At 42.7% G+C, this 101,748-nt stretch overlaps 3 protein-coding genes across 3 annotated transcripts in view; 1 reads left to right on the top strand and 2 right to left on the bottom strand.

Annotated features, from left to right (window-relative positions):
- Positions 1–2,095, bottom strand: part of LOC306795772 (NXPE family member 3-like) — a gene marked incomplete at both ends in the record, with an annotated part of 10,909 nt that extends 8,814 nt beyond the window's left edge. The window contains 2 exons of the mRNA XM_079294393.1: positions 1–252; positions 1,994–2,095. The exon at positions 1–252 is cut by the window's left edge and continues 192 nt beyond it. Of these exons, the coding sequence (XP_079150519.1) occupies positions 1–252; positions 1,994–2,095 (354 nt within the window). The remainder of the gene's footprint in view (positions 253–1,993) is intronic.
- Positions 2,096–16,313: 14,218 nt separating this feature from the next.
- On the top strand, positions 16,314–60,286 carry LOC306795592 (anoctamin-4-like; the record flags this gene model as incomplete). Its single annotated transcript, XM_079294146.1, has 29 exons — positions 16,314–16,539; positions 21,502–21,576; positions 26,953–27,177; positions 38,042–38,209; positions 38,627–38,775; positions 38,935–39,084; positions 40,488–40,588; positions 41,247–41,291; positions 41,370–41,501; positions 41,759–41,865; positions 42,176–42,231; positions 42,434–42,555; positions 44,311–44,445; positions 44,665–44,761; positions 45,410–45,470; positions 50,115–50,197; positions 50,841–50,981; positions 51,121–51,285; positions 51,435–51,471; positions 51,616–51,727; positions 51,924–51,981; positions 53,066–53,163; positions 54,897–55,039; positions 56,179–56,331; positions 56,451–56,598; positions 56,819–56,938; positions 57,936–58,041; positions 58,776–58,980; positions 59,703–60,286. 28 exons carry the CDS (start codon positions 16,314–16,316, stop codon positions 58,965–58,967), a joined length of 3,405 nt encoding a protein of 1,134 aa, XP_079150272.1. The 3' UTR covers positions 58,968–58,980; positions 59,703–60,286.
- A 14,639-nt stretch (positions 60,287–74,925) lies between these two features.
- Positions 74,926–77,689, bottom strand: LOC306796121 (amphoterin-induced protein 2-like; the record flags this gene model as incomplete). Its single annotated transcript, XM_079294896.1, has 2 exons — positions 77,623–77,689; positions 74,926–76,538 (listed from the first exon to the last, which is right to left on the bottom strand). Exon 2 carries the CDS (start codon positions 76,453–76,455, stop codon positions 74,926–74,928), a length of 1,530 nt encoding a protein of 509 aa, XP_079151022.1. The 5' UTR covers positions 76,456–76,538; positions 77,623–77,689.
- Between the last annotated feature and the right edge of the window lie 24,059 nt (positions 77,690–101,748).

Below are 101,748 nucleotides of genomic sequence, written 5' to 3' on the forward strand. Positions count from 1 at the left end.
CCCTACATGCCACTCTCCCCCTTTCCTCCCTGGTAGAATGATGAAGGTGCTGTGGGCTGGATCACTGGTCTGCTGCAGGGAAATAGGAGCTGGCAAAAGTGGAGTTTCAGGCCAAGCAGTGGAGTCGAGTATGAGATATTCCTCCAGAGCGTCCTCAGGGGACAGTGGCTGGAAGGTGCAGAAGCTGTGAATCTCGTTCGGGTGAGTGGAGACTCTCGGCATGATGATGATGGAGTTGAATTTAGGCTGAAACTGGCAGTGGGTGGAGAGAGATGGTGTCAAAGATACATCAAACATATGCACTGAAAAAAAATGAACCAAATAAAGTGAAAGGGCCAAGATTTGAATATTATTTGGAGGGTTGCTAACAACTGTTCTCAACATTAACCCAGGGGGAAAGTTTCAAGATAATCTTGCTTTCTGTTTTACACAAGGCAAGAAAGTGAACGTTAAATTCAAAGATTGTTTTTTCGTGTGATTTCAAAGTTTTGTTCACTGAAATTCATGTTTTGGGATATTCAGTCAGAGATACAACTCTGACAGATGCAAAAAAAGGCAGAAAATAGAACCTGTTACAAACACTTTCATGGGGCTTTTTAATAACTATACTTCTGACCCGTTTGTTGAGATGTATGTCTCAGTAAGAACGAATGGGAACCAGTGGGTTGTAACACATGGAGGTTTGCTCTAAAGCAGGGATTCCCAAAGTGGGGTGCGCGAGCTGCCTCTAGGGGGTGCGCGAGAGGAAAAGTGTAATGGCGGTCTGATGGTGTAATAATATTAAATATAAAAAAAAAATGTAATTTTAATTTAAAAACTGTCAGGTGGGACATCTGAAGCTATCAGTCGTAAAAGAGGAGAGGGACAGAGAGAGAGAGGAATCGGAGGCGAGGGGAACGGAGAGGTGCATTGGGGAGAGACCGGGAGAAGAAATCGAACGGGAGTCAGAGGAAGATGAGACGGAGGAGGCCGAAAAGGACGAAGGGATAGCACAGACAAATCGGGAGCACATCGGCCCATCGAGTCAAGGTGAAAAAAGAGGAAACGAGGGTGAGCATCAGACTGGGAAAAAAAGAGTAAATATGATGAAAAGTATCTGTGTCTGGGCTTCACTTGTATTGGCAACGCAGATTCCCCAAAGCCACAGTGCGTGGTGTGCAGTGAGGTTCTGGCTAACAGTCTGAAGCTCTTATTTACGTCGCCACCTGAACACCAAGCATGCCAGTGCAAGTCAAAAGCCCCTTACATTGTTTATATCGAAATTGGAGGAGTTACAAAACAGCCCAAAACAACTGGAGTCTCATTCATGTGTTGGGTCTATAAATGACGCACTACGGGCTTCATATCTGGTTACAGAATAGTGAGAAAGGGGCTACCGCACACAATCGCCGAAGACGTGAGCTTGCCAGCTGCCAGAGAGATGGTGGAATGTATGATTGGGGAGAAAGAAGCAAAAAAGTTGGACATGATCCCGGTGTCCAACAACACTGTGTCGCGCCGCATCGATGCTTTGTCCGAAGACATCCTGGCTAGTCTGTCATTAATTGTAAATTAAATGTGATAATCTGCCTCTGAGCCTGTGCGTGTGTCCTCGCATCCGTATTGCTCTTTAAAAGTGACGCCTTGTGTCACTGAAAGTTATTGAAACTTTGTTGCAGTGTTTCAGGGCGTTTTCACACCTTCAGTTCGTTTGCTTTGTTGCAGTTGCTCCTTTGTTCGGTTTGTGTTCACATTTAACAGCGGACTAAATCTTGTAAACAAATGCCACGCGCGAGCAAACTGTTCTCTCATTGGTCCGATTCTTATGCGGCTATGAAGGCTTAAAAGGCTCTGTTGCTTCTTTTTTTTTTTTTTTTTATTAAGGGGGGGGGGGGGGGTTTAATGAAGACCATTAAAACACACATTTTAAAACAATATCCAAAAACCTGACTAATATTCAACATTTCAAACAGGGTCCCCCCTTCACACGATCCCACTAAAACGAAGTTCTCACCTCCAGAATGTCCATGTGACGTAGCACAGAGATTAAGACAAAGACAGTCAGGAAGAGGAAGAGGCCGCAGAACTCCCTTCTTGTACAAAATGTGGCCTTCATGATCAGTGATTGGTCTTCACCTTCAGCATCAGTTACTTTGGTACTGGATTGAGAAAATATATATAAAAAAACAAATGGTTATTGACACTTTGTAATGCTGAAGAATATTACTTGTTTAAATCTGAACTCAGTTGTGAAATCCTCCCTCTCTATACTAATAGTGTGACATGTTCAGCTTTCAATCTTTAGGACCAAACTAAATCCAGTCACCCAGGAAACTCCTTTGATTGATCATCCGTCAACCAAGGCCACAACCAAAGACAGCATCCCGTCTCTTGCTGTTCAACATGATCCATTCTATCATGTACACTTTGCAACATCATTCAGTCCTTTGTAATCCACATCACACTCTGCAAAGTAACCCTTCAAACAAATATCTGTTTTCACTCTCACGATACAGATCAGAGGTGCTCGTGTCCTTCTGCTTACTACAGTTTTTCACAGTTGTTCAAATCTGGACAAGTTTTATTTTCAGTTCTTTGACATGATTACTATGACTAATAACTGCAGTGTTGATTGTATGTGTTCCTGAAAAGGATCTTGCGGAGGGGACATGGAGAAGAAAACAAAAAATCAACTGTTGAAGAAAAAGAAAAAAGAGCAGTACAGTTACAAGATCTCGCTAGTTTGATGAGATATCGCAAAAGATTTCAGGTAACAAAAAAAACAACGACCCAAAAAATCTGTAATGTAGGCTACATCTAACTAAACATAGAAACTAAACACAACAATGGAGCGCACACACCTGTGGGAGTGATGCATTTTTACCATCTGAAGCGTTGCATAGCTCTGAAACAGCTGTGGCAATCACAATTAAACATGATGACAGCTCAGCAAACTGAAAGCTTTACCTCATGTCTCGATGGTTCAGAGCATCACGACATTAACACAATACACACATCACCACAAAGAGAGATAATATGATTCAAGGCTACAGCATGAGGCGCAACCTTTGCTAAAAAAGAAAGATGGAAGGCTCTGATGCTGATGTAATCAGACCACAGCGTCATGCAAAAGCAGAATATATTTGTCATAACATATTTGTGCCCTCAGATGCTGCAGGGACTTCATCAACTGAAGGAGCTTTTCATACAGTAGCCTATAAAGCAGCTGTAGAAAGCAGATACTGTGTGAGTCACCGACATTCATTCATAGAATGATGCAGACTGATTTAGGCCCTAAATGTAGGCCTTATAATCAGTCCTATTTTAACCAGTGTTTGATTGAATTAAATATTTTTTATCTAAAGCATTAGTCCCAAGGGTGGAGGCATATGCACAGTATGGACGCGTCCCTTCCAATATTTTGGGAGACTGAATCGTCTCGACCAATATTCAAACTTCTGAAATAACGTTTGCATTATCTCTGGAGTGGAAAGATACACATGCACACAGAGAGAGAGAGAGAAAGAGAGAGAGAGAGAAAGAGAGAGAGGAGCAGACTGAGGAGCAGAATCGCTTGTTGATCGATGCGGAATATTGCGCTTCTGGTGTGATCATCATGGCCGTAGCCAGGTATGAGGTCACTGAGGTATTTATTTATCACACAGTCCTCCCTCTCCTCTGTGCTCCGGAATGTGAAGGTGAGACAGTACTGATGAAATGTCTGATTAGAGATTTGAGTGGGGTTGGAAACCGAAAACCGGTGCCGGTATGATACAAGAGAAGGCAAATATGCTCATATTTCTGCAAAATAATTGCTGAAGTTTGAAGCTGTAGTGTGTGTACAGAGTGTGTGTGTGTGTTTTGTATTTATTTTATCTATATTTATTTGAAGTACACTGTAAACTGTTAACAGTTAATATATTGTTCATAGTTTGAAGTTAAAAAGTTTGAAGCTGTAGTTTGAAGCCAAGTGTTTTGTATTTATTTATATTTATCGTATACTTTAACAGTTAATATATTGTTCAATTTGAAGAAAAAAGTATCGGTTCAGGCACCGTTTAGGCACCGGTATCGTTTTAAAAGTATCGTTTTAGCGCCGGTATGGGAAAAAACCCAAACGACACCCAACCCTAGATTTGAGTTGGCTTATATCTTGTACAGTTGAAAGGTGCTTCTGGAATAATTATGTCTCACTCGCACAAGCACAAATAACTTTGATTCTTTTGTGTCTGTATTTCTGTTTGAATGTTATGATCAAGTGAATATAGCCTGCACTCTATCAGAGGTGGTGAAGTTAATATTTACTTGGACGACAAGACACACAACAGTGGGATTTACTGGATGCCTTATCAAAAGTGTTTTCTATTTGTTTTGGTTTTACAGGGCAGATGAAGACAAACAGACTGACGTCAGACTGGTTTGTCTCGTGCTTCAAGTCAAATCTCTCTCAGCTCTACTGGATCTCAGGTTACAGGTTCATAGTAAAGACTACAGCCATGGTGTCAAAGAAACCAGACAATCTGACCTAATAGACTTCGTAAATCCCAAATCTCGTGAATACTCTGTTCAGTGTTCACATTGAAATATCCTGTTATAAAAACTGTTTCTACAGCAATGTGCAAACACAAGAGAACAAGAAACACAAGATGAAGATGAATTTAGTTCAGCTTTCAGACACTGCAGTATGAACTTGGGGAACATATAATATAATAACATATTATTCTAAAATGGGCCTTCTGCATTATGAGCATCTTTGCTTGAGGTACTTGAGGTATATTTTGATGATAATACTTTTGCACTTTTACTTCCATCAAGTTTTGAATGCATGATTCTATAAACTGGTCATACATCTTTAACTTTATGTAAATCTTAAATCAACAAAGTATCCAATAACTACAGTTGAGTAAATGTAATGTAATGTACAAAGTACAAATTTCCCTCTGACATGTAGCGGAGCAGAAGTATGAAGTAACATATAACAGAAGTAGTAGAAGTAAAATAAAATGTCACAAATACAGTATATTAGAACGGTAACTGATGCTGATTCATGATAAATTAAACTTCATATATACTTTGTTTCAGCGTTTCATGTGTCTTACCTCAGCAGAGATTCATTTGGAGATTCTGTTCATCACAGTGTGATCCGTCACTTTATCCCACAGGTTTACAATAAACGTTCTCTGTGCTTGACTTTCAGGAAATTCATTTAAGGGTAGTGACATCAAACAGCACTGTCACAGCTAAAGATCAACATTAGAATATCATGTTGATGACGCCTTCTCTTCTTAACCACTCCCATGTGCCAAAAGAGCACAGAAAATCCAAAGAATATGGGCTTCTCTGTTGAAGCTTTAACATACCTAAATTGAAACAAATACTAAAAAAAGAACATAAAGTGATTATAGTGTCCTCAAGCTTTTCTTGACCTTTGCACTCTGACTGTAAATCTAAATAGCTAAAAGTTTAATTCATGTGAAGTATGGAAGATTGAAACTCCCTAAATTAAAACAAATCAAATTACTATATGAAGTTAAATGGATATATATATATCTATATGGTGATATGTATTTTTTGGATGCAATACCTCTTATAACAGCAGCAGACCACTCCAGGGATAGGTACCAACCACTGAACAGCAGTAGCATATGTGAGGAATTAAAGTTAAAAAATGATTTTTAGTGTGATTAAAAGCACACCTTGAACAATATATTAGATGTCACAATATATTTACTTATCGAATGTATTATATGTTTATAATATATTTACTTATAGAAGTGTTAAACCATAAAAGGATAATCATTGAATGTATTAAACTAAAAGTATAGTCACTGTATGTGTTAAACACTGTAAAGAATAGTCATGAGGCAGAGTGAGGGATTAATGAGTGAGGCTTGCAGGGACGATCATGTGAGGTGATGAAGGAGCTTGCAGAGAGCCTGCATCAGGAAGGAAACAGGAGATGGTCAGGCGAGAATGGCCGACCTTCGGAGCAGAGGGCAGGAGGAGTCCGAAGGAGGTCAGCCAATCACTGAGTTGATATGGGAGAGTCAGAAACACTTTGGACTTAAAGACACTGTTTCACTGGAGAGCCTTCAGAACTCACGACGTCCATCTTATAGCTAACCGAATTGTATCAGACTATTGGGAGGAACTTGTGTGGTCTCTGCTCCTGGGAACATATTACTATCGATAGTGTAATTATTAAATACTTTTGATGATAACCCGAACCAGCTGAGTTTTTTGGCCCTGCTACGCTGAAGGGAAACGCAGCAGCTGGGCCACCTGCGGCCTTTCATTGTTCTGGGAGGTTTTCACCTCCACACATACCACTCCAGGGATAGGTACTGAACAACGGTAGCATACCACTCCAGGGATAGGTTTCTACCACTGAACAACATCAGCATACCACTCCAGGGATAGGTACCTACCACTGAAAAACGGTAGCATACCACTCCAGGGATAGGTACCAACCACTGAACAACATCAGCATACCACTCCAGGGATAGGTACCTACCACTGAACAACGGTAGCATACCACTCCAGGGATAGGTACCTACCACTGAACAACGGTAGCATACCACTCAAGGGATAGGTACCTACTACTGAACAATGGTAGCATACCACTCCAGGGATAGGTACCTACCACTGAACAACGGTAGCATACCACTCCAGGGATAGGTACCAACCACTGAACAACATCAGCATACCACTCCAGGGATAGGTACCAACCACTGAACAACGGTAGCATACCACTCCAGGGATAGGTTTCTACCACTGAACAACGGTAGCATACCACTCCAGGGATAGGTACCAACCACTGAACAACATCAGCATACCACTCCAGGGATAGGTACCAACCACTGAACAACTGTAGCATACCACTCCAGGGATAGGTACCAACCACTGAACAACATCAGCATACCACTCCAGGGATAGGTACCTACCACTGAACAACGGTAGCATACCACTCCAGGGATAGGTACCAACCACTGAACAACATCAGCATACCACTCCAGGGATAGGTACCAACCACTAAACAACGGTAGCATACCACTCATGGGATAGGTTTCTACCACTGAACAACGGTAGCATACCACTCCAGGGATAGGTACCAACCACTGAACAACATCAGCATACCACTCCAGGGATAGGTACCAACCACTGAACAACGGTAGCATACCACTCCAGGGATAGGTTTCTACCACTGAACAACGGTAGCATACCACTCCAGGGATAGGTACCAACCACTGAACAACATCAGCATACCACTCCAGGGATAGGTACCAACCACTGAACAACGGTAGCATACCACTCCAGGGATAGGTTTCTACCACTGAACAACGGTAGCATACCACTCCAGGGATAGGTACCAACCACTGAACAACATCAGCATACCACTCCAGGGATAGGTACCAACCACTGAACAACGGTAGCATACCACTACAGGGATAGGTACCAACCACTGAACAACATCAGCATACCACTCCAGGGATAGGTACCTACCACTGAACAACGGTAGCATACCACTCCAGGGATAGGTACCAACCACTGAACAACATCAGCATACCACTCCAGGGATAGGTACCAACCACTGAACAACGGTAGCATACCACTCCAGGGATAGGTTTCTACCACTGAACAACGGTAGCATACCACTCCAGGGATAGGTACCAACCACTGAACAACATCAGCATACCACTCCAGGGATAGGTACCAACCACTGAACAACGGTAGCATACCACTCCAGGGATAGGTTTCTACCACTGAACAACGGTAGCATACCACTCCAGGGATAGGTACCAACCACTGAACAACATCAGCATACCACTCCAGGGATAGGTACCAACCACTGAACAACGGTAGCATACCACTCCAGGGATAGGTTTCTACCACTGAACAACAGTAGCATACCACTCCAGGGATAGGTACCTACCACTGAACAACGGTAGCATACCACTCCAGGGATAGGTACCAACCACTGAACAACGGTAGCATACCACTCCAGGGATAGGTTTCTACCACTGAACAACGGTAGCATACCACTCCAGGGATAGGTACCTACCACTGAACAACATCAGCATACCACTCCAGGGATAGGTTTCTACCACTGAACAACATCAGCATACCACTCCAGGGATAGGTACCTACCACTGAACAACATCAGCATACCACTCCAGGGATAGGTTTCTACCACTGAACAACAGCATACCATTGGCCACTCTTCGATCTTGGCGCTACTAGTCTGAGGTTATCCTCATGAGATCAGTTAAGCCGGTCATTAAAAATGTTATAGTTTTATTTGTTTTCTTCTAAACATGCAGTACATTGTGAATTTTGTGATGTAACACAAATGTCCCTTTATTATTTGTCTTGGGAACATGTATTAAACTCAGTAGCGGCTGGTCAATAGAGGGCGCTAGGGTGCCCCCCCCCCCTTTAGGCACAAAATAAATAAAAATAATAATAATAATAAATTATACAAATTGTCAATATTTGTGTTTTTGAAATACGGAATCAGCCAGTAATATGTGTAAAATATGATATGTGCGCAAAATATATACTTTTCCTGCACATCCTCTCCACTTGTCTGCATGTCTGGTATGTCTTCTGTCAGTCCCACGCACACGATTTAAGAGCCGTGGTGACCGAGCCTTTGAGGCAGTGGCCCCGAGGCTCTGGAATGCTCTGCCTGCCACTCTGCGCCTCGCAGATACTGTGGATACTTTTAAAAGCCAGCTAAAAACCCACCTGTTTAGGCTGGCGTTTGTGTAAAAGTAAACCCATGTCCTAGACCTGCTCTTAAAATATGTTTTACATTTTTATTTTATTTTTATTTTATTCTTTAACATTTTTATTCACTCTGTGTAGATAATTTATTGACCCTAGGGTCACATTGTGTTTTTTATGCTTTTAAATGTCTGCTCTGTTAAGCACTTTGTGATAGTACTGTCTGTGAAAAGCGCTATATAAATAAAATTCATTCATTCATTCATTCATGTCTCATGCATGTCTCATGCATGTCGCTGGAGAAAGCAAAGTGAACATATTTTCTTCTACATAGTTGTCCTCTGTCTCATTTGCTTAACCTGGTCATGAAGGCATCAACATTTAATTGAGTAAATGAAAATGTGTATTTGTTGTGCTTCATTTCTTTGTTTGATTTGTTTCAATTTAGACACTTTAAGTCTTCCATACTTCACAGGAATATGTTATGCTAATTACAAGAAAGGCCCATGCTCATCGGACTCAAATCTTAGTGGCCATTATTGATTCTTTCTGGACTGATTATCAGTCTGTACTACTGTCAGGATACAGTGACAGTTTGAGCAAATATGACAAAAGCGTCATCTTTATTAAAGTTACCGACTGTACCTTTTAATACTAGATGCAAGAGCTGAATCTTAACTTTAAAAATACGTTTTTACTTTACTTTGTTCAGCTTTCTTATGCTTGACTGATTTTATAAATGAAAGTATACATACAGAGCAGTTTGCAAAGACTAAGTGCATTTATTCCATGATGAAAGACCTGAGCATAAATACATACATTAAAGATATTTGTTTGCACAACCCTTGATTTGTCTATTTTTTAAATTCCCGATAGAAAATCACACTAATTGATGAACAATGAGTACACTTTATTACTACATGAGGACTTTTCTGTCAACAATATGTGCCATCAATACTGAACTGAATATCAAAAGATGGCATCATGTAAAAATATTACTGTTACATTATGAAAATAATCTTGTTTTCTGTTCTTTTGAGCCATAAAACACATTCATTTTTCTTGAGGGAGATTTTCATAAATATATGGCTGTTACGGTAAGGGTATAGATTAATGTTAAGGCGTTTATTATACATTTCCAAAAACAAGGGAATCACTGATGGATAACAACAGTATCTAGAGCAGGGGTGCCCAAAAGGTCAATCGCAAAGGCAGTGCGGGTAGATCGCTTGCCAATCAAAAATAATTTCCATCCTCCCAATGCAATTTGCCACTTGATTGACGTACAGGGCAGCCAGTCTGAGATCACGTATTTTCTAACACACGGGTCACCACGTATGCGCGAGCTACTGCAAAACTCAGGCGAGCTAATTAATCTTCCAATTTATTTCTATAACGAGCTAAAGCTGCAGCGCCATGATTTGGGGAACTGCCAAAACCTTGCGTCAGAGCTGGAGACGCAATGGAAGGTGCGTGTAGCAGTTGCGTACTCTCGGTTGCGTTGTGTTTAATTCACCACACGATATCTTTTGATGGCTCCAACCAGACGTCTATTGATATGACAGAATATGGATAGCTGGTAAAAGACAGAACAGCTTCAGTGACTCTCATAGACAACATTGTGGTCACAAGCTCCGGAACACTGTTAAATCAAAGGGACAAATACTTAAGCTAACTGTTGTTAGCATGTTACTCATGCTAAATGCTAAATCAGTTAAAACCATTTGCTCTAGAAATTATAAATTAAAACAATTATACAAACAAAAAGGGACTTCTAGACATCTCTATATATATCTCTATATATATATATATCAACCTACCATGAAAACAGTTTGCTTCAGACTAGTTCATGAAAGCTGGGCGCACCCCTAGAGTCTGCAAGCAGCCAGCAGAGGGCGCTGTTACACACAACCCACTTGTCTCCATGGGGAACTAATGATACTGTAGCGACCCTGTAAAGTGGGTTTGCCGGTTCTGTGTCGGGAGCTAGTGATTGTGGGGTTAGACCGGAACCGGAAGGAGAGTTGTTGTTGTTGTGTAACACACTGTAGTAGTTCGACGACGAATGTTCGCTAGAGACTCGGAAATAAGAGTGACAGTTGTGATGAATAAACCTATTGAAAGGACCCTGTCTCCGACTCTGGAAGTGGAACTTTACAATACGTTGTAAATGATATTTAAACGAGGAAATAAAATGAAAATGATAAGGATCAGCAATAACTTAAATAATATAGTAATACGAGCAACCATTGGCCAGTGATGGCAAGTGGAATCATTAACTATGTTACACGCGCACAGATTGACAAGTGTCTGTCAGAGTTTGACAAACGCTTTCAAGACTTTGCTTTACTCGAGCCAGTTGCTACCCTTATGTGCTACGCATTTCGGGAAGATTTTGAGGTTGATTCACTCGCATCAAAAATTGCAACGCTGTTTCACCTGAACTCGTCTGGAGTAGAGGATGAGATTTTTACACAGGCTGACATTCAGCCGAAATCCAGGGCTCATGGACAGTTTGGGAACTTACTCACAGAGGAAAAGTACCCAAACATGAGGAAATGTGCAACCTTCTTGACTGCATTATTCGGCTCTACTTATTTATGTGAGTCAGCCTTTTCCCACATCATGAATATTAAGTCCAAACACCGTTCCACCGTGACTGATGATCATCTGAAGTCTGATTGAGGCTGGCTACCAGCAGCTACTATGCAACCCTGGCTGATTCTATTCAGTGCAAGTCATCAGAGTAAGGTAATGACCAAAAATGTACAGAATTGTATTGTGCCATAAGGTTATGCAGGGTACAACATATATTGTAAATATAATGTATACTCAGTATATAGCCTATATATAAATAAATAGATATTTTGCATTTTTTTATGTCGGTAGATCATTTTGACTTGGTCATTTTAAAAGTAGCTCGCAAGGCGTAAAAGTGTGGGCACCCCTGATCTAGAGTATATGTTATATTGAGACAGATATACAGGTTTTGTTAAAGTCACGGTCATCAAGAATTTAAAGTTGGCTGTACTCAGAGAGCAAAGCAAAAAGAGATATACAGTGTTAATTAGTGGGCTTGGAAGTGTTGGAAGTGGGATTTTGTTACATTTCAACATAGCTAGGCTAGCTGTTACCTTTAAACATAGCTAGGCTAGCTGTTACCTTTAAACATAGCTAGGCTAGCAGTTACATTTCAACATAGCTAGGCTAGCTGTTACCTTTAAACATAGCTAGGCTAGCTGTTACCTTTAAACATAGCTAGGCTAGCTGTTACCTTTTAACATAGCTAGGCTAGCTGTTACCTTGCACAGCAGCTGGATTATTGTGATGTCACGTGAGAGTTGGAATAATGTAGAACTTGGTGGAAACTCAGAGATAACATGTAAACTCAATGTGTGCTTAGATCCACATTCCTCTCCCCCAAGACACAAACATCTAGCTGCCATTTTGAAGACATATGTAGGACAATAGATGGTTTATCATATTCCTAATAATGGGAGGTGGTGGGTGGAGGTTATGTGGCAGGTGGTGGGCAGGGGCGGACTGGGGGGAAAAAGTGGCCCGGGAGTTACTGTCAGACCGGCCCACTCAATACACGGCGCGCTGCCCACTCAATGCACGGTTTTTGCAGCAGCTCACTCTTTTCTGCAACACCGTCTATGATTTTCTCACTGTCCAGCATCTGCAAAACATCTGTCTGAGTAGCCATCAACATAAAAGCCTCCAGGTGCTGTTGAGAGAGCGAGCTCCTGAGCCTGTTTTTGATATATTTCAGCGTCGAAAAGCTTCGCTCACATGCTACCTGTGTGACAGAGAGGATAATCAGGAACCTGTATGCAAGGCCTATGATGTGGTATGCATCTGTCAGGAGGTTGTACTGCTTCAGAACTCGGTAGCAACAGATTGGACAGTCCTTGCAAGATGAGCACTTTTTGTAAACCATCTCTGCCTCATCTTCAGCCTCATCTTCAGCATCCTCCGGCCCGGGTTCTGTTGTCTTGGTTGTGTACTCCTCAAATACTGATGCCTTCAGCCTATCCCACTGTCGTGCCAGACGTTTGAGCTCGCTTTGTAACTCGCATAGTCAAATCAACGTAATTAACACAATGACAGCCACAAAGTCATAAGAACCACTCACATATATTCATATGACAACAAAGCACATCAATCCAGCAGACCTGCAGCGGATCCACGCATTCCACCACACAAGAGCACGAGCCATCAAATATTATTCATAAAAACGTTACTGCAGATGTAAAAAAACAAACGCAGTTTGTCACTTACCAAATTCTTTGTTGACAAAGAATTTAATCCCAGTACATCGTTTCAGTTCCGGTAAGAAGTCCTTCTCGATTCATGGACGCCGTGACAGTCGAGCCGCCCCTGTATTTCGCCGGTCTATGGCGGCCATTCGCACCTCCGCGGCCCCGCCCCGACCGTCGCCCGGCACGAGCGCACGCCGCAGACCGCGGTTATGGAGAAAAGTTTTTAAAAGCACCGTAGTGTCCAGCCGTGCTATGGCGTCCTCGGATCGCAAGGAGTAGTATAATGTCAGTTTATACTGTTGATGCAGTTTTCACTGATTATTGACTTTCGGTATTAGAGTCAATTGAACGTGTTCTGTGAAGCATATAATATAGTCGGGGCCGGCGATGTCAGAGACCGGCCCAAACCCCGTCGGCCTACCGGGGATTCCCCCGGTATCCCCGATGGCCAGTCCGCCCCTGGTGGTGGGCCAGGTTAATTACCCAGGCATCAATCAGATGAACATTCAGTCCTTTGAACATGGCTCTGAGCACCTTATCACGCTGCAGCGAGTACCAGTCGCTGTTGGTAATCGTCTCATATAACGTCAAGGCTTTGGAGTTTGCGGTCCGGATGACGATCAGCGTGCCTGGAGCCCTGTCCAGCAGCCGCACCACCGCCCTGCGGATGCTCTGTAACAACGATGTTGTTGCCTCCTTCTAAGTCATCTAGTTGAGGGGTTCTTAACCTTTTTGACCTCGGGCCCAAATTTTCAAGTACAAAGTGTCCCGGGGCCCACTCTGACTATATGCATCAAAAGTGTCAGACAACCTGTCGGTCATACAGAAACAGAGCAGTGGGCCTTTGGAGTCAGTAAAAATTTAAGATTTTTGTCCGCATAAAATAAAAAAGTATCTTTCAGTATAAATAACTGCCGGTGGCTGTATCTGTACAGGTAAAGGGCAGCATAGGGCTGTAACTACACTATCAGTGAACAATTGCCTCAAATTTGAAGAAGATTGGACAAACTATGACCATTCTACAGTGTTTCTTCATGAAGAGATCCAGGCGGAGCTCTAAAAGGACATTTGGAGACCCAAATGGACACATGGTAACCACATGATATTCTGACACACGAAAGGTGTTTCTCCCTTTATATTTTGATATTATATTGTTTTCCTTTTATTTTTAGCCTTTGCAAATTGCAAAAACTATGTATATATAGTCGAAGACACGGTGTGTGAGTAGTGGACTTGCTGTGCTTAATGGCTGCGACCGAGCGCACGAACGAGAATGAGAATAGCTCAGTTACGCAAACGTTGGTTGACGGCTTATGGAAAAGGAAGATACGGTTTGTACTATAAGTACTAGCGTGTTCTGATGGAAGTAGCTCCATGGTAACATCCCCTAGCACGTTGTCTTGTCTGTAATGTGTATTTTCCGTCGAAATGCTGCAAGATACGACTTGCAGCGGTTATGGCGACTTTGGACAGTGTGTGTTTGGGCTCCTTTTGTGGAGAAACCATAAGAAATGAAAGAACATCGATGATTTCTTTGCAAAGATGAGGATTTTGGGCATGCTGGGATACCAAACACGGACATGTTTTGTGACGTATTTGCGCAAACAAGCCGTAGGAACGGAAGGAGAGGGATCGAGGATGCCGGTGTTGAACAGGCAAAACCCTTGTTAAATAAATGAGATGATACAATGTGATGATCACAAAGACATTTATTATCATGTGTATGTAAACCTGCATACACAACAAGAAGCCCAACAGGCTTTCCCACGAGCGTTGGATGTTTCGTCGCTTGGTGTCGCTTTATTTCTGAAGGCTTCAGTGCTTCGTTTGATAGCATTAGCCCACATTCCACACACTGAGCCCTCGGCTCTGCCTCGTTGCCTCCGTTCACAAAGCCGTACTTAAGAAAGTCAGGGTTGTACTTGACCACACATTTAGACTTTTGGGGGGTATGGCACCACTGTCGTCTTCATTTTTTCTTTTTAATAATTTATCCATAACTTTCGCTACAGGCTAGCGGCTTGCTGAGTGTCTTCTTCTGCTTATTGCAGCTTGTTAAACAACTGACTGACGCATTACCGCCACCAGGTGGTGGGAAGCTATATTGTAACTGAGCGTCTCATGGACAACAGTGATATCTCTGGTGTCTTCAATTGATAACCTATGCGGTCCCGCGGCCCTCGCGCCCACAGGTGCAAAACTGAAAGTTGTTTGCGGCCCTCTAGGTGGCGCTCGCGGCCCAATCATGGGCCGCGGCCCTATGGTTAAGAATCACTGCTCTACATCCTCTAGTCGGAATGAGCATACTTATAAACGCACTGTTACAACTCCTTCATAGTGTCATATTGCTTTTCGGAGAATTATGATGATAAGTTCATAGTAGATGCAAAAGTATAGTTATGTACAATATATTATGTTGAACAACGCTCCATGTCCTTGGTCATGGTGGCCACAGCACTTAAAAGAATAAACTTCATAATTCTCAAAATTCTGACCCTTTGCTTTTTTATGAACAGCATTTACTTGTACTTTTACTTTAAATACTTAAGTACATTTAATATCAGAAAATTACTTTTGATACTTAAGTACTTTTGTACTTAAGTACAATAAATATCAGATACTTTAAGACTTTTACTCAAGTAGTATTCTAATAGGTGACTTTTTACTTTTACTGGAGTAGTTTTCCAGTAAGGCATCTTTACTTTCACTCAAGTATGGCTTTTGAATACTTTATACACCACTGTATATATATATATTTTAAAATAATAATTTATTTTTGTAAGCACCTTTTGTTTTTTGGTCTCTTGTTGTACATTTTACACAAACATACAACTTAGTTACAATAAGGAGAGGAAATGTGATTGGATACTTCCACCCCTGGCTGATGTGAAACGTATCTGTCTCTTTGGTCCTCCAGCGAATTTATAGCGACATAGCGTTTTTATTCAATTGGTTTCGCAGTTATAATCCTTTTGGGAATCATAGAGACTCAGTGGGACTTAATAGAGACCTTATTTTATAAATTCTTTGTCTTGGTACCACTTATTTTCCCACGGGAACTTGACATCGCGACCCCATCAACCACGTGAATCAGCCGTCGAATCTGCAGTCGTGCGTAAAGAGGTAAAGACTGCACCATCAAGCGCGACACGAGCCGAGGGAGGCTGACATCGTGGAGCAGAGCGTGAGCTGGTGCGGGCAGCAGCCTTGGAATAAACAGAGCTTGGATTCGAGTGCAGTGGGTGGAGTTTAAGGATGCTTTAGGTGGGTGCGTGAGAAGTTGTTGCCTTCACACGCCGAAGCCATGCGTAATATTAAGTGTGAACTCCGCCGGTGAGGGGGATGCTGGTGCACGAGGCAGGAGCGGACATGCGACTGGTCCGTCAGATCAGCGCAGGTATGAAGATCCAGGCCACGGGAGAGCACGTGGGCTGCAGCAAGGTCGGGGAAAATCAGGAGAACCAGGTCATATGTGTGCAATGTCAAGAGGAGGTGGTGCGGGTCTGTCCGGGAAGCCCGCGCAGTCCTCACCGCGCCATCGCGACGCGCCTCTCCTCCGGATCCGCAGGTAAAGGCATCCTATGCATCTTATGGGACCAGACAAAACTGTATCATTGCTCTTCATGTCATTAATTGTGTGGTTGACATTACACCCCCTACTTGTTTATAATTTCACTGTTGAGCGTGGGCGGACATGTGGGTGGGGTGCTCCAATATGATAAAAAATGACTATGGATCACAATATTCTCAGATGGAGACTCATATGAAGAATAAGTTGAGCACCTCCCTGAATGAATTTTGAATTAAACCAGATAGATGAACATGTCTGTGATTTTGATGGCAGATGCTCTGAAATTGGTTTATGCACAATCAGGGTCCGAAGCAAAATTGATGATTTCAGAAATATTTTAATTTAAATAAACATTTTCCAGGAGTTAGAGCCCACTACTACTAGTGCTGAGTCATGTTAGTTTTCATGAGGGAATTTGAATTGCCCTAAATTTTCCATGACAACCTCTAACTTGAAAATGTTTCAGTCTGTGTTTGGGGAACACACTCATAAGTGCTCTTTATTATCTCCGCCAGGAGATAATGAGATCCTAACGAGATCGGCTGTGCATGGGTGAGCGTGTGTGCATCTCTGTCCACAACTTATTTCGATGCATGCTGCTGCACCAAACTGCATAATATTGTGGGTGCTCATTTATGGCTGCATGCTCATGGACCCTTCATGGTTGCACTGACACACTTTCTCAGAACACCTTTTATACTGCCAGTGATTGACTGCTGACTCATCACTCACTACTCTTGAACAGTAAGGGGCGGCAAGTGAGATACAGTGAGAAAACTGCTAATTTTTGTTGTTTTGGACTGTGTGCATTCGCTATCAGCTAATGGCGCAACACACACAGCTCACGTTTACACGCGCATTTTCGTAAAAATTTGACTTGAAGACTAAATATATGCTTCAAGCCACGTTTTTTCTGTGAGACGGAGTTGTGACAAGCACCTTCACAGAGCTGGTTTAGACATCTGCAGATTAAAAATGAGAGCGGATCTGTTTTGTGTGACATGCGGGTACACTTGCGGTCTAGACGAGGGGTTATTCATTCGTGGGTTGTATTCATTCAATGAGAAACAACAGCAGTGGTTGTTGCAGGCACACCTGGTAGAGATCTGCACTCTACTGAGCGCACCTTTGTAGTTTTAAAATGTCAACTGCCTTGGTGAAAAGATCACGGAGAGGCACCTCTGCTGCATCAGAGTATATGGTTTCGTATTCATTTCAATTCAATTTATTTTGTGGAGCCCAAAATCACAAATTTGCCTCAGAAGGTTTTACAATCTGTACACATACGACATCCTCTGTCCCACGACCCTCACATCGGAACAAGGAACACTCCCCCAAAAAACCCTTTAACAGGGAGAAAGAAGAGGAAGAAACCTTAGGGAGAGCAACAGAGGAGGGATCCCTCTATTGGGATGGACAGAAGTGTGATAGACAGAGTTACAACACATTGAAGACATATGACAGAAATTATTCATATAATGAGAGTATTAGGCATAATAATGATGATGGAACAAATTATGACTTCCAATAATATTGGTAATAGTAATAGTATGATAATATAACTGGAAGCTGGTTCCACAGAAGAGGAGCTTGATAACTGAAGGCTCTGGCTCCCATCCGTCTTTTTGAGACTCTCGGAACCACAAGTAACCCTGCATCCATTGCCTGCTGCTCACAATGAAACACCAGCCTATCTATCAACCTGTGAAATTGCGAGAGTCATTGAAGATTGTGAATGAAATTACTTTGTACACAAATCTTGAAGGATGATAAAGAAAAATGATTAAATGCCATTGATTCTAAATGATGGATACCACTGGAAGCTGCTCAGAGGCTGACATGGTTTGTCCAATTCCATGCCACGACTTCCCATCACTTTGGTAATAAATGATACCTGCAGATTTATCTCATAACATGGAAGCAAATGTGTGAAAAGACTTCCTGTCAGTGATGAATGTGTGCTGCAGTTGCTCTTGTTTGGTGTCAGATTAGAGAATAGGGAAATGAAAACTTCATGAAATTGCTAAATGGGCCTTTTTATTCAATGCAAAAATGTTGGGCTGCACCTTGAAGCAGTGACTGCAGTGCCACAGAAAGTCGTTTCCTCTGCTGAGACAGATGAATCATTTAACCCAGGGAGGGGGCAATTATTTTTCCCAAGGGGCCACATGAGAAACAGGGACTGTTGTGGAGGGCCGGACCAATAGACTGAACTCAATCCTGCTCAATACTATTCCACCTCTTTCATAAAAGCAGTATGTTGTATGGTTTTTATAAGCTGCGAGTGGTAAGAGTAAATCTTATGATCAGTGGTGGAATGTAACTAAGTATATTTGCTTAAGTACTGTACTTATGTACAAATTCAAGGTACTTTACTTGAGTATTTGTATTTTATTTAACTTTGTACTTCTGCTCCACTACATCTCAGAGGGAAATATTGTACTTTTTACTCCACTACATTTGTCTAACAGCTTTAGTTACTTTGCACATTATAATTTGTTAAACCTTTCCTAACTACCCAAACTGAACAACAGAGTATAAAGGAGTTCAAATGAGCTCCACTTAAAACATCTGCAGCAGAAATAATGATCCAAACAAATAATTCAAAAAAAAAAATTCATATATAATAGTAGAACACTGACAGGGATTATGTTTTTGCAAAATTAGTACTTTTATTACTATAACTATTACTATACAAATTACCTCTTTCTGTTTTTCAGTTCAGTGCAAGAAATCTAGTCTTTGAACAAGTGCACTGAAATCAGGCTGAATGTGTGAGGTGAGATGTGAAGGACAGCTGACAGGTGATGTCAGTGAGAGAGGATCTGGATCTGGATTTGTTCAACTTCATCACAAAGAATGTTTGTTCACAGATGTAGGTCGATCCAAAGAGAACCAACATCTTCTGAGCATGCCTCCTCATGTGTTTAAAGTTCTCTTCTTTGAGAGAAGAATACAACTCCAGCAGTGCTAGTACTGCATCAGCACTGCATCAGACTGCAGGTCAATGAGTTGGAGCTGAACATCACTGGGAGCATTATCCACACTGCACGTGAAGAGACGTTCGGCATTCCGAACGTCATGCATTGACCTCCGTGAACAAATCACTCCCCGCCGTCGTCCCTTTCATTGACTGCATTGCTGCCAGCTCCTCTGTAATCACGAAGTCTTTCGTTATCCCACGTACAAAGATGAGTAACTGGGCTGTGTCGCGGACATCGCAGCTCTCGTCCAGAGCCAAGGAGAAAAGTTCGAAATTGTCTGCTTTTTTTTGCAGCTGAAGCTCCAGATTCCCCTCGATGTCCTCGATCCTCCTCGTTACGGTGCGCCTGGAGAGCGGCACATTCTCGAATGCGTCTTTTTTCTTGGGGCATAGTAGTGCAACGGAGTCCACCAAACACTCTTTGATTAACTCCCCATCAGAGAATGGCTTACTGTTTTTTGCAATTTAGTGGGATATCACAAAGCTGGTCTTGGCGGCTGCATCCCTGGATGTGTGAAGCTTGGTAAAAATGCCTTGTTGCTTTTGCTGCTTAGCTGGCAAAGCCTCAGACATCCGTGCCCGCTCTGCATCCTTCAATCTTTCATATTTCTCTGTGTTTCATCTCGTAATGAGGATTCACGTTGTAATCCTTCAACACTGCGACTTGTTCTCCACAAACTAAGCACACGGCTTTACCTTTGACTTCAGTGAAGAAACACTTAAAGTCCATATTTTGTGAAAAATGATACACTGTCAGTCTCTTTTTTTAACACAGGCTGACATTTTTTAGGGCTAACGGCTAACTCACATCTCCCGTAAGCTCAGTGCCAACACATTGCAGTGACGCTGCTGCTCACATACGTTCATTAACAAATGTAAATTGAGAAGAAAAAAAACAACAAAAGTCGCCTTCAAAATAAAAGCAATGCAGCTCTATTCTGTGCATGATGTACAGTTATTTACGTTTTATTCCTAATTTCCCAATGACCTCCCGCGGGCCGGACGGCAACAGCTCGCGGGCCGGATGTGGGCCGTACAATGCCCAGGTCTGATTTAACCTCCAGCTCCCTTGATTGCTTGGAGTTCCAAATTAGCCCTTTAGTTTCCTGCTCCTACTGGAACCTCTTTGAGAGCAAGTGTCTAACAAACCAACCAATCAAATAATGGAATACTGTGCGAGTACTGTACATTTGAGTTACCGATGGCAATGAAAATGTCACAAGTCTGTTTAAATGTAGCTCGTTGACTGAAGCTGCAGTTCATCACAGAAGCATCTTGACCTCTACTCCCGCAAATAAACTGAAAAAATTGGGAATTGCAATGGCTAGATTTTTTTATTTGCTTGTGAAATGAGTCATCGAATCGGTTAATAATTGAAGCGATCTTTTAAGCAAAACTGCCAAAATTCTTGGGTTGCAGCTTCTCCAATGGTTTTCTCTGTTTTTTATATCGCTGTAACCTAATCTCTTTAGATTTTGGACTGTTGCTCGGACAAAACAACACATTGCATGACATCAACAAGGAAATTGATGGGCATTTTCACTGTTTTGTGACATTACATATACGCCAAACAATGAATTCATCAATCGAGAAAACAACTCTTGTTGGGATTGAGGCATCATTCCCTCAAATGAAGGGGTCCTGTAAGCCTTCCAGGGTTATGGGCTCGTGTGACTCGATGTGGAAGCGGGGCACTAACATTGCAGGATTGGGGATTTCATTCTTGTTACGCTGCTGCAGGGTCATGGCTTTACTCAAGCCTCGAGGAACAGCACTAGGCTTGGTGGACACATTTGGAATTGTAGGATACCCAGAAATGCTATACACATTCATTACAAAAGCAATGGCTGCGAAAGTAATTAACACTATGGTCACCTGTGCTAAACAAATATTTGTTGCACTACAATATGCTTTGGATAGACGAGTCTACATGATGCCACACTGTACATAATGTGTGATCTCTCCCCCTGTCGTAGACCGTGAGCCCAGCAGTAGCAGCTACAATGCCTCTTCTGGAACCTTCTACAGCTGTGTCAGTCAGATCACCATTGGTAAGTGCATTATTTACAAATATAAAAAAGACAAAACAATTCTACACTGTGTATATATATATATAAATATAAATATATATATATATATATAAAGTGTGTTTACAATGATCACTGCTGCTCAAATTTCAACAGGAAAATCTTGTATTCTGACGATGTGGGGTGAGAAAAAAAGTGAGCTCCTCATCTCTGCTACAAGCTCAGGCCTGGTGGCCCAGGTGCATTGTGGTTAATGGGAGGCACCCGGTATTGACAAAAAAGAAGATTGTGTGAAGTACCTCTGGTTATGCTGCATGAGTTTTTATTCAGTTTTAGAACTCTTCCATCGTGACTCTTCCGGCAATGTGGAAGAAAAGAGTGTAATGCCAAATCGTTGGAGCGATCTTTTAACATTAGATGTCGTCCCCTTAGAGAAATATTTACTAAGAGTCTGCAGTCGTGCTAGAGGTTTATGAGGCTGTACTCATGCTGCCTTCCGAAAGATTCGGAACTCGGAAATGTACGACCTGCTACTAGAAAATGTATGCGTACAAGGAATTTGACATGGATGCTTTACATTGCTCTCCACGTACATACACAGAATTTATAAATGTGCCACAACAGGTTTGCCTCTTGCTTAACTATTGTCGTCTGGCTGCACCTGTAATTCCAATGAGTTAAATTTAGAATTTTCCGCTTGCACCTACAGCTTGTGTATGATTATCAAACTGCCACTCAACACTCTAGTGTCCGCCTCAATGAAAGCTAAACCTAATGAGATTTCATACTGGATTCAGATTCGATAAATCGCTTACTAATTCTGAAATATTCAAAGTTTTTACTTGCCAAAGTGAAAAATACTTTTCCTCGCCTTATTTATTGTTATAAGATTAATAAGATTAAGGGATACATTCTTTCCTGTTGGCTGCCACAGATCCTCACAGTCATGAACCAAGCAGGGAATGTCTGGATATCGAGGAAATTGCCTGAATCCGATCCACGTGAAGACATCAGTGACATATTATTATGATGATATTCAAAGTAATATGGTCACATAATAAACTCCAACACAAGTGTTCGACTTCAGTACGAAAACTAGCATGTGTTGCAGCAGGAAAAGCACAGGTACAAATAAAGATTTGATGGAGCCGCTAAATGGAATTCAGCGGCTCCAGTTGCAGGGTCCTGGTGTTGTTCATGCTTACTGGGACACTTGAACAGAACAGAGCCATCGTTAATGTTACCAGTAACACCTGTACTTTTCCTACTATGACAAAGTCAAAAATGTCAGCTGTGACATCACGAGAAAACTTAATGAATGACCATATTCATCTGGGTTGGTGATGTGTTACATTTTAAAGGATTTACTGCATTACAGTATGGTGCTGTATTAATTCAAAGCTTACTGACAGTGTGCCATGGGGGGGTGGGGGGGGGGGGTATTTGCTAAGCAGTAAGAAAATGTAAAGACATAACTTTGTCCGTATGTCACGGGCCGCTGACAGGAGATAGCGCGTTGTTGTCTGAAATCATTTTCCTGTAAAAACTGCAACCCCTTGCTTTTTAGCAACATTCAGACCTTACCGTTTGACACTTTCTCGTTGAGTATGACAGCCCGGTTGGTGGCAGAGGCAGTGAGCCGGTTGCTGTGACAGTCGAGCATTTGGGTTCAGCTGAGGCTGTGCTGCTGCATGCAGGTGTCCCTCTCTTCTCTCTCTGTGCTAAAAAAAACCCCACAACTAATGAAGTGCTGAGGGAGAGCTTTGGATCGTTGAGACCGTTGTTTTGTTTTTTACAAAGGGAGAGATCTATGGTCTTGCCCCGCACTCATCAGTCATCAAAAAGTTAGTGTGCTGCCTGTGATTTAAAAGCCCTGAGAGGAAAATACCAGTCAGCACCACTGTAGGTTCCTTAAAGTTCTAATCGATTATAATCTAGCATTAATTCCACCCTGCTTCATTGTTGTAGGAATTCACTGTGGTTGTGTGGCTGATAGACAGAGATCTTCACCCCGAGGCAGGGGTTCAGCGAAGGATGACATGCAAAATGTGCCATGCTGAAACTTCCACAACATTGACGGCATCACTGCTATACACGTCCTTAGAACCGAGAGCTCTATTTAGGTTGTGGTGTTTCTGGGTTGTGCCGACTCTGCTTTTTGCTTTTTATTCTGTGAATTCCAAACGGGTACCGAGGAACTTCAGGTGTCATATAAATTGGTATCGGGACTGAAAAAGTCTGAGCAGTGTATCCCTATATTATTACTTGAGAAAATATAGAAAATATTAAAACTGTGAGTTTGGTCAATATACCACAGTGTTATTGTGGTAATACAAATGTAATTTATGGTGCTGTTAGAAGACAAAAAAGTTGATTTTGAATGTCAACGTTTTGATGAAGCTTTGAACTCTTCGGCACAGGGTTAGAAGATGTTGCTGTGCCGTTTACATCAAGAGGATACGGAAAGATATTCCATTTATCCTCTGGCTGTTTCATGCATCTGCATCTTCTGCATCTTCTGACACATTAAAGTGTTACAAACACACTCCGGACATGGTGGAAACATCAAACACTCCCCACCACACCAGCCCTGCATCCACCTCAAGGACTTCCACTGCAAGTCTCTGTATGCTGATAGGCACTCAGCTGAAACGTGTTATTGCATCGTGCAGCGTGTGGCCCAGATACCTGCACCTGCATTTGTTGTCTTACCTCTGAGGGTGTCAGGAAGTGGAGGTGCTACGTATCTGGGCCTCGCTCTCCTCAGAGAGCCACGCGGGCACTTTTTTTTCTGATGACTGCGACATAGATATTGCTTAGAATACACTATGTCCGAAAAGGCTGCGCACACCGTGACTTTTGGAGGTCGTTCGGATACATGCCAGGTGTAGATTACCATCTCCGCCCCTCCCGCCATTTCAGGTGACTTTCATGGGATGTTAAGGACTGTTGGCTCGATGGAGTTCTTAATGGCTTTTTTGAATTGTGTTACACCATACCTGGACCAGGTTAATCTACAACCCATTTCTGAAAGTCTAAAATCCACCGGCCTTGCTTAAGAAGCAATTTTCTCTTATAATTGTATTACTTTATGAACTGTGAGATCATCATTTTTTCTGGCTTTCTTGAATTTAAAGACCCTGAAAACCTATTTTCTCAATCAGCTTTCCGACTGTGTGTCATATACTCACACAACAACACAATATTTTCAGTTTTTGTCCGTGCTCTTCTCACTGGTTTGAAGTGGGCAAGGCTCATTTGTTGTTCGGGCAATACCTCTCCTTGTGGGCATTACTTTCATACACAGATGTTTAGAGTGTGGAGTTGTCGCTGCATTGAGAATTTAAACATGTAAAATACTGCTTAATTTACTGTACTCCTGTTGTTTGCAAACTGTCACACACTGCGGAATGTCCTAAAAAGAATAATTTCCGAGCAGCAGTCAGATTTTCTTGCCAAAAGATGTTGTACAAGACAAATTGCCCTCAGGGACAATAAAGACCTTCTCTGTCGCAGGTGCTGACTTGAGCTGAAACATGTTTTTCGGGGACGCCCAACCATGTCGCGGTCGACACTGTAAAATAGCTGATATGAGATGTATAGCTGAGATTTACGTCAGAATCTATCCTCCGGCAGAATGTGCTGTGTGAGGAGCCAGCTGGGAGGCTGAGAGACTGCCGGGCCTTTCACAACTCTGCTATTGATCGGGCTGTGTTTGTTCATCGCTGATGTTCCTTTGAAATCTGCTGGGCTTTGTGTTTCAGACAGGACACCAGGAGGTGGGGGGACGATGGGGGGTGGGGGGGGGGGGGGGAGGTTGAGTGAGTTCCTTAGTCCTACCTGCCCCCGGAGTGTTACATAACGGTAGTGTGGTCTGTATGTCTTACAGTTTGACAGAGTAGCAGCTGGGGATAAGACTAAGGAGGGTCAATGGGGAAAAAAACCTCACGTATCCCAATGATGTCTTGTGAAAGACATTTTTTGTGTTCCTAATGTCCAGCAACACAAGCAATCGGTGCAACTGTGCAAGCCCCTGCAGTGTTTAGGCAACAAAACGACTTGGTAAGGTTTAAGCAGCAAAGCTACTCAGTTAGGTTTTGGAAAAGATTGTGGTTGAGGTTCAACTTACGATGGAATTGGTGTTAACCCAGTACAGAAGTTACGTGAATAACAAGTCAACACTACGTTGACTTCATGTTTCACACAGGACACAAACTGCGGCCTCCTGGGTGACGGCGGTCTGGTGTTTTCAGAACCACCATCCACCCCGACCACCTCTCTTTGCAGACTTTAGCACGCTTTCTACTACATTGCGTGCCCTTGCTCATGATGGATAACATACAAATTGATCACGTGGGATGTATATTAGGTATTACAGTGAATTTCACTTTTTGTAGGTGTAGCTATGAGCAGTGCGAGCTCCCTGGAAAAAACACTGTTTGTTCAACCTTAATGTGGTGCAACTGTACCAAAATGCACAAAGCGGAAGACGGCAGTTGAATCATTAAACGCAAACACCATCATGAGAAAGACTGAAAGAAGATCGTTTTTTGAACTTACAGTGCCACTTGACTCTGATGTGTTTGGAAGAAGAAAAACAAAACTTGCCGTCTTGATTGGCCCCGTCAACCTGCCAGAGACACGGAGCTCAGACCCTTGCCAACCCAGAGCTGAGCATAGCTGGGTCACCAGTCTCAGGGCGTCATGAAACCGGCAGAGAAGCCTACTGAGGAATAAATCGAAGGCCGGAGGCGAGCCAGGCTGATCAGCAGTCTGTGGAATAATCATTCGTTGGCCTTTAAGCCATTGCCAGGTGCTTTACCGATCTGTTTTTATTAAGTCTGAAACAAAAACATGGGAGCAAAAACATGATTTTAGTTAAGAATATGCTTTTCCTGTGTCAGTCATGCAAAATATGATTATTATTATTAGTTTGTAGGAGTTGTAACATTAGAGACGGGTCAGTTGCTGAGCACCTCCTGCTATCTGTAAACACGGTTGCTTGCAGCTGCAACACTCAGTGAAATGCTGTGTAATGCCTGATGACAGTTGACGTTGGCCGTTTTAGTGATGACGACAGCTTCCACCACTAGAGGGCAACATTGCTAAGGGGATTCCTGTGATACTTTGGACCGTTATTGATCCACCAGCATTACAAAGTGCCCGTCAAGAGGTCAGAGTCTCTCCAGTAGATTCAACAAAACAGAACTCCCCTATGATCATGTGTGAATGACAGAAGCACATTCAATGTCATCCCTCATTGTGACGCTTGTAAAATGCATGTTAGTTTTATCGTTGGAGGTTTGAGTAAGTGTATGTGGCGCATGAGAAAGATTCAAGTAAGAGTTTAATATGTGTTTCGCCGAATCTCTCTTTCTTCTGATTGTTGTCCCTCTGCAGGGTTTGACCTCGGGGGTCAAGTGGCCATCGGCTTCTCCCACTGGAAGAGTCCCTTCCCAGCTAGCGGCCAGAATCTCCCCAGTCCGGACTGCGTTCACTCCGAGGTTTCCGCCGTGCCGCCCACCAACGAGCACCTGGAGCCGGTGTCCTGCCCAGCGTCGCTGTCAATCACCCCGCTGCCCACCTGCAGCGCCAGTCAGGAGACTCTCTGCGACAGCAGCACGAGTATGTATAGAGTGCGGTACAGTGCAGGTTTTAAACTACCAGCCCTCAGTTTACCGGAGCAGCAGATAGGAGCGCCCTTCACAGAGACAATATACCGTCATTTCCGGCATATAAGCCGCTACGTTTTTTCACACGCTTTGAGACTGCGGCTTTTAAAGTCGGATACGGATGTGTGTTAGAAAACATGAGCCCACACCCGTGCTCGCTACTGGATTGGTCATTACCAGCCATGACGTCGCAGTCCGTGATTCGTCACACTCACGATCACGTGACCCGTACCCGGAAAAAAAAAAACTGGGCGACCAGAAATTCATTTCAACATGGACAACTAATTTCAAGCGTTGCTGCTAGCACAACAGCTAGCAGCTGTTGTGCAGTAAAAGTCTGCATTTCTGTGGAGGAATCAGCTGTTATTGGAGCGATTAGCGAGCGCCGTGACCAGCGCCGTCATCAGCCCTATTAAGCGGCCAAGCCAGTTAGCCATAAATGCTATTCAGAGCTACGAGTTACAACAACAACAGTTGTTGCCTCGTTGCTTTTAGATTCTCATGAGAAGACACGCTGCTTCGTTTTACTTCTTCCATTTGGTAGCCTTGAGAGACCTTAGTCTGTAAGTATGTCTGTATGAAGCATGAAAAGATGTACCAAGATATATTATATTCGCAAATGCTAATCGCGGTTAGCATTTCCCCATTGGCGGTAATGTTAAAATTATCTTAGAAGCTAGCGAGTCGGACATGTTATGACGTTCAGAGAAGAAGACAACTTTAGTACTGTTAAAAGCATCTTGCCATTCAACGGGGACACCTGCGGCTTATAGACAAGTGCGGCTTATTTATGTACAATTCTTTTTTTCTTTTAAAAATTAGCGGGTGCGGCCTATATATAGGTGCGCTCTGTAGTCCGGAAATTACAGGACTTCATACATGGGTGTTTAAAGAGTCTGGGGGTTGAACTAAGCAATGGATAGAAGATATGAGATTTATACATGTGTATATATATATATATATACACAGCATATTGCAGTGAACTGGCTCGCAGTTGATACAAAGGCAGGGAAAATACACAAAAAGATGAGGGTCCAAAATAAAAGAATTTATTACAAAATGTTACTTATAAAAAAAAGAATGAGAAGAACAACTAGAAAATGCATTTCCTGCTGAAAATGCGTTGGAATGCTGAAGGTTGAAATTAATTGTGAAAAAATTGCTGACAATTAAGAAATGGGAGACTATCTGTCTGAAAAATGTTGAAGCCCGAAAGCATTTAAACTGCACTGCTGAAAAACCTTCTAGTTGAAATGTCTAACTATGGTGTCTATAGCTGAAAGTATGAGGAAGAAGAAGGCTTTGAAAGTTGAAGTATAACAGGATTTGAAGATTTTCTCCATAGAGATCATCCATTGAGAAGCTTAATTCAAAATGTTTAAAGATTACAAATATGAAAAGTCAAAGCACCCCTCTCCTGAAAGAGCTGAACATTTTGATATTTGAACAATTTCTGTAGCTTAAACAAATTTCAGAAGTAGTGATATTTGTAGTAATAGTAGTCGAAGTTGTAGTTGAAGTACAAGTATTATTAGTAGAAGTATTAGTAGCATTAGAATAAGTAGTAGTAGTAGCAGTAGTGATATTTGTAATAGTAGTCGTAGTTGTAGTAGAAGTATCATAAGTAGTAGAAGTATTAGTATTTAGAAGAAGTATTAGTATTTAGAAGAAGTAGTAGCCGCGTATCAGTAGTAGTAGTAATAGCTGTAGTAGTGGTCGTGGTATTTAATATAACAGTAGTAGTAGTAGTAGTAGTAGTAAAAGTAATGGCAGTGTTTGAAGTAGCAGTAGTAGTAGTACTAGTAGCAGTCGTACTAATAGCTGTAGTAGTATTAGTACTGGTAGTACCATGAATAGCAGTAGAAGCAGTTGTAGTGTAAGTAATAGTAGTAGTGGTAGTAATAGCAGTAGTGGTAGTAATAATATTGATGGTAGCAGTAATAGCACAAGTAATAGTAGCAACAGCAAAAGTTGTAGTAGAAGTAGTAGCAGCAGTAGTAGTAGTAATACTATAAATATTAGCAGCAGTAGTAATACTATAAATATTAGCAGCAGTAGTAGTTGTCGCAGTATTAGTAAGAGCATTCATTATTTCAACAAAAAAGCCTAATTTTGAGCTTAATGTTTATATACAGTTAATCCATGGGGCTTTTATTTTGAAAGGGTGGGGCTGGGGGGGGAGGGAGGGGGAGAGGAGACATAATCATCATGTTTGACACATAAACAGGTTATTAAATGACAGGCTTCATCACAAGCAGTTCAGTTAGAATTCACTCTCTGGGGCTTTTATTTTGAAATGGGGTGTGAGGTGTGGGGGAGAGGAGACAGAATCATAATGTTAGATAAACACAAACCGGTTATTAAATGACAGGCTCATCACAAGCATTTCAGTTAGGATTCATTCTGTGGGGCTTTTATTGAATTCCTCAACCTAATAGTTTGGATACAAGTAGTATTTGGAGGAAGTAGTTCATGGAAATGAATGTGTGCAGCAGTAGCCTGTTATTTCAATGTGCCAGATACATAATCAGCATTTCATACACTCACATTTCACTTTCAGGCTGTAGCTGTTATGTGGGAGTTCCCAGGTAGGACCCAAACGCAAGACCACAGGAGACAGAAGTTACTATTAACAGGTTTTATTGAGACTGTGTGACGGTGTGGAGCCCGTGGTCCGACACCCGAGTGGCGGATCGACGGTGTGAGGCCCGTGGCTCGACACCGGAGGGCTGGCAGCTTGACGGCGAGAGTAGTCCGTGTCACACAAGGAGGGCAGAGCGGCGGAGTGTAATCCGTACACACAAGGAGGGCAGAGGACGCCACGGGGTTGACGCGGGTGAAAGACGGTACGACCTGACAACCCCAGACTGCAGGGCCAGAGCTTATGTAGTGACAGGAGACTCATTAGTGGGCCCTGAGTCTGGTGTGTCAGGCAGCAGGAGGTGATCGGCTGGAGTGTCCTCAGCTGTGCACACTCAAGGGTGTGGCCATGGGAGGCGTCTGGAGGCAGAGGACAAACAGAGAGCACATGGCACACAATAACAAACAGGGGAATGACAGAACACATGAGGAGAGGAGATCAGGGGAAACAGAGGTAACACCGAACAGGTCAGACAGGGATCCTGGATCCTGACAGTAGCTAGTATATTTATATATGTATAAGCCACTAATCATTACAGGAAATAAAAGAAATAGTCTGTGAGATCTTTGAGATTTCTGCTTTCACACTTGCACAGTATTTACCACAAATATACTCTCGTTGATTTAAGGGTTTAGTTGTCTTCCCACGAAGATGCTTAACAGCATTCCAACAATTAGTAACATCAGTGGTGTATAGGAGCGCCAGTGTGAGTGGAAAATAATGTTAATAATAAGGAAGACGCTGCATGGTAAAAGAAAAGACCAAACAAATCAACCAAACCAGGAGACCATGTGGCAGTTGAGGAAAGCAGTGAGGCAGCGAGGCAGACTGAACTTTGTAGGCTTGCCAACTCATCAGCACCAGGTGATCCAGCACAGAACTAACGACCTGCACAGCCAGCCCACTGCCTGTGCCTGTCACGATACTCACACATTAAAAGAGTTATTGGTTGCCCTAGTAGCAGAGAGAGTGCTTCGGCAGAGGGTTTGTGTAGTTGAATATGTTTGTCCAGTCTGCTTGAGTAAGAATCTATGGCCCAGACCATAGCTGAATTATCAGCAGCGTCCTTCTACGAACACGATGAACAGATCGAACCAGGTCCGTCTCCCCTGTTAAAATGAACACAATCGCCTTCTGGCCGCGGTTGTTTCTCCTGTCCATAGAGTGCTGCAGTGATGATGTGTAAACCAACCCGGAAGTTTGGGTTGGTTTGTCCAAAAATGGGATTTTTCCATTGCGTTTTGGATTATTGCAGAAAAAAAGTCTCACACTGACACTGTCATCAGTCCCAACTGTCATTGTTTTGGGCAACAGCAACACTGACAGACTCTTTTTTTCCGATTGGCCGCTGACAGAGCAGCTTAACCTCTGATTGGCTGCCAGGAGAGAACGATGCACGGCACCTCCTATCTCTCTCTCTCTCTCTCTCTCTCTCTCTCTCTCTCTCTCTCTGTCTCTCTCTCTCTGTCTCTCTCTCTCTCTGTCTCTCTCTCTCTCTCTCTCTCTCTCTCTCTCTCTCTCTCTCTCTGTCTCTCTCTCTGTCTCTCTCTCTCTGTCTCTCTCTCTCTCTCTGTCTCTCTCTCTCTCTCTCTCTCTCTCTCTCTGAGTGGAAGGAGGTGTGCGGAGCTGCAGGAGCGGAGTTTTGAGAGCGAGAATTAACGACTTTTCGACATTTTTCTTCACTGGCTAATGTTGGGTATGATAGTGTAGTGGGGTGTGCAGGGTTCACGGGGGTTTTTTTTGCGTACTTTTATCAGTTTTTTGGGTCTTTTTTGAGCGGAGTGCAGCCGGGCAGCAGGTGCTGTCGGCGTGCTAAACGCTAGCATGCGCCTGACGGAGCTAACCAGGGAACACGGCGTGAAGATCCCGCCGCGGTTCGGGTATTCGGTGGAGGAGATCAGCCTGGCAGTGGGTGAAGTTGTCGGCCACAGCCACGTGAAGTCCGCAGCGCGGATGAACAGCGCTGTGGTCATCTTTCTGGACAGCATAGAACTTGCGGAAGTGGTGTTGATGAACGGGATCTCCGTGGGTGAGCACTTCCTGCCCACGTATGCTCTCGCCTCACCGGAGGTGAAAGTCACTGTGTCCAACGTGCCGCCATTCATAAAGAGCGATGCCATCATCAAAGAGCTGTCCAAACATGGACACAAGGGTGTCCTCTGGATTTCAGTCTCCGCTGGTGCAGCACGTGTTGTCTCACAGGAGACATGTCTTCATGATCCCCAGCAACAGGAGCAGAGTGGTTAACCTCAGCTTCAAGATCACTGTGGGCGACTTTGACTACGTCATCTTTGCAAAGACGAACGATTTTAAATGTTACAGCTGTGGGAGAGTCGGACATATGAGCAGAGCTTGTCCTGGGGAACACGGCTCAAACAAAGACCAGAACCAGAGAGGTACTGAGGACAGAGGGGACAAGCAGGACGGACAAGAGGGAACAAGTGGAGCACAGGAGGCGAGGGTGGTGGAGGCGGGTGGGGCTCAGGTGGTGAGAGTGGAGGAGACAGGTGGGACCCAGGAGGCGAGAGTGGAGGAGGCGGGTGGGGCTCAGGAGGGGGGAGTGGAGGTGACAGGTGGGACCCAGGAGGCGAGAGTGGAGGAGGTGGGTGGGGCTCAGGAGGTGGGAGTGGAGGTGACAGGTGGGGTACAAGAGGTGAGGGTGCTGGAGACGGGTGGGGTACAGGAGGTGAGAGCGGAGGTGACGGGTGGGGTACAGGAGGTGAGGGAGAGTATTGGAGGACAGGTGGAGGGAGGTGGCCATGGAAGCAGACGAGGAGCAGCTCAAGGCCCCTCAGCTGAAGAGGAAACAGAGAGGAGACAGAGGAAGCTCACAGGCCAAGAAAGTGGCAACTACAGACAGTGGAGGAGCAGCCGAGTGTGAGTCCAGGCCGGAAGAGGACCCTGAGTCCGGTTGGGAGGACTCTGAGTCCAGTCAGGAGGAGAACTCTGCTGTAAACAGTGAGCCCTCTAAACACGGTGCTGGCAGCTCTCGGGGCTCTGGAGGCTACAGCGTGGAGGAGATCAAGGAGTTTCTGAGGAGGAGTAAGAACGTGAGAAAAGTCAGAGTGGAGGACTACCTCTCTGACAAGGAGCAGCTCTCCAGCTCTGCCAGATCTCACATGAGGAGCAAGGACAGAGGAGGTCTCACGAAGCAGGAAGGATACAGACTCAAGAAGATAGTTCACAAAGTGAACAAAGAACTGGACAAAGTGGGCACTAAGTGAGAGTCAGATCTCAGCCTGCAGACAATTAAAGACACGGTTATGTTTGTTGGACCTTATTTGGTTAACCGTTTTAAATGATACCGTATCGTGTTCGGAAAATAATTCGTTTTTTTATCTCAATGATGGAACTGGAATGTCTAAAAAAGCAGTGTCAATAAAGTTTTTTTCAACAGTCTCTCTCTCTCTCTGTCTCTCTCTCTCTCTGTCTCTCTCTCTCTCTCTGTCTCTCTCTCTCTGTCTCTCTCTCTCTCTCTCTCTCTCTCTCTCTGTCTGTGTGTCTCTCTCTCTCTCTCTCTCTCTCTCTCTCTCTCTCTCTCTCTCTCTCTCTCGCTCTCTCACTGTAAACATCCTGCTCATGCTTGTGTTTTTTTTTTCTCTCCAGAGAAGAGCTTTCGGTCGTAGCATCTGCACTCTGACAGATCCGTCTGTGTGGGGGGTGCGTGTGTGTGTGTGTGTGTGTGTGCAGGGATGTCGGATCGACGGATGCGGCGATGAGGAGTGAGGAGTAAAAAGTGGGGATGCTGGTTTCCCCCCCGCGGGATGTCGTGTTTGTTTGTTTTCCTCAGCGAGGTCATTCGCGCGTCAGGGCTGGGGATGGGGAGGGAGGAGGGCTGACCGCCGTGTGTGCGTGTGCATGTGCGCCTGTGTGTGGATAAAATCCTCTGGCTGCTTTGGCGTCTGCTGCGGCTCTCGTGGGAAGCCCCCCCCCCGCTCCCTCCTCTCCCTCTCCTCTCCTCTCCCTCTCCCTCTCTTCCCCTCGGAGGGGTGACGCTGCCTGTCTACCTCTCTGCACCTTCACATGGTGAGTGTCATCAAGTTGTCTTGAAGCCAAGGCAACTTGTTCACCAGAGTGGATGTTTGTTTTTTTAGTTTTTGCTGCAGTGCTCTCTTTCATGTATTGCTGCTTCATCTCTTTTGCGCACTTTTCCCTGTGACCATACAAGCATTTGACCTTCACACACTCACACACTCATCTTCTCTCCGAGCTGTCCCCCTTTCTCTTCATCGTGAATGTCAATTTTGTTTTCATACACCCTACTTCCTCATCCTCCGTGCTGCATCAGTTGTAAGACACAGAAATGGGTCACGGCTCCTCACAAGTGACTGACACTTGATCCCCTCTGCAACACATCGCAGCAATCTTTTATTCTCCTCTCAGTGTGAGCTGTCATCTCCAGGCTGAATGTGTATTACGCAAGGAGCCACAACGTGTTTGTTTTTTGTCTCATAAACCAAAGGGGCAAACAATAACAATTAATGGGGCTTTATTTATGATAAGCAAATCAAGTAGTTGTTCATAAAAACCCACTTTGATGTGGCAATGGTCCCTTGTCAACTATAGATTTTAGATATAATGGCTTGCAGCTTATATTGTGGTACTGCAGGCTAATTGTGTGAGTAATTAATAGCCAAACCAAATGTATGTTAAAGGTACACTCCACTGATTTAGTTATCACACTTAAAGTAGGGTCCTTGTGAGAAGCAGATTTATTAATTTAGTTTTTTTTAATACAAAATGGTCAAAAGTATTGATCAAGTTCTAAAAAACACTGGGTTCTACACTTCCCATAATTCAATTCTATGACGTCATCGAATGTACTTTTTTTTACATTCAAAGCTTTGACTGAGGTTTTTTGTAGGATTCTTCGAATGTCATGTTTTATGACGTTACCACCCTAAAAAGATGGAGAATATGGTTTAATGTCATGTTTTATGACGTTACCACCCTAAAAAGATGGAGAATATGGTTTAATGTCATGTTTTATGACGTTACCACCCTAAAAAGATGGAGAATATGGTTTAATGTCATGTTTTATGACGTTACCACCCTAAAAAGATGGAGATATGGTTGAATGTCATTAAATGTGGTTTATGGTGCTGTTAGATTGCTGTTAGACAGCCCCATTAGTACAGGTGCGTGCCTCGCTGATGCGTGGAAATGTTATATTTGAAAGGCTAAACCCCCAAAAATATAGATTGAAGCAGAATATTTCGTTAGATAAAATCATGTTCATTTTGGAGATGATTACATCAATCTTTTTCAATTCATTTTGACTTTTGGACTGAAGAATGTGACAATTACAGAGATGACAACGAAACCCTTAAATCAACGAGAGTATATTTGTGGTAAATACTGTGCAAGTGTGAAAGCAGCAATCTCAAAGATCTCACAGACTATTTCTTTTATTTCCTGTAATGATTAGTGGCTTATACATATATAAATATACTAGCTACAGCCTGAAAGTGAAATGTGAGTGTATGAAACGCTGATTATGTATCTGGCACATTGAAATAACAGGCTACTGCTGCACACATTCATTTCCATGAACTACTTCCTCCAAATACTACTTGTATCCAAACTATTAGGTTGAGGAATTCAAATTGTTGACATATGATACATAAAAGTATAAAAAAAAGTATAAGTATATATTTAGAACTGGGAATATCAGAGTTACCCTTAATCTAACATTACTGGAGCTATCGTTAGCTTTTAGTTTGCTGCGTAGGACTGTTCATCCACAGCTTGTAAGTTGTGTATATTGCCTGGTTTTGTAGTCACTAGCCACTCTTTCTATAGGACATGAGAGGAAATGTGGAAACAGACCATGTCATACATATCAAATAGCTGATGAAACACCTTAAGTTGCACTTCCTGTTCCTGAGTTCTGAAGAGAACAGTTATGTGTGCTGCCAAAGCCTCAGCACCATGTGACCTCAACCGTGGCTTGGGTTACAGAAGTACCATAGGGCTGTTAAAGTTTGATGGATACATTGTTTGACTGGCCAATGTCTCGGCACAGCAGCATGATGTAGGCTAATATTTGATGTGTCAGTCCTTTGAGGGCCAATATTTATAGTAAGCAAAGTGTCTAACGAGGCCGGCGTTGGACCGCTGCTCTACTTTATCTCTTGATAAATTCTGCCCTGTCTGACCACTGCAGCTCCTGTTTAGATACCTAAACCCCAGCGCAGTGAATGGTTTACCACCACTGTAGGCAAAGGAGCAGGACGCTGAGCGCTGATATCTCCCCTGGTACGTGTTTCTATTCACTGCAGCCATCGGCTACAATGTTCCAAAGCATCAGCGGCTGATTAAAGAGCCGAGACGCTTCCCCCGACCTCTATCTCTGTCCCCGGTTCTATACGGCTCAGCAGAAAAAATGTAGCTGAGTCACCATCATGTCACAAACGAAAATCCAGCGCACGGGCCTCCAAGACACCCAGCTGTACTGAAGTCGTCCAACTCTCAAGAGGGACTGAGAGTAAGAGATACGGACATATTAAGATGGATGATTTAAGCTGTTTTGCTAAGCTTTGAATAATTCCCCCCAAAAGCACACAGTCAACTTGACAAATCGACCCAATTAGCTTGTGTGTTCCCGTGGAGTGCGTCTTTTCAAGGTGTTCCAAGGTTAATCCTTCTTACGGACATAGAAGTTACCGAGCCGTCGTTTTCTTTTCCTTTTTTTGTGGGTCTTCCCACTTTGACTTTCACACACCTTTTTCTCTCACAGTCTTACTCGCTCCTCCTGCTTCTTCTTTTTTCACTCCAACGTTTCTAATTTTGCCTTCAGACTACAACCCAGGAAAAAGAGTTTGCGGTCGTGTGATTGGTTTTCTAACCCGGTTTTCTGGACACATTTTGTCATTTACTGCTAATATGGACTTTGACCCTACAGCTAGCTTTATCAGTTATACTGACATTTGACCACGAACAATCAATAATGACTGAAGCAATAACTTGCTTCACTTCCTGTGAATATTTTTGTGAAAGCTTGTCTTACAAATATTTTTGGATGCACTGTGGGTTAAATAACAGTGTGCAAAGTCGAAGGTGTCATAATGATGATGAAGACGAATGAATGAATGAATGAATGAATTTTATTGATATAGCGCTTTTCACAGACAATAATATCACAAAGTGCTTAACAGAGCAGACATTTAAAAGCATAAATGTTGCTCTGTGTCTGCTAGATTTGTAAAAAAAAAATTTAAAAGCAACTGTTTGCAAAATTTCTAAGATAAAAAGAATAGTCCATTCAACTGTCAAACTTTTAAAATGTTGCAAAGAAATAAAATACAAATCAAGTGCGTTTACATTGACTGCTTTTGATCAAATAAACTAGCTTGGTTTCATCAGAAGTTTGCAGTATAGGCTACGCTGTATGCATGGCTGTAATCTACCAGTAAACGGAGTACAAGGTTACGAGCTGGAAACAAAACAAGTCGCCGTGGCCATCTAACCGATCCACGAGAGGAAAATTGTTTTAATTGTTCTTACATGTCAGCTAGTATTTGCTATAGTGTATGTTTCATGTTCTCCAGAGACAAATACAATATTCATGTATATACTGTATATCCGAGAAGAAATTAGTTAAGTTTGCCACGTCAGAACTTACTCGGCAAAGGACTTTCCATCATCCATTTAACTCTTTTATTGAAAAAAGACAAAAAAAAAATGTCATGCCAGGAAAAAAACCTTTTTGCGCAATTTTGGAAGTTGATGTTTCCATACATCTTTTTTAATGCTAGACTTGAAAATGTGCATGCAATTATTGACAGAAACATGGCTAATGTTGTGTTTTCAGCCTTTCTGCTGCCCCCCCCCCCCCCAGTGGGCACAAGAACTGGCATTCGACTAGTCTTTGAGGAAAACCCCCTAACGTAGTACTACAGTTGTAAGCACAGGTCTTGCGTAAATGGAGACAACTCACCATGCTTAGATTAGCTGACAGTGCGTCAAAGGGGTTTGAAAGTACATGTTTACTGCTAGTCAGTACATTAGTTGCTTTCAGAACTCACTGTGAGCTCTTTGTATTCTATTGTTATGTGTCTTTACGAGAAATGGATCGCACAAGAGACAAGTAGTACCAGAGAGTTTCCAGTTAGAAAGGACCCCAAAACATGACGATAGAAATTTGAATGAAAACAAGTTCTTTGTGTTCCTGTAGGTGTGAGTTTTTCTCTACATGGGTCTGAGCCCCATCGGAGGAGCCCCCACCGCCGCAGAGTCCTGCCGCAGCCTCTTGCCTTCCCCTCTTGTGGGGAGGCAGACATCATGGAGGAGTCCTCGTCCAAAGCCGATGACTCCAGCACTCAGGACGATGTGCCTCCCCTCGGTGAGACCCGGCCTCACAAGGGCTCGAACTTTCTGTGCTCTTCTTGTACCTTGACTTGTTCAAATGTAACTATGGCGTGTAAGTGAGGGAAGTCGGGTCATGTCATGTCGTGGTACTGGGCAGCTTCCGGTGAAATGTGTTTGATGTGACTGCACATGTAAAGTGCCTTTGAGTACCTTTTAAAGCGCTACACCAATAAAATGTATTATTAAGCAGCCAAAAAAATGTTTTGCTCAGAAGTCGGTTGAGACCAAAATAGAGGTAAAGGGAGGGTGAATATTTGACCGGTGGCCACAAACATGACTGCAAATAGTTTCTAATGTTGCTCCATGTCTGTTGTTAGGTATCTAAATATTTACTCAGCAGTCGGGCAACCCTGCAGCGTTATTACTTACACTCTGCTGATCTTCCCTCAAGTTGTGAAGGATGTCAACGTGCTGCTTGAGAGAGAAAGGTCAGAGGGCGTCAGCAGCCCATCCAGAGACGACGACTCCACCCTGTTCAACCAGGGAACCAACAGCAGCATCCGCGACGACAACACCAAGCCGGACTCCGGCGTCCGGGAGGTCAGTGGTGAAACGAGATCTCTGGATTCCATGAGGTCATTGCTCCTTTCCATCCATGATAAACGACGAATGAGAAGTCGTTTAAAACAAAGTAGTATACTCATCCTTTCAATGGATGCTAATCACTCCTGATTCTTTCTCTGTTTTTCTGTCTGTTAGGGGAGGAGTAAGTCCAGCGGCCTTTGCTTCAGCGATGGAAAGAGTCGCATTGACTACATCCTGGTTTACAGGAAGACCAGCTCGCAGTCAGAGAAGAGGGAGATATTTGAGCGGAACATCCGTGCGGAGGGCCTACAGATGGAAAAGGAGGTAAAGAAAGAACATTTACACTATGTTGACATGGGTTAAGCTAAATCCTCATGTCTCTCACACACACACACACACACACACACATGCTAAACAAACAAGGGATGTGGGGTCTTGGAGGACCAATCTGCATTCCTGTCTACTTTTTTTCTTGTGAAGTGCCGTTCAGCAAACACAGAGCAATACTGGCATTTATTTGAAATCGTGTTTCTCGTCCCCTGAAGAATGTGAGTACTATCTCCACTCATCTTTTCCAACAATTTTAGTCCCCCCCAACTCTGAGCTGAAAGACACTAAAATGCATCGCAAAGCTCCACAGTGTTGGTTCAAAATTCTCAGTGGGTTCATCACTACAAGCAACACCTTTCACACCACGCATAATCATTTGCTCCTTTGTTCATATAAAAAATATTGATTGTAGCCACTTTAAAATTAATAATTTTTTAACTGGCACACGCCTAAGGTACTGTATGAGAGCATATTTATATCGGAAAAGCTTGAACCAATTGATGCGACATATTTACTTCATTAATGACTCAAATAAAAATGATTAATTGAACGTTTATTTAGCTGGTGGGGATTAAGTGTCTTGCTCAAGGGCACATCAGCGGGGCAGAATATATAATGAGGGGGCTCCACCTGAAGAGTGACCTTTCTAATCACATCAGGCCTCCAAAATATGTTTTGCTCTCGCTGCCCAGTAAAGCTTTTTTTAATCTTTCTTCTCTTTCCGGCCAAATTGCCGGGCAAAAAATAGCCACTTGTTCGGAAAAAAAACCGGATGCCCGCAAATAAAAACACAAAGCCTGGAAGGTTGACGTCGGACAGAGAATTGGCTTTGATGTAATTAACTCTGGCAAACCTGCGTCTGCAATCATAGAGGGCGACATGAGCAACATCAATACCAATATGTGTGAAGGAGCGATTTGATGCTCAGTCCTATAAAGCACGTAATCTCAATGGCCAGACCGCTGAATTTAAAAATGCTCCCAGCATTTTGCGCCCGCTCGTACAAGGTCTGACCGCAGAGTGCTGCTGTGGCGCTCGTTGGCCAACCGCCACTCGCAAAGATACAAATGTGCTGATGGCAATTTTCTCCTTGAGAGACTTGAATTTGAACAAGTGGAACATATGGCTGTTGTGATCTGTGTGTGTGTGTGTGTGTGTGATCTGTGTGTGTGTGTGTGTATCAACTTCTGCAGTACCTGCCGATGCGGTAGGTCATCATTATCTCGAACATGCAGGGGAAAACAATGGTCCTTGTCTCCCTCAACAGCCGGCTTGTGTCTTGCGTGGAATTGTTTTTGTCATATTTGAGATAAGATGCTGATTCATGTGCCGAGGTTCTATTTTGTGGCCCTCTCTGTTTCAGCTATTTTACCTTCTTGTGTTTGGTTTCTTCCCAGGCCTCTTTGACAAACAGTGACGTGATTTTTCTGAAGCTTCACGCACCATGGGACGTCCTCTGTCGCTACGCAGAGCTCATGAACATCCGCATGCCCTTCAGGTGAGACAACAAGCACTCATAGAATTGTCTTACAATGGAAGAAAAAAAAACTTTAAAGGTGCCCTGCGGAGTTTTTTTTGGAAACAAATAAGTTATGTTCACCCTCACAATGGCTCACCAAAGGTCTAAAATCATGTTGAATACAGTTCCTTCCTCATAGGATATTCACAAAGCTGACTATTTTTGAATGTTTCGAAAAATGAAGCGTTTACATCCAAGTTTGCTATCTTGTTTGCCTCTTTTTCATTGCTTTTCTTGGTGCATTGCTGCACTTCTTTGCGTGTTACCGCCACCAGCTGTCAATCAGCGGACTAGCATGAAACCAGCGGCAGACATGTGCATCTGTCGCCTGTGTGCTTTTGCACAATACAAACAAAACAAGGGGCCCATTCATAGACTCATTGCTCCATGGCGCTACTAGTGGTCCAAGAACTCTACTGGCTACCTTTCATGTTTGATACTGTTATTACCAGCAGTAGTAGTAGTGGTACAAACATGGTCGAATATATACTTGAAGAATGGTTAGAAGCAGTAATAGTAACGGTAGTATTGGTGGTAGTAGTAGTGAAAGTACCTTTTATTTGTATTATTATCCTCCTCATTACTGAACTGCATTATGTTTCGAAGTTAATCATTCCCCACGTCCTGCATGTTCCAGGAGGAAAATCCTTTTCATGCACCGACGGCAGAAGTTCATGAGCAGGTGAGTGTTCAGTCAAAGGAAGCAGCACGAGATCGGCTGACGACAGCAGAAAGCTTTAACAGACGACTTCGCTTGCAGGATGGAGAAGCGCATCAACAAGTGTCGCGGCTGGCTGCCCCGCAAGCCCATGAAGTTTGACAACGACGCTCTGCCCGACCTGGAGGAGAACGAGAGCTTTACCGCCCCCTTCAGTCGATCAAGGATACACCAGTGAGTTGTTGTTTTTACGAAACAGCTCTTTAGAAACTCATCCCAGAGAAATACTTGAACTTTATCCAACAGTGGTGCCTGCAACATTTTTCTTCTTCTTCCGCTTTTGTGCTTTTTTGCCACTTGATATTTTCTCTGTTGCTGTTCGCATAATAATCGACACTACACACACACACACACACACACACACACACACACACACGTGAAGTATCACTCACAGCAGACAGATTTGTAATAACTGGTGCATTTCTCTGCAGTTTCATCATCCACAACAAAGACACTTTTTTCAGCAACGCTACCAGAAGTCGCATCGCTCACCACATCCTCCAGCGGGTCAAATATGAGGAGGGTAAAAATAAGATGGGTGAGTTTCCTGTTGGGCATTATGACAAATCCTACAACTGTTTGAAATGTGAGGAAAATGTAAGTGATTTGAATCATTTCCATTTCCCCCTACATCTCAAAGTTTTTGCTACTTTGGTTTCTGATATTCCCTGAAAATGTGTCTTTTCATCTTCTGGTTCAATAAAGGGCTCACTAATAATCTGTGCCTGCTGTGGCTGTCACTTTGAAAAATGTTTAAGTTTCAACACATTTTTATGTTTTGTTCCAATAATTCTAACGTTCAGATCAGGCTTCTGCTTCTCTTCACGCTTCTCTGTTTTTGATTCAAGGGCTTAATCGTCTTTTGAGCAACAGTTCATATGAGGCAGCGTTCCCTCTTCACGAGGTAATTTGGCTGATCTCCATAAAATCATTCATTAATTACATTTTTGTCACTCTTTAAGTCATTACTTCTTTCTGTGTCTTGTGTGTGGTCCTGGATCCCATGTACTGATATCACGGAATATACATACATGCACATAGATCACGTATATCTGCGTGTCCGTGAACGTGTGTGTGTGTGTGTGTGTGTGTCTGGACTTTAACAGGGGAGCTACCACAGCAAAAACTCCATCAGAACGCACGGAGCAGAGAACCACCGGCACCTGCTGTACGAATGTTGGGCCTGGTGGGGGGTTTGGTACAAGTACCAACCGCTGGACCTCATCAGGTAACTGTAAAGGGGTTTAAGGCAGTGATTCTTAACCATAGGGCCGCGGCCCATGATTGGGCCGCGAGCGCCACCTAGAGGGCCGCGAAAAACTTTCAGTTTTGCACCTGTGGGCCGCGAGGGCCGCGGGACCGCATAGGTTATCAATTGAAGACACCAGAGATATTACTGTTATCCATGAGACGCTCAGTTACAATATAGCTTCCCACCACCTGGTGGCGGTAATGCGTCAGTCAGTTGTTTAACAAGCTGCAATAAGCAGAAGAAGACACTCAGCAAGCCGCTAGCCTGTAGCGAAAGTTATGGATAAGTTATTAAAAAGAAAAAATGAAGACGACAGTGGTGCCATACCCCCCAAAAGTCTAAATGTGTGTTCAAGTACAACCCTGACTTTCTTAAGTACGGCTTTGTGAACGGAGGCAACGAGGCAGAGCCGAGGGCTCAGTGTGTGGAATGTGGGCTGATGCTATCAAACGAAGCACTGAAGCCTTCGAAACTAAAGCGACACATAGCGCCGAAACATCCAACGCTCGTGGGAAAGTCTGTTGGGCTTCTTGTTGTGTGTGCAGGTTTACATACACATGATAATAAATGTCTTTGTGATCATCACATTGTATCATCTCATTTATTTAACAAGGGTTTTGCCTGTTCAACACCGGCATCCTCGATCCCCTCCCCTTCCGTTCCTACGGCTTGTTTGCGCAAATACGTCACAAAACATGTCCGTGTTTGGTATCCCAGCATGCCCAAAATCCTCATCTTTGCAAAGAAATCATCGATTTTCTTTCATTTCTTATGGTTTCTCCACAAAAGGAGCCCAAACACATACTGTCCAAAGTCGCCATAACCGCTGCAAGTCGTATCTTGCAGCATTTCGACGGAAAATACACATTATAGACCCGACAACGTGCTAGGGGATGTTACCATGGAGCTACTTCCTTCAGAAAACGCTAGTACTTATAGTACAAACCTTAACCTCCTCTTCCATAAGCCGTCAACCAACGTTTGCGTAACTGAGCTATTCTCATTCTCGTTCGTGTGCTCGGTCGCAGCCATTAAGCACAGCAAGTCCTCTACTCACACACCATGTCTTCGACCATATATACATCGTTTTTGCAATTTGCAAAGGCTAAAAATAAAAGGAAAATAATATAATATCAAAATATAAAGGGAGAAACACCTTCAGTGTGTCAGAATATCATGTGGTTACCATGTGTCCATTTGGGTCTCCAAATGTCCTTTTAGAGCTCCGCCTGGATCTCTTCATGGAAGAAACACTGTAGAATGGTCATACTTTGTCCAATCTTCTTCAAATTTGAGGCAGTTGTTCACTGATAGTGTAGTTACAGCCCTATACCTGTACAGATACAGCCACCGGCAGTTATTTATACTGAAAGATACTTTTTTATTTTATGCGGACAAAAATCTTAAATTTTTACTGACTCCAAAGGCCCACTGCTCTGTTTCTGTATGACCGACAGGTTGTCTGACACTTTTGATGCATATAGTCAGAGTGGGCCCCGGGACACTTTGTACTTGAAAAGTTGGGCCCCGAGGTCAAAAAGGTTAAGAACCCCTGGTTTAAAGGACACATTCAACATTGAAAACATCATCACAGGTAGTACATAATCTCCCATATATAGGTTGAATCTGCTTTTTTTACCACACTCCGTATGTTTTTATATGGATATTTGTTGTAAGTATTATGAAAGACACCCTGGAACTCGTTCCTCTTGTGCTCTGCTGTTGTTTCAGGAGGTATTTTGGGGAGAAGATCGGTCTGTACTTCGCCTGGCTCGGCTGGTACACAGGGATGCTGTTTCCTGCAGCTCTGGTCGGCCTCTTGGTGTTCCTGTATGGTCTGTTCACTCTGGAGCACTGCCAGGTCAGGTAAACACACCTCCTCTCCTTTCTGATAAGATGAAGTGTCCCCAGAGTTGAATTGTATCTGAAGCATTTATAATAATCTTTTTAAAAATGTTTCTACTGCATCTTTCCGGAAAGCTCAACCTTGCATCAGTTTAGGGTTTCCACTGTGTTGCACCAATGTTGCTAGACATTGCGATACCAACTGAACCAGAGTTTGATAGGCTACATGTTGTTCTCCAGTAAAGAAATCTGCCAGGCTACTGACATCATCATGTGCCCCATCTGTGACCAGTACTGCCCCTACCTGAGACTGTCAGACAGCTGCATCTACGCCAAGGTACTGTCACCACAGCAACGGGACGAAATACTCCCAACTGATGTTTGTAATTGTACTCGTGGAAAATGTGTGATGAGCCAGCTAAGTTTATCAGTATGTAACTTTTAGCCGAATTGATTCAGCAAATTTGGCGCTTTACTGGGCTACTGTACAAACATGGTGGTGCAACATGGCGGACTCCGCCAAGAGGACCTGCTCGTTCACATGAACAGAGGAGGAACTCTGGATCAATGCATTTTACAACTTTTATGACATAATAATTTAATTAACTCCAATTTCCAGCATTTGTACGGGAAAGTTGATTCACCTAACAAAAAGAAATGATACGCTGATTTACAGCTGTCTCTTTCCCAATGTAAGTCTATGGGAAGAGAGTATTTTTGGGCCACATGGCATGACATAATGGACCCGAAAGTTTGGCAACTTTGTCAACTTCGCTTCAAAGCCCGGCGCTCTTCTTGGGGGCTTGATGTGTTGTAGTTATGAAGGGATTATCCTATACTAACCAAAACACAACAATACTTAGTTTCAGGTTATGCATTAAAACACATTATTCTGAATATCCACTCTGGCTAATAGATCACCCTAACTTTTACACACTGGACTTTGAACATCAGCAACATTTTGCTCTTCCTATCTTCTTCTCAGGTCACCCATCTCTTTGACAATGGAGCAACTGTTTTCTTCGCTGTATTCATGGCTGTTTGGGGTAAGTCCAACAGTTCACATTTCTGTCTGAGCTTTTTTCCTCCCACAAAAACCCTAAAGATGTACTAATACCACATTTGTTGCCACTTTTGGGCAGTGCAATAAGCAGAAAACATTGACATTCATCAGAAAGTTCACATGGCTAACATATTGCCTAGTTATGCACCCAGCAAACACATACCAACCATATCATTCATTTAGAGTTGTATTTCTATCCACCTGGTGACTGTAAATCCAATATTCACTCTCCTTTCACTTCAGCTGCTGAGGGAAATCTGACTAACCATGTTCACCAGCTCGTCCTTCATTGTGTCTGCTGTTCGGTGCTGGGCAGGGAGCTTAATATAGTGGCTTTATCACTGAAAACAGTCATTTGACCCATTGTTCACGTAAAAATATTGATTAGTGCAGCTTTAATTTTGTTTGTTTTTTTATTGAAAAAAATATATCACAGGTCTCTAAAAAGTTGTATCCCTACATTTTAAAAGTGACACACATTATTGCATTGCGTGCAGATTGTACATTATTTTAAAAGGATGCATTCCCGGTATTCATTGTGGAGGCTTTTTTGGTAAACGCCAAGTGGATCAGGAAGCTGTCAGCGCTGAACAAGGTCCCAGGGTATGTGAGGTGCAAACAGAGAGTTTGTGATGGGCTCATATTCCTCAACCGCTGCAGACAGGGCAGGTGATGAAGCAGCATCATCACATGGCTGATAGCTGGGCTGCTTATAAACGTCGAGGTGGAAGCATGAGGGGGCTGATAGAAAAGAAAGGAACAAAAAATCACTCCGCTGAAGAAAAAGATATGCAAAAGGAAATTCTTCGAAAATAGATTTCAACTCTTGATATCAACCAGGAAGACACTCACAACTCACCCCATGTCATCTATGCCAACCGAATAGGTCGACGCTCCATTCAAATTCTGGCTGTGCAGGATTGTTTCTGACTTGTGTGATCTAAACATTTTCAATAACCCCTGAACTTTATCGGAAAATGGATAGATGTAATCGTTTCCAAAATTCATAACATGTTTTTATCAAACGAAATATTGTGCTTCAATCTATATTTGCTGGCCTTTCAACAACAACGTTTTCTCTGCGGTCCAAAACGGTTTGCTCTCCAGCTTGTCGCACACAAAGGGAGGTACGCACCGGTGTAGCAGGAATCTAACAGCACCATGAGTTTCATTTATACAACCACAATAACAGGACAAAAAATGGTTTCGAAAACATCAAGAGATGCTTGAACGTTAAAATAAATGGCATTCCGTACGGCCCTAACGCCGCCTAAATATCATTTCATCTGAATGATATGGGTTCAAAATATGCTTCAAAATCAGACCCAGAAGCATGAAAGCATAGTTGCCATTGCAATAAACCTTTGCAGAAGAATTTTAAGTATTAAAAAGGTTTCTATTAAAGTTTGTTTTTAAATGATCAACATTAAAATTGATTTGTAAAATTCGAACACCCACCTAAAATACCCCTTGATTCCAAAACAAGAAGAAGAACAAGCAGCAAATGACAGTCAACGCTCACCAATGAGTTTGTTAACAGTCTCTGGGTGTTTGAGGTCCTCTTGTACTCTGTTGTCGAATCTCCAACATCTCAGCATGAAGAAGAGAGCTAAACACAGCTGCAGGGCGAAGGTCAACACGCCCAGCACGATTATGACGTCGTTAACTGTTGAGGGTAAAGAGGACAGAAGGGGTACAAGATTTAAAGTGCTTTTATAGCTCAATGCAGAGGCGTGCCAGGACATTTCCCTTTCAACTAAAGGTGTGTGCAGTCATTGTTCTATTAAAGTACTTTGTGCTTTTTAAACTTCACGAGCAATTGAATCCCAGTGCCGTCAGACACCTTTTAACATGTACAGGAGTTTAACTGTATTGGAGCTAAAATATTCAAATAAAAAGTGATTTGTTTAATTCATAGACAGTAAGTGCTGTGGCTCTCCCATTACAGTCATAAAAGCAGTGCAGGCCCTGTTGCATTAGTGCGTGTTAATAATTCAGATAGACATATTCAGACAATCTTCTCATCGCAGTGGAATCCCTATCGGCTTCACAAGTATAAATGTTTGATGGCGAATTGCAGACATAGCCGGACTAATGCTCAGTCTAAGCAAAGAGAAAAAAAAAAGTACAGCAAAACATTATAAAACTTTTGTTTCTAAATGTGAAGGCATTACCAAAAATAAAAAAACATACAATTTTGACAGAATAGATCTCCTGAGAATCATTTTCCTTGTTACAGAGATGTTACAGTACCAGCTGGAGAGAGGTGTGGTGTTGACTCCCAGTGGGTGACCTCTGGTCGAGTCAGGTTTTGGTTCTGGAGAAATCCCATCAGTCAGACCGTTCACTGCTCCAGCAGCGTCCCTGTGCAGCACAGGCATTTGCTTGTATTTTACTTTACAACCTTGACACTTAATGTCACAGACTGTATGAGCACTGAAAAGCAAGGCCAACCTTTTCACCGTGAGCAAATGATTCAGGGAATTGAAAGATTTTATTTTTTAAGTTAATCTCGTCAGCATCATGTACAATTAGTTTTATGGAGTTAAAAGGGCAAATGTTGACTTTAATGATCTGATTCTCCCTCTTATCTTGTCTACAGACTCACTCCTCTCCTGTCACCTCTGAGCACTGTGCAGACGTACAGATTAAAAGTCATGCAGCCTGTTGAAATGTGAGGTTGAAAGGATCTACACTTGAAATAGTGTTCAATAGCATCATAATGTGTTTAACTCATTGTACTGTAGAAAACAGCTGGAGGAACATTTTATTTAGGGTATAAAAAAAGAATACAGCGTCAGATAAACATAAATACTGAAAAGGGGGCAAAAAAAACGAGATCTGTTCAAATAAAGTGCAGACAAACGTAGAGTAAAATATATACCGGTACAAGACATTACACACAGGTCACACAAACTACTAATCTAACTAAAAACACAGCTAAATGATGTGAAACTTTTGTACAGGGAACTCTATGAAGAGCCATGTGGAAGAGAGCTGCACGGACACGCCAGAGCCCAGTCTGGAAAGAATTGAAAGTATTTATTGTGCGCTAATGTACTGACCTTACAAGAACGGCCTCTTGGAAGTTGCTGCTGCTGCTGCTGCTGCTGTCCAAGTGAATATCATTTTGGGGCTTGACTGCAGCAGAGAATCTGCTCAAATCCCTTCATTAAGGCTCCTCAGAAGTGGGCTCCCTGCTGGCTCCACACGGGGGAAGCGGTGCCCTTTCTCAGACAGCTGCGCCCACCCGTTCAAAACACGCTGCTCTGCTTTTCAACAGGGTCGCGGACGCGATAGATGGAAATAAACTACGAGCTTTGTTTGGCTTCAGTGTTCAGTGGAGCGGCATGGTGTGTTTGTCTGCAATAAGTAAGCTATGCAGAGGACTTTGTTCAGCCATATCGACCCTCCATGCCAGAACCTTGTGGCTCTGCCTTCTTACCGAAAAGACACCACCGACTTCCGACATAAAAAGATCTCCAGGAGACGAACTTGTCACGTTCTATGGAGTTTTTGTTCACAAATCAATAAGTCTTAACAAGATTCAAAGTTTATTCTCTTGCAAGAGGGAAGCAAACAGCTCCGTATTCAGTAGACTGTGTGAATGCTTCAAAATATGTATCACACAAGCCCCTTTATCGATACAGTAACAAGTCATTTCTCAAAAGTGCAGCACCCACGAGGGCTCGTCTGCTGCATCCAGCTGACTTTTCACCGCTTCGATACACTCAAGGTAACATGAGGTGCTTTCAACCACCAGTTCTGATTACTGCTTGGTCTGCACTTTCTTTACTCCACGTAAGGAGCAAGTTGTTCTTGCCACTACTTCTCCAGTAGCCATTTTCCTGAATAGATAACGTACGTTTTCGAGTTCACACCGAGGACACAAAGTTCAAATGCATATTTCGACCATTACAATTGTAAGCCTCGACACAACTGTTCCTTCCAAAGAAGGTTTAGAAGCACTCACACGTTGTTGTTTTTTGGTTTATTTGAGAGTTGTTTTTTTGGTGGAACTCACCCAGCTTCACAAAAATGACTTTGAATTTCCAGATTGTTTTTACTTGCAGCGTCAAGGCGTAGGTATGGGGAGGGGAGTTCATGCTCCACCAAATTAGGCTGATTTATTACCTGAAATAAATGAACCAACCCGGTTCAAATGGTGCCTTTGATATGTAGATGACATATTTTGCATATTTGATCAGTACTGTTGACACGAATGGTCACATGCACACACCTGATGCCTCTTCTGGACCGTGGTTGTATCTGGACCATGGTCTTGCCTCCTGCCATGGTCCTGCCTGACACCCACTGCTACTATCATTGTTATTTGTAGTGGCGTTGGTTGCTATTGCCGATACCATTACTGCTTTTGTTATCATTGTTATTCTACTATATCCACTGCGGCTGTTATTACTAGTTGTCATCATTTTTTACATCATTATTGTGCCTAATACTTTAATTATATGAATAATATATGTCATATGCATTGAATGTGTTGTAGCTATGTTATGTTGTGCATTATGGACACATGACATCTATTGCACTTCTGTCCATTTTGTGATTTTGGGCTGTACAAAATACATTCAATTTAATTTAATTCAATTTCCGTCATGTGTTTCAGCAACGGTCTTCCTGGAGTTTTGGAAAAGGCGCAGGGCTGTCCTCGCATACGACTGGGACCTCATCGACTGGGAGGAAGAGGAGGTGAAGCACTTCCTTGTATTTCTGCATCTGTGGTGAATCTGATTAGAGATTAAGTGAGATGTGGTGAGAGGACGTCGAATAAAAAGTGAAAAACAAAGTTGCTGCCCTTATTTTTCATTCAGAGTTTTATCTCCGTGGTTTCATTTAGCGAACCCGTTTCTCTTTTGGCTTTTCCCAAAGAGGTTTCAAATCACGTACACAATATTTCTTACCCTGGAGAAATGCTTGCCTGCTCATGCCTTTTTCCAGTATATGTTTAGGTGGGACTGAGAGCCAAGGGAGTCCGTCTCAAATCAATGCATGACTCCCTGGAAATGTAGCTCTACAAAGCCGTCATGCTGCAATTTGGGTTTTGTCAGAACTTTTAGTGGGTTTATAATGTGCCTGCCTGTCCTGTGGATCAACCTCCAACCCTCTTCTGTCAATCAAACTCAAACTGGCTGAAGGCGTTCCTTGAAAGGCTGCTGTTCGTGGGCGTGAAAGTGACTCAGTCTGCTTGGTACAGAAAATAAAACAAGACTGGTTATAAACTCTGGGATTCTGGGTTTTGAACGAGAAATATATCCCATAGCCTCATCAGAGTTTTTAAAAGCTAATTGCATTCACTGCTTAATTTTGCTCACGCATGTCTTTTGTCTTTCAGGATGAGATACGCCCCCAGTTTGAGAACAAATACTCCAAGAAGGAGAGGACGAACCCCATATCTGGAAAGCCTGAACCTCACCAGGCTTTCAGCGACAAATATAGTCGCCTCATCATCTCAGCGTCCGGGATCTTCTTCATGGTGAGTGTCTGGGGTGAACGCACGTCAAGTAGCAGGCGTGCCGCTCTCATCTCTGTATGTATCCTGTCTTAGAGGACTATTTATGTCAATTTAAAGTCTTGTCCCCGGCATTTCACTGCGTGTCGCTATGATGTCGCAGATTCTGGTGGTGATTGCCGCCGTGTTTGGCATCGTCATATACCGCGTCATCACCGTCAGCACCTTCGCCGCCTTCGACTGGGCCCTCATCAGGAACAACTCTCAGGTGGCGACCACCGGAACGGCAGTGTGCATCAACTTCTGCATGATCATGCTCCTCAACGTGGTGAGTGTGGAGCGGTACATAAAAAGAGCGGTGATTATCATGACGTCATCACAACCCAGACACAAAGATGGTGTTTCTTTGTTGTTTAGTGTACGATCGATTTAACTCCCTCCCTCAGTAACGGGTGACACCATTGTGTTTTCTTCCAGCTCTATGAAAAGGTTGCTCTTCTCCTCACTAATTTAGGTAAGTTGTCTGCACCAGCAGATCGAATGCTCTTGAAGCTGAAGGGGCGATGCAGACTTAATTACTACAGTACATTAGTGTTGGCTCCGTACTGAACATACAGTGTTTTTATCAGTTTATCAGTTTCTCTTCGTGCCACCACAGAACAGCCAAGGACAGAGTCAGAGTGGGAGAACAGCTTTACCCTCAAGATGTTCCTTTTTCAGTTCGTCAACCTCAACAGTTCAACTTTCTACATCGCCTTCTTCTTGGGAAGGTGAGAATATTTTTGTGACGCTGTATCTCCATTCTTCAACTGGGCTTTTTTTGTTTGTCAGTATAACATGATTAAAACTGATAAAAGGTCAATACGTTTGATACCAAACACATCTCATTGGCCTCTGAAAAGTTGCCTGATATTAACGCTGCCACCTGACATAAGAAAGTATTTTTTTTGTCCCCTGGGTTGACAGATTTACAGGCCGGCCCGGTGCTTATCTACGCCTCATCAATCGCTGGAAACTGGAAGAAGTGAGTAATTACCTTGCTTTAACAGCAAAGCTGTATGGATCTAAGTATTTCCAAAATGGACATCAAGCTATTATTGTATGCCCAACCACCGGGCGTTTAACCTCCCTCAGCAGTAAGCGTTGCTGCCAGCAGTACTTATGGGAACATGCAGGGAAATAACACACACTGAGGCAGTCTTAGGGGACAAAAGGCCTGAGTTGGTGCTTTTATGTGCTGAACTAATGTGTTCCCAATAGTTCCCATGGCTGCTGAAATGGAAATGGACAAATTATCTTTTCTGTGACGTGTACAGTACAAGTGCAGCATCTGTCGGCCGGGGATAGTCCTAAAGTTGTTCTCCAACAAAACATTTTGCTCATAAATATATATGGGTGTCGCAGACCTGTGCTTTTGTAATGTACCTCTGTGCTGTACAGCACAAGGCTTTTAAATATGCATGGACACCTAGACAATCCTATCCGTTAAATGCTACACAGGGTAGGTCTTGCCAAGAAATGCAACGCTGACAGGACATCTCAAACTGCTAACAAGGTCAGTTATGACTCTTTCTATTATTCAGTGTTGATCCATGGAGGTTTTGACCCGAGATAAGCGATTCAATAATCTGTGAGTTCATCACAATGCCAATGGGCCGAGCAGGAACTCGTGGGAGGGGCCAGCGGGCAATTCTCATTGGATTGAATATGGCACTATGTTGGTTCTTCTTATATGTCCATGATTAAAATTCACAAAGAGAAAGCAAATGTTTTTGGTGCTATCTCGCCATCATTTGCAATTTGTTCCAATTATTTCCTTTGCAGGTGTGAGTTGCTCTTCCATTTCCTCTGTGCAATGCACTGTGGGAGAATAAGGCGTAGCAACAGCACACTCAAAAGTATTTTTAGAATGCATACTCACTTTTTGAGTATACCTAATTTCATCACTTTTCTAGTGTTGCATACGTCTTTCTACAGCAATGCAGAGCGCCATTGTACGCCATCGCTACAGTTTGATTTGACCCTCTCTCTCTCTCTCTCTCTCCCTCTCTCCCTCTCTCTCTCTCTCTCTCTCTCTCTCTCTCTCTCTCCCCCCCTTGCTGCTGTAGTGCCACCCCAGTGGCTGTCTCATTGACCTCTGTATGCAGATGGGGATCATCATGGTGCTAAAACAGACCTGGAACAATTTCATGGAGCTCGGCTACCCGTGAGTGTTTTTTCTCACCTTCAAATGTCAGACATACCAAAAACGTTTCTGACCAAACAGCCAACAATGAACAATGAAATCAACAAGTTCAGTGTTAAAGTTACTGTGAGGAACTTTAACTGGTTCTAAGAGACCTAGGCCGTATTGCCGGGCCCACTGGAGGGAAGGAAGACTTGGGGAAACCTAAAACCAGGTCTGGGTGGGGGAGTCTGTCAGACCCTGTTGCAGTAAAGCAGCGGTTCCCAAACTTTTTAGGCCGCGCACCCCCTTCTACATCCCGACCGGGTTCGCGCACCCCCCCCCCCCCCCCTTAATAAAAAAAAAGAAGCAACAGAGCCTTTTAAGCCTTCATAGCCGCATAAGAATCGGACCAATGAGAGAACAGTTTGCTCGCGCGTGGCATTTGTTTACAAGATTTAGTCCGCTGTTAAATGTTGCAGTGTGAACACAAACCGAACAAAGGAGCAACTGCAACAAAGCAAACGAACTGAAGGTGTGAAAACGCCCTGAAACACTGCAACAAAGTTTCAATAACTTTCAGTGACACAAGGCGTCACTTTTAAAGAGCAATACGGATGCGAGGACACACGCACAGGCTCAGAGGCAGATTATCACATTTAATTTACAATTAATGAGCGACTAATGTAGCCAGGATGTCTTCGGACAAAGCATCGATGCGGCGCTACACAGTGTTGTTGGACACCGGGATCATGTCCAACTTTTTTGCTTCTTTCTCTCCAATCATACATTCCACCATCTCTCTGGCAGCTGGCAAGCTCACGTCTTCGGCGATTGTGTGCGGTAGCCCCTTTCTCGCTATTCTGTAACCAGATATGAAGCCCGTAGTGCGTCATTTATAGACCAACACATGAATGAGACTCCAGTTGTTTTTGGCTGTTTTGTAACTCCTCCAATTTTGATATATAAACAATGTAAGGGGCTTTTGACTTGCACTGGCATGCTTGGTGTTCAGGTGGCGACGTAAATAAGAGCTTCAGACTGTTAGCCAGAACCTCACTGCACACCACGCACTGTGGCTTTGGGGAATCTGCGTTGCCAATCCAAGTGAAGCCCAGACACAGATACTTTTCATCATATTTCCTCTTTTTTTCCCAGTCTGATGCTCACTCTTGTTTCCTCTTTTTTCATCTTGACTCCGCGATGGGCCGATGTGCTCCCGATTTGTCTGTGCTATCCCTTCCTCCTTTTCGGTCTCCTCCGTCTCATCTTCCTCTGACTCTGGCTCGATTTCTTCTCCCGGTCTCTCCCCAACACACCTCTCCGTTCCTCTCGCCTCCGATTCCTCTCTCTCTCTCTCTGTCCCTCTCCTCTTTTACGACTGATAGCTTCAGATGTCCCACCTGACAGTTTTTAAATTAAAATTATATATTTTTTTTAATATTTAATATTATTACATCATCAGACCGCCATTACACTTTTCCTCTCGCGCACCCCCTAGAGGCAGCTCGCGCACCCCACTTTGGGAATCCCTGCAGTAAAGTGAGAGGTTTTCTAAAAGGACTTTGGTGCTCGAAAATGCTACCGCTTTTGTCCACAGGGACCGCCAAAATCAACACAAGATTAAAGTTGTAGCTTTAAGGTAAATATCCTCAGTCAGATGTTGTGCATGTTGACTATTTTCCTGACTGCAGAGTTATAGCAGATTAAATGAAATCGTGTTTCAGCTCTGAATCAATCATCTCTTGTTGTTTGTTCTGCTGTTGTTTGGCTAGGCTGATCCAGAACTGGTGGACACGGCGGAGGCTGTGGCGAGAGCACGGACAGAAAGCCAAGGCCAGCTTCCCCCAGTGGGAGAGGGATTACAACCTGCAGCCAATGAATGCCTATGGACTCTTTGATGAATACTTAGAAATGAGTATGTTGCACCCGAAGTGCCATGTGTACATTTTCTATTGAGGTTTAGCACAGATAGTAAAAACCTGAGCCATGTTAGCCCCACAACCTTAGATATCAGGTATAAGGTTATCCTAATTGCACTCTACGGCTTAATCCTCTATAATAAAACATTTTAAACAATAAAACATTTTCATTTGGAGCTGTAGCTGCTGCAGTGCATGTTATGCAACTGTGACACTGCTTTGCTGTGGATTCAATTTGGTCTGGGAGCTTTACCACATGCTCGCATCTTTATTGTTGCTCTCCACTGTTGCAGTTGTGATATAAAACAACCAAAGCTGCACTAATCAATACTTTTACATTAACAAAATAAATGTGTAATAGGAAAGGGGTCGCTTGTGTGATGAACCCTCAGAGAATCATCACTCAACTGTGCAGTTTCCTTTAACATTTTAGCGCCTTGCAGCTTATTGTTTTGGTTTTTGTAGCTCACAAATTTATTTTGGTTCACTCTCACTGCTGAGTTACTTTCAGGTGTAGCAGCAAAAGGGTGTCACAAACCCTCTTTACACCGCCAGTTCAAAACCAAACGACTGCTAGCAAACAAAGCTAGCAACTAGCTTGTTGGCTGAGTAGATCTTTTAGCAGCCATCAGAGCCAGATATAGAGATTTCAGGTGTCTTAAAAAAGCCTGTTGCAAACAAAAGGCTAAATGACTACAAAACGTCATCACGCCGAACACTAGTGAAGTCATGTGGCCTGGTGTAGTTTGTTTATCGCCTAATGTTAGCTTTTTACTTCATGACAATTGTATTTACGCTTCAAAAATCATAAAAGGGGTTTTCACTTGTGAAGATTATCTTGGGGATCCAAAAATGGATGTATTTTAATACTTTGTTTTCTGAAATAATACAAGATCCAATGGAAAAACCTGTTGTATTTTTGTCGAGCTAACCAGTGTGATGCTAACGTCCAGGCTGGCCGACAAAAAGATGTCGTCCCTGCAGCACTCTATTTCTCTCAGGAGTTGAATGAGAGAAAACAGCTGTAAAGAAAGTGAATATCGGACTTATCAGGTAGCCAGACAGAATGTATCTTTCACATCTGCTGTACGTACGCAATTATTTGCTGACATGTTACCCATGATGTTTGTTCCAGTTCTACAGTTTGGCTTCACCACCATCTTTGTAGCAGCTTTCCCTCTGGCCCCCCTCTTAGCGCTGCTGAACAACGTCATCGAGATTCGTTTAGACGCCTACAAGTTCGTCACACAGTGGAGGCGAACTCTGCCCTCACAAGCCAAAGACATTGGTGAATATTGTATTTATTTTGTTAGGCACAAGAAATCTTTGAAGCTTTTAAAGTTTTCTGTTTTCAGTTTTTTGGATAACACAGTATATTGCATGTCTAACTGTATGCGTCTGTGGCAGGGATCTGGTACGGCATTCTGGAGGGCATCGGCATCTTGTCTGTCATCACCAACGCCTTTGTCATTGCTGTTACCTCAGACTTTATCCCTCGCCTTGTTTACGCCTACAAGTACGGACCTTGTGCTGGTCAGGGTCGAGCAGGGGAGGGGTGAGTGATGATATAACAGTTAATTTGTTTTAGTGTCGTTAAGGTCCCTGTTGGGGCCTTTGTTTCTTTTACTTTATTAGCTTAGTGTAGCAGTGTTTTAGGGCTGTACCGAATAGTTTCGAAGCCTCATTTGTAATTCGTTGGGGGGGGTTCTGCACAGTTTGTTCCCGTTTTAGAAACTATAAGTGTCAGATAAAATGGTTGCTCATATGTTCCTCAGGTGTATGATCGGTTACGTCAACGCCAGTCTCTCAGTGTTTAGGGTGTCTGACTTTGAGAGGAGATCAGAGCCTATGACTAATGGATCCGAGCTGTTTGGAGAAGCTGTTAAGCATTGTAGGTAAGCCGTGTGTATGTGTGTGTGTGTGTCAGCTTTCGGTGCTCATCAAGCTTGAGATCATTTCAGTGCCTGTTACACTAAAAAAAGAAACTCGACGGAAGCGTATTCATTTTAACAGGATTTGGCAGCAAGCATTTGCGCAACGCCAGGAAAGTGTGTGTGGGTGTGTTCATCCATCACTTCATTCATGATATCTATTAACCAACACGCAGGCTCTTTTTGAGTTTAGATGTAACCCAGAAACCAGTTTCAGCACGATTACACCAAGTCGCAAAGGGAATTTAAAGTCAAGGTTTTCCCATTCCACAAAAGACAAACCTCACGCTAAAGCCAGATGTTGTACACAAGTTATTGTGAAGCTTGATAGGACATTTATCTTTCCTTGTATGTGTACAGATGTTGCATCCAAAGCTGAACTCCACAGAATTTCACTCTAGATTTGTTGTTTCTTCGGTTTTGTCGGGTCAATGAATCACTGACACGAGTTATCATTAGCGCTACGCTGTGATGACCTTTGAACTCATGTAATGGTAAAAAATGTTTTAACCTCCTGTCATATTTTCTGTGAGACATATTGCTGTTTAGAAAGTTCATTTGTACGGGCGTCTGGATGTCTGAACACATTGACCTATTTGGTCTAGGACAAAGGTCACTTTTCTATCTTAGTCGGGACAAACAGCCGACGTGTTCTTTCTCTATATCAGCTGTTTCTGGTTAGACTAAACATGTCTGCCTTAGTCTCCTGTGTTTTATCTGTTCCTCTCTGCCGGCCGGTATAAATGCCTTGTTTTGATTTTGTGTCATTTAGAGCATATTCACAGTTCACTGCAATACGTGGTTGTGTTTTGTGTTCTCTGTTTGCAAACATTAAATAATAATGAAACTTTGATCATTCATCAAGACTCTGTTTTTATGTTAGACACTTTGGATAAAACCAACTTCACTCCTGAACTTGTTAAGGAAATATTCCACAACACTCATCTGTTTGACCCACCAGGTATCGGGACTACAGGGAGCCTCCAGACACTGCTGAGCCCTACTCATACACTCTACAGTTCTGGCACGTCCTGGCAGCCCGGCTAGCATTCATCATCGTTTTTGAGGTAAGTGTTTTGAATCTGTGACATGTGGCACCAGACAGCTGGCTGGAAATGGATTCTTTCATATTGTTTTGTCGATGTGTTTCACCGATGTCCTTCTACTCATGAGTGCCCATATACATCTAGCTCTTTGCTCATAGCAAATGAAGACGTCTTGTGGTTTTAAAGTGACTTTATTTTCTGCTCTCTGACAGATTATTCAGATTATATCAGCACTTGGCACCACTAGCATCCAAATTTCAAAATAAATCACTTTGATGAAATCCATTCCGCGGGACCAGGGAGTTTGGTCGTCTTATTTCACCGTGTCGCTTTAAGGTTTTGGATATTCTGTTTGTGAACATTTATGCCTCCCGTGTTTTGTCTGTTTTCACTCCCGAACACGCGATTACTTTGAACTGCTCCTAGTTTTTCTATCAGCAGCCTCAGTCCAGCGCCATGTGCACACCCTGCCACTAACAAGCACTCACAGAGGTGCTTCTAATTAGTCTTGTTCAGTTTACGCTCCACAAAGTCACAAAGTAGTAAGATATGTTACAAAAAGTCACTTAAAAAAAACATTAAAACTGCACCAAATGACATTAGTGTACAAACAACGTTTGAAATGACCATGTGTAAAGTGGGTTATTAAATTCCCTGTGTTGGTTTGTTCCCACCTTATCACTTTAGCATTTGGCTTGTTTTTTATCGTGGAGGTAAGGCGCTGGCATTTGCGATAACATTCTCTGCTTTTGCAGCACATGGTCTTTGCCATCAAGACCCTGATCGCGTATCTGATCCCCGACCTCCCCAAGGACCTGCGGGACAGAATGCGCAGAGAGAAATACCTGATCCAGGAGATGATGTATGAGGCAGAGTTAGAGAGACTGCAGAGGGAAAAAAACGAGAAGAAGAAGAAATACAGGGCCCATGATAAGGAATGGCCCTGAAATGCAACAAATGGTACGGCCGGAGATCCAGAAACAGTTTGTACACGAGATAATTGAGCTCTGTCTACTGGTGTGGGGTTCACTTTGTGGCAGCGGGCCCTGAAGGCCATCAGGGTTTGGTTCAGCGTTAGCAGCTCTGCCCTGCTCTCTATTGGATTTGGGGAAGCTGGACTCCAGAAACCCCAGATAGTCTTATTTTAACATCAAAAGAAGTTTCTCTTGCAGCATTAAATTGTTTAAAATATGAAAAATGTAAGCTATGCACCCAATATTTTAAGATTGAAATAACAGACTGATGAGACTCATTCATTTTTTTATAGACTAGCTTTACAGAGCAACAGCACAATGTAGTACAATCGCAGCCTTAGCCTCATTGTACTTTATTTATCAGGTTAAATAAAGAGAAGATTTCCATTCAGTTTTATTACTCTCCAGTCTTAGACCACAAATAATAATCATTTTTTGGATTAAATTAAGGATTTCTTCATCATAAAACATATCAAAGCTACTGAATCCATGCTAGAAAAGTTAAAAGCAATTTAAGATACATTTTAAGAGGCCAAAATCAAGTTGGAACAAAGGGAAGGAAAGGAAGCATATTCAAAGGAAAATTCATGTATATTTTTGCCTTTCAGACCTAAGCTGTGTAGAAATAGAAATCAAAACATTTGAAGTATCACGCTGTATGTCTCCCACTGTTAACAGACCTTACCATATCGTCTCTCTGATTCCCAGGTTATCGGCTGGTGTTCGGTTTTTCCACTGCGCAGTGGAGGAAGGAGAGGAGCGCTAGGTTTCCTGCATGATACTGGACCCTCATACCTTCCTCCTGCCGTGTCAGACCAGCACCCCCTAGCGGACAGTTGATGAACTGCATCCAGCAGTGGGTGGCCCCCCCACCCAGTGACCACAGGGCCCGTGTGTCCACATTCAGTACGGACGTCCTCTCGAACAGTTTGCTAGTGGGTTTTGCTACCTTTTCTTTTTTTTCTCCAGATTCAACCGCTTTGGACTCTCAACAGCGTATGTGTTCAGACCCTGAATGTAGATTTCAAGCAAGACTACACTTTTACAGATGTCTCGTTTTGGACGAGAGAAATGACTCTACTGGGCTTACTGAATGACAAACCCTGTTTACATGTCTCCTTCTTTGAGGGGTTCACGTATTGATTCATTGTAAATAAAGATAGTTTAATGAATGTCAGGCCATCTGCTCCGCTTTAGTGTGACGCAATAAAAAAACTGGAGGATGCAATTTCTGAAGAAATGGCGGTGGGATTGCTGGCAGCTGAAAATCCGACTGATGGACAGTTGAACTGCATTGCTTCGTGTAGCCTGCAGCAGGTAGCTGAACTGCATCGCTTGATAAGTAGCAGGCAGCTAAACTGCACTGCTGGCGTAACTTTGTATGAAGGAGCAGCTGAAAGCGAATGTTATAAAGTTATAAAATATAACAATGAAGTGTCTTTTTTTGGAATAAGTGTAAACCATCAGTTGAGGTCTAAACCCTAGCAGGAAAAAGTTATCAACATTTTTATTTAAAATAAGTTATTTTAGCACTCAGGAAGCCCGTCGTACGCTCATGTAACCTTTTTAGGGCTTTTGTTTTGAAAATCTCTCCGCCTACTTGAGGGTCCCCTTGTAAACTCCTGTTTCCAAGACTTTTATTTTGAAAGTCCTGCATATTCCAGAGCCTCCTGGAGAAACTTAGCGGTTCTCACTAAACATAATATATTTAATTCATGTCCTTGTTCAAAGTCCTTGTTCAACGAAGAATGACATGTGGTCACACCTCGTCTCACACCATTTAAGAATCCACCAAGGAGCCTTTCTCAGAGGTCAGAGGTCTAATTAGCAAATCTGGATCAGCTGTGAGTCCCCACATGCAATTAAAGATTGCCATGGGGATGGCACCTGCCGAGTGACTCCTGGGTTCATCTCATGAGAGCCGCCTCTCAAACCCTGGCTTATTACTCACAGACTGATTCATTCATTCGTTCTTATTTTTTTAATGTGTGTATCGTGAGAGAGCGGAAACCCTGCTGGACAAGTTTCAAAGTTAAAGTTTTTTTTCTGTTTTGTTCTGTAAATTTCCAATCTCAGTTAACATTGACGTCAACGGGGCCGTTGGGTTTCGCTCCTGTTACGTTGAGGCTCACAGCGCAAAACGTGTCTGTTTTAGCAGATAAATACATTGTTTGAAAGAGGACGAAGGAGACATTGTTATTCCGATAATGTCCTCAATGAGCTGAACATTTTTTTAATAAAGTTGTGTTTAAGAAGAATATAAGGAATATGAAGAACATAGATTGGATTGCAGCTGTTGCCTAGCAACCTCACCAATAAAGACACAACTGAGAAGAAGACTGCTCACTTCAGCATTCCCAACAATACAATCTATAAAAACTGTCCACAGTTGGCTTAAATGGGAAATGCTTTCCATTTCGATTCATAACTGCAGTAATACATATTATTTATTGTCAGGAAATTTGACTTGACAATGTGTTTCTTTCTATCAACCCTTTCAACCTCTGCAGATATGTAGAGAGCCGCCCAACAAAGCCAAAGTAAAGAAAAGAGGAAACATAATTACATCCCGTGTTGACTTTACATTTCTAAAAGACAAAATAATACTATTTGGTTTTAATTATTGGTAAATAGTGTTACATTGGTACAGTTATAAATAATGAATTCCAATTAATTGCAAGTGTATCATGGAGAGTCTTTAAATGCACAGTCGATCAGTTGAACAGGAAAATAATTAAAATGTACGAATAATATACGTCCACTAATAATTCACAAATAATAATAGTCCACGAATAATATACGTCCATACGTTGAAAACATATGGACGTATAAATCACCAGCATGTTTCCAATAAAATCATTTGATGATTTTACAGTCAGCCATGTTACACAGAGTCAAAACAATGACATAACGTCTATGCTCCTTTCTGTTTAGTACAAGAAAACTGTTTGAGATTTAGTTTTATTTTTCAAAAACATATATATTTTGTTAAAATCATTTTTATTGTATTCATCCATAAAGAGATGAACAAGCAAAGGCAAGGAGCAAAACAACAACAAAAAACACTTACAAATGTGATAGTGATAGTTTCAAAACAATAATGTCATTTTTTCCACAATATTTATCTTAATTTACGTACATTTCATTTCTCAACCAAAATCAGTCCTGTATGCTCATATGAAGACAAAAATTCTGGGGGAAAAAAATCTTTATTTTTATTTTTATTTTTTGTTAAAATCTCTCAAATTCACAAAATGAATACTAAGGACCTCGGTGTCCCCAGTGGTAGCTTTATGGCCTCCGGGTCAAAGGTTAACGGTCGTCGTTGAGCTCAACCAAAAAGTCTCTTTCACACCACCAGAGGGAGTCGGAGCGCTTACTTACGCTTCAGCTGCAGCACACTTTCACATAGATGTATTCTCATACTTCTCATTACAAAAAAAGATAATAATTATAACAAATAGATACCAAGTTCTACATAGAGTAATACAACTGTAAGGCTTTTATAAATGTGTGTGGTGTTGAACATTCTTTAACCCGACCACTAAGATACTAAGACGTGTGCCCTGTGCAGGTGGCCTTCAAGGCTGACGGGCTTCAGTGCAGATAAGCAGTTTTTTTTACAATCATCTTTATTGCTCCGTACTTGAGGAAGCACAGCACTGCCTGCATAATAATGTCATTCTATGAGCGCATCCACTGGAGCGCTGCAAGAATCAATGATGCTTTTGAATACCGGTCGGCACGAAGAAAGTTGCTTTTGATTCCGTCCGAAAACACAATGTCACCAGGATTTACATTGTGTTGGACATCCCTGCGTTTTAATACCTAAACACATCTGTTTACAGCAAAGTTGATCGTTTTGAACATGCGAATAATCATTTGAGAACAGGGGCTTGTCCTCCGGCATAGATTACTCTGGTGCAGTGGCCTTCGCGCAAACTCCATTTTGATTATAAAAAGCAGGGGACAGGGGAGGTAAACTGTGTTTTGTTTCCTATTTAGGTAACTCCTCTCCTCTCTCAGAGGATTATCCCTGACACACGCTCGGGAGCCGCTCGGCGTATAGCTGAGCTGAGGTGTGGTATAGAACAGTTGATGTGTGGACTCACTTTGCCGCCACTGGTCTTTTACAGTATATGTAGAATGGACAGGCCTCACACCTTATTGCTGTATATAAAAAAAGGATCTGATGTATGTCATCATCCTACAAATAAATACCATAAAAGCATCCTAAAGCATGCCACAAGTTGCATGATATTAGTAAACTAAGTGTCCGCTGCTGCATGGTTGATGTTGGTGTAGAGATGTTGAGGAGGATCAGTGATTGTTGGAGCTCCGCAATGCTTGTTCTTCACTTGTTAGCCCCCTTTTCCTGGCAATGCATTTGGCAAACTGCACAGCGGAATAAGTGGGGCCATTGCAGTCATGTAGAGTAGTGAGACAGATATGTGTCCGATAACAAACTTAGCCACTTTGACTTACGTGCATTATATTCTGTGTTAAATAACGCAACAATTTGCGGAGGGGACAAGAGAAGTGTGAAGCAACAAAGAGCTAGACATCTTCTTTTCTCATTTCTATGACAATCAAACAATAACTCAACATTTTTAAAATGACTTTGTATAATAAAGGTGCTGCTTGTAGTGACGAACCCACAGCTCACTGTTACGGTTTAGGGCCCACAACGTCACTGTGCTAATGAAGATAGCAGAGCCTTTAACAGGTAAAGAGCCAGGTAATCCCCTCAGGAGGTGGTGGAGACCAAAAATGGAAGAGTGAACGTCCGACTTACATTTGCCAGGGGGGGACAGAAACACAACTCCAAGTGAATGTGACTGATGCTCTGTGCCTGCAGGGTGTGTAGACATGCATCAATTTTAAAGATGGAAATGAATCAAAGAGGTGTTCAAAGCTCGTTGTAATGCCCTCAAGTGGCAAAAAACAAAAAATAATCATGTAGCTTAAAAACCTGACCCCAAATAAATGTGAAACGAATTCTGTAATAAGTAATGAAGTCTTTAGTTTGATCAGATACCACTACAGTGTCCAGTGATTTCAGCTGTGCTAGCTGTGCTAGCTGTTCAACGCAACGACATCGTCTAAAAGTTACTCTGGTGCGGACCACCGAACGCAGCAGTTCAGTTGCATTGACTTTTGCGAATGTGGCTCAGTGGTAGAGCAGGGTTGTCCTTCGATCAGGAGGTCGGTGGTTCGATCCCCGGCTCCGCTTGTCCATGTCGATGTGACACTTAACCCCAACTTGCTCCCGCAGGCTGTTCCTGCGGTGTATGGATGGATATGAATGGTGAGTTAGTCCTGATGGGCAGGTGGCACCTTGCATGGTAGATCCTGTCATCAGTGTCTGAATAGGTGTGAACAAATACAGAGTCTTTGTCGTCTTACACGGCCTCTCAATTTCACCAACATCTGATCCCGCAAGCCAACCATCACACAAACATTTTGGACCGAGTGGATAATTACTCTGCCACAGAACAACTGAACAGTTTGAATCAAACTTAATCTAATTCCTATATTTCTGCGTTCAGGTACTGGTTCCTTTCCCAAATCCCTCTTCACATGGAATATTTTGCATTCTCCAGAGGCTTTAAACAGAACAGACAGAAAACTGTGGCGGCCAGCACATGTTTTCTTGCTGCCCCGTAACCTACATGCTGTACAAATGAAGCACCCGCGTGCCAGAAGCATGCGTCCTTTAAATAGCAAGCAGCCACCAGCTGCCTGCCATCCAAATTGTCCGATAACAAGGGCTGCTTGTCAGCCGCCCAGTCGATTGTTTGCACTCACGGACATTAGAGAGAGGCCATGATGTCACATCCTGGATCACAAGCCAGGTAAATAAAGAAAAGACGTGAATATAAACACTCCTGCAGTGTCCTGGCTGCGGTTGCCAGGGTGACACAGCTGACAACTCTACCCACCCCCCTCCTTCTTCTTTCCTCTTTTTTCTCTTTCTCCCTCTGATTCTCTCGCTCAGGTGGACAGTGTCTTTTCTATTTATTTAGTTATTTCTCTCAGGGTTGTCTGTCCTTTATTGCTATTCTTTCACACACTTAGGACCGGCATATATACACACACACACACATTCACCACTAAAAGCACGTTTTCGTTTCTTCAGGGAGTACAGTTCGTGACAGTGTGGGCTCCATGCTAGCTTTTGACAGCTTGATGGAGTAACGACAACGACCACTGCGGCTCCCGGGCCTTGCAGAACCCCCGATCTCCATGGGATAGGAGCACGATGACTATGGGGGGAGATAACCATGAACAAGAGGGAGGGAGGGTGGGGTGCAGAAAACGCGAGTGTGCCGAGGCTTAGAGTGGGTAGGTATTTGTAGGAGTGTGGCCGGAAGTGGGCGAGTGGCTGAGGTGTGGTGCTGCTCCTGAAATTCAACTAAGTCTTATCTCCAATTAGAATGACGTATTTTCTTCATCTTTGATCCAGATCTTAATCTAAACTGTCCTTGATCCTAAACCCAACTCTAAAGTGCTCACTTTGGATAGGAACAGTGGGAAAGTCCTTCAAACGAAATGCTTCTCATCTGCTCCACCCTTATACAAGGACACACACACATTCCTAATAACATGTTGAAGATACGGGCATAGCAGCTCACATCCTGCCCAGGCTGTGACCCTTCCTTCGTGGTGAAATATTTGATCAGGCTATTTTTAAAGGGCAAAGCTGTCACCACCTGCCTTAGAGACAGAGGAAATTATTTTGAAGATAACACACTCCTTTCACCTTCTTTCCCATGGTCTTTCTCAGGGTCAGCTTCAGCCGCCGAATCTGTGGCCGGCACATTTCTTACATTTGTCCACACGGTACTAAACGCTTCGCATCTCCTACTGTCTCGTCACAGTGAAGGACGAGGGGTTGGATGCTTTGAATTTCTGCTGAAGGGCCATATGGCTTTCTTGCATCAGTCAGATAAATAATTAACAATAATTATTAAATAGAAGATAAATGCCATGCTGCATACAAAACAAGAGTCACCTTGATGTTAAATTGATACAGAAATGTGTCTTCTCCTGGTCAATAAGTCTGTGCCACAGTGCCTACCTTTACCAGCATGCATTGCGCATTAGCTTCTACAATCAACAACACAAAAGTGAGCAACGTCAGCAATCACACGGAGTCGTGTTTCTGGCCAGCTGGTGAACATATAAGTTCAATTTTCACTCGTCTTTTAGCTCTGTTTTTGCCTCTTTGTCTGCCTCTTTAGCTGCTAAATGCTCCACAATGTTTGCCAGCTAGTTGCCACTGTGTGTTGTCTGCTGTGCCGGGCAGCTAGTGTACAGTGGGTTTATCGGAGCGTTTTCGCTGAAAACATTATGACAATGAGGGTGGTAAGACAAAAAAACAAAAACAAAAGTTGCGGGCCAGGAAAGCCAAAACAACAAGTGGAAAAATTGGCTTTTCAACTTCCAAGGAATTTACATTTTCCAAAACACCCCTGCTGCTGCGAGATTAGAACAGTGAGAAGTGGTGAGCAGGAAGTGAGGTTCAGCGCCTGCAAACACATTCAAATTTTAAAAAAGATCACCAAAGCTCATCACAAGTGTCTAACACAGGCCTTCAGCCAGACAAAGCAAAGGTCTCGAAGTTCTTTCTTTACAAAATGCCAGCTACCTGATGAACCCAAAACTGGAACAAACATGAGCGCTAAACCACCAACCACAACAACGGTTCCTCAAAACAAAGTCTCACGAGCCAACCAAGTGGCACCGAGATGCACAACACAAAGGAAATCAAGCTCAAACCAATAGAAAGCGCGGTAGCGCTAACCTAAGACAATGTCTTAGGATAGGAACCAAAGCAATCAAAGTAATCTAATCCCGGATGAGCTTCCATTTGCTCAGGCTTACAAAAAAAAAGTCCACACACACAAAAGTTTTAAAAGCCAAATTCAGGTAGTTGAAGAGTAGTGTTGTTATATTCGCAAAATGAGTCGTTCTTTTTTTATTTTTTATAAAGGAACGAGTTTGTAATCGCAAGCGTGAGTAAATCTAAAATCCTGCTCCGGTGCTTGTGCAGTTGTGCAAAAGAGCCAGGTTAACTTCATTAACGCCACCATCATTAGCATTTAATTGCAAATTATCTCGCTTTATTCATGGCAGTCATCAGCCCCCCAGTACATGACCCTCTCTTTTTTGCCGCTTGAAGGAAATTTCCTGGTATTGTCACATTACCTTGATTATTGGAAAACACACACGCACCCCGGAGCCAGGCTGAAGAACCACATGAGATCATCAATGAAGTGTCAGCTTTAAAAATCGATGAACAGTCCTTCTTTTTCGCTCGAAGGGGACGAAAATGCTTTTGAATGGTGTCGTTTTTTTGCATGGAGTCTTCAGCACGTGGCGGTGCTGGTGCCGTATCCTGTGAATCCCAGTCAATTCTCTAACACTGCCTGCAACACATGGCTTCAAAACTGCACATTTTAATGAAGTGCGATATGAGGTCATGATCATTGCCGCCTAGTCCCAACTCCTTTCTTTTGTGGCTTTGGAGAGATAATTCTACACCATCAGGTTAGTCTGGCTCTAATCAGTCATAACATTACCATTCCTCCCTATCTAACTGTGGGCTGAACACTCATCCCTTCACCGAAATGCTCACATCACTCAGCACTGAATCACATTCCCTCCTCTGTCTGCCTCCTCCACTCTCACTCATATGCCCCTTAAACTATTCGTTGGTGGAACTCCCATTCTCTCTCCGAAGCTCTTATGGTCTCGAGCGCTCCATCAGTTGAAGCTGGCAAAATGATGTTCATGCGCTTTGATTAGGACCTTTGCACTTCTTAAAACATCACTTACAGTTTCGGTGTCAGCATTTCAGAATGTGTCGGCAGCATAATATTCATCTATAAAATTCATGATGCGTGCACATTACAATGTTATGGACAAGGCTGCTCTGCGTTTTAATTAAGAGTGCATTGGAGCCAACACTCCATACGTGGCTCAAAAATGAAATTAGTTTTGTTAACTTTCCCATATTTCAGAGTTCTATTTGATGCCGCAAATTTACGGTTTTCTTGTAAAAACAGTATGCTATGGTAGCCAGGAGTGCTGAATGTGCTTTACGCCCCTCAACGCCAAATTATACATCGACAGCAGCTACTAGCTCCACATGAAGGTAGAGCAGGTAGAGCGGGTCGTCCCTCAATCAGAAGTGCCTGCGGTTCGATCCCCGGCTCCTCTAGTCCATGGGTAAGACACCCCAAATTGCTCCCGGAGGCTGTGCCATCGGTGTATGAATGGCCGTGCATGCTTAGATAATCCTGATAAGCAGGTGGCACCTTGCATTAACATGCCCCATGCCCCAGCCATCAGTGGCTGTTAAAGCACTTTGAGTTGTTGGAAGACAAGAACAAGTCCATTTACCATTTCTTGTCGAGGACTCTTGTCGGATTTGACAGACGAATTGGACAGTGGTTAAATGGAGGAAGAAGAAAACCATGAAGAAGTCGTTTTTGGAGTGACATATAGAGACGAGACCCGAAACCGGCAGTGCATCCCAATAGGCTTCTTCTAGATGTCTGTATTAAAACCCAACAACCCCAAATGAAGGATGAGTCATCAACATTTTGTGTCGTTTGCCAGGAAATGACTAATTCTAAAAACAGCATTAAGATGACCGTAGTTATCGAGTTTTATTGTCATTGTTGGGCCAAATACTGACATATAGGTGACGACCAGCTCGATACATATGGGATAAAACAACTTAAACATCAATTTGGATTTCATGGGAACGTTCTGTCATCATAATATTGCATAAACTAATCATTTCTACGCAATAATTTGTTTATTCTTTATTATTTATGTGTTTTATTCTACTGCCAAAAACACCTCCCCAATTCTTCAATGAACTGGGTTGATTCCATTTCTCATGGCTGCTTCAAGTGTAAACCGGTATTGCTGTGTAAATCAACTTAGCCGAGCGACAATGCTAATGATGCTAGCTGGAGTGTGGCTCACAGTAAATATTGCATATACCTGATATGAATAACTAATAAAGATGAAGAGCTGATCTGTCATTTACACGCTTCATTTTTGTGGGGCTATTGAGACAACGTCTTTATTTTCTGAACAACTAAAGGAAGTTGATAAAAATGTTGAATGCAACATGCAAAACCAATATTTTGAAGGAATATGGTGGAAAATGACAAACTGCTGGATGTCTTTTAATTTATGAGAAAAAGTGAGTTATCAAAAAGAAATGCACGACAAAACCCTGCTGGAAGTAATAAACTCTCCCACTCTAATCCTCAAACACATTTCCACCTTATCGACGCTGCCCGTACACCGTCGAGCAGAAGCTTCTCACGGTTATTACGAAACTCATTTATCCGCGTTTCCTCTGTAATATAAGGCATGACGCCCATAAGAAGCTGCAAGTACGCCATACATTCTACCTCTCATACATCTGCTGGTTTCAATTATTATTATTATTACATTTTTTATAGAGTCAATAATATTTCTTCATATTTTTCTTTACTTTGGATCCAACTGTCAGAACACGGCAGATGGACCATACAGCTGAGAGGCCAGCTTTGATAAAATCATGTTAATTGAACAATTTTCTATATAGCCCCATTGTCTGCAACGTGTTCATATTAATGTTCCTATTTCAGCTACAACCCACACATCCATTACTCTACTCCAGCATTTGAATTATGGATAGTGAGGAAATGACCCCATTCCTATTGAGCACAGAATAGATTAAACGCCTCTGTGGTGGAGCACTTTATTTGTGTATTCATTTTTTTTTGGAGGTTTCAGGAGAATTTTACAACTATTATAACGAATATTGTTCTATAAACTAAATAGTTGTAAGAAATTTTAATATACTTCTATTATTACACCCGTGTACACAACTTGTGCTACAACTACTACCAGTACTACTGCAGTGCTGCTTCTAAAACTACAACAATGATGATGTGATATATGTGGGGAAAAACATTTGTGGTGGAGTTCCTCATTAACCCTTTGAACTCTGGAATCGGAACGGTCCGCCAGTGCCTTCATTGGTATTTCTGTTCATTGTGATGTCATTTCTTGAAGTATCTTCAAATGCTTCATATCCCCACAAATTGTACAACTTTATCTAAAATGTGAAGTAAGTGTATGTATATATATATATATATATATATATATATATATATATATATATATATACATATATATATGCATGCATATACTGTATATATAGATACTTCAAGAAATTTAATATTGCCCTACCATAAAGTTGAGGGACTCTTAGGAGTAATAAAAAAAAATGATTTTCTTCTTTGGTCAAAGTCAGTCACATACCCTGACTCTTCGTCCCTAGTATGGATCAGGCTTCAAAAACACTGGATCCTACAATTTCCATTGTACAACTCAATCGTGTCTTTTCATTTTTGATTTGATATGAAGCCTTTAGCCACGTCTTCTGGACCTTTATCCAAAGATGTTATCGTTTACAACGATTCATGAGAGTGATGTAGTAAGGGCAGTGGCGGCAGGTCAATAGAGGGCCATGGGGCATGGCTCCACCATCAGCCACACAACAAATAATAATAATAATAATAATTATAATAATCATAAATTATACAAATTGTCAATATTTGTGTTTTTGAACTATGGAATGTACCCAGTAATGTGTGTAAAATATGATATCTGCGCAAAATATATGCTTTTCCTGCTCGTCCTCTCCGCCTGTGTGCACGACACTCTGAGAACGCGCACTGGTAAGCAGGGTTTGAACTTCTCTCTCCAGCTCTCTCGTTTGAGAGGAGAACTTTGAGGAGATTCTGCAGCCAAAGAGCTGATATCAGATCAGCCTGACCTCACAATCAGACAGCAGCTTCTGTACTAGCTGTACACCAGACAGGTTTGGCTAGCTGGATGACGTCATGCTAATCATTTATTTAGCTTTTTAAAACAACGGGGACGGATCCAGCACGGACAGTTACGGGAGTGAGGGATGAGGAGGTAAGGAAACATGAGAACACCAGGGTAGGGAGTGAGGGATGAGGAGGTAGAGAAACATGAGAACACCAGGGTAGGGAGTGAGGGATGAGGAGGTAAGGAAACATGAGAACACCAGGGTAGGGAGTGAGGGATGAGGAGGTAAGGAAACATGAGAACACCAGGACACACATGAGAACTCTGTCAAGCTACATATTAGACAAAGTGAACATCTTTTCTTCTACATAGTTGTCCTCAGTCTCATCTGCTTAACTTGGTCATGGAGGCATCAACATGTAATAGAGATGTTAAATTAACAGTGAAAACTCATCATAGCTTAATTTAACATCAGTATTCATAATTACACTTCATGTTTACTTCTCCTGATCTTTACCTCCTATAACAAGGTCCATAGGGGCATCTCAATAAATAAACATGTTATATTATATTATATAAGTGTTATTTACTGATTGTTTTCGTGTTGGAATACATGTTAAATATTTAACTGCCAAGTAATAATGCGTGTTTGATACTTACATTTTTTTTGCATTAAATCATACTGGGATGTTTGCTGAAATTGATAAGATGGCCCGACCTAGAACATTTTCCACCAGCCGCCACTGAGTAAGGGCCTAAACATACTTTCAAAGTAACCAATCAAATATTAAAGGGGTACTCCAGCAGTAATTAAGAGTCGTATGGGTCAAGCTCAAACACTGCATCCTCAATTCCCATAATCCAACTCGATAGCATCTTTTGATCCAATATGCTGCCTGCAAAGTGCTTGTTGGATGATCAAATAGCTTTGAACCTCCTGCCCCCACAACTTTCTGACGCCTGAACTGGGGGAGGCTACTTCCAACTATTGCTGTAACTTTTTGAAACTGACAATCCAACATTAACACCCACGTCATGCAGTGATGGTAAGTAGAGGTGAGGAAGTAAGCAGGGTTTGAACTTCTCTCTCCAGCTCTCTTTTTTTCATTCTTCACGCTATACTGTCACTTTTCATGTGAACAACCGAGTGCAAGCTTTATACACGTCTTCCAGTAGAGGCTGTTTGGAAAAAGTGCCCCGTTATTCTTCCGCCCTTTCTTGGACTGTCAGCTTTTCACTCCGCCTTCCAGTGTGGCCAGTTCGTAATGCAAGTTTTCAGTCATAAACGTTTTGTATTTTAGCTCGCCATGAAATAATTTATGACATCCTCAGGTTTATTTACGTAATATTGATGGATTATTCCAATGGTGTGCCATTTCTGCTACAAATGCTATAAAGTGTTGCAGTTTAAACAATATGATTCAGGGCAGTGACCAAGTTGCTGACTGGAATGGGGAAATCTGTAGTTCTGTCGCCTGGACTGACAACACCTGCAACACTCCAAATGTCACCGGCTTGACCTGTGAAAAGAACCTTGTCAGGAGGCAGGCGAGGGACGCTTAAATTAGTCCCAGTGGGGTCCATCACCATCTGAAGCTTCTGTTCAACACCTGCCATTGGCCACGGCCTCTGAAAGCATGACGCCTCGTGTCCTCGCTGCCATTGCAACACTCTGAAATGAGTTCACATCAAATATTCTTCCACTCTGACGAGTTCTGCCCAAGTGCACAAGAAAAAGAATGTTTTAAAATGTTTTTTCCTTTACCAGCCATCGAAAAGGCTTCTAAGAGGCTTTTAGAAAATATGATTTGTTGACTCACTAAGAGGTTATTTGTCACCCTTAAATCCTTCTGATGTAACACTACTTTTCATTTTTCACAGAAACTGCCTCTTTTCATTTTATCTCGGAGTATTATGAAAAATAAGATTGGACCAGATCCCCAGAGAGGAGCCAAACTCAATACCACACATGTCAGATATGAGTTTTGCCATTACATTCACTTGTAGGGCGAAAAGAACACACTCATCCTCCAAATTTAAACATTTTATTTCATACCTGCAAATATCATCGCCATTGTAGTCATGACAAAGCTTTACCTTAACTGCTCTACTTAGAATTCAACCAGCCTTTAATAGAAAACATAGAAGAAGTTACCATTCAGACAGTGCTAGCGTGGACAAGGCCATGGACTTTACACAGACTCAACACTTTGGAAATGATACCACACACATGTAAAACAATCAGAGGGTGGACAGAGGAATGTGGGTCATGGAGGGCTTGGAGCGAGCTGGCAACCCTCCATCAGATTTCTGTGACACTAATCTGGGCTGACTCGGGCCTCATCGCAGAGCCCAAACTCCCCTCCTGTCTGAACCAATAAGGATCCATTCCTCTGTGAATCTGCTGTTTTGTAAAGCCGTGGTGTAACAAGGTGGAGGGTGAGAAAGGAAGTCCATGTCTGAAAGGATGAACAAAGATCAAGTTGACAAGTGTCCAGCCTGCTCAGGTGTCAATCGAAACCAGCTTCAGCTTGGCCGGTCTGGACCACAACTCGGCCAAACCTTTGGAGAACTGTGGACTGCATAGTCAAAAGGTGATACTTTTAATATACCTCACACCTTTGAATTTTGGAATCATAGTAATTTTCACGATATCATTTCAGGCTCATGATCAGGATCATTTTGATTTGCCTCTAACCCGATTCAAATACAGGACATGGATTTTCTATCTGGCCTCACAGCACCGAAAAATGGCATGTCAAAAGGTCAACAGCAACATGTGCCCCTGTTACCCAGATAATCCACAACACACACTGCTCAAAGAAAACTGCTCGAGCTCTGTGGAATATGTGCTTCGCCAAACCGGTCTAATGCCAGACTCGTCATATACCCACGCTAGGTCAGTGGCCCTCGGGGTCTGAAACCTACGCACCAAGGCACCTATAGTGTCTGTAGTCAACAAACTCTAATGTAATCCCATCTGTGTCATTATTATCAGATGGAGCGTAGGTTTGATGGGTCAAACAAACATGGGACTTTAACTCAGGAGATTGCTGCTCGGGTCCAATGTCAAACCACGTCAACGTTGACCTATTTCAGCGTAATATTGCTTCGTAACTTTTGTACACTATTGACGCCATGTTACGTAACAAACCAACTTCTTTTACTTAACAAACGTAGGCTCATTTATTTAAACCCAAAACACGTTATTTTCCTGAACCAAACAGTTGCCTGTAATGTTCAATAACTGTTCCTTTCCTATACAAAGTAATTTGACCCATCGTTAAAAATAAAATAAAAAGCTTTAAATGTAATATTCAGTGCTATGAAGAACACCAACAAAATTCCTTTCTCCTCCATTGTAATGGGGTGGATACTTTATGGTAAAGGGGGAAATAGATTATATTTGTAATTTCAGTGAATGGCCCCTTTAAGAGAAACCACATATTCCAGCACATTTAAATTCAGCAAATGCATTTTTTTTGTCCGACTAAACACAAAGTTAACATTTTGTAGCAACACAATAGTCTACACTGTCTCACTTTGTAGTGGTTCTTTGCTTTTGATAAAGGAACCTTCACAGGGTCATATTTGATTTATATAATCAAAGTTCAGGTAATTTCACACATATCACCGACATGTTTAAAAATCATCCGCAGTACGAGACAGGTGGTTCAAAATAACACGGGGTCACTGTGATGGCAGTATTCACAAGGCATATACCGTATAATGCCTCTAGCAGTTTATCAAATCAGGAGGGAATATGTCACTCTGCCCAATTAAAAACACCACCAACCTTTATATGAACTTTGCAATCACAATTCCCTGCGGCAACAGTGAAATTGTATAAGCTCTTAATGTAAAAAAAACAGAAACCACTTACAGTAGACTTGATTGTAATTCTGCCTACGAAAGGACTGCATTTTCTGCTTCAGACCAAACACCCAAACCCCTACAGTGCATAACTACTCCACGAGAATCACAGTGCACTACTTCACATCAAATGTATTTTCTCATTGTGTCCTGAAACAAGACAGTGAAAACAAAACACTGTAAGAATACAGGAATGTGCAAAAGGTCATTTTCTTGCTTCTGCGATGTGAGCTGTGTCCGTGAGGGTCTGTCCCACTGTCCTACTTCCATTTTTGAGTATTCCCTCGGTGGTAACGTGACCCAAATTCATTGCTGGTGTTTTTGGACCACCGATATCAGAGGCCTCTACCTGAGGCTCTAAGAAAGCCACCCTCTTTCCGTTTGACCGCCGCTGTCCTGACTCTACCTCTCTGGGGTCTGAGCAGAGGATGAAGGCTCGCCCGCTGCACCCTCTTGATCTTCCACCCCGGTTTTCCCGGCATCGGCAGGGGGTGAGGTAGAGGTACAGCAGCACCAGAATGATGCTGACCACACAGGAGGCCAGGGTGGTGAATGCTGTGTTGAAATGATCGGCACCGCTGCCGCGCGCCGAGCCACCGGTGGAGGCTGTGCTTAGGTTTCCGACCACCACATTGACCTCCAGAGACTCGTCGGGGGCGTAGTGGCGCCCGCGGGCTGCCACGCACCAATACATGCCAGAATCCTCCATCAGGGCTCCCCGGATTTCAAGGGTGCCATTGGGGAAAACTATTAGGTGGGCCATCGGATCATCGGTTGATGAATTCACCACAGTCCTTGGGGTAACCCAGAACAATGCCAGCCCCTCCTGGCCTTGAGTAGCCAACCCTGGACATGGCACCCTTAGCCATTTACCAGGCTCCACTTGGTAAGTCTGTGCCTCAAGGGGCATATCTGACACTACCTCCTGGCTACATTCATATTCAGGTCCTGAACCGTCTCTACATGGGTATTCACCTCTGAAATCCACCAGTGGGCGATACTGTTTCCACATCCAGTACTCCAGCAAGGCAAGTAAAGCGCAGTCACAGACCAAAGGGTTTTTCTGCAAATAAATTGCAGAATGCCGGGTGAGTGACAGCAGGCTCTGGACGGGCACTTCGGAGAGCCTGTTGTATGACAGATCGAGAAAGGTCAGATTACGAGGCCCTCCAGGTTCCCAATAAAGACCCAGGGGGAAAGCCGTCAGTCTGTTCCCGGAGAAGTAGAGCCTCTGCAGGCTGTAGAGATCGCTGAAGGCCCCTGGGTTAATCTGGATGATCTGGTTGCCAAACAGCAGCAGCTCTTTCAGTTCCTCCAACCCGGCGAAGATGGACGAGTTCAGTGACGTTAGTCGGTTGCAAGAGAGGTCCAGGTGGAGGAGGTGCGGTGTCACAGTGAAGGCGTCCGCCTCGATCCGGCTGATGGAGTTGCGGCTGAGAACCAACGTAGCAAGCCGGTCAAACGGCCGGGAAATCCAGTCCACGGGCAGGACAGTGAGGGTATTGTGGCTCAGGTCCAACCGTGTGGCATAGCCTGGGAGGTCAGAGGGCAGCATGGACAGATTGCACCCACTGCAGGAAATGATATCACTGGCACAAAGGCAGCAGGGTGGACAAGTAGCCAAAGAGGGAGGAAAGCCAAGACACAGGGAGAGCAGCAAGGCTGCAGCGGCAGGGTTCCATCGGCTGCCTCCGACAGTGGTCTTGCCTAAAGGCTGCGAGGAAATGGGACGCATCCTGGTGTTCCTTCGGGATGGGGTCTCAGGTTACTGTCTCGCTGGGTGTACACATGTCTGATTTACAAGCGTCTGATAGTGAACTGAGGACAGACACAGAGAGAGGGAGGACACAAGGAAGAGGGAAAATGGAAATGATTCTCCTTATTATCTCAATTTAGAAATAATCTACTCGCCCTGCTGGCACTAAAACCCAAATCCAGATGAGCTTTACAGTCACACGGAGTGAAAGGGATTATCATGAGCAAAAACAGACAGCAAGATAAACAGTAAGAACACATAAGACTATATGACATATGATATCGGTAAATACGTTACATGCTCTAAAAATAAACTGTAAACCACATTAAATACAATCATCTGCACACAATAACTGTTAGTAACTGCTGGAAAACGTTTCACTTAATCCATACATGTTATAATCCATACACCTCGCCCATACTTCCCACCAATATAATACAAGATGATTACTTCTTGCTTTAGCTCACGATAATATTTTCAATCCATCTATCAGCAGTGTTTGTCTCTCTATAGTTGAAGTTATAGCATTGCAGTTGATCCCAGTATTGAATGTGATATTACACCGATACAACAATTCAAACTCCTGCAATATTTATAGTATAGCCTAATTAAATTACACAACTCTTTTAGTTATTTCAAAATACGCAACTGTTTCGCCTGTCAAGGTGTTCTCAATAATCACTTTAAAAGTGTAGATTAATCATAAGCAAAAAAAAGTTGAGAGCTGCAGCGTTTAGCCATTTAATAAATCAACAGAACATTATTCCGTAACTTTTTTAATAATTGATTCATCATTTAAATGTTTAATGACACCAATCCTTCTGCGGTTGCAGCATCTTTAATGTGAGGACTTTTGAAGAGGTCACGTTTGGAAAAATCTCTGGAAAAATCTCCATGGCCATTTTTTGTAGCCCAAACAATTGATTCATCAAGAAAATAATTGGCAAATTAAAAACAACTGAATAACTAAAAGTCATAGACCACAAAAGAGAGAAATGTAGGATTTGATATTACTGGCAGCCCACTCTGTCCTTTCCTGCTCTGAGTATTCCCACATGATCTGGCTCAGAAGGAACGATAACAACCAGGAATGGATGACTTCTGTGGCGACAAAACAAACTGAATAAACCACGGCCGACAGCTCACCTTTTGCGCCCGCAACGCTGGCCATCCAAATCATCCTCTCGTCCGACTTCAAACATCCGCACGCGCTGAACGTATGTGAATCCTTAGCACCTATACAGGCAACTTCGCTCTTTCCGCAAACGATCCGCCCGGAGCGTGGAAGGACGCGGGGGAAACGGCTGAATTGTTCACCTGCAGGTCGGGTTGCATGCTGCCGCGGGAGGGGTGCGCCCCGAGAGCAGCAGCGCACCAGTGCGAGAGACTGGGGAGAGGGGGGGGAGGGGGGAGCTGCAACATCAGCACCACTAACTTAAGCGTTAGTGCGTCATGACATTTTGGTCATATAAAGATTTTTGTGGCACTTTGACAACTGCTGAACACCTGCAAATTAAACATAGCAACATCTGTGACGTCACTATATAGACACCCAGGTAGCGATCGTTACACCGACTCGGTTCGTCTCATCTGTATCTGTAATTTTAGTTTGTTTTCACCAAACTGTGACACTAAATCCTAACATGAGACGATTTAAAAAAAAAAAACGTTTTCAAAAGACACGCACATCCCAGGGCCCAACAGGACCGGTGCGGTGGAGAAAACAAAAATTTGCACACCAAATAGCATAAATAAATACGATTATTATTATACGATTATTATTTAGTTAGTTTGGATATAGAAGTCCTCATTAGAGCTAAAGATACGTCTGATTCTGGGGTATTGTTTGACCCCCTTTAAGATGGCCCTGGTGTGTATGCATAAAGTCCATGTCAATTCAAAAAGGTGCAGATATTAATTTTACAAGCTGAACGCTCATAACCCCTGCAGAGATTGCCAAGCTCGCCCAGTTCACTACAGCATTCTGCTGTCAATGGCGGCTTGGCAAGGACGATTTTGGCTTCATTAGAGATAACATCTTTGTAATTCCACATCTGTGGACATCTCTAGCAGAGCCACAGCTCTAGCAATGCGGGGTTTGCACTGTGCTGTTAAAGCTTTGCGACAAGACTAACTCTTCGAGCCAGAAACGAAATAAGTCAACAAACACCGTTACTTTTACTGTAAAAGAAGAGCAGCATTTTGCAGGATTTGCTTGTTGAGGCAGAATATTGCAGAGGGCGTTAAGCTGTGCAAAGGGTTTACATAATCCTCCTCATTTTTCAACATAATGTTTACCCGCATAGTGTTGGAGTACATTAGCCTGCCGCCGTATTTAGTCACTTAATATGGCCACATTTGGTCCTAAGTGTTCCACATGTTTGTGAAATGAAGCTTTATTTTACTAAAACGCTTTCTATCTGTGTTTTTCCGCTGTGTGTTCCCAGATGGTGAAAGTGTTCTTCCACATAATCAGTTCGTCAAGGTTGCAAGCTGCGAGCTGAAAGGTCCGTTGGCAGGTTCTTTTTTTTTATTCAATCTCGTTGATCCTTACACAGACGGCCAATTCAATACATGACAAAAAGAAAGGTGAAGAAATCAATTCAACTCTCAGTTTTGGAAGATGGGTCAAGTCCATCAGCTGACAGAGGAGAGAGTAAAAGGCCTTACAATCCAGACTTCGGTAGTCACAATGCACTCGTAATTATGAGCTTTCCACCAGTGGCCACCAGTGGCAGACAAATTATCGAATGTTTCCATGATGCCGACCATCCAAGCGGATACAGGCATCCATAATGGATGCCTGTGCAGAATATGAAGCATACTCTCTATAAATACACTTCAGTTCCTCACCTTTAATCAGATGGCTTGTAGCTTTACCTGGCAGTTAGATGCAAGTAATTGCTTCCTTTTCGCACCCCAGGTGTAAAACAGTCACTGATTACATGGTTAGAAGGAACGAATGCCAGCAGGGTCCTGAGTGCTGGCTGAGGATGAGGGTTGTAGAGGTACTGGTCTGGAGTTCAACAACCCCCTCCTATCTGTACATCCACTGGCTCAACCACCTTTTACTTTTCAGGTTGATGAGGACACCATCCTATCTTCCCAGCATGCATTGAGCAAAAGTCACGGCAACATGCTGAACTGTAGAGGTAGTCTATAGGTGTAGAGTTTCAGAGGTTTTGGAAGTTATACGCAGTGTCATGAAAACTGAAATTGCAATTCTTTTTAGGTAGTTTTTTCCATTTAAAAAAACGTTTTATCAAATAAAGTGTATTTTTGCAATTCAAAGGGATGTTCAATGCTTTGGGAAATGTAGTTATTTGATTTTGCAACAAGAGTTAAATGAGAAGATCCATATGAAGCTGCAGCCAGAGGATGATTAGCCAAGAATTAGTGAAGCCCATAACTCCCCATGAAACTGCAACTTCTTGTTTGTACACTTCGCTTTTTGCACTGATTGAAAAGTAGGCTCGGCTATTTGCCCGTTTCCTGTCTTTATGCTAACGGGCTAACTGGCCGTAGCTTCATTTTTACCGTGCCGATATGACAGTAAGATTAATCTTTTCATCTAACTCTCAGCAGAAAGTAGATAAAAGTATTCTCCAAACTGTTTCTTTGAGGTATGACTCTTTTTTAAACAATGCATGTCTTTATGGTATCGCTATGTTTCAAGACACTGATACTTAGTAATTCAAGCTCCCTAGATCCATACCATCCATAAGCCTTGATCGTAAGGCTGATATATGCACCAATTTTGTTCACTCCGACAGATCACAGAAGTGTGCATGTCCATGCATTCACTGTCTCCATTTGCAGCACTTGAACTTTAAGCACCGGGTATCCAAACCTGAACAGTTGAGAATGACGGAGAGGGAAATCCATCCGTCCATCGTCTGAGTGCAAACACTAGCATTAAGCAGATTGTTTGTGTCATTTCGCAACATTTCCCTTTGAAAGCAGACATGAATTTGTACAAGAGGGACACAATCCGAGCCTTCAATAACTTGTAATCAAAGGAATACTGCCTTTCTGTTTTGTCTCAGAATTTGAAAAGCAACGATCTTGGTCCCAATCGTGCAGCGCAGACCCAGGTCATCATGGGAGAGGGAAATTATAGGAAGAAGAAAAACTTTCACCGCATACTAAGTGGCGACCCCGTCCACTCAGTGCTTCATCTTAACGCTTCTCCATCCGGCAGCTGCTGTTAATGAAGACACTTCAAACACTGGAGGCTGTGACGAGGCTTAGGAGCTGCGAGAGTGGTTTTAATGGAAGAAAATGAATCCCGCACTTCCCGTTGTGCAGTAGTACAGTGTTTTTCATTAGAAGCTCCATCCCGGTAAATGCCCATGTCTTTCGTTCTTCGCGTAATGTACATTTCTATTCTTGGAAGTCTGAGCCGCAATTTGAGTAATTTCCTTGAACAAGCGCCTGAACAAGTCAGGTGATTGCCATCCTTTTCTTGTTGTTGGCTCAAGGCACTCAGTGCATGTTGTGGCCTTTGTAGTAGCTGTTGCAGCCGTGAGGCTTATTGGTTATTTAAACCCTGAGAGCAAACAACAAAGCCTGCCCACCCTGTGCCTTATTCATCATAAAGCTCCGGTTAAACTATTAAAAGCACAACAAGAAGCAGCAATGTTGCACTGGCTGCACTGAAATGTTCCTTTAAAAGGAATGCTGCTGGAAATACTCGCTAACGCTTTAGAAATGTGAATTCATCCGCAGCTGAATAGTCCCCAACAAATACACGTCTGTTAGAGTAACACTTATTTGTGACCTGTTTTTAAAGATTTACATCTTCAATAGGAACCAATGGGTTTGGGTCTGAGTGCCACAAGCAGGCTGAGGAAGTTATGGAAAATATTAAAAGATGGACAAACACACTTGGTTTTAGTCTTTTCATGGTATTTGTTGATAATAACAAAAGAAAGAAAGGAGTGGCCAGCCTTATCATGACTCCTATATTACCAGAAACGCAACTCGACCCCGGGCAGTGTGAGGATGTGTGTGTGTTATGCTAGCCGCGGCTAATGTAGCTTCAAGGAAACTCAGTCTGGTGAGCTCAATTCTACGCTCGCAGATTTTTTCTTTTTTTTTTATTTTCCAACTAAGCATGAAGATAATCTTGTCTCCTGAACCGGTGAGGTCAGCCTCAGCAGATAGACGGTCGGGTCAAGCAGCTGAGTATTTGTTTGTTACTTGAGTTAGTGTTGGATCTAGAGGCAGCTTAAAGGTTCGGCCAGAGTTAGAGAATGGTGTCGCCTGTCATGGGCCCCAGTAGATTTACGACGGCACAGATCACCTGGTGGACAAAAACATCATTCAACATGAATACTGGGCTATTCATCACCCGTTTGGCTCATTTTACTGCGTATCGATAAAGGTAGCAGAGAGGTGTGACGATTAAAAACGACTGAAATTTGGGTTTGAGTAAATGAACAGATTAAAGTATGTGGATCTGAAGTAAATATATTATTTATTGTCTTTTACACCTGTTAAGGTGCCAGCTAACACATCACATACACCACCTTGTATGATGTAACACCACTTGCATGTTTCAAACTCTTTGTTCGCTGGCGGCTGCCGTGCCGATAGAGACCCTCTGTGTTGTGTCTGCGTTTGGCGCTAGAAACACGGGTGTTGTGACCTCCACACATTTCTCCCCTGTTCAGAGAGCTGCCTGCCACCTCCTCTCCTCTGCGGAAGAAAATGTGTGGGTTTAAATAATGTAGCACGTAGCACCTTGCACGATCCTTGGGACATTAAAAACTACTTTGTAGTATATAGTGTCCCATATTTTCACTCTGGATAGTAAAGAATAACAACGTCACTGCAGCACTGAGGGTTTTTTTTGTCGCGATTATATGATGTAGTCATCCAACTTGATTGTGACATTAAATACACCACATTGCACACACTCAGCAAAATCCTGACAATCATTAACCGCAGAAACCACAGCGGCATGGCAACCACTAGCACGTTGTTTTTTATGGGACCTTTGGCCCCTTTTTAGGTTCAAGGGGCTGCATCATCTGAGCGTAACCTAAAACCAGTGCGTTCAAAATCCAACCCAACACCCACCCGCGGTTACCTGCTGACTGTTGACAGCAAACACAGACACGGGGAAAAGCAGTGAGTCACATTCTGCTGCACGTATCGATACGTTCTCACTCTCATCTTTGGTTTTGTATGACCAGCTAGATTTCATACTCTAACGGAAAGCAATAGAAGGCAGGTCATGACGGTGTGTTGCATAGTAAGAACTCTCACATGGATGATGTGTCAGCTGCTAAAAATACCAGAAAATAACAATCATTAACACTTTGAGCTCTACTCATGTCAGGTGTCAATCCCCATACAACTACCACATTTCAATCAGGAGAGACACGTCAGATGAAGAAAAGATATTCGTGTTATTCACAGATGATGTGTGATGATGAAGTCTTGAGTCTTTGGCGCTTGAACTCCACAGGGAGATTTGTAATGGAGGGGCGTCTGATAAATCACCTCCGTGGAGTCCAGACACTGGTGGTGGTGGTGGTGGCTGATGAGGCTGATGAATCTGTGAAGACTGGGGAGGTGGAGGGGTGCGTAACTGCAGCATGAACATACTGAAGGTAGAGAGACAATCATATTTCAAAGAGACAGCAGCAAGATGATTCCTATGGTGATTTAGTTCAAGCTTTGAAACCACTGGATCCTGCACATCCCAAAATGCACAGTGGCAATTATTGTTTCAGCCGCGCTAGCAGGACGGCTCCGTGGGTGACAGTGTCCGTCTGTCGGGAGGTCCACTACTTTGGTTCGGGTTGAAGTATCTCAACACCCATTCGATGGATTGACTTGAATTTTGGTTCACTCAGAAAGAATTGAGGCTGGCTTTTGCTTTCGCGCCGTACTTTCTTTTCATGTGTTTAATTGCCTTTTTCTTTTAATTTGTCTCTATTGTATTGATTTGTTTTAATTGTTTGATCTATTGTGCTGTTTCATCAGTTTGACATTCACCATGACATGACATTATCGTGGTTTGTCTGCGTCTTGCGTTTCTTGGACCTCACTGTTGAGCTGTCTGTTGTTCTATTGCCTTGTTTTTACCTTGCTGTGTATCTTAAAGCAATTGGTAAACTTATTATTCGTGCTAAATAGCACATGTTATCATGCTAAAATACGACAGTTAACATGATAAATATTGTACATGTTTAACATGTTAGCATTGTGGCATGTTAGCATTGTGAGCATGGACATACCCAAGTTAGCCTTACAGAGCTGCTAGCATGACTCTTTGTCGTGTAGCTAGCACCAAGTATGAATTATTTTGGATCATGTTATTTTAATGCCAACAAAAAAGTGCAAGGTTACTTTGTGTGCGTCTAGCATGCAAGTATGTCATTTTTGCATTTTTGTTTCATCGTGGTTCTGCTTTGTTGGAGATAAGCAGAAGAGGAGCCGGGCAGATTAAAATAAGCATTGATACAACCACTGAACAATGAGCTACTTCACAAAGTGATCCTCAACTGAGCACCTGACAGCACCGCCCACTGTGTTTGATTGACAGGTGCCCCCCCCCCCCCCCCCCCCCCAGGCGTTCCCGAGATATCACGTTCAGGACAATGGACGGAGGGACGGACAACCAAAAGACATAATGTAGCATAACACCAATCCTGTAGATTATGTTTCACATTTTCGCTATTCAGCTTTATTCTCACCCGGAGTGATTTTCTGGTTACAATATAAAATGTCCACATCACCAGAATACTGTAATGAAAAAAATAAATAAAAATCCTCTTATTAATGAGGCGAATGAAGTGTAAGAAAAGCACTTGTAAGAACACAATGAGTAGAAAAAAAGTCTTGTCTTTCCATTAGTGCTGCTCATTTCTTTGGATAAAAGTATCTCCCTGCTGCTGCTGTACGACAATACCTTTGACCGATTCATGTCTTTGTGATGGCAGCTATAACAATGTAGGCTTTCTATTCGGTGTGCAAATTATTTCCCAGGGAATAAAGTACAGCTCTGATCCTCCGGTCGGCCAGCAATTAGAAAAAAAAAGACACACATTTTTTTTTATCTTGAGCCATTTGTCTAATTTAAAACTATTTTTTATTTAGGAGCTAAAAAAATAAATAAAAAATCCAGAAGCTGAAAGCAGCTTTGGTTTCTGGGAATATATTTTGGCTCAAAGCAGTAGGATTGGAAATAATTTGAAATCCTTTCCAATCGCTCACTGGATGCATGTTTATTTCTAGACAAACAGCAGGAAGACACATCCTCTAATTAGAGTGAAACCATTAAAAGCCCCATGACATGCAACATGCAACTCTTTAAACAGTGTGGATTATTGTACTCAATATCAATAGATTCTTCTTTTGTTGTCTTTAGAAGTTAAAATAGATATCGCCCTCTTACTTGTCCCACAGTCTGTAGAAGTTTGACTAAACCACTACTCTTGCAACTGTAGAGGAACAGCACCCTCAGGTGGACACAGGAAGTATTTCTACTCACTCACTGCTCATTGCAGCATGTGTACAAACCGGGAAGACGTCCTCACGTTTGGTGTCTTCCACTCAAGGACTGTACTTGAACTTGTAACTTGTACCTGTAACTTCTTTACTTGAGTGTTTCCATTTTATGTAGTTTTATACTTGTACTCCGCTACACTTGTCTGACAGCTTTAGCTACTTTTCACACCACTATATTTCATACCCTTCCAGTGAAAACCATGAATCTCCAAATTCAAAGTCATTGAATTTGGATTTTTCTGATGAACTATCGGATGAAGCTTTCCTTCATGGGGTGAGAAACGTCTTAAGTTCAATAAAACATTTTTAAAAAGCTTCTTCAGCTGGAAAAAAAATGCGTTGTCATAAGGTTGAAAAACACACAAAAAAAAAGATTTTATCAATGAACAATTCTTTGGATAAGATAACAATATACAAATTCCAAATGGCAGCAGATGTTTTCCTCTTTGGGTCAAGCTTGGAAAACACTGGATCCTACACATCCCAAAATGCATAATGCCAATTTAGTTAGTTTAGCCGTGCTAGCAGCATGGCTCTGTGGGTGGCAGTGTCCGTCTGTCGGTAGGTCCACTACTTTGGTTCAAGTTGAAATATCTCAACACCCATTAGATAGATTGACTTGAAATGTGCTTCACTCATTCATGTCTCACTCAGAAAGAATTGTTTTCACGCGATATTCATGTAGGTTGTTCACCGAGTCTAAAGTTGTCCCCGAAGTGTGTTCTTTGACAGTGTTGTCCTCTTAATCTTTTCCTTTTTTTCAGCATCCCCATGAATGTGTATGTGATCATCAATTGGATCAGTAGAAGTGTCTGACAGGCAGACAGAAGCATGACTATTTATCTGACCGCACAAAGGCTCAGTACAATGGTGCGTTTTTATCACTGTGGTGTTTGTGGTCTCCCCTCTCATAACTGCAGATAAACTTAACAATGAAGTCTTGTGAGCTGGCGAGGTGGCGACCTCCGGGTCTGACAAGTGATTCAACTTGTTTTTTCTAATGGCCATCCAGGGGAGACTCCTCTGGTTACAAAAAGAATAAGTCAGATTGTATAGAAGTCTATGAGAAAATGACTCTACTTCTCTCTTGATTCATTACCTCAGTGAATGGTAAACATGAGTTTATGCTCTCAATCTCTAGTTTCAAGTCTTCTTCACAGCATGATGTTCATTTCGTAAACTATGGTCCATTCAGAGTCAAATAAACCAATGGGCAGAGTATGCTTGAGGGCGGTGCTACCTAGAGAGGTCGCTATACAGTGTTGTCGTGTTCCTGTTTTTGTCTTGCTTTTTTGTCGAACCCTTTTCATGATGTACTTTTCATTCATGAAAGTTAATTGTTACATTTGGTTTGTAAAAATGTCTTATTCAGCAGTCGATTGTATCTCGCTCCACCGTCTCGTGTCACTTCTGGTTGCAAAAACAACAAGATGGTAACGGCCAAAAACCAAGATCACTCGAGGCAGTCCACAAACCAACGGGTGGACTATGTCCACTTGACCAATCCCTTGATGATTATGATAACCCACTTGTCACGCTAAAGTATTGATTTTAACATTACTGTCTCGTCTCGGAAGTTTACTTGAAGAGTAATTGACCATTTCATGTAAGACTATGGACTGGGGTCAGCAGCGAACCGGAGAAAGACAACAGCATGACAAAGCTGGACTTGTTCCAGGATAATCGTGTTTCCAGTCACACAGTGACGTTACAGCAGCCCTGCTGCATCGCCCAGGAGGCAAACACCACTGTGTGTAAGTCAATGGGGAAAAAACACAAAGGCACTTCCCAGGTTGTTGATCTGATAATCAGCGCTTCCTTTGACTCTTTAATTTAGCTTCAAGATTTTTTTTATTTTCAGAAAGAAAAACAAAGTTTAAACCCACAGCTAAAATATGTTCTGCGAGACACACTTTCCCATTGTATTTGTGTAGCTGTATGTTCTGTATGTATAGGTGTGTATTTTGAGCCTGTTTATCAAGATGTGTGTGTGTGTGTGTGTGTGTGTGTGTGTGTGTGTGTGTGTGTGTGTGTGTGTGTGTGTGTGTGTGTGTGTGTGGCCCTTCCCGTCGGGGATCATTTCCCTTTGTACAACTGTAGGAGGTGAAAGGGGCTAGGCACGTCATACATCGTGCTATCATCACTGTATGACTGTAAAGACAACCCGCCTCGACACACGCACACACATGCAGCAGCCCATGAGGAAAGGTGTAGCTTTGTGGAGGTCGTCAAGTTCGCATTCCAGGTTGGGAACATGAGGTCCGTCCTTGAGACAGTTTCAGTTGTTTCACCAGCCTTGAGTTGGCATTTTGTATGAACTTCTATTGACATTTTGTATGAACTTCTATTGATTTGTATCAACATTCTGCTGTCCAACCTGCAAAACTATTCCTTTTTTTAGAGCCGTTGATGTTTTTTTTTCATACCAATTTCCTGCTTAGTTACCCCAAAACTTGTTGTCAGTTTATAAGGTCAGAGGGTCAAATCTAAATATATAATGTCGACAGGAAGGTGGCGGGGCCCATGCAGGTGTCATTCAGACAAAGCGTTGGCCCCCCAGCTCAGCAGTCCGTCCCTCGGGCGCAAAGAAGAGTGTCATCTGAAGCTCCGGAAACAATAACATTCTCTAAAGAGGGACTTCTTTTGCCCCCCCCCCCTTCAACCGCCCTAGACAAAAGCCCAAGAAGAAGGAGGAGGGGGGGCGTGCGTCTTTGATAAGGCACGGCCACTTAGAAACTCCCAGGGGCCCTTTGGATTTATTCAGCTGCCTGATGGAAAAGTACAGGCTTCGGTCTGCCAACCACCCACTCGCTTACATGGTAGCATCTCATCGGCCTGAGCTGCAGCTCTGTGTGCAGAATTAGCGCAACTCAATTTGTGAAAACCACTGGCGCATGACGTTCCGTCGGACAAATCCCTGTTTGTGCAAACGGTCTCACGAGGGACAACTTCTCGTCATGAGTGGTGAGACAGCAGAAAGACGAGGGAGGAAAGTGAGATATCGCAGCAAAAAGACATTAAAGCTGCATGTACTTATTTTGAATTACTGTGCTGTACAAAACAGACCTTGATAAATATCCCATGTATATCTCGTGCCAAAGATGGTTTCGGGATATTTCACAGAGATTTCTGTGTTTGTGTTTTTGCGGTCTTCTCATTGATTTTAAATGATTTTAAAATATTTTCATATACTTCCATGCACCAATAAGGATTTAGAAACATTTTAATCCAAATCTGATGACAGTTGTTTTTTTTGCGAACTTACTATCAATCAATTCTGATTAAACCACACCCACACAGTCAAGCAGATGAGCTGAGGTTTAAGAGTGGAATGATTACAATTTGTAATCACAATTAATCGCATTGTTATGCACAAAATTCAACAATGAATTAAAAAGTAGTGTATTGCGCACTTTTATTTTAAAAGTACTGCTGAACAAAAGTGCAATAACATTTGGTTTGCAAACACTTGAAACAAATAAGGTTATTTTAAACAGCAGTATTCCCTTTACACAGTAGCAGTTAAAATACAGTTATAATGATACTGACAATAAATATTCAGCCGGTGTTCACAACTTTATCTTCATGTTTAATAGATGCAATTTGAAATATACACCTTGAAAACTGCAAACCTATCTACGTCATGTTTTTATGTTTGTTAAATTCTCAGTAGCAATAAATAAATGATATTCTTATTATACATATTACAAACAAAAGACTTTAAAACTCTAATATGTGTGGTATTTGTTATAAATGTACCAATGTAGAGGGTGATAAGAAGCTGTACCTGGAGGGACTTAGGACCCAGGGGAATGTAGGTGAAGCAAGGGAACCTGGAGGGGGTCTGTACCATGGCAGTAACCTGCATGAGGAAGTTAAGCTAATACAGAGTTGTACTAAAGAGCAGTTTGTTTTCACGTGCTTATGTGTTTATTTAAAAACACGACAATATGTATTTTAATATTGTCACGTCTGATCCTGTAACGAGACACGTGTGTGTGTGAGACAGGAGAGACCAACGGTGAAGGGAGTGAGGGGGGGGGGGCGGGAGCAGCAGCAGGAAGAGAAGGAAGTGACACCACACAAACAAACACACACGCACACAAACAAACACACACGCACAAACAAACACACACACACACACAGCTGTTCACCGCTCGCTGCCGTTTCTTGTGTTGAAAATGTCCGCTTAATAATTGAAAAATAAAAATGCGTTAACCCGCGTTAAAGTAATTGTCGGTGTTAATTAATGAATGCGTTGACGCATAATAACGCGTTAACTTGCCCAGCACTAAAAAAAATAGTTTTTCTTTCCCTGGACTTTTATTGTTGCCTACTATTCATATATTCAACCATACATATCTAATGTTAAAGCGTATAAGTTGGGATTTAAAACCAATGTTTCAGGGGCTTTAAAGGACAACACAAAACTACACTCAGGGACGAATTCACTCAAAGACAAATTAGACAAAAAGCACCCGCAAAGAGTGAATTGCACCCTTACAGTACAGAGCCAAGTTGAAAATCGGACTTTGAAAAGGGGCGGATACCCACTGCACGTGATGCGCAATTCATGGTGCCATCAGCGGCCGCAATCCATTCTTTGTAAATTCACATAATAGCATTATTTTTTCTTCCTCTTTGTGCTCTTTTTACCTTGTCTTATAAACCGCGTGTGTTGTGGACAAGAGCTCAAGTGTCGTGTCACTTTTGAGGAGCGTGTACTTTATTTCCGTTTCGAGGTGGGCCTTTGAAAAATACCACTTCAAATATAAATGACTAAACAAACAATGACAAGTTTTTTTGTTGCTGCTTGTAATTAGTGGTGCTTATGGAACAAGTGACAATTCGCTTGTACGTCTTGAAGATGTTTTATTTAGTCCTCATGAGATGAAATAATAGATAATACTTTATTAGTCCCACAGCGGGGACATTTGCAGGATTACAGAAGCACAATGTAGACGAACACAGTGCAGACGAACAAACAGACATAAGTACATAAGTAGACATAAGTAGAGAAACAAGTATAAGGAAGAAGTAATCACACAGTAAAGGTATAATAAATAAATGAAAATATGACGTAAATGAATGGTTAATATTGCACAGATTATTTATGTTGCACAGAATAAAAAGAGCTATATTCCACTAGTATAAGAAAGTGTGTCGTAATAAACCTGTAATGCTCAAAATAAGTATTTTTTTTCACTTAAGAAGATATTCAAGATACGCTGTCTAAAAACAAATCCCTACACCTCCCTGAAATGCTACTTGTATGGTGATTCTATCTGATACAAATTGTTATAAAATATTTTGACTAGTACTTGGACAAATATACTAAGACTTTGCATTTTTGCAGTGCAGTGAAGTACTACTCAGATATTTGACAAGTAGAAATACTCTTACTACTTATCTGAGTACTTGATGACAATAGGTTTGTTGTTTAAATTCCTGAATCAAAAACAGGCGATGTCAGCACCATAACTCCTAATCTGCCAGATATCGAAACAGTGTTTCTTCTTTGAACAACCAGACTTCATGTGGAAAACAGGCAAGTTAGTTTTTATTTCTGCGTCATGCCAAACATTTGGCCCCCTTTCACATGGTTTTAGAAACGCTGTATATCAAATATAAAATGTAAATATACATACCTTAGTACAAAACAAAAAAATACTTCCTGATACTTCCTCCTCTTCTATTCACAGGGTGGAAAGAGGAAGCTGATGTCTGCTTGACAACATCCGCCCTCAGTCTTCACCTCCTTCAATGCCAACAGGCTTGTTGCTGTGACAGACATCACTTCCTGCAGGATGTACGATCAGATGATTGGCAGCTCTCTCCCCCCTTCCTACATATTCTTGGATTTAAATGCAGCTCACTGGACCCTCAACACACTGAGCCTAATTTCTATCTAGTCATCCCTTATACCCAATTATCCTTTGAAGCTTATCCCAGCATGCACTGGGCAAGAGCTACACCCTAGAGAGGACACCAGTCTATCACAAGGAGTATAGACTGCTACAGGATTTAAGTCTAAAACCCAGAAATGAGTCAGCATTTTTATGCTTTCTGATCCCTCCTCCAGAAGTCAATGAGTTTTTGGTTCGGTGTCCGGAATAAGGTCTGTGTTTAACGCAAGCTCAAGAGATTTAGAGTCCGACTATTTGAAGTCAGCTCTATTGTGGGGGCCATCTACCACATAGCATACTCAGATATGGGAACACTTTAATTTGCACAAATGTATCCTCCCAACTCACTGGCCAAGAAATGAAAAGTCTGCATTCCAGAAATGAAAACTTGTGATTTAGATCTGATGGAGTTATCTGAGATTCATTGTCAGAATTTTAATCTAAGTAGGCCACACAAATGTGAATCGCTAACCAGGTGTGTTTTATAGCAGCAGCTGGAGACTCAGAGGGAACTTTTTCTCCTGCTGAGCCAAACCACAATATAATATCAATGAAGCGTCTGAGTCCCGTGCTCGCACACATGCAGTAGAGAGGCAGTCGGCTGTGTACTGTACGGCACATGTTCTCCTACACACACACAGCTGGTTTGTGTTTTGCGACCTCGGCGATACACAAGGACAGAGTTTTGTTTCTGTTTTTGGTTTCAGCTCGACCAGCTGGGAAAGAACGGATGACAAACTGTCTTCAGATCAGTTCTTTTCACTGGACATTAAGCGTGATCATTCTGGAGATCATTCTAAAGATGATATTTCCCGCTGGTTGTGACCAATTTAGTGGTCTGTGTACCTGGCTGTCATTCTTTGTTCCAGGACGCTCTTGATTAACCAACTCCACTTGTCCAATCAGTGGCACCTGATCCACCTACAGAAGGCCCCTCCTCCACCTCCCTCACTGTCTCTCAGCCACAGTCTGCAGGAGTCCCTCAACACCACTTTGTCTCCTTTTTATTCTCTTTTTATTTACTTAATAACCTTAGAAATTGGTTTATCCATCTTGGTTTCTTCCTTTAAGTTCCCTGGAGCCAGGGTTCCTAACGCTGACAACAGAAGCAGAAGAAAAGATATGCCTGAACCTATCAAAGCTGCCACTGAGTTGCCCAATTATCACGGAGTCTCCAGTACACAAATACCCATGTCGGATGTTGGAGGGATTCTCACTGCGCTGCTTCTTTGGCGCTACGTCTCATGAGTTCATGTTCTGAATCACAACACAGGAACTCAGTAAAGCATCTCACATGAGAGTCCTTCTGCTGATAACCATTAAATACCCCCCAACACTGTTGCAAGAAAGACCTGAGAGCATTTAAGTTCACCAGAAGGAGGATCTATCACTAAAAACTACTTGACCCCTGCGATGGCGATGGTGATGATAAAACACCATCACGTGATGTGAAATCATACAGTACACAATCTGGAACTGACCCGACCATAGGTAGAATGGGGCCATGCTTACATTTTACATCTGTATTTGTTCTTTACTGACTGTACTTTACTGTTTGCCTTCACACACTGGAATGACCTGAAGGCAGTACGGTAGTAACCTGGGAAGTCCTCACATGCATGACCGTGAGCTTCTTTAGCCCCGTTAACCTCAACAAAGATAATAGAATCAGTGAACTCACATCAGCCCTTTCACTGAAATTACATTTGACCTACATGATGAAAGAAGCAATGGGGGAGCTTCCGGCCATGTTTGATTGTGAACCTTTGTGCTAGGAACTTTCTACACAAGTTCGCAGCAGCAAACGGTGTGGCCCCAGTTGAGAGTTAAATTTGGTAAACAACCCGCGACTGAACCCGCGGCTGCCGTCCTGCCCACCCTGGTCAAACAGTGTCGGACTTGGTGGCTTGAACTTGAGCATGATTCTGACAAACAGAGCTTACATAAATTTCAGACGGGAACACACCCGTTACTGCCGGCAAACACCCATTGGGCAAACCCGTCAAACAAAAGCAAATGTTATGTAACCGGCTTAGAAATGACACGAATGCACTGAACAAACGTCTGCCCTCGTTTGAGTTATCACTGGGAGAACTTGAATTCACTGAGCTGGAAAAATGTAACCTCTCACCCTGGCAGTGTCTTGCTCACTGTCACAGAGAAATGCGTGGTGCAATCACCGGCTGTTTACCGGATAATAACCACATCTGTGTTGTTGCTGTGGTTGAGAGTCTGACGGACAAACGGCACAGGAGGGTGAATGCTCAGACCTGTGTGTTTTTGTTAAATTCCAACATCTGTCTGCTTGATTCAGAGTAAAAAGGAGCTTTCATCTGTTGGAGGGAGAGCACACGGGCCCTGACAAAGACCCTTCACCTCTTACAAGTGGATGTTTATCCAGATGGTTGTTATTTTGACCGTGAGAGCTAGGGATGGGAATTAGTGTTTGACCGAAATAATGCAGTACCAAGTAGAGTCAAACCTTCTCCAGTCAAACGATATCATAGACTGTATACAAGAAGTGGATGATAGTCATCCTGACGTCACCCATTGGTTTGCGGACCGCCGTTTTAAAGCCTCGAGATCGGCAATTTGGCCATCCCCATCTCGGAGTACGGCCATCTTGGCTTTTTTGCAACCGATAAAGAGTCACGGATCTCCCAGCTAGTTTCTCTGACTCCATAAGAGGAGACCTTGCTGTGCATGAATATCTTAATAATGAGACTTTCCACTGTGCATGTTGGTCAGTTCCTCCAAGTGGGTCACGGAGAGCCTGACCTTCTTCATGACACGCTTGTTAAAGAGTTGCTTCTTGTGTCTATTTCATGTTTCGAAACGTTTCGATCTTATTCTGACTCAGTCGCCAATTTACAAAGACACAATCGTTGATACAAGAGTGCTCTTGCAAGTCATGCTCTACCAAACTTACAAAGCTGAAATTCATACGAGTTGCTCAATTTCTTTGGTGGTCTTTGGCAGTCCAATCTTTCGAATGTGACTTTCAGATAAAGGAAAGAAATAGGTATTTAATTGAAATCATTATGTTGACATTGACTAGCCCCACTTATTTTTATTATTTTGGTTGCTAAAGCAGCAGCCATACTTCCAGGAGTTGAAATAAGGAGCCAAAAATGCATGTGCTGCACCACATGCAAATAAACCTGCAGCTTCGTTATCAGGAACGATCACTTCCATCTCTCATTGTGTGAGAAATGCCATCGTCCTTTCGTGCTGTGAAAACCAAAAGGGGGGAGACTCTCGTCTTATCTCATCTTGGGATGTGTGCGAATGTAATACACAGAGTTATGCAAATGTTGTCCCAGATACACATCTAGATAGGTGTGGTTTAACAGAGTCACAGGAAACAATTCAGTTCTATGTTTTCTGAATTGTCCCGATATGTGACATGTCCACCATTATAATACTTTTTTTTCTTTTAAAGTGCAGTTAAAAGCAGTCAGGGTTTGTGTTCGTGAGTCCTCTGAGCCCTGCCGTGTACCCCTCACGCCAGGACGACAACACAATAGTTCAAGGCCTCGGCATAATTTCCCGATTCTTCCGCTCCTCCGCTTCAGCGATTAATTTGTGAGGGGCGTTACATAAGGTCTTACGCAATGTGTTTTTCCGACGTCTATTTTTCTGCCCCCTGCCCGCTAATGGGTCTGGGGGCAGGTTGTTGGTGGCTGGGGCTGCTGTTGACATTCTCATGCACATTCATGAAAGGAGCCCCCCTGCTGTCCGAGTCCAGCCACAGCGAGCCCAGACAGGCCAACGGTCGGCTGTTGGAGGGACCACCGCCGCCACCCACACGTGTCCCAAAAAGGTTTGGCAAAAACAGGGCGCACGTGCAGCTTGTCAATTACTGCACAGCTTGGGTCATCCTGATTGTCAATATGATCTGCTTTGTTGTGAGTTTTTTTTTTAACCACACCAGAGAAAAAAAACGGTTTACAGGCCATCTGGTGTGACATACAGTGCCTTGCATAAGTATTCACCCCCCCCTGGATGTTTCATCCTTTTGTTGCTTTTATACATGAAATAATGGTCAATATAATTTGGATTTTTTTGACAAGAATTTGCAAAGAAACCCTCTTTAATATCAAAGTGAAAACTGATTTTTACAGAATAATGTCAATTAATTTAAAATATATATGGTAAAGTAAAGATTGCATAAGTATTCATCCCCTTCAGGTCAGTATTTAGTAAATGCACCTTTGGCTGCAATCACAGCACTGAGTGTGTGTGGATGTGTCTCACAGGCTGGCACTTCTGGACACTAAGATTTTTCTCTATTCTTCTTCAAATCAGCTCAAGCTCTGTCAGGTTGCTCAGGGATGGGGCGTGAACAGCTCTTTTCAAGTCCAGCCACAGATTCTGGATTGGATTGGATTGAGGTCTGGGCTTTGACTTGGCCACTCTAGAACATTCACCTTGTTGTCTTTGGACCATTCTGTGGAGCTTTTGCTGTATGCTTGGGGTCGTTGTCTTGCTGGAGAACAAATCTTCTCCGAAGTCGTAGTTCTCTTGCAGACTGAGTCAGAGTATCCTCCAGGATTTGGCGATATGTTTCTGCATTCATGTTCCCCTCTACCTTTACAAGCCTTCCAGGGCCTGCTGCTGAGAAGCATCACCAGAGCATGATGCTGCCGCCACCATGCTTCACGGTGGAGATGGTGTGTTTGTGGTGATGTGCAGTGTTTGGTGTTCACCAAACATAGCGTCTATAGTCTGATGGCCAAAAAGCTAAATTTCTGTCACATCAGACCAAGGAACCTTCTTCCAGTTGACCTTGGAGTCTCCCACATGCCTTTGCGCAAATTCTTTCTACAGTGTCTTTCTCTTTGCCACTCTCCCATACAGCTTCGACTGGTGAAGAACCCGGGCAACATTTGCTGTATGTACAGTCTCTCCCATCTGAGTCACTGAAGCTTTGAACTCCTTCAGAGTGGTCCTAGGTGTCTTGGTGGCCTCCCTCATCAGTCCTCTTCTTGCCCGGTCACTCAGTTTGTGAGGACGGCCAGCTCTAGGAGATTTAAACAAGTGCCATACTCCTTCCATGTCTTAATGATGGACTGAACTGAACTCTGTAGGATGTCCAGTGAGTTGGACATCTTTTTGTTGCCATCTCCTGACTTGTACTTCTCAATGATCTTTTCTCTGAGTTGCTTGGAGTGTTCTTTTGTCTTCATGTTGCAATTGTAGCAGGAATACTGATGAACCAGAGACTGGACCTCCCAGACACACGTGTTTTTATACTACAATCACTTGATACACATCAACTGCACTTAGGTGATCTCCATTTCACTACTTGTGACACTGCTGGCATCAACTAGCTGGACTTCTGTTGAATTAGGTCAGTCACTTTAAAGGGGGTGAATATTTATGCAAACACTTATTTTACACAATATATTTTTTATTAATTGAGATTAGTTTGTAAAAATCTGTTTTCACATTGACATGAAAGAAGCTTTTTTTTGCAAATTCTTGACAAAATTATATTAACCATGATTTCATGTATAAAAGCAACAAAAGGCGAAAACATCCAAGTGGGGTGAATACTTATGCAAGGCACTGTATTTCTGATCTGGTCTGTTTTGGACTGAAGTATCTGTTGTTTTAAGATGAAGGCAACTGTTAAAACAAATAAACATCTATAATCTAGATGGTGTCACATCTAAAGATCCAAAAGTATGATGGAAGTCCTTTAATTCCCTTTAATTCATTCGTTGGAATAAAAGTTCTCGACCACTACCATTATAACAGCTGGATGTACTGAATCTAAATAGAAAGATACATGCGACAGTCATTTTGAACTTGCATTGTTTATTTTAGTTTGGCAAATTGGGGGAAGTGCAGCTAGTGGAACACGACAAAGCTGTTAGCAAACTATATATTTCTACGTCATATTTCTACATCAAACAGAAATGGAGCAACATGGAAATCTTGAGTCTTGTTTCTACCCACCTGACTACATCCAATATTCTTTATAATTTTGGTCCGCAAATATCTGGGTCTTTAGATGGTTCTTCAGCTAGCATTAACTTCTACTTACTTTTCGCCAAGCGGGATACTTACTGTTCGCCAAGCAGGATACTTACCTTTGGCCAAGCGGGATACTTACCTTTGGCCAAGCGGGATACTTACCGTTCGCCAAGCAGGATACTTACCGCTCGCCAAGCGGGATACTTACTGTTCACCGAGCGGGATACTTACCTTTCGCCAAGCGGGATACTTACCTTTGGCCAAGCGGGATACTTACCATTCGCCAAGCAGGATACTTGCCGTTCACTAAGCGGGATACTTACTGTTCGTGCCAAGCGGGGGACTTACCGTTCGCGCCAAGCGGGATACTTACCGTTCGCACCAAGCGGGATACTTACCGTTCGCGCCAAGCGGGGGACTTACCGTTCGCGCCAAGCGGGGGACTTACCGTTCGCGCCAAGCGGGGGACTTACCGTTAGCGGCAAGCAGGGGACTTACCGTTCACGCCAAGCGGGATACTTACCTTTAGCGCCAAGCAGGATACTTACCTTTAGCGCCAAGCGGGATACTTACCTTTCGTCAAGCGGGATACTTACCGTTCGTCAGGGACTTACTGTTCGCCAAGCAGGGACTTCCTGTTCACCAAGCAGGATACTTACTGTTTGCCAAGAGGGATACTTACTGTTCACCAAGCGGGATACTTACCTTTCGCCATGCGGGATACTTACCATTCACCAAGCGGGATACTTACCGTTCGCCAAGCAGGATACTTACTGTTCGCCAAGCAAGATACTTACTGTTCGCCAAGCAGGGACTTACTGTTCGCAAAGCAGGATACTTACTGTTCACCAAGCAGGGACTTACTGTTCGCCAAGTAAGGACTTACTGTTCGCCAAGCAGGGACTTACTGTTCGCCAACCAGGGACTTACTGTTCGCCAAGAAAGGACTTGCTGTTCACCAAGCGGGATACTTACTGTTCGCCAAGCAGGATACTTACCGTTTGCCAAGCGGGATACTTACTGTTCACCAAGCGGGATACTTACCTTTCGCCAAGCGGGATACTTTCCTTTGGCCAAGCGGGATACTTACCGTTCGCCAAGCAGGATACTTGCCGTTCGCCAACCGGGATACTTACTGTTCGCCAAGAGGGATACTTACTGTTTGCCAAGCAAGGACTTGCTGTTCACCAAGCAGTGACTTACCGTTCGCCAAGCAGGGACTTGCTGTTCACCGAGCGGGATACTTACTGTTCGCCAACCGGGATACTTACTGTTCGCCAAGCCGGATACTTACTGTTCGCCAAGCGGGATACTTACTGATCACCAAGCGGGATACTTACTGATCGCCAAGCGGGATACTTAATGTTCGCCAAGCAGGGACTTCCTGTTCGCCAAGCAAGGACTTGCTGTTCACCAAGCGGGATACTTACTGTTCGCCAAGCGGGATACTTACTTTTCGCAAAGCAGGGACTTACTGTTTGCCAAGCAAGGACTTGCTGTTCACCAAGCGGGATACTTACGTTTCACCAAGCAGGGACTTACTGTTCGCCAAGCAAGGACTTGCTGTTCACCAAGCGGGATACTTAATGTTCGCCAAGCAGGGACTTACTTTTCGCCAAGCAAGGACTTTCTGTTCACCAAGCGGGATACTTACCTTTCGCCAAGCGGGATACAGGAAATGTCATCTGACTCGTGCACGCAGTGTATGATGGTCACTGAAATGCATGGCCGTGTCAACCAGAGAGATGCCTGTACCCTCGACGTGCGTGAAGTTGCGAGGGCCCGATCAATGCAGCTTGCAGCTTTATTTTCAAATTGAATTGTGGTGAAAATTTTAGTGACGGATATTTACAGATATTTGTCGGGACTCGGGACACCTAGCTTGAAACCGGGACAATCCTGGCCACACCGGAACGTCTGGTTACCGTGAGTGCAAACTAACATGAGCTAAGGTCTAGCTAACCAACTAACTCTAAGTCTAACCAACTAAGTCTTTACACTAACCAGATGTAACCGTCTTCACAAGCTAACACTACTCTATAAGTTAACTTATTTTGGTGGCTACTTTTGTGAGCCATAACAACAAAACAAATAAGCTAATGTGGTTAAGGTGTGTATATTTTTTCCTGATCCTGATCCTGGGGTCAGTTGGTTCTCTTTTTCCAGGAGATTATGTGCTGCCTAAAGTGTGTTTTTATTGTTTCCTTTCCTTTAGAGGTCAGTGCAGCTGGGGGAGAGCCTCAGAAGTATCATGTATCTGCAATCTCAGTGAGCATACCACTGTCTATACTTTATACTCTAATTTACCAAAACTTTAAATGGGAAATTTAACAGTAGAGTTTTCCATTTTCTCAATCCTGACACACAACCCTTAGTTTCCAACATTCAGCCTAAGAATAGCCATCTGCAATAAAAAGACTACTAGAAGGTCCTGTCTGTAATATAACATCTAAATATCACAATTCTTATATCTCAATAAATACTATCTGTGCACTCAGCCCTTGCAATAAGCCTGTGACAAGACCCAACAAGCAGACCTCTCTCTTTCAAACCCCAGAATAGCCATCAGCTATCTTTGTCCCCATGTGACTGGCAAGGTTACCTTCACTGGTCGCATGAGCTAATCACATTTGTCCCTTTTAGTGTCTCCTGCTCTCCTGTAGCCAGAGGGGAATAATGTCTTGCTCAATGACATTTCAAAAACCTCCAAAGCAAACACAGCTGGTAGCCTGACCTGAGAGTGCCTTAACTAGCTTCTTTAAAACAAAAAAATAAAAAAAAATAAAAAAAATTGATCTATAGCAGCAACTCTAAAACAGTCCTTGCAAAATATTTTATAACAATTTGTGCACATTATCTCATTCAAATAAATGCAAATAGCACAGGAGCACCGAGACACTATTGGCTCTGTACTGTAAGGGTGCAATTCACTCTTTGCGGGTGCTTTTTGTCTAATTTGTCTTTGAGTGAATTCGTCCCTGAGTGTAGTTTTGTGTTGTCCTTTAAAGCCCCTGAAACTTGGTTTTAAATCCCAACTTATACGCTTTAACATTAGATATGTATGGTTGAATATATGAATACTAGGCAACAATAAAAGTCCAGGGAAAGAAAAACTTTTTTTTTTAGTGCTGGGCAAGTTAACGCGTTATTATGCGTCAACGCATTCATTAATTAACACCGACAATTACTTTAACGCAGGTTAACGCATTTTTATTTTTCAATTATTAAGCGGACATTTTTAACACAATAAACGGCAGCGAGCGGTGAACAGCTGTGTGTGTGTGTTTGTGTGTGTGTGTGTGGGTGTGTTTGTGTGTTTGTTTGTGTGGGTGTGGGTGTGTTTGTGTGGTGTCACTTCCTTCTCTTCCTACAGGATCAAACGTGACAATATTAAAATACATATTGTCGTGTTTTTAAATAAACACATAAGCACGTGAAAACAAACTGCTCTTTAGTACAACTCTGTATTAGCTTAACTTCCTCATGCAGGTTACTGCCATGGTACAGACCCCCTCCAGGTTCCCTTGCTTCACCTACATTCCCCTGGGTCCTAAGTCCCTCCAGGTACAGCTTCTTATCACCCTCTACATTGGTACATTTATAACAAATACCACACATATTAGAGTTTTAAAGTCTTTTGTTTGTAATATGTATCATAAGAATATCATTTATTTATTGCTACTGAGAATTTAACAAACATAAAAACATGACGTAGATAGGTTTGCAGTTTTCAAGGTGTATATTTCAAATTGCATCTATTAAACATGAAGATAAAGTTGTGAACACCGGCTGAATATTTATTGTCAGTATCATTATAACTGTATTTTAACTGCTACTGTGTAAAGGGAATACTGCTGTTTAAAATAACCTTATTTGTTTCAAGTGTTTGCAAACCAAATGTTATTGCACTTTTGTTCAGCAGTACTTTTAAAATAAAAGTGCGCAATACACTACTTTTTAATTCATTGTTGAATTTTGTGTATAACAATGCGATTAATTGCGATTACAAATTGTAATCATTCCACTCTTAAACCTCAGCTCATCTGCTTGACTGTGTGGGTGTGGTTTAATCAGAATTGATTGATAGTAAGTTCGCAAAAAAAACAACTGTCATCAGATTTGGATTAAAATGTTTCTAAATCCTTATTGGTGCATGGAAGTATATGAAAATATTTTAAAATCATTTAAAATCAATGAGAAGACCGCAAAAACACAAACACAGAAATCTCTGTGAAATATCCCGAAACCATCTTTGGCACGAGATATACATGGGATATTTATCAAGGTCTGTTTTGTACAGCACAGTAATTCAAAATAAGTACATGCAGCTTTAATGTATTTTTGCTGCGATATCTCACTTTCCTCCCTCGTCTTTCTGCTGTCTCACCACTCATGACGAGAAGTTGTCCCTCGTGAGACCGTTTGCACAAACAGGGATTTGTCCGACGGAACGTCATGCGCCAGTGGTTTTCACAAATTGAGTTGCGCTAATTCTGCACACAGAGCTGCAGCTCAGGCCGATGAGATGCTACCATGTAAGCGAGTGGGTGGTTGGCAGACCGAAGCCTGTACTTTTCCATCAGGCAGCTGAATAAATCCAAAGGGCCCCTGGGAGTTTCTAAGTGGCCGTGCCTTATCAAAGACGCACGCCCCCCCTCCTCCTTCTTCTTGGGCTTTTGTCTAGGGCGGTTGAAGGGGGGGGGGGCAAAAGAAGTCCCTCTTTAGAGAATGTTATTGTTTCCGGAGCTTCAGATGACACTCTTCTTTGCGCCCGAGGGACCGACTGCTGAGCTGGGGGGCCAACGCTTTATCTGAATGACTGCCACCTGCATGGGCCCCGCCACCTTCCTGTCGACATTAT

This window comes from Melanostigma gelatinosum, assembly GCF_949748355.1.
Source record: "Melanostigma gelatinosum genome assembly, chromosome: 22".
NCBI classification, from domain to species: domain Eukaryota; kingdom Metazoa; phylum Chordata; class Actinopteri; order Perciformes; family Zoarcidae; genus Melanostigma; species Melanostigma gelatinosum.